The sequence below is a fragment of the Biomphalaria glabrata genome, chromosome 1, assembly GCF_947242115.1.
Source record: "Biomphalaria glabrata chromosome 1, xgBioGlab47.1, whole genome shotgun sequence".
In the NCBI taxonomy this organism is placed as follows: Eukaryota; Metazoa; Mollusca; class Gastropoda; family Planorbidae; genus Biomphalaria; species Biomphalaria glabrata.
This window is the reverse complement of record NC_074711.1, coordinates 76,812,000-76,951,236: the sequence shown is the minus strand read 5'-3', so window position 1 is coordinate 76,951,236 and position 139,237 is coordinate 76,812,000. Positions and strand designations below refer to the sequence as shown.

Sequence of the window (139,237 nt, the reverse complement as noted above, 5' to 3'; positions counted from 1 at the left end):
GAAATTTGAATGCTATATGCATATTTGTGGATACATGTATAAGAACTGTATGTTATACATATTATATGTTATGTACTAGATTGTAAAAAAAAAAAAAAAAAAAAAAAAAGTTGCAAAGACAGTTTGTGTGAAACACAAACTCAAAATCGGCCCCCGAAGTGGTCCACCAAGGCAGGCAAAAAGGCAGGCTTAAATATTTTCAGAAAGAACATCAGAATGATATTATATCAAAGACAAATGACAGAGAAGAATGGAGAAGAATGTTGTCAGATCCTGTGTGGTGCCCCTACGGTCCAGCAGACCAAAGGATACGTGTTAGTGAATGTGAAGTTAGATGTGAACCTGGCCTAACTGATGTGTTATAATGAATATCTAATTGATCTAATTGTTTTGTAAAGGGTCAATCCCTTATTCAAATCCTCAAAAAAAAAACATTTACGTTAAAAAAAAATATTTCTATAGTTAAGTGTTAAATAGCTACGGTGCAGTACTGCAGTTCACTCAATAATATAAAAAAAAAACTACTTATTAATTGTTGTTTTAAATTATGTCCAACTTATATGCATACTAAATAGATGTTTTCTCTTTCAAAAAAAAAAAAAGTAAATCGGCGCCTAAGCTGGTCTTTAAAGCGCTTCCAGAGGGGGGGGGGGGGGCACCTAAGCTACGCAGACGAATTTCAGCTCACTAAAAAAGATTTATTTGGTCGTCCCCCATACGGGAACACGTGACCTGCCCAGCATGGCTGTCCAACTCTAACCAGTCCTTCTATACTCTTATAGTCTATAATGTTCATACCAGCATTTGCAAGAACATCGCTATTTGTAGTTTAGTCTTACCCTTACCATCGTATGTCTATGACGGAACACAGGCATCTTTGGTGAAAGCGTTCATTTAATATAGAAAATGTAAAATATGTGTGTATGGACCTCCCCGAAATGCGCACTTTTATATTTTAATGAAAAAAACATGTAATATGATTGCACATGTGTTATCAGTTTACCATACATGATTTGAAATGAAGTTCTTGTTAAGTCACAACAGTGAATGTTTTAAACTCGGTGTACGAACTCAGAGTTAGAGAGTATGTTAGTTTTGGTAGATAAATATATTTATTTTTAGCGACGTTAAAAGCAGTGACGTAGTAAGACAGACGAATGACGTAGCAGAATAGACGAACAAGAGAGAACAATATGGCGATAGAAGGTTGACTAGCATTAGAGATATATAAGCAACGACGAGACAGACATCCCAAGTGTTGATAAATATATCATTTACAGTAGTAGAAAGACTTGATCAAGTTTATATTGTAAATGTAATGTTCTTTGGCTAATGTAGAATAGTTGATGACATAATAGTGGATTTACATAACACCCAAGATACTAGCCAGAACAAATACCACATTGAGGATACCAAGTGGATGATATCACATGGTGGATATCAAGTGGTGGATATCAAGTGGATGTTATCACATGGATAATTTTACATTGAAGATATAACATGAGTGATATATGGATAATATAACATGGAGGATATCACATTGAGTTGGAGTACATCATGTGAATGTAATAACATGGAGGATATCACATTGAGTTGGAGTACATCATGTGAATGTAATAACATGGAGGATATCGTCGGATATCACATCATTTCATGGAGGATATCACATCGATGATATAAAATGAATGATATAAAATGGATGATATAACATGTAAGATATCAAGTGGATGATATCATAAGGACGATATCACAAGGATAACATGGATGTTACATGTGGATGTGATATGGATCATATGACAAAGATGGTGTATATTACTTGATATCACATGGATCATTTGTAACGCTGAAGACCTAGGTTACGAGAGGGTAATACACCTGGGTACATGGGCAGAGTTACAGGTAGTATATCTATAAATATATTGCTTATGGAATAATCAAAGATGCCTAGATACATAAAGAACAAAAATAATTCTGTACATAGTTCTCAAATCAAATCTAAGCTAGTCAATTTCTGTCTTACATGTTTAAACACTTTGTCAACAAAAAACGTGTCAACAGAACACAGTCATGAGATTCATGTTTTGGGTTAATATGTGACATAACTCACGTCTTAAACTGAAGTCTCATCTTATGGACAGCTAATCTCTAGCTTGTTACTTCATGAACAAAAATAGAAATGTTTCTTCGCTAGAAGCAACAATTTCATAAACACAAACTTCATTCGTGTGTGTGTGTTGTACAAAAGTACAGAACTTAACCTAGTGGTTCTCAGTCTGCTAGAGTTCGACCCTAAATGACACAAAATAGACAACAGAGATCTTACTTTTTTAGCACGACACGTGATACTATAAGCTGTATATATAGAGAGAGAGACTACATTATGGTGTATTAAAATGTAAAGCACAGTGGATTTAAAAGACATGGGTAAAAAGACTGATACAGAACAAAGCTGGAAGAAGAAATGGAACAATAGAAAAATGGGAGTACTTGAGACAGTAATAATCATTCTAAAAAACAGAAACACTCAGAATTGAAAACGACAAAAAAATAGTCGTGCTAGATAACAATGCGGTCTGGCCCTAATAGTGTAGTCCCAAATGTTTACATGGTCAATATTAAAGGTTAGTACCAAACTTATACCAATATTGACCATAATTTGGCTTAAGATTAATGTCAATAAAATATCTCTCCTGCATTCTCCTATCGGAAGAGGTTTTTCCCGTACGCCCTAAATCTTGAATGTATGTCATCGCTGATCAGCTTTTTCAAATTCCATTCGTACCGTCTGGAAATATCAACAGGAAAAGCATTACAGATACTTGTTAAAAAAAAAAAAAAGACAAGACCTCCTTTTTAAAAACGTATAGAGTGGGTGTTTCCCTCATAATAACTAATGAATGTTAGATTAAAAAACAAACCCGCCCCATTCCTCCCACTCCCCCCCCCCCGAGAATCTCCATGTTAAGCGAATGTATAGATATGCTACACTTTATACTATTCCAATGATAAGCCTTTAGATCTAGACTTAGAAGACGATGCACAAACTTTTCCTGAACATAAAATTCTGAAACTCTTCACGGAATGCGGGACTACTGGAAGATGTATAGTCCGTTCAAAATATATATGTCATTGTTCTCTAGCCAAATTTAAATGTGTTTCTTTTTCTTTTTTTACTTTGAAAAACTATAATGGTCAACCTAGAGTTTTCTCCAGTATGGCCAACGAGGAAAATCGTTTTTAGCCGTTTTCGAGATTCATGTCCAGGCTGATTCCATGTTTCACGAAAATACGAGGTGGATAGAAGTATTGCAAAAATCGTGTTCATTCATCTTAAAACTGGAAGGAGATTTTAAAGAAATTAACAAACAAACAAAACATGTGGGGACCTCTACTGAATGCAATGTGCTTTGTGCATTAAATAACAAGGCTGTATACAGATATCTTTTAATAACCACCTAGTGTCGATCTATCTTTAAAACATATCATTGCAGCCCGTGGTGAATAACATACTCAGGGTAGTCATGGCCCAGTCATTAAGAAAAAAAAATAGTTCGGGTCATGGATATTGAGTGCCCCATAAAGCAGTAGAGTTGACTGGTCTACTAAGTCTATCAGTTTTGATCAAGTCAAAGTGACCGGCACTTTATTAGAGGTTGAATGTATCGATAGTTAGAAGACACTCCATATTTAATGTATCTTTATAAATATATATGATAAAGTAGTCTTCTGGAGGAGTCTAAAACTATTTTGGCTACCTCAATAATACCTAATAATGTATTGTTTAACTAACATGTATCTATTAGTTCTAAACTGTGGCAAGAAATAAGAATCCACTGTATATAATAAGTAAGACATTGTGAAATAGGAAATGTCTAATAAAGTTTCATACTACTAAGTCAATCAAATATGTCAATATGTCTACGCATTATAAAGTAACTCTCTTGAGAAGTCTAAAAAATATCTGGGTTACACTTTTAAATGTGAAAAGGGGAGACAACTAAGAAGGCTGTGTACCTAAATCCAACTTTCATCCTCAAAACCTGATGTCAAAATATGGGAAGATATGAGAGTGAACTACCTTATTTTTGCGCATGTACCCCCCTCATACGCGTATAACCCGCACCAATTTCAAAATAAGTAAAAACTAAATCGTTAACCCGCACTATTATATACCCTGCATATGCAAAGCGTGATTTGACTCAAAATACCGGCACATAGAGTATTATCATCGGTACTATTAGATGTCATGTAGTGTAGAATGAGATGTATATCTCACAACCACATAGAAGGTATAAGACTAAATGGTATGTCCGTTAGACTATGTTTATTTTAGGAAAATTAATAATGTAAACCCCGCACCTTTGTATACCCCGCACCGCTTTGTAAAATCGTGTAAAACCGCGGCTACTTCCCCCTATCAACCTTTTAATCAGCGTGATTGTTCTAAGTGTCTATGATTCTGTGCATTTAATGTAACCTTATTTATGAATCACGTGTATCTATGTTATAATTATGCACTTAAAGTCTGCCAGATGTAGAGCCATCAACAAACCATGCTAGTAGTATTCAACCAGAGGCAGAGCCATCACTAAAGCATGCTAGTAGTATTCAACCAGAGGCAGAGCCATCACTAAAGCATGCTAGTAGTATTCAACCAGAGGCAGAGCCATCACTTAAGCATGCTAGTAGTATTCAACCAGAGGCAGAGCTATCACTTAAGCATGCTAGTAGTATTCAACCAGAGGCAGAGCCATCACTAAAGCATGCTCGTAGTATTCAATCAGAGGCAGAGCCATAAACAAACCATGGTCATAGTTGTCTGCCAGAGGCATAAGTGCATAATTATAACAGCCCACGTGACAACAATTTGCTAACTATTTAAAAAATGTGCTGTAAAACGGTGAAAGACATGTATCACTTTAGCACTTACAGAGGATGCTTAAAAGAGAGATAGTGGGGGGGGGGGGGCGGAAAGGAAAAAGATTACTTTTAGTGTTTCACGCAAACTTTGTGTGAAAATGATAAAAATATCATTTAAATTTTGTTTGAAATGTGTCAGCGGTGAAGCATGTTAAACCTCGAGATATAGTGTTTAGTTTATTTCAGAATTAAACTCAACGTCAGTGCGACCATAAAAACGACAGAGGTGTTAAATATTCACAAAAGGTCATTATGAACCAGTCTGATCTACTTTGGACTAGCCTCTGCATGACGGATGGATTTAATTAGGTACATTTAATAACTGGATATCTGCGACAAATGAAGGCGTTTGTTGACCTTTTAACCTTTCTGACCCACAGTAGTGTTTCCTGCTTCTAAAAAGTACTTTAGGATGAACAAAAAAAAAAACATTTTAAAATATGATCATATTTTTTTGGCACATTTAATTACATAAATCATCTTATTTTTTATTTTTTTGTTTTGCATATGAAGTCTATCTACTAGGATTTCTAAAAAAATGTATTCAAAATAATGAAGTGATTTTGATAAATCTACCAAATACACCAGAGTACAATTACAGCTATTTTTTGGCAGATTATTTTCTTACAAGGTCATACAGTTGTATAACAGTAACTACTAGAAACTCTTCATCTACAAAGCTCCGAGACACAGCAACAAAAAGGAGATCACTGAGATCACACAAACTCTTAGAGAACCCGTGGGATAAACGGATTAAGCAAAACGAAAGTGGTTCAATCAGATCTAAACAGCCAAACTAATTCTATCTCCGAGAACTTCTGTTATCTTATAAATTAACAGACGATACTTACGTGTATTCTTCTGTCAATCTAGTCGTGAATGTTAAGACAAACTCTGCTAAGTCATTGGTTTTACTGACTGATTCAAGCAAACCGTTCCATGTGGGAAGCATTTGTATGAATTAGTTCTGGCATAGAAATGTGCCTTTATCTTTGTGTCTTTCTGTGTATTTTATAAGGGGTGTGTGTTTGTATTTATAAACTACAGTTCAATGCTTCATTGCTACCTTACTTTTTGTTCCCCAGTCCTGAAGTGTCTCTTAATTTAGTGATTTTAGATACATTGTAAATCTAGTCAAATAAATTTGTATTTGTTATAAATCTCACGGCTCTATTTTGCGTCTGTTCTAGTTTCTATATGTTTTTTTGGTTGAGGGATCCCAAATAGAATTAACAAAGTTAAACAACATTTTAATTGTATGCATCTGTTTGATTTGAAATAATTGTTGTTATTCAATCCTAATGCTTTGTTTGACTTTGAGATCAAACAACTCTAGTATTTTAGACTTGTGTCACGCATTTGAAGACCAAAATGATATATAGCCTATTCAGTTCAATGTCAAATTGACACCAATGGTGTTATAATGAAAGTCTAAAATGTGTGGCTAATTGATGGCAAAAGTTTTCTTGAGGTAATTTGCTTTCGGCATATAGAAGTGCAACACATAATAAGAATTTCGTTTAGACAGAGAAATGCCATTGGTTAAAAGATGTGTCGTTAGTAAGAAAAAGTGTTAGCATTATAGTTTCCTTCAGCAAGGAGGCACAATAATAACATAAAAGAATAAGATGGTATGGTATTTACAATGAAATAATTAGCCCTCTAGGTCAATTATCTGATGCATCTGATTTTATCTTCGCTTTCTCTCTCTTTCTATCTCTATCTCCTCTCTCTCTCTCTCTCACCTCTTGCTCTTCTCTCTTTCATTCTCTCTTCTTTCTCTTTTACTTCCTCTTGTCTCTCAACTTTCTTTTTACTCTATCTCTCTCTCTCTCTCCTCTGTTACTCTCTGTCTCTCTCTTTCTCTCTTTTACTCCCTTACACTCCAGTCTCGTATATGAAAGTGGTTGTACCATGTCTATGAATTCAAGCCCCAGATTTTCTTTTCCATTAATCCACACTAGTCGTTAAATTTGGTTTTTGAGTTTCCGCGTAAGGTGAACATTTTATAGTGCATGCTCAACAGTATTTGGAGTCCACTTGCAAAGTTTTTGTAAATTTTGTCCAATGTATCATACATTTTCCAGAGTAACGGAAGTTCCCCCTTTCAGACCTTGCGATCTTTAGGGCAGGTGTTTTAAAAGTCATCTGTTTCTTTTCCTTGCGGTTAACGAAGGTGTCATGTGGTCAACACATCGACCAACCGCCTTTACTTTTTCCCCAAACTAATGTCAGGTACCCATTAGAGCTGGATAGACTCAAAGGCGCCAAAAGAACTCGAAATTTAAAATCCCAGTCTTCACCAGGATTCGATGCCAGGACCCTGAGGTTTGTGAGCAAAGCACTTTACCGTTCTGCCACCGCACCTCCAAAATTTTCCGGAGGTTTGTATTTATTCTAGGTTTAGTTCATCTGAGAAATTTAAATGAAAACATGTTTTCTATCAGTTACTATATATATTGGCGAGGAGACTCAGAGAGAGGAGAAAAAGAGTGGGGAGTGAGTGAGTGAGTGAGACAAAAAAAAACACATTGAAATCATTGATACTTCGTTTGGAAAAATCTGCGTTGAATTGTGTTACTTTCTGGTAAATAATTTTTTCTAGCATTTAGTTTATAAACACAGCAAAGGATGGGATCAAAATGGAGGAGCGGGGAGAGGGGTAATGTTGAACTAATTTCTTCTTCTCGTTCAGTTTGAAACGTGCCATGAATAGTTTGACTTTCATCAAGTGACAATATTTCGTTTTGACACTGGCAATAAACGCAATGAAGTTCCACTAAGACCGTGACTAATGTCAATTTTCTCCTAACATTAAGGAGCGATATTACAATGAGGGGAATAAACCCAATGAAAAGATCTTATGATGTGCACAGCTATTGTATCCTAGAGTAATAAAGGGAGTGTACATAGTAGCTAGAGATTCAGTCAGTCACGGAAGCCTTCACAGAATTATGTGCATATTAATTTCTAAATGCTCTTCCTATGAAGACCAAAGAAAGGCGTGACATTGCGACTCTTTGGCAATCATACTTGATAATAAGAGGGCTGCAGACATTCCTACTTTGATAGAAACCTTTACAAAGAAAGGAATATGATCAGGGCTGTAAATTAAATCAGCATGAAGGATTGTGGTTGTGACATAATATATTCAAAGTAAATTGACACGGGGAAGTGTATAAGTGGCAAAGCGCTTGACTTCCTAAGGGAGAAGTCCCGGGGAAGAGAGACATCCCAGACCTTGATTCGTCCCTCTGGTCACCAAAGTCAATTACGTACCTGACATTTGTTGTGCTTCACAAAATAAGCAAAATAAAAATAAAAAAATTGATAAAAAAGCATATCTTTTGAAAAAAAAAGGGTTAAGCATATCTGTTAAATACTCCAGAAATTTATTTTCATTTTTCGATATCAAACAAAGTACATAATTATCACTAGTTAATTAAATAATATTTTTTTTTATTTTTATTAATTCATGTTTCGTTATGTACCGAGAATAATTGCGTAAAATTGTAACTTGATCCGAGGATGGGGAGTGGTAGAAATAACGTGTACAAAATTTTTACTAGAGTGAGTAAAAGCTTTGTAATAACATGTCTCACAAGGGAGCGGAACCTTTTTCTTCCTATGTAGATTAATAACAAAGTTTCTTTGAACTATCGTTTCAATATCTATCTTGTAAGAATGTTTTCCTAGATGGAACTCGCCTTTTCTCTATGGTTTTCAAGTTTCTATTTTTTTTTATTTTATTTATTTATTTATTTACTTTTTTGAGCAGGGAATTTTCTCTCTGATTGACCAGTAAAATTGTAATTACTGTCAACAATTTTCTTGTGAGTTTCAGCATGGTCATAATGTCCGTAAAAGTCATTTTTTAGGGCATAAGAGCATTAGATACAGCTTTAAATAAAGCCTTTAAACCAAACCTTTCATGAGTGCCACACTTACAAAAGTAAGAAGAGTTTAACATGTGCATATTGGACTTCTAAATACACTAGACACTATTTTGTTCCCGCACTCAAATTTTCAAAAACACACCCTCATCCCCGCCCTTCTCCTACAGTATTTTCACGAGTTTGTCGCATCAATGAAAGATGAGGGAGGTAGATGAATGAGACACAGACGTTTCTCAAATATCTTCAGAATCTAACCTAACAATGTCACCTGCGTAACAAGACACACAGATTTATACGGACAGGTAGAATATTTCATTATCGCTTGGACAGCTCGCTTGCTTAGTTCAACTAATCGTTTTATTTGCAGAGCTGAACAAAGAGCATAAGTACAGGTTAAGGGAAAGTTGACACCAATGGTCAATAAAACAAATAAGTAAAGCTTCATTTCCAATGTAAACCTCGACCGTTTCGAGAGGGCACTAAGACTTGCCCATTATTACGTATTTCCAATTCAGTATAGCGTTGACCAGCAGCGTTGAGAAGCAGCGTTGAGATTACGAAACTGATTTGCGGTTTTGCACGAGCATCAATGAATGAAATATGGAGCTGTAAACCTTGACAGTAGCATCTGAGTTAAGGTGACGAATTAGGTGGACGGTTCTGAACAATCCAGGGAATACATTTGGCAATTATGGTGGGGAATGCAAAACAGTGCTTTGAATTCTTTGGTTAGCATATATATATAATGAAGGGTCCTCCTTTTGGTGGCCTCATATAAGGCAACATACCATTTTATTATGGTTACAATTCTACTCACTATCCCTAACTTCTACTCACTATCCCTACGTTCTACTCACTATCCATAGGTTCCTCGATCTTTTCCCTCATGTATTCTCCCAGTTGTTACGCTCAAAGCTCATTTTTCTTTCCAAGCGACTGACAACTCAATTCTGCACTTAGTACATCTACCAATAGCTGGAGATATGTGAAAACAAAAAATCTGTGTAGGCCTACAATTCCATAAGAGTTGAATGTGTCGGCATTCCTTTGTGTTCGTGAGACAAGGGAAACAATTTTAATCGTACTGACTCTTTGTAGGCTGCTAAATATTTTGAATGTAAGTGGAACACCTGTGGCACGTGTAAAAACATGAAAATCGCTGCATTTTGTTTTGTCTCATTCTGCTTTCAACCATGTCTACTCTAGTCATGAGATTTAGATCTCTAGTTCACGTAATTTGTTCCATCGATTGTTTATAAAATATTTTACATGTTTTGGATGTTCCTTCGGAGCTGAAGATAATCTACTTCCTAGTCATAACCTCCCGCAGGAGGGATGGTAGAAGGTAGGTTATGAACCCGGGACCACCGACTGAACGATAGTCCAGTTAGCATACCGCACGACCAGACGGCCACAAGAGACTCCACCTTCTAACTAGCCTCACTATTCTATTATATTTTCTTCTGATATTTGTTTGGAAATACATTATTACTAGATGTGTAGCACGTGTCGTGTGAGTGGCTAATAAATATAACTTCAATAACTTCAAGTATTTTTCATCATGTAGGCCTACATTTCTTAATCTAAGTGTCTTAGTCCAACTTCAACATTGGTAGGGCCTATATAAATGTAGGCAATTTAACCAATAGACTCTCTTACAAAAGCAAATATTCATGACTAAACAATAGAATATGTTTACTGTGATAGGAAGGTAATATCACTTGTTGTTTGTTTCCATTTCTATAATAAGTTCACATGCATGCCATGTTAGTGTGGACCTCGGGGAAAGGGACATAACTTTGTATGCGTAGTTTTAAGATTAGAAAAACAAATTTAAAAAAAAAAATTTGAAAATAGATCTATGCTCTTCCTCAAAAATTAATTACCCCCCCCCCCTTCGGGAGCTTATAATTTATTGTTTAGTTAGACTCCAATTAAAGAAAGAGAGAGAACAACTTACGTTGGTTGAACTGTTGACCCACAAAAATGCGAATCATTGCCAAATTCCAAGTCCCACAACTTTTAACAACCTTCCACGTCTCGTTAAGAACTGCATTGAAATTTTTTGTTTTCTCAGCAGAGAGTGAAAACCAATTGTTATCCATAGTTCTACATATTTTGTCCAACCAAACGAACACTTGTCTGTTCTGATTGTCTTCAGACGCTGAAATTCCTTTTGAGAAAGTCACACTTTTCTTGAGACAAGGTCTACTTTGTTATGTATTCCCAATTTCCCATAGAGAAAAAAAGAAGCACAGTAGAAATGTATTTACACATGGCAGTAAACTTTCAGATCATGAACATATCGAATAGATTAAATGGCTCGACAATGAAGACTGTTGGCTTCTAGCTGAAACTAAACGATAAAGTGTTTGTAAACGTACACTACTACTACCAACAACAACAAGCACAAAAAAAAAAGAACTACAAAAATGCATGTCTTGTGTGGCTGTGGAATTTGTATATGACAGCTGCCTCTTGTCAGTCCAGAGTGCAGGTAAATATTGACCTTACATGGCGGTTGGTCAGTGGGGGCAGATCTTACATTTACTTGGTGGGCGCCTGGCCTTGATGAGACCCAAAGATTATACAAACACGTTTTAATGAGACGAACTTAAATATATGTCAGCGTACTACACACTCTTTACAACAACTCTCATACAGGAACTCAACTAACACAGTAATCTGTGTTCCCGTGTTTAGGGAACAGACTTTTTGAGATCTTGTCTCACTACCAGGACAATGAAACATGTTTATTAATTCTTGTCTAAAGGGCTTTATTATGTCCTATAAGTTTAAAAACAACAACATTGCAACAAAAAGCACCCAGGAAGTCATGCCCGGGAATAGCGGAAAGAAGCTAGCCCTCCTGTGCATTAACAAAGCATTCATTAACACATGATATAATTGAAAAAGTTCCATTGTATACAAGATAAGACCATGATGGAAATCAGTGATTTCGGATTGATTATTTGTGCGTACGGTAATGTGTGAGACTGTGAGCACGACATAGCCACTGAAATCGCCAACCAGTTTATGTAACGCAAATTAAATGCGTCTAACTTAACAGATGTGTGGCAGCCATGTTGCCACTGACGGTGTCTCTACGTGGCATTACATTCACTTTGTCTCTAACAGGCCATTATGCAAATTTGACTAATTTGGAACTATCATTCTAGGTGTCATTACGCTTTTCGAGTGCACTTTTGGAATAAAAAAATGATAGATATCTAATTTATTAGTGTTTTTCAAATTACGTTTTGGGTTATGTTAGGTTTGTGTATTTATATTTTACAATATCTGAAGTAATTACTGAAAAATGAATTTTTTAAAAAATAAAGATACAAATAAGAATAATATTGGCGCCACTTTATCATGGGCGCTATTGTGTCATCACTATTTTGTCGGCGCGATTCGTCGACGCCATTTTGTCAGGTCACGTGACCCACCCATATCTTCAATTAGAAAAATATTCCCTCATATAAAATCCCAAAATTATACACATAACAACTAATAAGTTTTTTCAGAGACAAATTATTTTTTTTTCAACTGTACACATCAAAATACTCAATGCGATAATTTTATTAGACCCCCTCCCAGTCCTTTTTTTTTTTTAAACCCACAAAAATAAATAACATCGGAAGATTATCAATACCTGCTCGTATTCATCTTGGCTATAAATATATTCGCCTAGTTACTGAATGCTGGACGCGCAGGGGAAGATAAGATGAGATTTATGATCAGGATTTATTTCTTTGAAGCCATCGTGGCTGCTGAGACTTTTCTTTCTTTGCTTTTTAAAGCTCCGTTAGGAAAGATTCATTGGAGCAGTGTAAACATCGAAAAGGATTGTTGTTTTGGGGCTCAAGATGTCTCACAATAAATAAGATAATAAAGTCAGAACAAGTCGATATGACCAAAGGGAGGTGTCCTGCACCCAAAATTAGGCAGCGCCGTTTCTTAATTGTCTGAAAGGTTGATGCATGATGAGGCGACATGCCATTTCATTCATTGTAACAGGTTGCTGAATCAATGATCTATACTCAGTGTTTCACAAACTGTGTTCCGCGGAGCCATAATTCATAAAAGTGGGTGTTTTTTTTTTCGTATAAATTGTCATTGTAGCAAATTATGGAATCGGTTGCCTCCCCCCGCAAGCTAACAAGTTTAAGACATTAATTAACAGAATGACTAAGTTGCACGAATAGAAAGTGATAATAATAATAATAATTTTATTTATAAAGCGCTGTTAACAAATAATCATTTTATTATCTTTATTATCTTATCTTATATAGGACCTAAGAGGGACACCGGCTGGGAAGAGACAACTAGCCGCCCATTGCGCCTAACTGCACGGGAGGATCTAAAGTCTAAGTCTTATAAGGATAGTCAATAATGTAGAGAAAAAAAAGAGATTTTATTTATTACAACACATCAGGAAACAGTAAAGCATCTAATGGTTTGATTATGAACTGATCTTACTATCAACACAGTTCATGCTTTCTGATAGATAGCATACTGTCAGAACGCCTTCACATTGACGCTTCGTCCATTATTGTTGGACGATTCTACTTAAAGCAAAAGACTGAGAGGCTAAGAATGTTAGATTCCCTGGTCGTGGAAGTTGGCGCGTACATGTAATTACGTCAACAAGCATAAGAAAATGTTAAGACAACACTAAGATCTAATTACTGAACTGAGCAATGTCCGTATAGGGCAATATAGGATGGGCATGGCCTGCTCTGTGTAGAGTTAGATAAAAATAGTGACGCTACTGTTAGAAAAGAAGGAAGTAATTGTGTGAACAGAATGATACAGGAAGTATACATACATAAACACACACAAATACACAGACACATTCTGTTCAAACACACAAAATTTTCTGGAGGTATTTTAGTTTTCTCTTAGGTACAGCTTGAACTCTATTGGAATCGTTTTGTTTTCAACCTCTTTATTTGGCTTCAACTGAATATCTTTTCAAAATGTATCGTGGATCTACAAGGTGTTATTTTTTGTCATTTTGTCTTAAAAGTGATATTGCGATGAGTTTACTGTAACAGATTGTCTTTGTTTCTTCTCATTCAGGCTGGTGAAAGGGAGCTCTTGTTCACTTTTGCTGGCCTGGAGTTCCAAGAGCCGAAGGCTCAACTCTACCTGACAGTTTCAAGAAGAAGAATTAACAATAGCTAAACACAGACAGTGACTTCAGCCTTCAATACGCAAGAAGTCTTGTGTTTAGTTACACTAGTCCTTTCCTGCTAAACCTTAATACAGATAAACAACATCCTTCCCAGTGACACTCCTGGTTGTTAATTCAGTTCTCATGTAGCACGAAGGATGCTACTTTAGTTCCAGACTCCTGTCTCTTTCTAATCCCTTCAAGCCGAATGTCAAAGGTCTCTTCTTTCTCATTAACGCAGTTCGACATCGGATAAATATTGCGCTGGTGTGCATCATAAGCGTATATGCAGCGGCAAGGGTTTAAGCTAAGCTGTAACATACAAAGTTTTGCCTTATAAATTTTGACCACACAAAAGTTGTTGAGCCAAATAAGTTTGTGCCTGTCGTATGATGAGGCATACTCGTCAACTGTTTCAGCTACCGTGATCAACATACCTCCATGTTTATTCGCTCTCTACTATGAATCGCGAACCTATGCATTGTCACCCCTGACACTAGTTACGACATACGGATAATTACTGCCCTTGTGGATTCTTGTTTGCGTGTGTTAGTTTTGTGTTTTGGTTGCTCTGTGTATGTATAAGTAACAGAAAGTAAAAAAAAAGAGAGAGAGAGAGAGAGAGAGAGATCACGAATAGGCGTATCAACATCTTAAGAACAGAAGAGGAATTTGTTTTTAAGGGCTGCTGGCTGAACAAGAAAATTGGCTCATAGAGTTACATCTGAAAATGCAAATTTTGAATATGATGAGCTTAAAATATTATTGTTAATGTAGGATGCTCTTGAAGGTTAAGAAGCTTCTGTAAGCAATGGAGAAAGTCAATGACTAGCTTGTGTTTTGGCTTTGACATAGATTGGCAGTGTAGGCCTACTTTATCAATAGCTTTGGAGGACTGGTTTAAAACCACAGTTGGAGTAAGTCAAGGCTCCCTACTTTCACAAACACTTTTCAAAAGCTTCCTTAAAATGATAGTGGAAGATGCTCTCGAAGCTTACGAAGATACTGTGAGCGTTGGCGGAAGAAGAATGACTAACGTGCGCTTTCCGGATGACATATAGATGGTCTGGAGGGGAAAACAAAAAGAGCTAGGTGACTTGGTGATGCGCACGGACTAGAATTCCGCAGGATGTGGTATGCAAATCAATGTAAAAAAAACACACATTAATTAACACCAAAATAGCCATAACGGACATGATTATTGGATGCGAAAATATCTCAGCGCTAACGTTACAATAAATAATAGGGCCTACTGATACGCTCTTTGATCATGGCCACATTCTTGTATGCTTGCGAATCGTAGACGCTAACTGTTGAATCAGAGAAGAGGATTCTAGCAATTGAATCGAGATGCTATAGAAGGATATTCCAATTATCACCTACGAAGATAGCATCTAAAATTTAGAGATTCTAGCAGGATCACAATAGCAGTTGACCACGATTATAAAACGCAAACTAAAACTTTATGGTCACAGCATAAGGACCTTCAGGGAAGAGTATCAGGAAAAAAAAATAAAGAAGAGGCTGGGAACAGTGGACAGGTCTGTCACTGGAAGAGATATACTTAAAGCAAAAGACAGAGAGGAATGGAGGAAGACGGTCGACATATCATGTATGCCCCAACGGTTCAACATACTAAGGGTTAGGTGAAGGTGAGATGAAGAAGAGTTGAAGTGCAAGTTTTGAACATCTTAAAAATGTGTTTCTATAGACCGGTACTTCATTTTCAACATCAGACCTTACCTCGTCATCATCATCATCTGTCTCTTGACTTTCGTCCTGGTGGTGCTGGGACAGTTCACGTGACCATAACTTTAGCGGTCATCAGCTTTTCTTAGCAGGACATCAAGAGAGATGAAGGTTCATTCTTTCCCGTTGTCCAGCCAGCTTTGCTTTGGGCGACCCTTTCTTCGTGCTCTTCCCACTGGACCTTGAAGGGTGACACCCTACAGAAAGTCATGTCTTACAAAGTGTGTCTTTTCTGCACATTTTTTGTCCTCTCCAAACCCTACATTTTCTCTCCAAACCATACATTTTCTCTTCAAACCATACATTTTCTCTTCAAACCATACATTTTCTCTTCAAACCATACATTTTCTCTTCAAACCATACAGACATACGCTCTCTCTCTCTCTCTAGACAACAAAATAGGGCACAATTTCAAAGTGTCACTACCACAACCCGCATCCCATTTGTCACAATTTCAAAGTGTCACTACCACAACCCGCATCCCATTTGTCACAATTTCAAAGTGTCACTACCACAACCCGTATCCCATTTGTCACAATTTCAAAGTGTCACTACCACAACCCGCATCCCATTTGTCACAATTTCAAAGTGACACCACCACAACCCGCATCCCATTTGTCACAATTTCAAAGTGTCACTACCACAACCCGTATCCCATTTGTCACAATTGAAGAATCAATACCTATAACGTACTTATACCACACACGTATAGTTAGGTATTAGTATATCTGTAGGTCTTCTACATCTAGTAGTACACATGTAGGCCTACTTTTATCTTTCTGATTTAACTTAAATAAACCAATATCTAAGCTACAGTTTGTACTAGCCAATGACTGCATCATTTGATGGAGCTTCTTAGTCAGAACTTCAATATAAGCTATCAGAGCGGACTTCAAAGTCTTAAACCACTAGCGGTGAACTGTAATGACTTGGTATTAATTAGTATAGATAGATAAAAGATAATAAGCATAGGGCTTTAAACCACGGATCCTTTGGTTCTGGCTTCAAGATGTCATGCATGGTGGATGATGTCAATGATTTTCTTTTCAATCTGAAAATACTGTTTGTTTTTAAACTTAATATGACTCTTTTCTCAACTTGTACTGTGCAATGTTATCAAGTGTTAAACCAAGGATGTTATCCATGTTAAACCAAGGATTTTATCCAGTGTCAAACCAAGTATCTTAAGTATAATCCCAAGCAAGGTTCTTACTTTTTAAAATGTAGAAAGTCAAGACATCCCAGAGTCTATCTGGGTCTGACAATTAAATGCAGATATTACATTGAGCTGACTACATGAGACCCTCATTAAATCCTCATTTAGAAGTTCTAAAGACTTCTGGGTCTTGAAGGAAAACTTTGACCTGAAGCAATCACTATTTGGATCAATTATAAAATCAATAAACAATATCAATAGATGAAAAAAAAATGCTTTACAAGTTTAATAATAAGTAAACAAAAAAATATTTCAATGTTACATAAACAGTTATAAATAATGATCTGAGCACTAACAGAACTTCAAGTTCACTGACCTATAAACACACTATTTTGATGCCATTTTTTTTTTAGTTTTGGAAAGAGCATTATTTTCTAACTCACTTACCTCTATAGATAAGTTCAGGGAAAAAAAATGTGTAAGCAGTAACTTCAATGAATAATAAAGAATCAATGAGTTGGTTCTCTTGAAATGATTCAAATCACAATAAATAAAATGTCATGGACAAAACAGAAATCAATAGCCCAGGTACATCAATAGCCCAGGTACATGTGAATGGAGAAACTTGAGGGCACTGGGACATGGGAACCAAGAGAAAAAAAGAAATGAGCACAAGAGAGCTACTTTCATCCAGAGAAAGAGGGCAGTGCAACCCACTTTCTAGATTCATTTACACATATGAATAAATATATATGCATATAAATTTGTTTTTAATTTTATGCTAAGGTAGAGGCTAAGTCAGCAGAAAGCACTTTTAATGTTTATTTACATACAGTGGTCAACTTTAGACAGGTTTGGACATTCATTTTTTTTTTTGCTCCTTTTTTAAATTCTATAATCTACATTTCTTAAACACCATACAACAGTCATGCCTAGTTTTCACAAACTAATTTTGCAATGCATTTCAAAATTGAATAGACTGGTTTATAAAATTATGTTGTTTTTTTTTACTTTATTGATGCAGAAAGTTTAACCTTAAATTCAAATTACATATACATGTTTTAAATACCTTTTCTACTGCCAAAACTTGCAACATAATTGTTGTTGTTGACATTGAGCCTTTTTCCTGACTAACCACCACTGATGACATAAATCGATACATGGAAAAAATAAATGTTGGTAATGAAATCACATTAGTCAATACACAAATACATTTTTGTTTTTCATGAACATATTTTGACACAATCCATTTGTTTTCTAATGTACATACCACAGCCTGAATGACTTAGAAGCCATTTTATTATAAATGTATATATGTATATATAGGTCTATAATAGTCTATATGATGCTGCATGACAAAGCAGGTCACATGGTAGAAAAAAAAATCAAATCTGAAAACATGAATTTAAAAAATTATAAAAATATTATCATCTTGAACATAAATAACTTGTAACTAGCTGAGATCATAAACAGATTAAAAACGGGGAAAACCAAAAATAGGCATTATAAGTTAAAATAAATTTAAAAGGTTTCCAGAAATTTAGATAAGCTTCACTATGTAACTAGTTTTGTCAGAAAGTGTCTCACCTCAATCTATAAATCAGAAAACAGAATTTGTATGTACAGAAATTTGTGAGATTTTAAATACAATTTAAAACAAAAATGCATGCTCTAAAACTGGTAACATATAAAAGAGGTTTGATTTAAACAAACAAAAAAGTACAGAAACCATACAATAAATTGTTTATTTGATCAGTCATCAATTTCTTTCTGTTATAGTGTTCAAGTTGATTGATATCAAATATTGAAAGGGAACTCCCTTTTTAAGTTTCTGTACAAACCTGATGACACTGATCTTTTGCTTAATAAAATACTAAAGACTAGTTCAATGCTGATATTAAAATTGATCTTTTCTTTTTGAAAGCTTGAATTATGAAAAAGCTGAAAAACTTAAAAGGTCTATCCCACATTTATTTCAGTATAAGCCTCTTCAGCAAAGGAAAAATAAGTTTATGAATGAATAGTGACTAATGGTCAAATCTTTGGAGCATTTTTGCTTTGTTTCATTTTTTTTTTACAAAGATCTTATTAAAAAAAAAAAAGGTCCTTAAGGTGACTATTACGATTTCTTTCTGCTAAGATATTGACCAAGATTTTAGAACTTTGATGCTTTAATGTAAATACTAGATTAAAACTGTATATATATATATATATACTTTCTTAAAATTCATATTACTCTCTTGGACAAAATCTGCCAGCGTCTGCTGTAAGTGACTAGATAAACTAAGAGCAGAGTATTGTATCACATTAACATTGATTTATTGACTCCAACTGTGACCTGGCTACACAATGGAACCTCATATTTCATTGGAATGGGGGGGGGGGGGGGGGGGGGGGGAACACATTAATATTAAAATGGTAAGTTATCAACCAAATCAAAATATTACTAAATAAATAAGCCTTTGAAATCATTTTTCATTTTATCACTTCCTCCAGTTGTTTATAATGTTCCTTATGTTTTGTTTGTATTACGTCCTCAATAAATGAATGGGTATCTTGAGATGGAGTACATAATTTCCTATGTTGTTTAAAAGGTGGGGTATGCAGCAAGCATAAGGTTAACACATACAGTATGTTGCCAAGCCCTTAAAAGTTAAGTACAGACACAGTGAGTCAGAAGGTTATAGCAAGTAAAAATAACAAAAAGATGTTAAAACAAGCTAAATACTAGACTTCAGTGTTAGACAATGATCAGCAGTACATGGAACAAATTCAACAAGAGTAGAATGACACTACAAATCTACAAGTATCTACTTTGAGTTTTTACATTCAACCCAGGGAGATTAAAGAAAGTGTCCAACTTTCTAGACAACTAGTAGCCATTGGTCAATCATAACCATCCTGAACACTTGCAAACATAAGTTTGGAGGTTCCTCATTTTGAAGACTAGCAGTGATTCATAAGTGGAAGGATAACCACCATCTTGACGACTAGAGGTCCTAGTTCACTGAAAGGATCGCTCTCAAACTATCAACAGAATATACACATAAAATAACATAAATTTTGCATTGCTAAAAGATCACTAACCTGGTTAAAAAAGCAATTATTATTGTAGAGATAAATTACATAGGAATAGTTCATACTTGTTGACCTAGCTGCTCTTGTGCAGTAATGTGGGTAAAAGCCAGAGACCTAGACTACTGGTTATGTGCTGGCCACCATACTAAAAGTCAAGCCAAGAGCACACAATTTAGAATGGATGCACATTTCGTGAAGAGTAAATATTTGAAATTTGCTAAATTCATATTTAGTACAGGGTTTAAATATGAACAACCTTGTAAATTTTAGTCTGTTCTTCTAGGACTCATGAAAGATATTTAAATAGTAGTTGACAATGTACACGTTTAAAACAAGATTTTAAGATTTCTGTCACAAACTAAAACTAATGCTAATTATTTTTAAAACAGAGTGGCTAATGTGCTTGCTTTGTCCTATTTCTAGTGGAGCTATCTAGTAGACAGTATTTACCTAGATGAAAAGTTAAGTGTTATAATTTAAATGTAAAGTAATAACCTTATGTACAAATACATGGCCTTTATAATTTAACAATATGATACACAAAATTGCAGAATATAAGAAACTGTTTCTCCTCATTTTCCAGCAGCTTTTTTATGACATCCCAAAACTCAGTATTTACAAGGGATTTATTACATGACTTTTAGAATGCCATCTCAAGTTCTACTTCTTCCTAATTGTAGCACAGATCAACACATCCTAGAGCTACTGTTTTCAGAAGACTTTGTTTACATTAGTATAAACACAACAGTATCACACACAGAAACTATAGAACTACACAGTGGAAGCTTTAATATGCATCATGGGGGCGGATAGACACTCTGGACTTGAGTATGGTCATCTCATCAATGTGTTGGTCAGGCAACATAGCAGTGGCCTCCTGCAGACCTCCATTCAAGAGAGGATGTATACATACAGAAATAGCAGGACGAGTTTTCTTGTACCTGGCAATGTTAAAAAAAAATCATTACAGCGTAACTTTAATTTTGATATAGACATTTTAAACTTAGATTGTTCTAGTATCAAATTACAGATACTTTATGACATTCAGGTTTATGAAAGAACAAAACATTTATATCTAATAGATTATTAAAAATAATATTTAGAATTTCACTTTAATAAACTGAATACCTTATATAGTGTATAATGTAATTGGTTGTAGTATATTTAAAACAGAAACTAATTTTTTCTTAGATAGTACACAATTTGCACAAAAACTTTGCATTCTCTTTTGACAAAGCAAGTTTTTAAGAGAGTTTCAACATCATATCTGGAATAGTCACCAAACTCTAAGGAATGACCATAACTTTAATAACAACAATCTTAGGTTTTGATTTTTTTTTTATATTTGTGTACAAATCCACAGCTCATAGAAATTACTGATTAAACCAAGATCTTCATAAATATTAAACCCAGACTGTACTTTTAAAAAGTTCAGCAAAACAGATACAGTTTTACCCCAACCAGTATAATCAGCATATGATTGTGTGCTATTTGGCTAGTTGCTGTACATACCTGCTCATCAAATATGCTTGTAAACCTCTGCAAACACTTAAAGATCTTCCAGTGTAAAGTTGAAAGTTTATTAAGCCTTGCACCTAATTGGAGAATTTTTTAGAGATTTAGTTGTTGTTTTTTTTTTAAATACTTTCTTCTACAGCATACTGCTGTATTTGATGTCAAAAAAAAAAGAAAAAAACAACCAAAAAAAAAAAACATATGTGAAATAACAAAATGATAAAATGTATTGAATATTATTATTCTTTTACTATGCTCATTAAAGAGGAATCAATTAAATTTCATTGTTAAAAAAAGGGCCTATATATGAGGGTAAATATCATATTGAAAATAGTATTGCCAAATAGTCAACTACAAAATATTTGTTCAAATTGTATCTAACCTTTTCAAAGAAATCCTTCACTCCCTCTGTATCCATCGTCCCATTTTTAGCTATTATACAAACTCTCTCTAAAGTTGAGCATTTGGCCATGGCAGTCAACATCATTTCATCAACTTTCATGTAAGGATGTTCAAGTCTAGAATTGAAAATGATGTAAACAATGAGACTTCCAGATTACAAGGTAACAAAGAATATTGACACAACAGATATATGTCATGAGTTTGACATCTGGCGTCATGTGACATACAAAACAATAATGTAGAGATGATTACAATTACCTGAAATCTTTAAGTTTTGAAAAAAATGGAAAAGCTGCCAACAATCCATTTCTGTAGAGGCAGTGAGCTATTTGCCCTAGACAAGCAATGGATAGTTGTTCAAGGGAGACACATCCTTTAGCAATGGCCAGTAGACAGTGACCCTGATTCACACCTGAAGTGACAAAAAAAAAAACAGTCATTCAATAATAAAGAAACCAAGAGCTGATTATCATTGCACTATAATAGTAGTTCTCAGTCAAGACCAGCACACAAGTTATTTTGTGATATAAATCATGAGACATTATCTAATAGAACTTTATTTAGAGAGACAAGAAATAGGTAGTACAGCAGTTGCCAAATACTCTATACATATGAACCCAAATCAAATGGTTCTTAATTTAGGGTATGGTGTAGAATGCCATTAGAGCATGGAATGGTTTGCCAGAAGTAGCCATGAAATTTAATGACTTAGAAGAGTTTTAGTCTCTAATTAACATGCATGACTAGATTATCACATGGATATGAGTAGGATGTAATTATATTCTATTTTGAAGGAACATAAATAATTTTTAATATTAGATAAGATAAGGCACATGGCTGCTGAACCCAGAGTCTTGAGTTTAGATTTCAATTTAGTAGACTCGATCAAGGTTAACAGCACTAGTCATGTAAATTAACTCAGTGACCATGGGCCACCAAAACAAGGTTAAATTTATATTATCTGCCCCATTGCCCACTAAAAGCTGGCTTAATGATTATGTCATAGGTTTCGGGTCTTAAACAGTCAAAAAAGTTAAATTTAATAAATTATATTCAATGGTCAAAGTTTGTCCTGGTCAATCACATTATGAATCTTGAAAAGCACTCCTTTAAGTGATATAAAATAATTTAAGAATATCTTGTATAATTCTAAAGTAGACTTATGGATATAAAATAATATTAAAAACCTGGTATGGAAGTTAGTTGTAAAGATTTCAAATGCTTCCATCGACCTATACACATCAACTCGTGATCTCCAACTGTCAGCGAAAACATACTGAAAATAAAAATGTTAAATTTGCAATATTTGGTACAATCTTTTAAAATTGTTAATTAGAAAGCAAAAGCTAATCTTATCTAAAAAATTGTAATTGACAAAATAAATGAAATGTTTTCGTGTGACAAAAATTGGTAAGCATTTATATTTAATTACATCTTGTTGTTTTTTATTGTTTCTATGATTTGAAACTCAACCAAAAATTAATTAATAAAATGTAGAGCTGCATTAACTATGATAATTTTAATTATGCTGGAACGTTAACCTTAAAAATAATCCTATTGTTAGCATTCCAAATGTTGTTTGGAACTAACTTTACTTACCAAGGGCTGGATGTGCAGGTGGTTGGGTGTACACCAAAGTATTTGTTGAAAGCAGATCGAAAACCAGAGCAATTTAATTCAAAGTTTTCCATAGAAGGACAACTCCGCACAAGTTTCTCGAGCTCTGACACAAATGCTGGTTCATCTAAGGTGGTAGATGGTGATGATGAAGAGGGAGATGATGACGGTGGAGATGAGGATGATGCTGAAGGATCCTCCTGAGAAGTTGAAGGAGAATTTGCATCTGGAAACTAAATCAATAAAACAATATTCTCTACTTTTGTTATTCCAAATATTGTTTTACACAAAAAAAAAAAGATTTAATTAAGACTATAAATTGTCATTGTCATCAAATGTCAAGATTAAAAAGTCATTAACTTCAATTCAGAAGCCATCTAGGAGTTTTTTTATATATTTAACATTAAAAATCACTTTTTGTTGTCACTTTTCAGGTAATTTAATCTATAGAGTGTTAGGGGTCAGTATGTACAGATATCCAAGTCGATGGGAGAAAATGCAATACCACCTTAACAGTGTTGTTGTACATTTGATTGATGAAGGAAAACCTTTAATGTAGATGATTTACTCACTGTTGCAAAACTCTGATGACATGCTGCTCCTGTACCGATCCTCCTTCTCTTCACCAAGTACCCTTCAGGAACCAAGGAAAAAGTTCTTTTATTGTTTTTTGAGCTGCGTTCCACACTTAAACAGCAAGGTGACATTGATAAACACTGCCAATCTGTAAATATGTTTTACATATTATACAACTTAAGAATGTATTTTTTTTAATGTAACTTAAAAACAACAAAAAAACAATTACTAATTTGGATCTTATTTCCTTGATCTAGTCTAGAACTATAGCTATTGACATGTCCACAGTTAGTCAGTTTTCATTTTTCCAATAGTGGTGACATAGATAATTACTCCAAATTTTTATTTGATGTCTTTTAAATCTGTTCTGTATAAAGTTTTTTGACAATATGGATAAATAGGATAAAAATTGTATTTATTATGACACTGTACAGTAATAATATTTTAATAAAAGGTTCCAATAATAATAAAAGCATAATTCTTAATAGACTAATTATTAATTTTAGTTTACTAATGTCCTATCATATATTATGCTTATAACATTGTAAACTGATTTTGTTTGAGGGATAATTCAAGCAACTAATGCTTGTTCAAATGGCACTGGAATAAGTTCTTAAAGACCTTCTCCAAATACATTTTTTAAAACTGTAAAATTCCTTATTGGTAATGTCAATTTTTCATACTTATTTTTTCATAATAATCAATTCTAGATTTTTCCAATTCCATGTATTGCCCACTTTTTCATGCTGTACATGAACCTAGATAAAAAGCTGATCTCCTAGTAGCATTACTTTAAAAAAGAAATCAGTCAGTTTCAATAAGTAAAATACTTACTGTTGTTCATGGCCAAGAGAGCTGCTAAACTACTGTAAGGGGTGGAGATAAGATCCTGAGTATGTACATGTATGCCGCTTATATTCAAACTACGGAGTTCCACACATGCCATTAGCAAGGCCTGAAGACCACTAATATCATTATATGCCCTGCGCTGCTCTGAGTTTTGCTGCTGCTGCTATAAGTAGTCAAAGAAAAGTAAAATCTATATTATTACAATAAATAAAATTACTACCCAAATGTGCAGAAATGTAAAAATTTGTAGAAACAACCAGTTCTTAGAGATTGATTGTTGATTTAAATATAGTGGTTATATAGAATATCATGATTCAAGGATAGTTTTTATATAAATAAATAACCCACACACATATGTATGCATGTTTTCTAAACTTTTCATTTTATATCATGTAGTCTCAATCAAATAAAAACATAGGTCCACAAATTTGCCTTTAAAGCTAATAAAAAAAGAATTATTATATTAGGAATGATACAAAAATAAAGATAAGATTTAGCTGACAACCTCAAGGAATACAAATGATTTTGAAATTTATATTTTCTGTGTAGTATTAATAATTTGAATCTGTATATTATTAAAAATATTTTAATAAGAATGTAATTTTACCTTCAGTGGTCCAAGAAGTATGTAATTACAATTCTGGAGATTCAAACTGGTCAATTTGGGACAAGTGTCTGCCAAAAGGTGAAGAGTTTCAGAAGTCACTGCTGCATTGTCAGATAGGTTTAAATACTAAACCCAAAATAAAAAAAGAAGAAATGTATAAAATTTAGAATGTTAAGAAAAAATACTGTACTTCAAAAAATAGTATACCACTGACTGGTTCAAATTGTAAGTTCTGTGTACTTTTGATTGTTCATGCCCATTCTGATCACAATGTCTCCCTTATGTTCTCAATAGATTATTTGACATTTTAAAAAGAATGCTAATATTTCCATTTAACTATTTGATGGTCAAAATATATTCAATAATATGTATTCAAAATATAGAAAAACAAAATGTACACACATAGAAATATAGATAAGAAATAGTTAACTATTCACTGTTGATACTCACCTGTAAATTATGTGCTGATTCAAAATGTAAAACGTCACTAGGAATTTGAAACGTTGTCCTGGAGGGATCAAAGTGAACAAGATCTTCCATATTTTGTAGACATGTTGCATAACCATCCATTGACCACAACTGATCCACATTCCCAAGAGGTTGCAGCAATGTTTTAAATTTTACAGATAATTTGCACACTGATAATAAAGTACCAAAGAAGAACATTCTTGCTGCTGGATCCATTGCATCATTTAAAGTCATCACTTTCACATTTTTCAAATTTTCAGATTTTAAAATTTGGGGTTGGAAAATGTATTTTGGGATTCCTCTGGCATTGCTTGGAAAGCCATAAACATGAAATTCTTCTAAATTTCTACAGTATTCAAACAAGGTAGGCCCAGTGCAAAAGTTTATCACAGGTCTGTTAGAGTAAACCAGTTGATGGCGAAAGTGAAGGCTTAGAGAGATGAGTCTGGCCAAACACTCTTGTGCACCTGTGGAAGATGCTAGCTCTGGGTGCAGGTCCCTAATGTCTGAAATTGAGAATGAAAGGTTGACGAGATTGGGTAGGCTAGACATGATGTTGCAGAGATTCTTCATCGACACTTTGACCTGAGTTAGATGAAGTGATGAAAGATTTGTACATTTTGAAATGAGGTCCACTGCTGCAGCTTTGAGCCAATAACAGGAGTTGAGATTCAGTGTTTCTATTTTATCTACAACAGGTCTGACATAAGATTGGAATCTATCTGTAGTTAGCCAATAATTTTTGGAAAACTGAAGATGACTGTTGAACAAACAAGAAAAAATAACATTAACTTGAAAGAGTTTCAAATGCATGTAAAATTCAGTAAAATTAGTCAAAACTTCACAGGACAAATTTCTAGACTTAAAACTCAATATATAGTTAAAAAAGCCCAGGTGTTAGACCATTATAAACAGCAAAGTTTAGTGACATATACAAGCAAACAGTTTTGAATATTTCTAATGTAATACTTGCAAGGAAACACTACACATGTAAACAAATTTAAATTGCATTCTCAAAAGTTACCTTGAATGACCAATAACAAATTTATTATCATTAACAAACTTTATATATATATATATGTATTATTAGTTCAAACTTTATATATGTGATATTTATATCATATACAAACTTTGTAGGAGAAAAAAATTCTGTTGAATTATTTGTAATCTTTTTACAGGACATATGTTTTATGTAATGTGGTATAAATGTAGACATCCTGTATGGCGATTAATAGAAGGCAGGAGAGCCGCTAGTCACCCACTTTTACATTATACGGATGTATGCAAACGCGACATGAAGCTCTTCAAAATCGACACTGACAGCTGGGAAGAGGTGGCACTGGATAGATCCACATGGAGAGAGAGCATAAAGGAAGGGTCACGGATTGCAGATTTCATACACAACAGAAGCAGAAAGAAGGGTGAAAATGCAACGGCGCCTGGTGATTATATATGCCCAACCTGCGATCGCAGCTGTGTATCAAGGACTGGCCTCTTTAGTCACACAAGAAGTTGCAAAGGGAAAAGATCGTCTCTCGAGACGTAAAATGCCACAGATAAATGTAGACATATCATTATGATACAATGTGTTGTTAATGTGATGGTCTATTATTAAATATGTATCTAGGAATGCAGGGCAACAACTCTGGTTTGATTGTTCAATGAAAAGAGTTTCCAGATATATTCATTTTCCCCGCTAAGTATAAATCTATAAAAATTAAAAGTAGAAAAAGAGTAGATATGTATCTGCTGATCATAAATTTCTCTAGATCTAGATCTACTTTCATTTTCTCCCTATAATCCTGCCTAATCAAGGCTAGTCGTAGGCCAACTCAGAATCAAATCAAAAAAGAAAAGATGGCACAAAAAAGTGACCTTAAATTGAAGTTTCCTTTTATTCGTATGTACTCTAGATATAATAATATTTATAATTGAGATTTAAGACAATTTAGATTTACTCTAGATCTAATGACAAAATTACAACTCAGTCTAAGTCAGTAGTGAGAGTACAAGTTTAAAGTTGTTGTTGGCCTCCTTCAGTCCTGGAAGGACTAATCCAACAGAATAATAAAAAGTAAAGTAGGCTATAATACATAAGACACTAAACCATAATTTACAAATAGAAAAACAAAACCTAATGAAATACTTAGAAAGACACAACACGAAGATAGCAGCACATTTGTTATGACTTATTTCATACGATAGAACAAATTTTTACAAGGTGCTTCTTCTTCCCTAGAGAATGGAATAGGTTGCCTGATCGATCAACCAGGAAAACCAATGACTTCCAATGACTAGATTGACACATGAAATGGATCTGGGCATATCTTCTTTTTTGAAGTAATGTCTGTAATATTATATTTTCAAAAAAATTCTAGATCTAGTACTAGATCTAGATTCTAGATCTCTACATTCTGATCTGTACTTTTTAGATCTAGAATCTAAATAGTTTGTTAACTGCAAAGAATTGAACGATTTAAGACTTAAATGACTTAAGATCATCATGAATTGAGTCATTGACGATGATAACTGTCAGTAGTTAAGTGACTCAAATTACTCAAAACATCATTAAAATGATTAAACATGCAGTGATTGATTAATCACAGTACTGTACACTACTGTAGAGTAGACAAGGCTCACTAATTAGTGTCAGTCAGTGAGTCTGCCAAATAATTGACCTGAAAAACTAGGGGCCTTCGATGGGAAGTTTTACCCTACTAGTACTACAGTAACTACTGTAAGTGTAATGGGTCTGTAACTGTACTACCCAGCTTATCAGCTTATTCACTTAGTCTGCACTCTGCTTATTTTAATATTTACAACTTGAACTTACAACGACGATGTCGATGTATACAACTTACCGCACCAAGGATTTATCTTTGCAAATTGCTGCAAAACGTTTGCTAACGAAACGCAAATTAAAGAAATCTCTAAGACTGAGATGCTGTAAGATAAATAATATAACATCGTCGGAAAGGCGATCAAAACTAGACTCCTCTTTAAGATCTTTTTCTGTAACAACAGTCGCCATTTTATTTTAAAAAGTTAATAGGATTTATGTCCCTTTAATGGAAAACAAAGGTAGTGACTATTGGTAGCAAAACCATTCGAATTAGCTAAAAAAAATAAAATATTCCTCATACAGATCTAGATATCTAAATCTAGTGGGCTTGCGTAATCTAATTTTTCGGAACTGTGTTTGCGAAGGGTGTAGCCCATCCATCTCCTGCAGCGTCTCTGTAAGATATCTACTTAACTACTTCAATGGGCTGCTGCTTTCTTCTTTGCGTAGCTCATTTCTTTTCTGCCTCGATAGAGGAACAACATCGGACAGATAAGTTAACTTAAGACTATTTTGTGTTAATTGTTTTGTATTTTTTGTTTGTTTTGTAGCTGATGAAGGCCTCGTGGCCCAAACGTCCTTTGTTTTACTTGGTCCGGCAGGGTTACATATATGCATGTTTTTCGTATTTTCTATACAGTCGTTTACCCCTGCAGCAGTAAATCTTTGTTTTTTTGAGTCTTTGTGCTTTCTTCTTTGCCTCAGTTCCTCATTCGAGATCTTGTCTGGCTGGCGGATCATAAGATAAGAATCCTCCTGAGGCAGGTATTGATGAATACCTGGATTTTTTTTTCATAGTGATGACGGTGATTCTCTAGGTCACTGCTCATTAAAGTACCGTCCGTAGTATTGGCTTAACAATGATGTTGTGGGGCCTGATCTTGGGGGAGTTGTTTATTTCTTTAGATCCCCGTGTGCTGCTTGAGCTTTACCAATACGGATTTTAATGACATCTGTATCTGTTCAAATTGTTATCCTCGTCCAGGATACTGCCAAGATAGGCAAAGCTTAACAGTTTCCACCTCTTCCAGCGTTGTTCTTGCTCTGTACAGACCCTGAATGTAGCTGAATCGTCTGCAACGTAAAGTTGTGCTTGAGAGAGAAGAGCCAGGTCGAGGTCGTTTAGCTGTTTCCAGTGTACACTGTAAACCGTTCCGCTTCTGGTCTGCTGCTGTCTTCTTGGCCCGGATCAATCTAAGGCTAAAGCAGGAACAGGAAGGGAGAGAATAAACAGTGTTGTCTCACTTCTGATTTCGAATACGCCTGTCAGTTGTCTGCCATGCATTATTCTGCAAGTCATCCCCTCATATATTATATGACTTCCTGTTGATGTTTGTATTTTTTCAGGCACTCCATAGTGTCACAGGAGTCTCCAGCCAAAGTGTAGAATATTTGTGTTACACAAATAACAAAATAGTGTTTAAGAGGGAAGACATATTAGGAACTCCATTTATTACGTAAACACATTAAGCGGTGTTGTACTGACGCGCTATTGTGCAAATGTACATATGTTACATCTCTCTTCTTTAATTCAGAAAATCTATTTATCAGAATAACTAACAAACTAGTCAACTAAAAAGTCAATTCAGTCAATCACAAATCAAGTCTCTTTGGTTTGTTAACTATTATGCCTGAGCGAGTTTCGTAAGGTTCTTGTGGTCTAGAGATGTTAGAAGAAGCAGTGTGTGGTGGAGACTCTACATCTAGCGTAGTTTGTAATCTTGGACTCTCTAGATATTGTGGTTCTAGTTGTTCTGAGTTGTCATCTGGAAAGTCATAATTATTGTCAAATCTGTTTGCTTTCTCGGAAGACTTTCTGATGTGTTTTCTGTTTTTCCTGTAGACCTTATTTCCACTTTTGACATTATATGATCTAGCCTAGGCTTAGAATGCTTCGAAACTACTGTTCCTGGTTTCCACTTAGAATTAAGTTGCATTCTGACTGCCGTTCCTTCTTGTAGTGGATTATGACTCTTAACTCCTTTCCTCTTATCATAATAATGTTTCTGAGACTGTTTCTCGGAGTCAAAGTGTTTCTTCACCACCTTGAGATCTTGTGTCTTAGGTGTGAGTATTTCCTCGCTCGAAGGTAACAAATTTCTGGGTCGGCGTCCCATGAGTAATTGTGCTGGTGACAAATTAATATTAGTCAGTGGAGTAGTTCTGTAGTCTAATAGAGACAGAAATTTGTCTTCGCTTTTCTTCCACAGTTTTTTCATTTTCTGAATAGCTCTTTCAGCATCTCCATTAGAACTCTGAAAATGAGGACTCGACATTTTATGCTCTATTCGTATGATTTACAGAAATTCAGGAATTCCCTTGAAGCGAACTGTGGCCATCTATCTGACCTTAACCTTCTAAGTATTCCATGGCATGCGAATATACTCTTTATTGCTTCGATGATATCTGATGTAGTTTCCTGTGACAGTTCTTTGACATCAATAAACTTTGAGAAGTAGTCAACTAGAAGCACATACTTTTTACCCTCAAAGTTAAACAGATCACACCCAACCATGCTGTATGGAATGTCTGGTGTCTTGGTAGGCATTAGCGGTTCTGACACATTTTGATTCTGATGTTCAGCACACCTGCTACAATCCCTAACTGTCACTTCAATGTCTGCATTCATGCCTGGCCAATACATGACTTCTCGGGTTCTCTGCTTACACTTGACTATTCCTAAGTGAGACTTGTGAATCAGATTTAGCATGTATTTACGTAAGCTTGGTGGCATGACGATTCTCAGACCTTTGTATATAATACCATCCAAAGTTGATAACTGGTCTCTTGAATCCCAATATGGCCTTACTTCAATTGGAGTTTCGCTTCTTGTGTCTGGCCAACCAGTCATAATTACTTCCTGAAGCATTGAAAGTTCCTCACTTGTACTGTCTTGAATTTCGCTTTATTTCGAATCACTTACAGAGATCATATGCACTGAATCATCTGTAAATTCAACTGTTTGTGTATCAATATTTGGTAGATGTGCACGAGAAGGTGTATCGGAGATAAACATTTCCTTGCCTTTTCTGTAACAGACTTTCAGATCATACCACTGTAGTCTTATTAGCATCTTCTGTATTCTCATTGGTGCTGACAATAGAGGTTTCTTGAAGATTTGCTCCAGAGGTTTGTGATCATTATAAACTGTTACTTCTTTTTTTTATACTGGCTACTTGCAGTACTAACAGGTATAATATCTTCTTCACTGTGGCTGTCATCTTCTACCAGATTAACGTTGAGTCTTTTTCTGTATATTTGAAACCAGTGGTTTTTCTCCTTGTAGAAATTGCAAGTTGTTCCTATTGCGGGACATGTTCCCTTTCGTGGTTCTTGCCGCATTTACTACATAATTTATCTGAGTTGTCTTTAACATTAGAATTCTGCTTGAGTACATTGTGTGACTGTCTCTTGATTGCTAGAACTTCTTGGCCCTAAACATTTTCACTTGGCTTCTCATATTGTTGTCCAATTTCAATAGCCTTGCTAAGGGTTAACTTCTGTCCCTGATCAAGTAGTCTTAATTGTACCTTCTCGTATATGACTCCACTATAAATGATCAAATCAATAAGTATATCATTTTGGATTGTCATACTCACAGTCCATAATGAGAAGATTTAGGTCTTTAACAAAGTTATCAAAACTTTCTCCTTCTACCTGCTTTCTCTGATGTGCTCTTAGACACTCTTTTATTTTGTCTTGGCCTTATGTTGTCTTCTATTTTCTTTAATAGTAATTGCGGATCTCCCTCTTCACTATCAATAATATTTAGAGTTTTGTAAACCTCACGGCCTTGTTGACCTATCCACATTGCAAGCTATCCGGCTTTTTGTTTACTATCGGCACCAGCTAAAGGTCCTTTGAAACAAAAGCTCACCTGCTGTTGAAACCTTAAAAACTCCTGATACAGATCTTTAGCATTTCAATTTAAGATTGGTTGCTCAAAATAAAAAGAGGCCATTATTAGATTAATAAAAACCTTTGTCTGGACAGCTTTTTAAGTTTTACTCTGACACCATGTAGAATATTTGTGTTACACAAATAACAAAATAGTGTTTAAGAGGGAATACATATTGGGAACTCCATTTATTACGTAAACACAAGCGGTGTTGCACTGACGCGCTAGTGTGCAAATGTACATATGTTTATACACAGAGGGTCTGTTTGTCCATGCTGTCGAACGCCTTGTCATTCACGTAGTATAACTAGTATTTATATACTTACAAATACAAAGATAAGACCTATTAAAATACTCAAAAAGACACTTCTTCACTGCTGCTATTGGAGCATGGAATGGGTTGCCTGAATCAGCCAGTGAAACCAACGGTTTGGCAGCCTATAGATTTTAATTAAAGTCACTGATTAACATGCACGACTAGATTGACACAGATACGCATAAGATGTAGGCCTACATAATATTATCTTCACTTTTGAAGTAAAGACTGTAAATTAAAAGATAAGACAAAAAGACTAATAGAGGGAAGTTCCAATCCATGGACTTCCAGAAAAATACATGTATAGCGTCGCGACCTGATCTGGTGGAACCCCAGAGGAAAGAGGAAGAGGGGACGGCCAGGAATACCTGGTACCGCGATTGGGAACCAGATGCCAAGCAGACTCGCCCATTGCAGAACCGAGACGCCTGGAGGAATTAAGATCTTCTTTATTGTTTGGTGGCCTATGCCCCAGACGGGACCACATGCAGAGATTCAAATTAACAGTTATATTATATGTATATATTTATAGTTACAAAGTGGTTTTAAAATAATTACTAGTTTAGCCACATTAAAAAACAATATCATATGAAAGATTTTAAAATATTGTTGACATGAAATCTTATTTATTAAAATATTGTTGTAATAGCTCTTCTTTCGATATTTCTTGCCATTTAAAATATGTAATTTTTAAAATGTTATTGTGGTCTACACTAGATCTAGAACTGTCCTGAAATACAATATCCCTCTTTATAGCCAGGTCCAGGAGCGTGTGTTGTCAAAAGAGTAGTTTCCCCTTCCTACATAGAAACCAGTAGACGCGTTTTCTTTTAATTATTTAATTCTTGTCAATTAATTATCGTAATTGTATACTAGATCTTGTCGACTTGTCTTATATCTAATCTAGATCAGGTTTAACTGTTTAAGTAATTAAGTGCCATATTCAGACATATAAATATGCCCGTTGGGAATTCTGCAAATAAGTTAACAAAAAGTAAAAAGAAAGATGACGTTCAGCAAAAGGTTCTGTTTTTTTTTTCTTTGTTTGTTGTTGTTGTTCAAAGTTGTTGTTGCTTGTAAATTAGTGTAAATAAGATTAGATATAAACTATATCTATAGTTCTAATCAATGTAATAATTTTGATCACTATTACTTACTGTAAACATATTCTGTACTACTATAAATTTTAGCATAACTAGTCTGTCAATAAATTAGCAAACTGCACTTATTATACTTATAGTAAAGTTATAGCTATATGCCTACACCTACAGTTAAGGGACATTCACATATACAAATTGAGACTTTAATCACAATCATCATTTTTTTTATATTAAATTGTGCTGTAAGCTAACTTTTATATTAGCCACTAACATTATGATTTTCATTCACTTGAATATATATATAGAATATATGTGGGCCTATAATATGTGTTTTAATTTTTTTAAGTTTTTTTTTTTTTTCATATATGGTCCATGTGTTTCATTTGATTTGTGTAAGTTTCCAGACATTCCTTCAGAAATAAAGATTATTACATTCTATCCTAAACTTCCTTTAGGACAGCAGGTGATGGCAGCTGACAGAGTTAGAACCAGAGACCATTCTGATGACAGTCTGGAACACATACCACAGGGCAAAAAAAAAAGGGGGACTCCCTTTCAAACTGCCTCATAGGATGAGTGAAATTGAATGTTACATTCTTTAGGGTCCCTTGAATTCCTTGACCAAAAAAAAGGGTCAGGGAAGGGGGGGGGGGGATTTAGTACATGTTTGTGTGTAAAGGGGTTGTTCCTCTCTGACTGTTCCATTGGAGGACACAAAGTAAAAATATTTTATCAGTTGCTGTTTAACTGGCAAGCTAAAGGAGAGTGCTTGTGTTAGAAGGAAGGACTAAACTATGGAAAGTGGTGTCCATTTTGCACTGTTCCATAAGAGAGGCAAAGGTGTTTTATTCTAAGGGATACTTAAGATTCACTATGGTGTGTGGTGGTGGGCATTATAATGCCAACAGTCAAATTTGATGTTGCAAAATAACAATTAAATTGTTTCAGCAAAAAGTGTGACCAGAAGGTGTAATGTGGGCTGTTCCATTAAATGATAAAAAAAAAAATCCTATCAAATAACAAATACTGACTATTTCAACATAGCAAAGCACAAGCATCAGCAGCAACTCAAACAAGCCTCTGGTCATATCAATGCAATGTGCATAATAATAAAAATATTCTTAAAAAAAGATTTTACTAACTTTTGGGATATACATGTTTAATATAAAAATAATATATAAATGTATAATATAATATAAATATTAAAAAAAATGAAACAGACAGCAAAGAATTCAAACTAAAATAAATTTCTTTTTTCAATCTTTGTTTTTTTGACATTTTTAATTGCTCTTTATGTATTTTTTTTTTTTAGGTTTTGGAAATAAAACAACGACAGCAGAACTGGATGAAGCAAAGAGATATTAGTCAAAAGGATGAAATAAGTAACAAAAAAAGTTGTGATACCATCTAATATATAAAAATACAATGATGGCCTTCTTATTTTTAAGTCAGAAAAGTGTTATTTATCTATATGTATAATTCTCTTCTTCCCTCAATAGTTTAAACAAGTAATAAGGAGTAAAGGAAAGATCACTCTCTTATTTCTGCGTATAGTTCAGGAGAAAACAAGAGTAGTGTTCACACTACAGATGTCATTTAAATGTATCAAACTCTGCCCGCTCCCATCCCCCTTTGTTCAGCGGGAGGTTTGGACTAGGAACTAATCTAAGTAATCTACTATGTCTATATATATATATATATATATATATATATATATATATATATATATATATATATATATATATATAATATATATATATATGTAAATAGCAGGGCCGGACTTACCCATTGTGGGGCCGTATGCGAAACGGATTTCGTTGGGCCAAGTTTGAGTAGGGAAGCGGATAATAAGTGAAATTTAAGAGTTTGTATTAGAAAATAAATTTGTCTATGCATTTTATTCATTCTTTACTACGTACAGAAATACTTTACGAGCCTTGCGTGTAGCGAAGTCATACAGTATATCATAATAATTCTGTTTCCTAAATAGATCACGCTCAATAGCAAGAATTACCAAATGTTTCAATCTATATTTGAGAATTGTTGACCTCAAGTAATTCTTAATTAGTTTGAGGCGCTTCTTTCACCAGATTACACAATTACGGCTGATGCATAATGTCGCGCGTAAGATTGGCGTTTTTCATATTGAATGACACCCAAAATGAAAATTTTCGTTTGTATATTTCCGTATATTTTAAGAAATTTTTTGTATTTTTATGATTTCGGGAGATTTCCAGGAGCTCCTGGTAAATTGCCAGGAAGGCGCGGGTAATCTGTTTTAAGTTATAAAATGGTTTCATTAATTAATTTATGCACCTTGAATTAGCGTGGGTCCTATGAAAGTGCAGATCTTACGAAAGCACGGGTCCTATGAAAGTGAGGGTCCTATGAAAGTGCTCCTGGTAAATCGACAGGAGGGCGCGGGAAATCTCTTTTAAATTTTAAAATGGTTTAATTTAATAATTTCAACACCTTGAATTAGAGCGGGCCCTATGAAAGTGCGGGACCCACTGCGGTCACATAGGTTGCAGGCGCCTAAGGCCGGCCCTGTAAAATAGCGGCGAATGCTATGCCGCCGGTCGACTTGTATTATATATTTTCTAAGAGCTATTTCCTTAACTTTCAAAACCAATTTAAGACTTACTTACTTAGTAAGTCTTTAATTGATTTCAAAACTAATTGGAGAAAATAAAAAAAAACACAGAAAAATCTAAGCATTTTATTAGGAGGGATATCAATTTGTATATTAAATGGAAATTTAGTATACAAAAAAATAAAATGAAAAAAAAACTTGTTTTCTTTTTATAAAAAAAAAATCTCTTTAAAACAAATTTTAAAAGTAAATGGAGAAATATATAATTCTGATAAGTTAATTTGTTCAACCTCATTATAATTCTTACAATTCTTCAGCTCATAGCTAACAATGTGCTGTCAGCTTTCAATCCATTTACTGGAGCATCAGTTAAATATTAAATTATTATTATTATTTTAGATCAATATAATATGACAATATAAAATGTAGACTTTACCTTAATGAGCTTACATTGTCATAGTACTTTATTGTACCTACCTCTAAAGAGACTTTCTGACTTGTTGTTAAGCAATTTGCAGCTACTAACTTTATTATTAAAACTACAAGCCTTTATATACATCATAATGTTCATTAAGTATTCAAATATCAACCACCAGACACTCTCACAGCTCATGCTTATCAACAATTCTATAAGTCCTGCATTACAAGTGCTGGGAAGTGCATATCTCTTGACCAGATAGCCAAGCTGGCAGTTAAATATCCTACCTTTAGCAATAAAAAATAGAAACCAATGCTGTTTAACCATATCTGTTTTGTTGAATTTGTTATTATTTACTTTTAAAACTCTATCATAGAAATGAAACCACAATTACCTGCAGCAAATCTTAATTCAAACTTCAAGAATGAAATGCCATCTTCAAAAACCAATGTCAAAACTCTATCACCTGACCAGAAGGATAAAATTCATGTAAGTATATTTGTAAGGTCCTAAAATATTTTTATTGATGATGACTATGGATTTATGCACAACTAGATAATTTCTTAAAATTAGAATTGATCAAACTACATATTTGTTATCCAGGTGCGGGAGAAGTTTAAACACTGGATTGATATAAGAAATGAAACAAAGAAAAATGATGACACAGGAGATCTCAATGACAACCTCAGCATTAGAAGTGGTGCAGAGAGTGAACTAGAGAGGCTTGTCTCCCCTGAACCAGATTCTAGACTTCCTACTCAGGAGCATGATTTCAAAAACTTAGCAGAGAAAATCGCCAACAAAGTGAAGGAAGATTTAGGTCTCTCACAGTCTAGCTCTTCACTGAGTGCTTCAACTGCCATTTCATTTTCTGATAGCAGAACTGGTTCTAATCATTTCAATCAGGAAAAAACAACCTCAACTGAGAAAACTGGTCTGGCGAGTCACAGCTGCTTTGTTTGTAAAAACCTAATGGTATATATGATTTGATACTTAGCATTATCAAATATAAATATATATTCTAACTAAAGTATAAATGCTGAACCCAATGTTTTAAGCTATAGACTGTTACTACAAGGTTTTGCATTTTTATTTCTAAATATTATCCTTGCCATCCATGAAAAGTTATAGTATGAGCCTATACTGTACTTTACTACTTTCTGGGATTAGCGAGTACACTTTGCCCACACAGTTTAGGTTAAGGTTATATATTTAATTAACTAAATAAACAACTCTACTTTAACCATTGAACACACTAAATATCTACTTCCCTTTTAACCATTGATAAGAACACAAAAAGAATTGTATTCTGACAATTAAATCTTCCAATCACATCAGGATTTAAATAATTCAATTTACAGTACTGTGTAAACTTAATTAATAAAAAAAATAAGTATAGAAATTGATCTCAAGCAATTTTTAAAATGTAATGCAATGTGTTAAGTTTATGTTAAAGACTAATGATATTTGCATGCACATAATTCTGTCTGCAGATTTCATCTCAGCATGTTCCTATGATGGTTATTCCATGTGGCCACACACTATGCAAAACATGCTCTGAAAAAAGAAATTCATGCCCATCATGTGACTGCCCAATTAAATCCCTAACAATCAACATAATGCTCCAGCAAGTCATTCAAGAATACCACACACCAAAGTCAAAATCAACTTTTAAGACTTTAGATAGAAGTTCCAATAGTAACAATGAAAATAAAAACTATTATTTGACTTACAGCAGTGCAGGTAACATATCAGACTAACATGTTTGGTGAAATTTGTTTTAGAAATAAAGTTTACTTACTTTTTAGGTACATTTTTTTCATATCCATTTATAAAAAAACATTATCTAAAAAATAAGTACCTGTCCAAATCCTTTCAAAATAAAAATAGCTCACACAATTAGAGACCCATTTACATTTTGAAACTTTCACTTCAGTTTTAAACTAAAGTCTTTCTAGTAACATGCTTTGATTAGAGAAGGTTTAGTTAAGAATATTTTAACATTTTTCAATGTGTTTTATACAAAGGCTTTAACCATATCTATTACATAAGTATTAGTTTTATAATGATCTTTTAGTTAAAAATATATTTTAAAAAAACATCTGAAGCATTGAAGACAAATTTAAAACTTTTGATATTTAGTACTTATTATTCATGTGTAAATATTAATTTAAAATTGTAAATATTCCTAAATATTTATTTTGCTCATGTTAAATGACAATCATTTTTATTTCAACTGTGAATTTTGTTTATCTAGAAATTCATCAACCTGTTCTGTCTTATAAGACACAACTTTCATCTCTTCAAACAAGACATGATATTTTAAGTAATGAATATGAAACTATGACAAACAGCTTGGGACTGTTAATGAAAAAATTCCAGCAGCAGCATAGACAAGTTCAGAATATAAAAACACAAGAGGAGGAAGTAGAAAAAGCTATACATGAACTTCAGACCAGATTAGCAGCTCTTAAGTCACATAGGTGAGAGCCAAAAAATTATATTGTTGGCTAAACATTGTTTTTATATAGTAAAACTTAAAGAGTGTGAAAGGTTTTTAACCAGTTCGGTGGAATTCATTAAGTAAGAATATAGCAGTATGTTCAAAAACTTGAGTTTCAACAATTATTTCATATTGCAGCTATTAACATTTTTTTTAAGAAGGAAGACCTACTACTAAATTGAGTTATTCCTTGTTTTCCAGGGCCCAATATGAAAAAGAAGTCTTAGAATTGCAGACTGAAAAAGCTGAAGTAGACAGTAAGATAGGAATACTCAAGGAAACCTTATCCTCTTTAGAGAGAGAAATTGAAAAAGTAAGACTTTATTACTTAAGCTTAATTCCTTAATTCTATTGTAAATATTTGACATTATGCCTTTTTTTTTTTCAGGTGAAGTTACTCTCAGAAACAGAATAGAGCTTTTTATTTTATTTTTAAAAACTGACAGTGGTTAAAAAAAAAAAGTTTTAATACCCTGTAGTTTAGTAAATATCTTGTTAACACAAAAGTAGAGACGCCATAAATAGTGTAAATATAATTCTATTTATTTGTAAAAAGCAATACACTTTATAATAAAATCATAATATATTCATGAAAAACAAATTCTTGATTTCTAATTTGATAGTTGAAAAAATGTAACATTGTTCATAAACTCTTTGTTAGAAATCCAAACAAAAGGATGGAATGGAATCTGAAGTTACAATGGTAATAAAGTCAAATGAATAGAAATGTATAGATATAGTTTAGAAACATCAACAATAAAAGCAGTAATAATATTTGGAGGCACATTACATTAAAGAACAAGTAGAAAAAATATTCCTCACAGTAAATCAAGAAAAATAAAACAAAGGTAAATAAATTATCTAGTTTGATAACTATAAAATATTCAAAAAAGTTTGTGATCAACACTCAGAATTTCTGATTACATAAATTGAAAAACAATTAATTTTGCATTACAAGAAAAGGAAACAAAAAACAGACAATGTGTTTTGAAAAAAGTTCATAAATTAGCATCTCCAATGGCCAGGAATAGCTAGCCCCAACACTAATGCCCTATAGCAGTTTAGAGTTACAAAATTTTTCTTGTGCAAATGAGCATTCTTTTCAAACTTATTCTATCAAACTTATCAGTCGCAATATTGTATGCCCTCTCTCAACATAATACTTGAAAAAGGTAATAGGAGAAGAGAACATGCCTATGTAAGTCATGTGGAATATTCTAAATTTGTACCTAGACTACATACAATTGTACTTTTACATCACAAATGCTTGATTAAAAAAATAGATTTATTTTGAGATTACTGTTTGACTTAAATCTACTTGTATCAATAATGACATGTATAAAGTCATATATCTACAATAAAATTACTTGGAGTATTTAAAAAAGGATCAAACCAATTGAGAGTGAAGAATAACAAGAAATCCAACAAAATTTTCTAAAATGAGATTACAGTTATGCATATTTAAAACACACGAAATGCTTTATTTTTCCTAATTAATCTGCTGATAGTTCCTAGAAGAAAGTAAACTCTTAAGCCAATTTATTGAGCTCACTCTGCCCTGGGAAATACCAATAAGTTCCCTTCACATTAGTTGACAGCTTCATGATGTCATCACACTGTGAGTCTCCCCCTGCGCCAACCATCCTGTCCAGCATGAACTCAAAATTCTTTGGGTCAGCTGCATAGCCAATAAAAAACAGGCCAGCCTCCTTGCTGACTGTGCCAAAAGGCATTGATTGGCGGACTATTTCATAGGCCTTGGGCTGTTGAAAAGCATTTCCTTAATTTTGGAGGGAAAAGAAAGATATTACCAAGAGTAGAGAGAATAAAATACATGTGGTTGTTTTAAAGAGGGAAGTGGAGGGGGGAAGAGAATAGTTTCAATAAGATTTTTACCTCCAGTCATCCTTGCAACATGGGAAGTAATAGGCTTTCTGGGAAGTTCTGTACTATCACTTCGTTCTCTTCCAACCCAATTTTCTAATATTTTGGCTTAGGAAAGAAACAATAATAATATAATGACATTATCTAAATTAGTGCCTGCAGTTTACAGTGCAAATAATATCCCGATCACAAATAATTTTGACTCTTTTTTTTTTAAATTAAATTCTTAACTTTTCAATTTAAATAGTACTTTTTTAATTTTATGCAAAATAATTCATGACTTTGTAGTTTCAAGCTTATAGTGTAGTTTCAAGCTAGTACTGGTAATAGTTAGGCAAGGGATTTTAAATTTATGTTTCTGTAAACCAACAATCAGTGAATTTTACTTTCCCCAACAGATGTCAGGTACCCATCACATTAGCACTGAGGTTTTCAAATGTAGAATTATAAATCCAAGCCTTCATCTTATTTGGTATATATATATATATATATAAAGTGTAGACTCAGAGATGCCCTAAAATACTGAAATAAAAATCCCATTCTTTATCTGAATTAAAACTCATGACTCTACAGCCAAACACTTTCCAACATAATATGCCCCATTTTAAGTCAATAACTAAAATATGCAAAATTTAAGTACAGCAAAATTGTCAAGGCAGATTTATAAATTTGTATCACATGAGTGATTTCATTTGTACACTTTGTCAATGGTTTGAAATACCAAATCAAAATAGTAATCTCAAAAGGTAATAGTGTTTAAATATATTGTTACTAGAAAGTTTTTAAAATGTTACTAAGAGACAGTGGGAGAATTAGTGAGGAAATGGGCAGCAAAAAGCCTACTAGGGTACACTCTAAGGTGGTTAATATTTATGGGACAAGAGTATAGAACTAAAAAAATGATAGTGGTAAGAAAAAGAATGGGAAGCATTGTTTAAATCTTTGTCTAATCTGGCACATTGCTCAGATATATTGGGAAACAACAATGGACAGCAAGACATATTTTTAAATCTCTTTTCTTACATTAAACTTGTGCCTGGCAATTACTTTTACCTCTAAAAACTATATACATTTTTGCATTAAAAACAACTTAATTTAAAATATTTTGTAAATTTTCATCACTGAGTGGTATCAATATTATATAAGATTATATTTATTATTAAATATATTATATATATTAATTACTTATATGTTCACCTTACTTTTTTCAGTATTGATAACATTAAAGTTGTGAATCCATTTCTGAGTAATCTGAAATACAAGAACAAAATGGTAATCAAAGATAAAAATGTAAAAAAAAAATGTGTAATTAGAAAAACTATTAAATATGATTTAATTTTATAACACATAAAAACTCTGAAAGAATAAAATGAGAAATGCATTTGAACACAAAAAAAAATGCATTAAATATATATACACTTGTGATAACTTTTATGATGCATAAAAATGATTTAATTGATAAGCAAACATAAAACTTCAGAGGGACCATGTCATAAGAAACAGAGATAAGTCTTTAGCCACATTTTTTTTCTGGGATAGTGGGAGATCAAAGGAATTATTGGGACGGAGGAGGGGGGCAACACTAGAAACAAGAGTTGAAAAATGTATAAAAAAAAAAAGCAGAAGGCTTGTTTTTTTAATATATTACTAAAGGTGGACTCTTAACAAGGAGGAATGGAAAACCTTTTTCAGGAGCATGGCCACAAGCTAAGAAGTGTGTACAAGTAACATGATTATAGTAACAAAACACTATGACTTACCACATAACTTCCCCCTGTTTCTTTTTCAACAGCAATAAGCTGCCTACCCTCATCATCGACACGATTTTCAGTGCCTGGGGAACAAAAGATGTTTTTTTAGATGCAGTAGATATGTATCGTAAGATTCTTAGTTTTTCTAAAAGTATTTAATTACCAATATATAAAGATATCAACAAATAGTGCTTTTAATTATTTTGGGTACAAGGAATTTAAACATACCATCAATAAATCCAGAAAGATCTCTTTGAATTTGATAAACAAAGCTATAAATATCCTCAAAACTTTCGACACTGTCTTTAGGCAAACTATTGATAAATAGTTGGCTGAGTTCAAACAGCTTGCTGATTTGATTTGACTTGGCATGAACAAAGATGTCACCACCTGCAAATGTATCAGGTCAAACTATTTTTTTAAATCAATTTAAGATGGGGACTTTTTGTATATCTACTTCTTCAGCAAAGTTGCCATGTATAGTCCTTTAAAAAATGGTCCATGATTCTTCATCAACATTGAGATACACAACAAATAGCTTTAAATGAAAATATATATCTCTGAAATAATGAAAACAAAGTCAATCTTAAAAAATAACTAAATATTATGTTTTTATTATTTTTTATTTTTCCTGTATTTTTTGTGTGTGTGTGCAATGTTTGATTATTAGATCTGCTTATCAGAAAAAAAAATCCATTTTAAATATGTATTTACAGATTTTATATTAAAAAGTTGCAAGCACATTTAACAGTAATAAAAAGAAAAAAATCACTACCTGAGCTTGGCATATCTCCAAGATTGCCTTTTCGATATGGATAGACAAAATTTTTACGAGTCTTTCCTGCAACCTACAAAAGAAAAAGCGATAGCTTCTAACACAACAAAAAAAAAAAGTTTTTTTTTTTTTTCAAAATTAATTTCACTATTAATAAACAAAATATTAATTTTCTTTTTGTATTTTGAAAAAAAAAAAACAAAAAAAAAACCTGAAAGTTGACAATATTTACTTGGGCATAAAAATTAGGACCAAATCCAACTCCAGCTAATACTTCATCCTCTTCATCTTTCATGGTGGGATCGACAATAGTATCTACCATTTTCTGAAGTGTGGCTGCAACTTTGGCAACATCCTTGCTATTAGCTGTAGGCTTTAAATAGATCCACAGGTAAAGTGCATGATCTTTGCCAGGTGACCAAACCTTTGATTTGATTTTAATTCAAAGTAAAAAGTGGTTAGCTTAACAATAAAGTATATATAGATGAATATATTAGAGCCTCTACCACAAATCAAATGCCATCTTCACCAGTTTTGTATGTGGATGGGAATGTCTCTCCAGATAGTCTGAAGTGCTTCCTGAGATGAGCCATAGTAATTCTACCAAAGGAGGCCAATGATACAACAAATGATGGCATTGTTTGTAATGTTTCCTTTCAATTCATATTGAGCAAAAAAAAAACAATCTTTATAAATTATGAACATCTTGTAGAAGGTCTAAGTGTTTTACTTATTAGCTATTATAGGATAGGAAAATTATATTATCTACATTAAGGAGGTTACAAGTGACACAAAAAGAAACATTTAGCAGAAGCGGGAACTAATATCTAAAACTTGTATGTCCCATCTCCAGTGACAGGATGAAGACCTGGGGGGCATATGCTTTTGCTGCATATGAATTGTGTTAGACTGTTGTTAAGAAGTAAAATTTTTTTCAGATTTGGCAAAAGAACAATATTTAAAAAAAAATAAATACTTAAAAAAAAAAAAAAAAACCTTATATTAATGTGTATCAATTAGTTTGGATCAGTCGTGTAACAAATATGTAATATATCTAGACTAACAATAGTAAATCTGTGTGAGTAGAAATATTTTTTGTACCAATTGTTTTTGTTTAGCACAATTTCATGCTTTTAGCTTTCTCAATAAGCTATGATTCTATCACTTATCTGGACCAGCTGGAAAGGGGGAAAGCGAATGTGATATCTGGGTAATTGCTTTTTAAATGTTTTGTTTTTAAAAAGGGAACGACCTGAATTCAAACTTGTGCCTTCTCAGGCTTCTCAAGCCAACACAGTAACGACTCTGCTAGCGAAGAGACAATGAACATATAAGATTATATAGTTATCTATTGTTTCTATTTTATATTTGTGTTCACTAAGACTCAGACGGCAGCCTAATATAAAAAGGACTAATTCAGCTTATACCCTCACTTCAGTCAAGTACTATTTCTTTCCATGTTTGAGATACCAAACAAAGTAATTTAATTTAATTAGTTAATTTTTTAAATTGATTCTTATGTTGTCAGGTAAAAGAAATTATTGTGCTAAATTTCAGCTTGATTCGAGATTGGGTGTCAGAGAAATAATGTGTAAAAAATTTATCCTAAATAGAAAAAATGCAGAATACAAAAGAAAATCATTTGCAACATTGTAAGTACATCTAGTATCGCACACCCAATGTAACATCCAACACAATAACCTTCTTTTTTTTTTTTTTGAATAAATATCTTTAAAACTTATGATCCAAGACTCTAGAATTGTGTGTATTAAAAGTATAGTACTTTTGAACATTTTATAAACAAAAATGCAACAAATAATTACATACTGATGGTTGACTTGCTGGAGGGGTAGCAGCTTTGACAGTAGCATGATTTAAAACAGAATCCACAATCTTAAATTTCTCATCCAGGACAGTTTGTCCCTGCAACTTTTTGAAAATGCCATAAGCTGTGAAGCCTGCTAATGCTGAACCTAGAATTATAGCACCACCTTTCTGGCTTGCTGTAGGCCTTGAGCTTGTGTTCAGCTGCCTTATGAAAGCTTGCAACAAAATACAAATGCAAATATTTATAAGTTACATGTCAATTTTACATTATGTTGATATTGATAGTCAATAGTAATTATAAGAATTATACAACTTTGAGACCAAAGATATTTCATGGGCTTCTTTTTAATTTTAGATATTCCCTCTTGATTCCTACATTTTTAAAAAATTGCTTTTATGTAGTGCATCTTTTATTCTTAAAGCATGCCCAGTGCGCTATTGTCCAATCTTTTTTGTGGACAAGTGGGGGGTATCTGGGAGTAGGTTTATAGCGCCTTAAGGTGGACAGCAAACATAACTCTGCTCAAGTCAGGATCCAAACTTGAGCCTGCTTGTTAGGTGGCTAAGCTGTAGCCAAGCACACATCCCAATTAACATCCTATATTGTGTGAAGCTGCTTATCTTCAATCTTGTAACTCTCCACATAGCAGCCACAGAAATGCTCCCCAGAGATGGTTAAAAGTGAGGCAATAAAATAAAGGGATTAAAATGAAATACTAAAACATCCTCAACCATGTAATATGTGAATGCATCCACAAAGGCTAGGGAATATATTTTGAATGTAGAAGCAGTTAAGAGGAGAGCACTTAGGGGGCAATACCTCTCCACCCACATTGTTTTGCATACCAGTCAAATAAAACTATACTATCACAAAAATAACTACAAAGTGAAGTAAGTAATAAAGTAATGAAACAATGAATGTTACATGTTACATTTGTACAGGCAACACTTGTATTTAAAGCCTTATATCTTAGAATTAGCTGGACATTAGAGAAATTTGAAGACTGAAGAACTGAATTAGAAGTATGCTTGTCATACTGAACATTAAAGCTGTTCAAAGAGTTAGCCTTTGCTTTCGTTTAAGAATAAAATTAAAGAATTCAATCATAACAATTAAATGACTCACACAAAACACCATCCTAGACATACACATCATCATCCTAGAATATGGTGACACAACATAAACTTGATATATCATCACTCCCATCCTACAATATTGTGCCACAACATACACTTGTTACATCATCACACTTATTTTAGAATATTTGCCACATTAAATACTTGCTACATCATCACATCCATCCTAGAATATGGATGGCACAACATATGGTGACAACATACACTTGCAATATCATCACATCCATCCAATATTGTGCTACAACAAACACTTGTTACATCATCACACCCATCCTACAATATTGTGCCACAACATACACTTGTTACATCATCACATCCATCCTACAATATTGTGCCACAACATACACTTGTTACATCATCACATCCATCCTACAATATTATGCCACAACATACACTTGTTACATCATCACACCCATCCTACAATATTGTGCCACAACATACACTTGTTACATCATCACATCCATCCTAGAATATTGTGCCACAACATACACTTGTTACATCATCACATCCATCCTACAATATTATGCCACAACATACACTTGTTACATCATCACACCCATCCTACAATATTGTGCCACAACATACACTTGTTACATCATCACATCCATCCTACAATATTGTGCCACAACATACACTTGTTACATCATCACATCCATCCTACAATATTGTGCCACAACATACACTTGTTACATCATCACATCCATCCTACAATATTATGCCACAACATACACTTGTTACATCATCACACCCATCCTACAATATTGTGCCACAACATACACTTGTTACATCATCACATCCATCCTACAATATTATGCCACAACATACACTTGTTACATCATCACATCCATCTTACAATATTGTGCCACAACATACACTTGTTACATCATCACATCCATCCTAGAATATTGTGCCACAACAAACACTTGTTTACATCATCACACCCATCCTACACTATTATGCCACAACATACACTTGTTACATCATCACATCCATCCTAGAATATTGTGCCACAACATACACTTGTTACATCATCACATCCATCCTAGAATATTGTGCCACAACATACACTTGTTACATCATCACATCCATCCTACAATATTATGCCACAACATACACTTGTTACATCATCACACCCATCCTACAATATTGTGCCACAACATACACTTGTTACATCATCACATCCATCCTACAATATTATGCCACAACATACACTTGTTACATCATCACATCCATCTTACAATATTGTGCCACAACATACACTTGTTACATCATCACATCCATCCTAGAATATTGTGCCACAACATACACTTGTTACATCATCACATCCATCCTAGAATATTATGCCACAATATACACTTGTTACATCATCACATTCATCCTAGAATATTTTGTCACATTAATCCTAGACTTAGAGATATATCCTAAATTCACAAGAAAAGCAGTTAAAAATAAATTAACTAAAAATAACTTTTTACATTTGCTGAACAGTCAAAATGTCTTCCAAACCTTTAACAACAGATGAAAGATGAAAATTGTAACAAAAAATGCTTGTGTTGAATGTTACCAGAGAATGCTAATTATGTTCTTTAAATGTGTATGCTTTATCAAGATACCCAATCAAGATAGTGGCCCAGAGTACCCTATTAAAAGTGAGCGGCCTGATCTGGAAATGGGTATGCAGTTCATCTCAGATAAAGAACTGATTATCTGAACCCTATAAAATCAATAATGAGAACAATGAAGAAGAAAACATGCAGTTAACGGAAAAGATGAACTGGTCACATTTCATCATAACAGACTGGTAAATAGATAGCACAATGATGAATTGAATTTTGCTATAAGGAAACATATTGTTGGGATGTTAATGCTGATCAGAAAACAACAGACAGCTATGCAATGAAGTATAAAATGTGCAGAAAGAAGATGCCTATACTCATAAAATAAAAGTTAAAAACTCAGAGAGAGAGAGAGAGAGAGGGTCTAGATATATCAACAATGACTAGTATCCAAAAAATTATTATTCAATATGTGAACCATGTTTGACAGCAGAGTTGGAGGCTTATCTTGTTAAGGTCTAGGCCTATTATCCCAGGTGGTTTAAGGCCTGGGATTAAATCAAGTCTATAAAAACTATACTTTTTTCTAATCAAATTATTGTGTAGTTTACCTTTTTTAGAAAAGCTTTTGGTGAGATGTGACTGAACAACATTAAGGTATTTCAATGTCCTTATGGAAGCCATTTAGATTTAGAATCTATATGATCTATTTTTTCCAAGAAGCAATAGAGTTGACTAGAGCTAGAGATGACCTGTCAGCTATAATAGATCTAGATCTAATGACTATTAGTATACTATGACTAAATCTAGATATGTCAGACTAGGACTAGAATCTAGCCTACATTTATAGTTGCACTGACTATAACTAGGTTTCAATTTAGACTTATATTTAAATAATGTAGTGAATATAGTCTATAATCTATAACAGGGCAACATCTGACTGATCTAATTACCAAAGCCCGGCATAGCATAACTTTACTGCCAGTGGCAGGAAAAATCCTTGCCAGGCTACTCCTCGACTGACTGACCAACTCCATAATAAGCAATGTGATATCTGAAAGTCAATGTGGTTGTCAGGCTGGCAGAAAGTGCAGGAAAAATGCAGGAAACAGAACCAGGACATCTATGCTACCTTCATTGATCTCACCAAAGCTTTTGACAAAGTTAGTTACAATGACTTGTGGAGGATTTTCATCTCAGCTTGGATGCCCTCCAAGATTTATCGCTACTCTCAAACAACTGCATGAGGGTCAAAAAGCTCAATAAGTTAGGCCTACAATGGTGACTTTTCAGATCAATTCTCTAAAGATAATGTTGTTAAGCAGGTGTATCCTGGCCCCAACATTCTTCGCATTATTCTTTGGAGTAATGCTAAATAAAATGTGGCGATGCCTGCACAAGACCATCATCATCAAGGTCTGCATCAACGGCAGCATATTTAACTTACAGCGCTTACTCCCCCAAACTAAAATGGGGCAACATATTTAACTTAGGACACTTACTCCCCCAAACTAAAATTAAAGAAATGATTGCTACTGAGCTTCTTTATGTAGATGATTGTGTCCTTCATGCCCACACCGAGTAAAAGCTTCAAATTGTCGTCACTGAATTCACTGAGGCTGCTGCCTTGTTTGGTCTATCAACTTTAAAAAACGTCCAGAAGACCCTAAATGGAACCAACTCAGCTCCACAAATCAATGTGAATGTTGTTGTCAACCAGATCATGTACATGGGAAGCACAGTGTCAAACAATGCATCACTATTTAAAGAAATCGACAACTGTCTTTCTAAGGCCAACAGTGCTTTTGGTCACCTCCAATTGAGAGTATGGTAGAATGGTATCTTTGCCTACCAACTAAAATCAATGTTTATAAAACAGCTAGTGGATCTTAACACACTTTTGCTCTGAGACACAGGTGCTCTATAGAAAGCATCTAATAGGCTCCTCAAATTCTTCCAGCAAAGGTGCCTTCACAACGTATACAAGGTATGGGCATACGCCGGCAAGGCTACCTTACAACTAACCATGTTCTACTAGATAGAAGCACTACTTACCATTCAACAGCTATATTATGCTGGGTTGGACAATTAACCCACATGTGGGATGACCGCATTCCAAAGGCGATCTTTTTTGGTGAGCTTTAAAGAATAATGACATAACCGAGGTGCCCTCAGAAAGGTCAACTCAGGTGCCATTTTGCCCTCATTGGCATAATAATACAGAGAAGTAGCTGGCAGCAAATGGTCTCTGAAAGTAACAGTTGTAGAAGTTACTGTTGCTGAAGACAGGCATAGAAGTCGAAAAGAAAACTTTGAAAAAAAATAAATTGGAAGCGAAGCATGCACAGGTTTTGTGTATATAAGTCTACATCTCTAGAGTCATATTGTGTGAAACTGCACTATCCTTAATCTTTGGAATGGAAGACATGGGCTGTTGCCATTAATAACATGATCTATTATAATATAATAATATAATCTACTATAGAATACAGTTCTAGAATCTAGACTAGACAAAAATCTAGACTAGTCTTGTGTACAAATAATAAATTGATTATAAAGATAATGGCTGCCTGGTCGTGCGGTATGTGCGCTGGACTGTCGTATGAATTTATCGATGGTCCCGGGTTCAAACCCTGCATGCTCCCATCCCCCGCCGTTCTGCGGGAGGTTTGGACTAGGAAGTAAACTATCTTCAACTCTGAAGGAACATCCAAAACATGTAAAACAAACAAACAATAAATCGAGAAAGTCTGTACTTTACTGTCTGAGTGACTATGGCCCACTATGGGTGTCTCTAGATCTAGATCTTATTAGCAGTGAGTAGATCAAAAGCTAATATTGATTAGCCTTAAGAGTTAAGTTTTAAGGCAAATGATGCCAAAATCTAGAAAAGTAGAAGTAGATTTTCAGTTTTAAGTTTATTTGCATAATTAAATAAATTTTTATAAATATTTTTCTTTATATTGGCCATAATTAATTAATATCACATAATCATTTAATCCCTCTAAGTCTATCTTATGATCTAGATATCTTTTCTATACTAGGACTAGATGTAGTAGAACTAGATTACTAGACTCTAGAATCGATTTCATGTAGATCTAGAATTTCTAGGTCTAGATCTAGATTTCTAGAGTCTAGATCTAACTAAATCAGTTACTTTTCACTATATCTAACCGAACCTGAACTCTAACTATGACAGACTATGTGAGTATGTCTATTACTATGATTATGATATATTATATTTATTATAATTTATATGTTATGATAATAGTTAATAGTATATAGATTTAATAGATTAAATAGATCTAGATCTAATTAAATTATAAATCTAGCTAGCTCTATTTTTCTGGAAGTAAATAGAGTCTTGATCAAGTCTATTATATTATAGCACGGATCTAGAATTTTCAAGAAAATACTTCTCGTTGAGGTTTTGGTCTGCTATAAATACAATAATCATAATGACTTGCAAAAGAAAGTATATCTATAACTGTAGTCTGTAGTGTATGTAAAGTCACGTGACGTAAACTTGTCCACGCCCATTCCTAAATATTAGCTATTTCAAGACGATGTCATAGGGCATATAGGTCGTGACCTCTCTGGGATCAAGTGGATTTTGAATAGGCACGATAATTTGCTTAGATTTTTTTTTTTAAACTCATCTGAGGGGAATAGCTCGAATCCGCCTTTGAAACTATATCTTATTAATCGAGAAATTATTTCAATTATCGAAAAAAAAATATTTTCCAATAATTACCTTGTCAAACAAAATAATCATATAATTACCAATAATTGTTCTGCTAGATACAATAAATAATTGTTTAAAAATTTCCACTTGATCTGAGAAGGGTGTGTGTGTGTGTGGGGGGGGGGGAATAAAGTATAAAATTATCTAGGGGGACCAAACCCTAAGTATTTAGCCATATTTCTGAATGCTGAAGAATTAATTTTCCTTTTTGGCATCAAAAAAAAAATTAATTGACTAATTGTTTTGTTTGTGTCTGAGTGTGTGTTTTCTATTAGCCAATGAATAGTTGTGCTTCTTACAAAGTTTAAACTTGATCCAAAAATGGGTGTGAGAGACATAAAGTGTTTAAACTTTTTAAATTTTAGGTCAATGTCTGTCGGACATAGGACATGCAAGACTTCAAAAGGAATAACATGTCCTCCTTTTTGTCAGACGTCTGATAACCCTAGTGTGTTTGTTGTGCAGCAGTGGTATCACTAGGGTCGGTGTCACCAGGTGCAGATATCTCAGGGTGTCAACCTCCCCTGCATCAACCCACCCCCGGGACTAAAAAAAATCCCCAACCTATTAGAGTTAGAGACCGATCAACAACTCAAGAGTTCGGACATGAGAAGAAAAGCTCAGGAGAGTTCTGAATGGGCTATCCGTGGGTTTTAGTCATTAGTGGCTCACACTAGGCTTTGTCATTGTCAACCACAGTGTCAATCAAATGCAATTAGGAATATTTGTTTTAGAGCAGTGGCGTTGCATCCTTGGCGCGAAACATTCAATGAACTCGGGCCTACAACCATTAGGGCCCCACTACATATGGCTTGGCAACCATGGCGTGAAGGGGTTTATAAACTGCGGTTGGACCCGTGACTGATGGCCAATATGAGCCCTTGGAGACTTTGGAGGATGACACCAAAGTGGAAAAACAATTGCAACTTTGTAAAAGTCGATTTTTTTTAAAAATTAAAGTTCCGTTAAAATATCCTAAGCTTTATTTATATTAACTTCAAAATGTTATATATGTTTTCAGCTAGAGTCTGTGTGCCATGCTTTCATCATGTTTATTGTTAATAGTGGGTTGCCCAAAATCACAATGTGCGTTTTTGGAGACGACTATGCAAAGCATGCAGAATACGTGAACGACCAAGAACAGAGAATGAACTAGACGAGGAGTAAATTGAACAATAAAAATAAATTAAGCTGCTAAATTTGCTTGCCGCGATATTGGGGTGTTCATCCCTTTATTTTTTTACTCCCGCGATTGCGTTAAGCTAAAAGGCAATATTATTAGCCCACTACTGACTACTGTGAAGAAAAAAAGTTAACATGAGGTTAGGGTTATCTTCTATAATTTGTCTGCATTCGTCCTCATATCTCCCTATTATCTTCTTCTTTTGTTTAAATGCAACCACTCTTCCCCCGCTAAACGATGGGAATAGAACTGGATTATAGTCTTATACTGCTAAGATGTTATTATTGAGTAAAATTATTTATTATTAGGCCTACTAGTGTGATGTCTACTATATAATAGTATAATGACATTATTACTTATATAAGAGGTGCACTAAATGCGTTGGAATGACTTTTGGTAAATGTACCAATACATTTAGAGTACTCATTTTTTTGGTCACACACTTAATTTGTCTTATTGGGGGAGGGGGGCCCATCAACATATTCTGTAATATTAAATATATAAGAAGAACCCTGGCCCACGGGTACTGTAGAATATTTGTATTACACAAATAACAAACTACGCCAGTTTTAGAGCCAAGCATGTAACATATGATAAATAAAGAATTATATTTAGATCTAGTTTAAAATTTAACTGCCATTAAGCTCAATGTTTTAATCGACATAACGACATAAGAGAATATATATATTTTCTTTCAATTACTGAGATTTTTTTCTTATATTCAAATATTGAAATACGTCAAGCTTTTACCAACCGACTTAGAATAGCCACTCCGCCTGAATTTCCGTTATATACTTTTTACAAAACAAAACAAAAAAAAAAAAAACTAGACTAGAGAGAAAGAGAAAACAACAAAAATAAATAAAAAAACAGCTGTTTGCTCGCAGTGTATTTTAGATTAGCCTACTTTTGGTCAATTTCCTTCGTCTTAAAGTGCGTATTTTGTTTACAATTAGATTATTTAGAGCTAAAAAATCGGTAATTTCGTGTGTAAGTTAATAATATAATATTAATAATGATAAACTGATAAAAACAAAGACAAGAAAGTAACTGTAAACTAATACTACTAAACTAATAGATAATATTATTAATATTACTAAATATTAGATAGTATAGATGTAGTATAGACTTATATTATCTTATAGACTACTAGATCTAGCTACTACTACTTTACTAGAGACTAGAGAGTTACCTTAAACATTTACTAAGTTGGTTTTAGTTAGTAGTGTATTAATACTATTATATTAATAAAGTAAAATGAATATTCACATTTGACTAGATGTAACACCTTTAGTAAAATCACTAAATTTAGAAAGCCTTCAGGACAGAAGGCTCAAAAGTAAAGTAGCAATAATACATAAAACACTGAACCATAATCTTCAAATACAAAAACAAAATTTAATAAAATACTCTGAAAGACACAAAGATAAAGGCACATTCCTCGTCCCATATGCTAGGACAAATTTGTACAAATACTCCTTCTTCCCTAGTGCTATTAGAGCATGGAATGGGTTGCCTGAGCTAGCCAGGAAAACCAGTGACTTGGCAGAATTTAAGTCATTGGTTAATATGCATGACTAAATGCATGACGCGTAGGACGTAATCATCTTCTTTTTTGAAGTAACGTCTGTATTATATAAGATAAGATAATTCATAATCATACTAATCATAGACATAAATTTAAATATGTTCATAATCAATGTTAAATGTATACTCTAAGTTCTAACTCTATCTGGCTAGGCTAGATAGATGATACTTGATAGATTCAGATAGATCTATCATTTCTAGATCTATCATCTAGATCTATGTCTATAACTAGATGAGTAGATGATCACTACTAGATCTATATAATATTATAAGTATATCTAAATCTAGACCTAGAGTCTGTCTAGATCTAGTAGGCCTATTACATTTACTTACTTGACTTAGTAACCCTTAGCCTTGTCTAGTGCCCTAGTGACTAGTCTTTTTTAGGCCTAAGTTAAAGTTAGTTAAGTTAGTATTATTATCTAGATCTAGAGTAATCTAGACTCTAGACAATCTAATATTCTATGGCCTCCTTTAGTCACGAAGCAACTATGGATCATCTCATGAAAATGAGATGAATGCCTGGGCATTAGCTGTGGTCGGAACGATGTCGCCCACACATCAGTTCCCCCCCAACTCCACGCAGCTGATGTATCGAAAGGAACGGCAGTGCCAATACAGTTTGGGGTCAGCGGCGTCACAGGTTCTGCCAGAGTGGGAAAGGCTTCGGGAGTCAACCCTGAGGAAAAATCAGGAGCTGGCGACCCTAAGGCCTATGGCAGTTTGCAGCACCCAGTGCTACACTCTGGCAGACAATCTACTATATATATTAATAACTATAAATATATTTTATAATCTAGAATTAGATCTAATTCTATATCTAGATTATAAATGATTAATCTATTCTAGATCTCTAGATTTAGAAATTTACTATTATAATTTAGATTAGTATTTAGAGTCTATCAGACTCTATCTAGTATAATCTACATAGTTAGTACATAGTATAGTCTAAAGTATAGCTACTAAGCTAGCAGTAGCACTACAGTGAGTACAGTCAGCTAGATTATAATTGATTAGATTAGTTTACCTAGATTAGATTATCTAGAAATCTACACCTAATCTACTATCTAGATCTATTCTACTAGTACTACTCTCCTCTAGATTCCAGAGATCTAGATCTAGTTCTAGATCTAGAGGTCTAGGTAGAGCTATAAATAATACTTAAATAATTGTATAAATGGATATAATTATTATTATAATATATATATATGATATATCGTTAGAAGTTAGACTAATATTGTAATAAGTCAGTAGTAGATCTAGATCTATATATATAGAGATGTACATTAAACTAGAAAATTAGTCTATTACTATTAGATGTCAGTTAAGAATAGATCGAGAAATATAGAAAATAGGGGAGGATGACAAGTCGTTCTTAACATTTTGTTCACTGACAAATCATTCACTGAACAGCTGGTTAAATGACAAGTTGTTCACAGACACTTGGTTCATGACCAATTCTTCACTGGCAGTTGGTTCCCCAACAAATTGTACACTGGATACTTTCAATACTAACATTTTGTTAATATTATATTCAAAGTACATAATTATATCATTATAACTTTTGTTACTTTTATTTCCCCCAAAAAAATTATTGGTACAGGTTGGGCCTAATTCGAATTTCTTTGTTAATTTTTCTAAAGCGTTAGGACAGTAACCTATGTGATAAGAATTAGATCTAGACTTTAAAAAGAAAAAAAAAGAAATGGGGGTGGAGTGGTTAAGCGCTTGGCTTCCAAATCTGGCGTCTTGAATTTGTATCTTGGTGAAGACTGGGATTTTGAATTTCAGGATTTTTAGGGTGCGCCTGAGTCCACCCACCCAACTTTAATGATTACTTGACTTAGGTTGTGGAAAGTATAGGCAGTAGGGTAGGTCATTGTGCTGGCCACATGACACCCCTGCTCGTTAACAGTTGGCCAAAGGTTTGCTGGTTTGGACTAGGATCACCTTCAAAGCTAAAGGAACATCTAAAACATGTAAAACTAAAACAAAACAAACAAAAATCTAGATCTATTGACTTGGTTTCAAAGTCAGCATCTATATCGATGTAAAACAATATATAAATAATCTAAATCGAGAAATTAAATAAACGTAGATCTAGATATAGATTGATATTCTAGACTTTATAATTTTTTTTAGTCTTCTAACTTATTTTTTTCATCTATTCAATAGACTGTACTAGATCTAGAACTATTCTAGTCTCTATCATCGAGGGTTACTGAATCTCTCTGTGTGATAAACTAGCTGCCTTCCATCTGGGCTGCCTTCCATCATCTGTAGTAGGTAATGTTATTACTATGACAGTGACACTACATCTATATTTAATATCTTGCTACCATACTATAGATTAGTATTAGAATGACAAGAGATGAATTAAATCTAGACCTGAGTTAGATCATCTTTTATTAGTTTAGATCCAGATCTAGGAAAATCTATTCTAAACTAGTTTTAACCTCTAGTAGAATAGATTTAGATCTCAAGTCTACAATGTTAGTGTGGTTAGAAGATTGTCTATTAGTAGAGTCTAGATCAGTGGTTCCCAAACTTTTTTGTCTCGTAGACCCCCTGCCACGTTTTCTGGTTTTCGGTAGACCCCCTACTCAACTTGCAAATTTTTGCAAATTCATCAACATTATTTTTAAACAAATTTCTAACTGTAGTGCGTTGAAGAGTGAAATAGTAATTTAAAACTACACAACTACGGATATAATGTTTTATACACAAATCTGTTTTTCTATGAATTAGTCTTTCTAACATTAAATATTAATTAATTAATTAATTAATGTTCCTTAAGTATCATTGTAAAAGGTTTCGCAAAGAGCAGTTTCTCGTGTATTTCTTGATCTTTCACGTGTGGCTCAAATATTAAATCTGCGGAACTGTTTTTATTAACAAAAGAGGGGCAAAGGCGAGTAACTGGAGCCTAAACCAGGTCTCGTCGGTCAACCTTAAGGAAATATAAGGAGACGGTGACCATTCGCGCCATGTATCCCTGGGCCGTCCCCTCTTCTTCTTTCCTTGTGGGTTCCAGGCTAGGGCTTGCCATGTTATGCTGGATGCAGGCTGGCGAAGGGTGTGACCTATCCATCTCCAGCGTCTCTGAAGGATATCTACTTCAATGGGCTGCTGCTTTGTTCTTTGACACAGTTCCTCATTCGAGATCTTGTCTGGCCAGCGGATTATAAGAATCTTCCTCAGGCAGCTATTGATGAATACCTGGATTGTTTTCATGGTGGTGATGGTGGTTCTCCAGGTCTCTTCTCCATAAAGTAGTATCGGCTTAACAATTGTGTTACATAGCCTAATCTTGGTGGTGGTGCTTTTTTCCCTAGATCCCCAGATGTTCTTCAGCTAATGGAAGGCTGCTTGAGCTTTACCATGGCACCGCGATTTGCCAAGCAGATGCCAAGCAGATGGGCAAGACGTGGAGACAGTTGGAGAGTCTCGCCCAGAACCGAGATACCTGGAAAAAGCTGGTTGGTGGTCTATGCCCAGAAAGGACCACAGGCATAGATGAGATGAGATTAGATAAGATGGTGACCATTAGACAGTTTGTAGCACACAGCACTACACCTTGTCTGACCAAACTGTATTTATATCTTTTGCAAAGATTTACATAAGAAGGTTTTAATTTTATAACTCATGCCACCGAAGCGACCTTAATCTGTATTGTCGCTTAAAGAAATTCTTTTAATAGTAACAGATGTAGGATTTTGTAAAAAGGTAATAACAATGTTTGACCTTTGCTGTTTTCCGTATTTTGCTATAGGTAAAGTAAAGTAAAGAAATCTTGTAAGACGCTCACAAACCAAAATCTTCTCTATATGATGTCGAGCAGAGATTTTGTGGGTCTATTCTGAACTTTGAGTGTTCGAAAGTTGTTCAAATCTTAATTTTTGTCAGGGTGGCATTGTCTCAGATGATCCTCTAGCGTAACTGGTTTCATATCGTCATAAAAGTCACTTAGGCAACTGTTGTTTGACAAGGAAGGAATGAATCCCAATTTTAAATAATTAACGCTGTACTGTCTACATTTCTTTTTTTTTTTTAAATATTAGTTACATGTAGACAAAATTAAGCTATTTAAATAAGTATTGAAATTGAATACAAGAATGTTTCGTTTCAATAGCAGGATAAATATTGAAAGGATTAACTCGGGTACAAATCGTATATTAGTGTATGAAATAATTACATTAATGGAATGTGAAAATTAAGTTACGACCTGCTTAAATGAAATCTATTACCGTAGACCCCCGTGGACATCACATAGACCCCCAATTTATTTTTTTAATTTCGTAGACCCCTTGGAGGTCTTCGTAGACCCCTGGGGGTCTATATGGACCACTTTGGGAATCACTGGTCTAGATATATCTTCATTCTTGTAGATACAGATTTAGAATTTACCTAGAGACTAGAATTAGAATTATAGATTACTAGCTTTACCCACCAGCTATGCCTGGTGATTTATTCCCAGACTATGTATTGTTTATTTTGTCTGAAAATCTCCTCCCTTTTTTACCTCCAATAATACAAATTGCAATCGCCCTTACATACTTTTTGTCTCCTAGTCTTTGTTACATTGAACTGGAAACCACAGACTGACACACACACATCACATATACACAAGCACACATACTTTTGGCCAATGAATTCTATTGTGATTTACCCTCCCCATTCTCCAAAAGATTTTTTCTTCTTGATAGATTCAGAATCTATTAAACCATTTGTTAGTGATTACATAAGAGATTAGTGATAAAGGAACCTGTGTACAATATTTTATTGCAAATCCGTTTGGCAGTTCCAGAGATTTCTTGATAGATCAGTCAGTCAGTAGTATTTCATGTATAATAAATATTAATAAAAATTCTAGAACCTTAATGTTACCCTGTGGGTTATGGTGGGAAGCGTAGTCAAGAGGCCAAGTGCGCTTGAACTTGGCTTGGCTTGGCTACCTTGAAAGGGGCTCGAGGTTCGACACCCAAATCAGGCAGAGTTGCATTTACTGAGCGCCTATAGGCAGCATGGAAAACCAACTCCTAGATACCCCCTCCCCCCCACTGGTCCACAAATGAGATTGGACCAAAGCGCTCTGAGCATGCTATAAGCATGAAAGTAGCGCTATACATTTTTTTTTATCCAGCTATTTGCTATTATTTTATAAAAATTAAACTTCAATCTATCTAAATAGATAAATCTTTATCTGATCTAGATGTCTACCTCTTGACAGTCTGTATATAGATCTAGACACTCAAATAGGTGTAGTCTAGTGCAAATTTAGAATGTTATTGTTAAGTGGCATCTTGAATTTGTTTCTTGTTGAAGACTGGGATTTTGAATTTCAGGATCTTTAGGACTTACAAAGATTATAAATATGATGGATTCATTTTCACCCAATTTAAAATACATATAGTCTTCAGTCTATGTAGCCTTTTCTTGAGACTTTTCAGATTGATAATATACATAAATATCAATATATATGTATATATATATATATATACACACACACACAGATTTAGAACTTTATAATAGTCTGAGCACTAATAGCCTTCTCGGTTATTTCTAGATTTAGAATTTAGGTCATTCTAATCTAGAACTATTAAAATAAATATACTTTTTTTTTATCTCTTGCAACTGATTATTAAGTACAGTCATTTATGTTGAACTTAACTAAATCTAGTAGGATACATAATTTTTGCTAATTCAGTCTTTATATTATTGATGAATGCATTTCTTCTTTAAATATGCTTAGAAAAGTAAATAGACTTAGGCCTATTTAGTTGGTTTTTCTTATACCAAAACCAAATGTTTATTTGTCTGCTCTTTAAACATTTTGCAGCTGACATCATCTTTTTGTCAGTCAGACTAATCAAATGTGTTTTTCAATGAAATGATTGTGTTAATGTGAAACTGGTGGTATTTAAATGAAAGTCATGCATGACAAGTGTACTGACATGGATTAACATTTGTGACTGGAGAAGATGTAGCTTCAAGAATTAGACTTACATTAAATGTAGTGTTATATAATAATAATAATAATAATAGTACTACCACACTCCAATCTACTTGACTGATATTAATAGGTCAACTCTGCTTTGACTATTTCATTTATGCTTAATTAATATGGAGTTCACTTTAGCTGACCATTCAGAAAACATATTGTCAATGCTGGAATCAATTGAGATTCAAGATCGAGGTTGTTGTTTTTTTTTTTTTTTTTGTTTTTTTTTTTTGTTAATCTGTTAACTAGTTCACACCTGAGGCTTTTTATGAAATGCATTCTCTGTTTTGTTTTTTATGACCTCATAAAATAAAGTAGTGTTTAATAAATTTAGCAATTAAAAAATGTTTTTTGTGGGTCCATCTCAAACTTTACAGATGGAATGGACATAGTTCAACATTAAAGGTTAAGTTTTATCCAGTTTGTTGAATCAGCTGAAAAACATTTTTTGTTGTCTAGTCCTCTTGTGTGTTATTGTTAAAAATAAAGCATGTTAGTCTGTAGTTTATAACCCTTTCAACATCAGGTAAAGTGTATATTAAAATTGTTCTAAGTCAGTGTTTCCCAAACTGTGTTCTAGTGTTTTGCAAGGCCTGAATAGGTGTTCCAAGAACTACTGGAGTAGTAGGTAGATGATGATAGGTGGAGTAGGCCACCATTTGAATCAATTTCTCTAAAAGTTAGGGAAACACTGTTCTAAATAATAATAATTCTAAATAAACAATTTAACAACATAATTCAAATGTTTTATCTTAAGATGCCTAGATGCTTACTTTAATTTTAATTTTTTTGTTTGTATTAGGGGGGAAAAAAGTTTTTTTTTCTTTTTTTTTTTCTAAAATATTCTTTATTTATTTGTTTTAGAAAAAATGTCTAATGGCGAACCTATCATTAGCTCCACTATACCAAATACCCACAACACATCTAATCAGAATCTTAAAGTATTTAAAAGAGACCCTCAACATAGGTAAGGCATTATATAGCTAATTTAAAATGTTGATTATCATCTGTTTATTGAAATTAAATATGTTAGACAATGATGCACTAACATTAAGAATAATGGTTCCTCTTGAGTTCACACTTTTTCTATGTATGATCATTTACAACATTTGTGACTGGAGGCATTAGAGCTTGTTTGGGATTTTATTTTTTATATTTAACCATGCTTTTTAAAATAACACAATACTTAGAATGATAGAATTTATATAAATTATTTTGTTTTGTAAATAGAATTTTTGTAAACCGTGGTCTTCACTTGGACAAAATCAAGTTTTATGGCTTTGACATGGACTACACACTTGCAGGTAATTGATGTTAATTTGTTTTGTTGTTAACAATTTAACTTTGACTGAGCATTTTGGAAATGTATACAATAAATGGAGTAATTGTCATTTACAATTAAAATTAAGATTTTAAACCTGGTGAAAAAGTATGATAGACTTCTACTAAATAAGTATAGCATTTAACAGATTAATAGCTTCAGGCTTATGGAATCATTCAACAAATAAATTTAAAAAAAAAATCATAACCAATATCATAAGCACATAAGAAGCTTTTTTTTAAAAAATCATATCTAATTAATTTTAGCCACATTTAATGCTAACTCAACACTTAGGATGCAGGTATTATAGATCGATGAAAATTATAGATTATCGAAATAAACAAAAATGCTGAATTTCATAATCTATTACTTCAGTACAGAAATGCTCTGAGCCTGAAGTTCAAAGTACTACTATCGTCTTATCTTATGAATTACTACCATTCTTTCACCCTACATAACATATGTTAATTTAGTCATTTATGGTTAAAAAAAATTAAACACTTTTAAGTTATAGTTTTTACTGGCTGTTCACTTAACCCATTTCATGCCCTAATCACACTTGGAAAAAAAGAGTACTCATATGACTTTGTCCTATTATATAGAATAAGAAACATGTGCTTATCCATGTGTCTTTCTGGGTATCTTTTTTTGCTAATGGTTTAGCTTTTTGTTATTATTGTTACTTTATGTTGTAGTATTCAGTCCTGACAAATCAATATGTTTAATGATTTTACAAACAGTGTTCTTGTGTTATATGTAAGCATCACAGTTATTTGATTTTTTATTATTTCATCTATAAGGAATTCCATGATAAATGTTTCATTTATTGTAGCACCAGTCATCTGCAAATAGTCACCCTCCGCCTAATGCAGTTTGATAGTGCATTCTATTTGTACTTCATCTATTACGTCTCATTAGATGAAAAGGAAAGAAATAAATTTCTTCCCAAGTCTTATTGGCAGTAAAGTTGTTTTGTGATTCTTTTAACAATTTTTTTTAAGTGAATGTTTTATTTAAGTTTTTTATAAATGTTTGTTTCAACCATGTGTAATTATTCACAATTCTACTTGTTGGTATTTTTCTTTAAAAGATTGTTGTTACTAATTGTATTTGGTTGATATTTATTTTATTTTTTTTTTGTTCAGTGTACAAATCTCCTGTCTATGAGTCCATGGGATTCGATCACCTGAAAGCAAGACTTGTTGATATTGGTTACCCAACTGATTTCCTCCGTTTTGAATTTGACCCAGCTTTTCCTGTCAGGTAAAAAATAAGACAGTTTACATGTTTTGAACTGAGCATATCTGACTTGAATAGAGCTCAGTGAATCAACATGATGGACACCTGAGCTGTATAACTTTTATAAGAATGCTTTTTTCCATTGTTACAGTTGGCGGTCATGAGCACTGTGTCTCGGGCCACTGCTGTGGTTTTTGTCAGACCTTGAAGATACACTGTGTCGTTTATTACTACCTAGTGATGTTGCAGGGCAGGTGACCTTTGCAGTAGCTTTAAGGGAATGGGCAGTTCTTTATTGCTCTAGTATTGAGCAGCTACCAGTTAGACATTACTGTCATTCTCATCACCTTTTTTTTTTATAACAAATAAAATTCTGATTAGATTAATGAAGTAGAATTTAAAAAAAAATTAAAATTGTGTCTTTAAAAGCATTAATGCGACATAGTTGAATAACAATAAACTTAGAATTGTGTTAATTTTTCAAAGTAAGCTAAATTGTAATGATATATTTTTGATTTCAGGGGTCTTTGGTTTGATAAAATTTATGGAAATTTACTGAAAGTTGACTCTCATGGGAACATCCTTGTTTGCATACATGGATTCCGTTTCCTTAAACCGTAAGACTATAATATTTTTGTTATTATATTATCAGTTTATGTCTTTATTATATCTTTTGGCTAAATTGTCTATGTAGGGAAGCTTCTGACGTTTTAAATCATTTCAGACACGAAGTACAAGAACTGTACCCCAATAAATATATTCAGTTGGAAGATAGTCGCCTTTACGTTCTGAACACACTTTTCAATATCCCAGGTATGGACAGCCTGTCTGAAATGTTGTGCTGTTTCAACATATTTTGTTTTTATTGTATGCACTCTAGTCTAGTCTTATTCTATCAAATTTCTTTGAGTTGCTTTGATTTGTTTTCAGTACTCCTGTCTATATAATGTTACTCACTGTGTTAAAATACATGGTCTAGTCTATAAAAAGCATGTTTAGTATTATAATAATAATAATCTTTATTATCCATAAGGAAATTTGTCTCACAATGAGTGCATTACACCAAACAAAGCATTATAACTATACAAAATCTAAATATACATTCACACCAGACTCAGTCATAATTTACATGAGAAAAGTTTATATCAGATAGTTTCTGTTTAATGATTTGATTGCCAGGGGAACAAAAGAGTTTTTGTGTCTGTTTGTCTTTGTTTCATTATATTAGGGCCAATATATTTTATATCTATCATATTTAAATTGAATCTTGTTCCCTTATGAAAATGATTGTAATACAAATTTATTAATTAAACTCACTTATTAACTGCTTTTGTCAATGAACATAAAATTTCAATGTTAAAAATCTTGATTACAAATCTTTAAGTACATTTCTTTCTTTAGAAACTTACATGCTGGCATGTATTATCAATTATTTTGAAACCAACAAAGAATATTCAAAGTGAGTAGAAAACTTTTCCTATTTGTGTAGACAAAGTGTTTCATAAATTTACAATATATATATATATATATATTGTATTCCTTATTTGTGTTGACAAAGTGTTAATTCATAGTATATATATATAGATAGATAGATTGTATTCCTTATTTGTGTTGACAAAGTGTTAATTCATAGTATATATATATATATATATATATATATAGATAGATAGATAGATAGATATATTGTATTCCTTATTTGTGTAGCAAAGTATTTAATATATTGATCTCAAGATTTGAATCCCAGTCGCTTGTAAATATCTATAAATAATTGTGTTAGCTACATTATCAACAAAAGCATCATGGGTCTGCAAAAAATTCTAATTAAGATAAAGAAATGTTCCTATTCCTTCTTGGGAATCTTTATCTTTGTCACTCTCATATTTTCATTCTATCTCTACACTTTTGGGAGTGTCATATTTCAAATCTGTGCATGTTCCTTGATGAAGCCTAAATACTTAAAATATTACATTTTTAGTCAGTGTCTCATTGATAGCTTAAAGGTTTACAGTGTTATTTAGATTAAATGTTGTGAATGAAGGTTCAGTTCTGAATTGGAAATGAAATAAAAATATCTATTATATTTTTAAAATAGTTACTTCTTATTGCAGATTTTATAATTTAATCAAAATAACTAGTTTTCCAGTTTTGGAAAGTACTAAACCATAAAGAAACGAAAAATGAAAAAAAAATGGGCAAGACTATGAAGTAAATAACTCAACTCTTAACATTGCATTTGATTGTAATTTAAAAAAAAACAGTCATTTTATTTCTGTATGGAGAAATTTGTATTATTTAAGTAGAGACTTAAAAACTTGCTTTAAGATTTAGATACTCAACTTGGCCTTTATTATGTTATACATACTGTGGGAAGCGTGGTTGAAAGACCAAGTACGCTTGAACTTGGCTTGGCTTGGCTACCTATGAAGGGGGCTCGAGGTTCAACACCTGACTTGAGCAGAGTTGTGTTTACTGAGTGCCTGAAGGCAGTACGGAAAACCTACTCCCAGATACTCCCTTCCCCCACTGGTCCACAGATGAGATTGGACCATAGCGCTCATAGCATGCTATAAGCATGAAATTAGCGGTGTATAAAAGCCATTATTTTTTTATACATCACATTTCACACAAATATTTGTTTTATAATTTTAAGCAGCATTGCTCAACCTTAGACAGCCATAATCATAAGGTTAACAAGTAATGGCTTACAATACTTCTGTTGAAGAAAAATTAATGTGTGTGCTTTGGTGATAAGAATTAAGAATGTAATTGGGAGAAAAAAAAAGGTTGAGAAATGCTGAATTAAGTATCTTGTTGTATATTATAAGGTCACTTGTATTATAATCTAAAGTCTCATGTCACAAATAACAGGCAGAGTGTAAGTTTTTTTGGTTTTCCGTGTGGAAGAGTGATTAGTCACACATAATACCCTGTGGTGATCCTGGTTTTAAAACGTCTCGTTAAGGGCTAATTTGTGTGTGTGTTGGAATAACATTGTTTAATATAGATGATAGTGTGAATGATTAACATTCCCATTGAATATTTCCCTACACGTTTTCAGTTAATTTGCCAACAGAATATAATGCATGATACAATGATTTAATTTTTTTTATACTCCAGGCTCTTCCTGTTTTTTTTTGTTTACTATCTAGTTTTAGATTTCTGATCACAAATGAGTTCGTACATCAGTATTAAGATCTTTGTAATGAATGAGTTCACTAATATCTGTTGCCATCTTGACAGTTTCAAATTGAACTAAAATGTGATTGTTATAGGTGTGCTTGTAATATAAACATTCTATTTGATCTTTAACATCCGCACTAGAGTAGATTCTGAATGAAACACTTGATTAAGTGAAGACAAACTACTTGACATAATAATTCTGTAACATGTTTAACGTTTGTTAAAACTGGTTCAGCGTCAAGTATTTGAATTAACTGACATTTATGGTAAAGTCAAAATTTGTGACTGTTCCTGAAAGAAACTTGTGTTTAATACAGTGAGTGGTGAGAGACTAATAAAAAGACTTGACTACTGCTAAGGGAGAGTTAAAGGGTGTAGATGAAGGATGTCACTTAGAAACATAGTGTTTATTAGAATTTAAAAAAAAAGAGATAAAACTAGCTCATCTAGTTACTAAGATGACGTCATGAAGTTTTATTTACTCAGCAGAATAAAGTGATGTGGGAACATTATTTGTGAACTAAATAATTAGAACTATTTTTGTTTTGGTTTAAATAGTAAATATCAAAAATTGTATTTGCTATTCTAAAAGGCTTAAAAATTTAATAATGTACGATTGTATATAAACAGCAGAGTATAGATTCTAGATAAATGTTTTCACACACACAAACATTAAAAGTATCATTTTTTTCAAGAGACTTAGTGAAACAAAATCCTTGCTCAGTTTCTTTCCTAGTTTCACATACAAGCACCAATAGAGTCATCTCCACAGTCTTCTCAGCACTCTGTGACATTATGTTTTGACAACTAGTTCATCACACTGTTTTCTATTTACTTTTTTAAAAATATGTTTTCATTCTCCTCCCTTGTCATCTTGTAGATTGTGATTAGCACATTTTGGCAATAAATGACACTACATTACAATCTGAAAACAAAAAGAAATAAACAAAAAAAGAAAGCATTATTTTTGTACGTCTCAAAGTTGTTTTTTTATGTATAACTTTACACAAGATGGAACCTTTTTTCAAATATGTGTGAAAAATAGTTAAAAAAATAGATTTTTTTGTTGAATTTCTTCTTCTGTAAACAATTACAATGTTTTTCTGTGATGAATAGTCTGTCTATCAAAGCAATGTATTTTATTGTGATATTATTTCTTTATGTAGTATATTAGTCAAATGTAAAAATATGCAAGAAATTAGTGTAAAATTGAAGCTCTGCCAAACCTGGTAATATTTAAAATTACTATTGAACTGTTGTCCCAGAACCAAGACAGGGGTGACATACAGTAACATACACATGTCATTCAAGTCTATCTTTCAAGACGCAAGAGCAGCTGTTGATTGGCTCCACAGTCATGTGAGTTAACACTTTTTTAAAAATTAGACAATTTTTGATACGTCAATAGACTTTTTGTCAATTCTTTGATACGTTACAAACATTTATTTTACATGAACTAAAGTAGAGCAAAAACATAAGGATTAAATAAAATGTATCACATAATTATAGACTTTAACTTTGTTGTTTTTAAAGGGTTGCTTGAGACTGATTCAAAGCCCTATACAACAATATCTCTCTCTATATATATTTATTAGAAAAGAAAAGGGAATACATTAAATACTAATCTATAAAAAAAATATTTTTTTTACAGATTTTAGTTTACTGAATAAGGAAGAATACCAAATAGGCTTTGTAAATATCTAACTCTGAATGCTGCTTCATATCATTAATCAAACAAATGAACAAAATTAAAAGCCCTAAATTCAAAGACAATGCTTTATCATAATATTTTGTTTGCTATTATTTAGAACACGGGTGGGCAACCTTTTTGTATCAAGGGCCGCATTAAAACAATTTTGGGAATGTTGGGCAGCATATATATTCATGTATATATATATATACATGTCTATGTACTTACAACTTCAAAAATACACTAGCTAACTGTTTAATGTCTTTTAATTCATATTTATACTGTATTATACATTCACTTTTCATTTTTTTGCATTTTCTAAAACCAGTTTTACAATTTTTAAAAATTAATATTTTCTATTTGCATCACAATATTTCATCACGAATGTACAGTTGTACTTAATGTGAAGTATTTAACTGTTTACACTCGTGCATAATGTTCCGGAACTGTGAAACTAGCTTACTAGTTGTTATCCTTGTGACTGCTGTCAAATTACAGCTGAAGCATTGACTGGAACGTCTCTTTCATGTCATAATGTGCATGGAGCTATGTTCTCTGGAGCTGAATCAGCTTCAGCGCTAAATTGTGAGCTGATGGTATTGAAAACTGGTTCTGGAATTCTTGAAATTTGCTTTTATAAATGCCACACTTAGGGAATCAGAATAAGTCTTGTACTATTAACCATTTCACTACAAATACTTTCACCTTTCAGCAAAGGAAAATGACAAAGCCTGTTTGCACTTCCTTGCCTGGAAAAACTGGAAAGCCTTGCTTGAAAAGATTTAACATGCACTTACATTTCATATACATATAAGTGACGTAAAACATGAAATCTAGTCTTCCACTCTTCATTAGAAATATTAGTAACAAAGTCACAGTCAATGTCCTTCAAGGAGCATGACAATTTCTTTCTTGAGATTTTATATTCTTCTCAGTAACCTTGCCAATGCTAAGTCTGAGGATACATCGGAATATTTTGTTTCTAAATCTTAAGGTACTTTTCAAAACTGCCTGTGTTAATGAACCCTAGCTTTGATAACTTTGATTGTTACGACGAATGGGTCAAGATAGATATTTTATTCAGCTTTGTGTACTTTCCTGTTTAAAGTTAATGGTTGGGACATTCTTAAAAAAACAAAAAAAGACAATTTCTCTAAGTCAAAGATTGAGCTCTATCATTTGTTACACTTGCCATCTTGTTTAAAGCATACCCAACACTCAACGCAGTTCTTCATAACATTGAATAAATACTGGCCTGAGATTGTGTCTTTGACTGAGTGTATTGAAGTAATGCCAATAAGAATAATCTTCATTTATTTTAAACTTTTTATAATGACACAGTTTCAATCATTTATAGAGATATTTAGAATTAGTTCTATATATTTCATTTTATATGCATATACTGCGGGTACACCTGATTTCTGTAGATGTTCGAGGGCACATAAAACACTCCGGCTGGCCTCATGTGGCCCACGGCCGTAATTTGCCCACCCCTGATTTAGAAGGGTCAAGTTATTCTTGCATTTATTCCTAATTAATATTTATTGAAATGGTTCTTGATGCAATTACATTGATTATGCATTAACAGGGAGATCTTAAATCAAGTACAATGGCCAATTTAGAGAAATATGTCCACAAAGATGATCGACTTCCTATTCTTCTTGACAGGTGAGAATACTATAAATCGAATTAATGGTCATGTTGGAAATAAATGACTACAATTTATTTGGGAAAAATGAAATGTGAAGTGATATTTTTTCTAAAACATTGAAACTACTTAATGAGAAAATTGTTAATTTGAATTAGAAAAAAGTCACTTTTTCATTTTCATTATATGTTGTATTGCTGACTGGATATGCATAGTATATAACAATCTACTTTTTTGAAGAAAAGCCTGTAATTATAAAGCAATCATACCTTAATTTAAAACATCTTTTTTTCAGAATCAGACAAATTGGAGCCAAAACAGTGTTGATAACCAATAGCGGATATGAATATACTGATGTGAGATTTTTTAATGATTTAACAAGAAATAATATGTATTATAAAGTTTCATTTTTTTTTTAATTTTGTATCAGAATTATTATATCAATAACTTTTTTTTTCTTTTGTGTTTATCTAGAAAATAATGACTTATCTGTTGGACTTTCCAGAAAAAGTAAGAAGTATTTTTTTTAAATTCAATTTAGTGACTACATATATGTAGATCAAGATATAGTAAGATCTAAAACAAATTAGAGATAGATAAGGATAGTGAATGAGAGAGTTTGATATTCATGTGCATGTAGTTGTTTTGTTTTGTTTTTCATGTACTTTTGTTTTTGTTTAGGCCTTATTTATTGTTTATATTAAATAAAATATGATGTTCTGTCAATGCAGTATGGAAGTCGTCACTGGACTAGCTACTGGGACTGTGTTGTCGTTGATGCTATGAAACCTTTATTCTTTGAAGATGGAACTATTCTAAGAGTTGTTGACACGGTATGATCACAGTTTAAGATACTTCATTAAGTTTCTAATTACATTAAGACTCAGTTACATGACACACTTACAACAGTTTGGAGTGAAAACCTTGGAAATAGAAAAAGGTTGAAATATAAATTTAAAAAAAAACATTTTACAAAAAAAACAAACTTTTTTTTTATCTTACATTATATTGTATTAATCTTATAAAATATATTTTATTTACCCAAAGAATAGTTAACAAAGTACAAAAGATTAAGATAAGCTCTATTAGACTTGTTAGCCAATAATTGAGAAATTTAAACTTTACCTAATTTCAATTTTTGTCATACATATTAGGGTAGAATTAATCATTTGTCACTTCAACAAGGCTGAAAATGGGTTAAAATATATTTGGATGTGTGATAGTTGCCACCTAGACTGGCATTTAGGGAAATGCACATTTAGAAAGATTGGTTAACACTGGACACATTTTAGAAAGGAATAAATTATATTTTCAGAATCTATAATTTGTCCAGACAGTAATTTAATTTTTTATAAATCAGAAATATTGACAGTGTTCGTGTTTAAAGATAGGAAACATTCTGTCTAGATAGGTTTTATATTAGTTTAGCTTTAAGGGTGGTAACAGTCTCACTCTTTTACTGTATCTTCTTAAAATAGAACCTTCCAGATCCTAACTGAAGCTCTCTACCAATATCTGAATAAACTATTTTGGTTTTAAATAGAGTCTGTGTTTAGTGATGCAGAGGTAGAAAAAGAATCTGTTTCTAGCACCTAAGTGGAGTAGAGGTTCAAATAGTCTGTGTCTAGCACCTAAAGTGCTGTAGAGACACATGTTAAAGCATATTTTTTGTTCTAAATATCTTGTCCTTATTATTCTACTTTGAAATTATTTATTTATTTATTTTTTTTGTAACTGCTCTTGAGTAGACCAATCCTTGATAATGTACTATGCACTGAAAGCTGTTCTTTTTCTATGTTAGTGATAATAAATTTAATATTTCACAAAGCAAAATATCACCAATTTATAAATCATATAAACCATTTTGAAAAATAAAATTAAAAATTACTGTTTAATGTATAGACTAAGTTTTTTATTTTGGCTAAAAAAATATATATATTTTAAGTCCATTTTCATTAATTTGTTAATGTATGTTTTGAATTGGATTTTTAGCAAGAAATAAAAAAAATAGAGCAATTTTGAATAAAAAAGTTAACATTGAAGATGTTTGGTGAAATACATATTTTCAATTGCCTAATGCTTATAGTTTTGTTTTAAATAATAAACAAATGTAAAATTACTTTAGCTGAACTCAACTTTTTTTTCTTATGTATTCAATGGTGTAGATCAGTGATTCCCAAAATACGGCCCGCGGGCCAAAACCGGCCAACAACGTGGCTCCATCCAGCCCGCCGAAACGTTGGCAAAAAGTGTAGAAAATCCTTTTCTCATAAAAAAAAAGTTTGAAAAAAAATTTATCTCTCTCTACTTAAGGGTAAATGGATTGGTACCGATAATACTATTTTGTTTTATAAATATAGAATGACTCTTTTTAAGGACATGAACAGCTTTGTGAAATCAAACACATAAATAAATAAGGCGGCATTTTTGGTTAAAAGATGCGATTGATTGATTTCAGCTAGAAAGGAGGATTGATGAGAATATTTCCCCAAAAGAACCATTTTCCGACGGCAAATGAATAAAAAAGTGTTAGCTAGCAATGATGGAAGAACTGTGTTCTGAAAAGACGTTGTCAATCTTTCTCTTGATAATACAAGGCGAGAGAAAGATATGGGTAGATATCTCCATTCAAATATAACAGAAAAAAAACAGATTTTGAAATGTTTTCTATTTTTGCTGACGAGTCTACTGACATATCTGATACCGCTAAGAGTTTTGGTGATTATTCATGGTAAAAACAACAATTTTGAAATCAGAGAAGTTAGTAGCTATGAGAAGCATGCACGAGACCACCACTAGCAGAGTCCTGCCAAAGAGGTTTCAACCATCACAAAGGACCTTTCTCTTGCTTAGGAGAAATTAGTGGAAGCAACTATTGATGGAGCAACAAGTATGGTTGACAGCAAGAGTTATTAGAAAAGTTGTCGACTCAAAAGGAACCAAGCCTCTGTGGCTTCATTGAATTATTCACCAACAAGCTTTTCAGTCTGAACCTTGTGATGATGATCGAGTTAAGATTGAACAAAGTTCGTCGTTTCGAAAATCCATCTTCGGCCAATGTGTCAAGTGCCCAGACAGAGCTACAACTGGAACTGACTTACAAAGCTAAACATCCCTGTTTGACAAATTTCAAGTGATTCAGATAATGGATTTCTACTCCGTTTTGCCTGCAGAAACATTTCTAAATCTCCGAAAATCAGCGCTGATCACAATAATTACTATTTAGTGAGAACAAACCTTTTCAGTGATGAATCGGGTGACATCCATATTATGTAATCGTCTCACGGTTTCACGTACGAACATCTAGAATTCTAGATTCAGGGCACCAACTCGGTATTTCATCTATGCAGCTGGATATTTAAAAGCTGGTTAAGGATAAACTTTCATGAATCAATGTAAATACTAGATTCACTGGTTTTGATAAACATGGTTTATTTTTTATTTCCTGTTGTTTATCGTTTTGCTGATGTGGCCCATGACACGACTGTGGGAAATTAAAATGGCCCACAGACTGAATAAGGTTGAGCATCACTGGTGTAGATAAATAAATAGATTTTGGTTATTGGAATAGAATTGTGTCAGAAGAGCAGTTTCAAATTTAACTTGCATAGTTTTTTTCAAATATTCTTGTATGTGTTTCTAGGAAACTGGTGCATTAAGTATTGGTCATCACTTAGGTCCTCTGAAAAGTGGTGAAATTTATTCTGGAGGTAAAATGTTATGTTTAAACTCATATAGTTTTATGCAGATGTCATAAAATTACTATGTAACATACACTAAATTACTTCTTTTTAAAATGTAAAGGACCCTTTCATTCCTTGCAATTAATGGAACAGATGATGTAAAGGTCATCTGTTTCTGTGGCCAGTGGTTAATCAGGGTTGTCACATGGCAACAACCTACAACCTTTACTTTTCCCCAGCTAATTGTCAGCTACCCATGGGGGGGAGGAAAGGGGGGGGGATTCAGGGTTGCCCTAAAAATACAGAAATTCAAAATCCTTGTCCTCATCACGATTTGAACCCAAGCTCCCCCCTCTCCTCTCCGGTTCAGAAGTCAAGGCTTTACCACGCTCTTTTTCTAAAATGACCAAAGATTAAATATTTTTAAATAACTATCCCTATGTGGGAAAATGATGTAAAGCTGTTGTTAACAAAGTTGTCACTTTGTAATTAGCATAGTAATATTTGTACTAATTATAATAAATTAAATAAAATTTATAATTTAACACATCTACTAAAACAAAAAAAACTTCTAGAATTCTTTTAATAAACAGTTGAACATTTGTTGAACTGTAGTTTTTGCTGTATACAAAAGGCTTCTTTCAATGTATTTAAAAGGTATGTAACTATGATTATGTATTCTTGATTATTTTATTCCATATTTCTTTAGGATCCTGTGAAGTTGTTTCTCGCCTGTTAGGAGCTAAAGGATCAGATGTTCTGTATGTGGGAGATCATATATTTGGTGACATACTGAAATCTAAAAAGATCAGAGGCTGGAGGACATTTCTTATCATTCCAGAATTGACTACAGAGTTGCAAGTCTGGACAGAGAAAAAACAACTCTTTGATAATTTGACCAGAATTGAAAGTGCTCTTTCTGATATTTACAAGTCAGTTTCTTTCTTCAAATTTGCAAACATTTGCTCTTATGTAACAATTGAATGCCAAAAAAATTGTATGAGCTGTAATTTAAAAAGTTATTTTCTTTAAAAAAAATATAGCATTATTAATTGTCTTTATTTAAATTTCTCATACTTAACATGAGAACATCAGCCAGAATTATAAGTAACTCATAACTGATTTTATTCCCACTGCTGAAAACTATTATAGGTTGTCAAGATACACAATAAAGTTTTTAATTTTGTCTCTTTTTTTTTTTTTTTTTTTTTTTTTACTTTAGGCACTTGGACAGCAGTACCCTGGAGAGACCAGATACATCAATAATTAGTCAAAAGCTAAGGGTAGGAATGAAACCCAAGTAGTGATAACCTTTATACTTTTTTTAACATTATAAATGTCTTTGCCATCTAAAGCCATATTAAGGTTCTTTCAGATGTTATTTTTTGTTTGTTTTTTTGTTAACATATTCAACACTGCTAATGATTTGGTTTCTGTTTTCAGGCAGTGGTTCATGAATTAGATATGTCCTATGGAATGCTGGGAAGTCTTTTCAGAAGTGGTAAATTTAAAAAACTACTCTCACCCTACTTTAAATTAGCTCTTAGTATTTTTTTCAATAGCATTGATTTATAAAACAGGAATTATTTTACACTTGAACTAAATGGAGTCTATTTTGTTTTGGTTCAAGGTTCCAGACAGACCTTCTTTGCATCTCAAGTACGAAGATATGCTGACATCTATGCAGCATCTATTCTCAACCTTCTTCACTACCCATTTTGTTACATGTTCAGGGCTCCTGCTATGTTGGTATGTTTTATTTTTGGTCAACACTAAAATCATACCACTGCTTAACAATATTTAAATTACAATAGACAGTGGAGCAATACAATCTATTTTTTAAACATTTTTCAACCAATAACTTTGGTTTTGTCATCTCTTCAATAGTTCTGTAGATTCTTCAACATTTTGAGTGCCACATATGGTTTGATAATCTAGCTTCTTCCATTCTCATCATTCTTGGTGTCTGAAACTTTGACATTCTGTTTTTCCATTCTTTCTTTAGCTTGCTCTCCTTCTGTTAATGTTATATATATATATAACCTTTCTTTTTTTATTTTTTTTTGTTTCTTTCTGCTGTTCCAGATAACAAGTTAGTAGCCAACACACAGAAAAAAAAAGCAAATTAGGTTCATGCTTTAATTGTCCTAAAAAAATGTTTCCCTCAAGACTACAGATATGGTGGTTGTGTGGTTGAGTTGTGTAAATTACTTGGCTACCTAACTGAAGGGAATTTAGTATGCAATTATTTTTTAATTGATGAGACCCAAGTTGACTTATATTTGCTGAACTTCTAAAGGCACCCTTTCCCCACACATATCCACAAAAGAGATTGTACCAGATTGCACTGAATGGGATAGAGGAGCAAAGTTATACATTTTTTTTTAATTAGCATTTTTTGTTACAATGGTCACAAGAAAGTTTTAGTAGATTACTGTATATTAATTTTGCTCACACTACATAGATGTTAGGTACCTATTAAATTGGAATATTAAATATTCACCAAAATAATCCTAACCTCCACATGTAATCAAACTAATGAAAACCTCCACATGCAATCAAACAAGTCTTTTTCAGCTTAGCATTGCCAACCTTTCAGATAGTTTTCAATTTATTAAAATTTTTATTAAATCATTTAATAAAATAGTATTTCTGGCACTATTATAGTCATCAAGTTTGTTGTTTTTTTCCCTGCAGATGCCCCATGAGGCCACAGTTGATCATTATTCAGTTAATGATGTAGATTCCATGCCCATTGTCTTTCGTAGCCGATCCTCTTCAGATGCTGGATGTGATGCACTCGCCAGCAAGAGGCCCAGAGAAAAAAGCACAGAGCAAGCCGTTTCTTGGCCAGAGCCTCCCCTCAAGGTGGTTCACATTCATGATGATGGAGATTCAGAGGAAGACAATTCAGAAAGCTCTCTCAGTTTACATAGTGTCAACAGCAGTTGCACTTTTAGCCCTGACACTGAGCATATCAACTGATAGTTAAGCCATTTTTCTATTTCTATTTTGAGACAGTGATAGCACCAGATCTTTTATTTAGATCTCTCTGTTCAATAGACTTAAGTTAACTTCAGCTTCCAAGCCACAAATAAATTAGTTTTTAATTTACTGACACTGCTGCTTTTGTACACATTTCAGTATTCAGATTTTTTTTTTTTTGTCTAATGTAACTATACTTATATATATATATATATATTATATAGGCACATATATTTGCGACATTTTGTTATACCAAATTAAATTAAGGGTATTGCAATAATTTCTAGACTGCATATTTATACTGTATACATGAAACTTGTGTATATTAAAATATGTATTCAGTAAAGCATCTATAGAACACAGGTCTCTATATACACATAACAATACCTTACCTATAAAGAGAAATAGAAAATGTATATGAATTATTCTTCTTGTACATATCAGTTGCTGGCTGTAACCTACTTTTTAAAAAGACATTCTCAGAAAACATTTCTGATAACCACAGTTAATTTAGCTTCATGATTAGTTATGTGTTAAAAAAGAAGCATAGATTATTTTGCTGGACTAGTCTGCCATCTTTAAAAAATGAGACACTGACAATGTCCAACTATTTCTTCACTCCTCATTAGTCAAGCAGATTTGTTAGACCATTTATAGAATTCATCAACACTCTGATAGTTTCAAAAAAGACCTATTATAGCTAGTATAGGGAAGACTGGAAATTGAAAATGTAACTTCCCAAACAGTAGCCCATCTTGTAGGAGCTGCTCAGAATTCAATTCACTGACTTGATTTATACTGAATCCAATATGGCAGCTACTTTACATAGTATTTATTATCTAATGACAATAATAACACCAAATTTGTTTTGTCTGGAGGTTATGTTGTATACCATCTGAGTTGTATTGATGTTTTACTGCAAAATTTATCAACAAATTTTAAAAAAATATATCAAGTATTTTAAAAGGTTTTCTTTTATTCGAAACTTTGTTGTAAATGCACTCCTTTAAAACTATTCAGCTTATACACAAAAAATAAACATTTAGAAAATTTAAATCTACATTTTCCACAATTATATTCTTCTCCACATTTTAAATAAAAAATTTCTGATTGTTTAAGCTTCAAGCCTGACAAGTAAATTTGTTTAGTCATTAATTATATATTTAATTTTTCACATATTAGAGATTTATATGATTCTACGGCATTAACAAAATAAGGCTTTTTTTTTCTTTCTCCAAGGGCATATGCAATAGAACAGTGTTTCCCAAACTTTTTCCTTTGCTTATTTTTTTAGAGAGGTTAATTTACATGTAATTAATTATTCCTTTAGTTCAGTAGTTTGTGGAACACCTAATCAGGCCTCGCGGAACACTAGGGTTCTGCGGAACACAGTTTGGGAAACACTGCAATAGAATTATCATTCAATACTCTTCATTATTTAATTTTAAATTTCAAAATAATTCAGTGTATATTGTTAAATTGTTTATTTCTTTATTTTTTTAATTAAAGGCTGTCATTTTATTTTAAATTGTGCCATTATTTTTCTCAACATTTCCCAGTCTTTTCAATCACATTTAAAAGTGGCTTGGTCTTTTTACACATTCTTGTGTATTTTTCTTTTATTTATATTGTGATTTATTTTTCAGTACATACTTTGCTTGTATGTTTGTAAACTTTGCTTGTATGTTTGTAAACAGAGTACAAACTATTTCAACACAGTCCAGATATAAGTTTTTGTTCTTTTAAGTATGAGCTTTCTGTTCATATATTGTATTTTTTTTTTTTTTTTTTTTTAACTTTAAAAAAAAAAAGTTTTAAACATAATTTATTACACTTTGTTGTATATTATTATAAATATTGATCTGGGCATTTTTTTCTTAATTTCTCTGGTGGCACTATGTTCCATCCATCCTTCATAAGTGTTTGGTATTTAAAGATATAAAACTTCACTTTTTTTAAAACTGGTAACCTAATCCACTAACTGCTGACTAAAACTCATTTGATCATTGTATTGCAATATAAACATCCAGTCAAACCTTGAAAAGTTGAACTAAACTTAGGCTGTCAAATTTAGTGTTTTTATTGTTTTGATATATCAGATGTTTGAAATAATTTTTTTTTTTTAATATTGTATATAGGCAGCCTTAATGTTTTATCTGTTTGGCAACCAAAATAAATCTCTCAAAATCGTGGTAGAGGTTAAATATAAAATAAATTGTAATTAAACTATCGCATTATGTGCAGGCCAGGCTGCAATGGAAAGTCAGTATTTTTTATTTACCTTTGACAGTAGGTTTATGGTTTAACTTTTTAAAACAAATGTCTGAATTATTCTAAAGCAATCTCCCACTTAAAGCATGGTATCCCCACTCAACCTGGTTATATTGTGTACATAACATTATAAAGTCTTATCATCACTCTTTAATTAAATGCTGGAAATACAGTTAAGTTGGTCAGACCAAACCATTTGTCTGGAACTTCAAAGAGTAGGTTTCTGTATCAATAATTTGAAAAAGCAAATATTTAAATTTACCAGATTTATAGCCTCTTCACAATTGTAATTAGGTGGAGCTTTAGCAACTTCAAAAAAGATATTTTAGTTCGTGTTTAATTAATCAAGGTTTGACTGTATATCTAATAGATGAAGGCTTACAAAACTAATTTGAAGTTTTAACAGTAATATGCATTTTTTAAAAATTATTTAACATCACCACTTGCTTGCATTTATATTAACATTCAGATTCATTATTTACAGGGTTTATTGTCACAAATTGGTTAAGCTGCATTTTCAGTATTAGTCATTTTCTACTTTTTCATATCTCACAGTGCAATCATTTTATATCTTTTACACTTTCTGATCGCCCCTATTAAAGTATAGTAGTTGTGCTTCAATAATTCAGACCTAATCCCAAACTTTGTTTAGCAGTGGGTGATTTATTTGTTGTAGTAATGTATATTGCTATACCAGTTTAGACAAGACAGTATTGTAGATAAGTTGTCTTGGACTGTTGCATTACTAAGTATAAACAGTTTAATATCAGGAGGGAAATTTTCAAAGAAAAACCTTGTTTGAAGATACACATGTTGCTAGTTATATGTTTAAAATAGATTTAATCTAAATCTTATGTTAAATATGCTTAGTTAATGCCAATATGATGGTTCATTTTTATAAAGTCAACTTGTATATGCAACTTTCAATATAGATTCACCATAGTAGCCACAGTTGCCTGTTGTAAGATATATATCTATTTGAACTTGGTCAGTATAATAAACAGCTTTGTAACCTGTGTCATGTTTTTGCGTCTGTACTTTTTAAATGCCATTCAATGAAAAGTGAACAAATGTATTTGTTTTAACCTAGTTTTTTTTTTTTTTGTAATTCATTTCTCCATGCTTCACAATATCAAAACATTTCATGAAATAGCCAAAATATTCTGCTTTATAATACATCTATTTACAATTAATATGACATCTATACAAAGTAATTATTACAAAGTACTTAATTATAAACACATTCAAAATTAATTATGACTTGTGCAGAACTTATATTTTAACTGCACTTAAGAAGGGTGAGGGATCTTTTTAGAGGGTTTTTTTTTATACAATAAAACAAAGAAAAAATGTGTAAAATTAACTACATTAATGAAAAGGCTGCCAGAAACATATTACTGAAAAATACTGTATAAAAAATGAAACATTGGAAGAACTGTATTCCATACGAAACAAATACCAAAACGTACATGCTAGGATTAATTTTACATTACAATAATAGCTTAACCAATAAACATAAGTGAATAGCAAGTGATGGTGTGTACACATTACAGATCAGAAATGTTTATAAGCATTGCACTTATTATCACCTCTTAAAAAAAAAAAACACTCATGGAATGCTCCTATTCTGTTCAATCTCTAGTGATCACAGCAGAATGTTTCTGTTTTGACCATCCGCTTAATAAGCAGTTTTACAGTGTTCAACTAATGAACATGACATTGGGGGGGGGGGGGGGGGGGGGGGGGGGGAAATAACTCGTAAGATGGCACACTAATAATCTGTAAATGCAATTACAAAGAAGTGTGATCAACTTTATAATAATTTAATCACTAAACTTAGAAGCCAAAATTTTCCCAGAAGTTTAAAAGTAGCACAACAATATACAAATACCCATAACATATATATATACATATATTTTTTTACTTAACATTAAACCTTCGGACAAATATTTATACTTTTGCTTTAAGCATATTTTACTTTCATCAATAACATAACAAAAACACAGTGCAATAAATTAGGTTATCACCTTAATTGTTTTTCAATGAAACAATCACAAAATAAATTAATATACAAATGGAAGTTAAAAAAATGTTAATGCAATTATCTATAATGTAATACCCTTCAAATTAGTTTAACTAGACTTTTCAAAATTTTGAAGCCTATTATGATACTACTATTGCTAAAAAAAAAAAACATTTTAAAATCAGGTTTTGCAAAATGAGACACTAAATAAAAAACAGTGCTTGACAGCAAAAAGAATTGGCTGAGCTAATGAATTGATGCACAACACAATTAGATCTTGTACATTTTTTTTTATTTTAATGTTCACACTAAACAATGATAATCTCATGTGTCGTGGACAATCAAAAGAAATGTGTGCAAAACAATGAAATATGAGCCAACATTCAAATTATGTTTCAAATGTTAATAACATAATTTGTTTTTTAAGTGAATGAGATTTAAAAAAAAAAAAAAAAAAAAGGGGGGGGGGGGGTGTTTGAGGACAACTGGTACAAGAAAATGGTAAAAAAAATCTTAGCACTTTCTGTGCCCAGAAGAGTAATGTGAATTCCTATTTTACTTTTACTAAAAAGATAAACATAATAATTAATATAAAAATGTTAGAAAATAAACACAATTCTTTGTAACTTACTATTCTTACCACAACATTAGGCCCTGTGTACAACTGGCTTTAGAACTGTAATATCATTTACAACAATGATGCACATAAAAAGAAAACTTGACATTTTTTAAAGCCTTAAGTGAGATGATAAAATTGAAGGTGTTTTACCAAGTGACATTTTGAAAACTATAATGACAATGATTAAAGGCAAACTGGCAATTAAAACTATATAACAAAACAATGGACCGATATTCTAGTATGGTAATCTAAATTTTAAAAAAAGCATGGAACAAAAAAAAAAGATAAAAAGTTCTTGTTATTTTATGGGATGAACATATCTTTTGCAATCAAAATGTACACTCAGATTTTTTTTTTGTAAGAAAAAAAACAACAACACAAAATGTAATTTAAAATGCTCTACATAATAACAACTGTTTATACAAAATTATAAAAAGAATTATTAACATACTCTTTTTTTCTTATGTGACCGAAATTACACAAGAAAAAAAAAAAATAAAACAATACTGAGAAATATTACATAAGGATCTATCCTAATTCTTCTATTTATCTATTTTAACAATATTTTTTTTTCCCAGTTTTTTCTAAAGATTTCATCACTTATAAAATCTAAACATCAAGATAAAAATTTAAAAAATTCATCTGAGATTCATTGACTAACTAACAGAACAAAATGGTGAGCATCACTAAAGGCAGTGAATTGAAGTCAATTTCGGTGAAGGTGACATACTTCAAATACTTCAGAAATTCTCACGTTATGATGACTAATGATACCATATCCCTGTAAATGCTACTTAAAAATAAATCTGTTTAGTTTCTGCAGTAGTCATTTCCACTGGACAGTAGGGACATTTGAATCTAAAAGAATAAATTAAAAAATTGTGGACGTTTAAAAGTAAATTTAAAAAAAGAAAAAAAAAATATTATTTTCAAAATGTGTAAAGTAAATTATGCTGATAACAGAAAACTCCTTACCTGTTTGTGTTGCCTACAACAAGCTTATGCAAGGCCTCTTTGGATATCACATGACCACAGGTAAGTCTCATAGGTGGGTTCTGCTCTGTGCTCTGCTGTCTTAGAATGGGACAAGCAAATATGGAGTGAAATCTGTAATCTTGTCCCAGATCTATTTCAACCTTTCAAAAAAAAAATAAAGCAAAAACAATGTATGCTTAAACCAAGAATTTAGCTTTCAAATCTCAGTAACAGTACTCCTAAACTTTTTTTAAAAACAATAATAATAATAATATATAGCTTTTATATAGCAAGCAGCATTAAAAGGTTTCTAAATTTGTATTCACGAACAGCTAGTTGTTAGGTTAGACATCATAAGGATATTTTGTAATTTTCCATCAGGTTGTTAAATTTGTTCAATATTACATATGAAGACTTTTAAACAAACTTCATTCTTAATTAAAATAATTGATAAAATAACGCCATGGGATCTTTAATTCAGAGGGTGGAGTAGCATTAAAATGTTAGGCAGATTGAAGATTAATGTTGATAAATTGTTTGTCTAACATAGTTACGTTGACAACTTGAATTACGATGAAAGGTTCATTGCCAATAAAATATTTACACCAATAAAATCTATTTACCGGTAGTTCTTCTTTACTACTCCATACACCAGCAACTTGTCTGGACTGCATGACTTGACGAATAGATAACAATGGAGGCAGAGCTTTACAACCTGCATTAATCCTATAAGCAGAAAATATACAGTTATTTAAAAGCTTAACAGAAACCACAAACAAATTACACACACACACAAAATATATATTATATGGAAAAAGAAAATAAGATACTGAAAATACTGAAAGCCCACTAACCCAACACTAAGAGGACTTTCAACTGATAAACCAAGTAGGCCACAGGCATCTCTGGTAAAAATATCACAGATTTCTATCCAGCTTGAGTCTTCAAATAAAAATGAATATGTTGAATTTTCAATTCCATTGTTAAGATATAGCAGAGATCCCATCAACAGCTGCATATCTGTCAGAAAAAATACATATTTGTTTCAATTATGTCACAATCACTTTAAATGACAATTAAATACAAGAGCTAAACCTATTACAAATAAAACAATCCCACAAATAAATATGAACAATATCCTGAACAAATAACCTTTGGTGTGTAGTTCTGCAAATGGTGCAAGTTTTTTAGCATACTGCAACACTTCTATCTGTTTCATAGATCCATGTTTTATAAGCTCAATGAATCTCAATCTGTGTAGTTTGAATTCCAAAGGTGACTTTTTTCTATTCAGTTCATCTCTGTTTCTTTCTGCCCAGCTGTGGAAAAAAAAAAAGAATCTATTTCAAATAGAAACAAAACAAAATAAATAACATTAATTTAAATATTAATGACCTTGTTTAAACATTTCTGCCATGCCTATAAGGAAAATAAAATTCATGTATTTCTCTAATATAGATAATCCTTAAATACTAGCTAGAAATGTTTTTAACTAAGGTAACAAAGAGGAAAAGTCAGCTGTTGCTTTAGAAGACTAGGCAAGAGACTTGAGACAGAAAGTATGTGTTTTTGGTATGAGTTAGATTTTGTCTAAATATCATTTCATTTTGTAACTACAAGATCTATTTTTCATTTCAAGTTGGGTCAATATATATTTATAAATAAAAGTTCATTTTTTTTTTTTTAAAAAGAAGTCTAAGTTTATTTTTAAGTTTTATATTAAGAATTTAATATGTCTACATCAGTTTAGTTGTACTAGCTGTTTGGAGGTACAAACCAAGGACCAAGTAACAACAGTAATGCGAGCCAAAACATTCCCACTCAATTATTTTTAAACTAATAATTTCACAAGGTCCCAAGTGCGTGCAAAGATCTTCCTTTAGGGAACAGTACCTCGAAAAAGAAGAGAAAGCAATGGGAAGACAACATAAAAGAATGGATGGACCTGCCATTGAAAAAGATTTGATCCAAAGCAAAAGACAGAAAGCAATGGGAAGACAACATAAAAGAATGGATGGACCTGCCATTGAAAAAGATTTGATCCAAAGCAAAAGACAGAAAGCAATGGGAAGACAACATAAAAGAATGGATGGACCTGCCATTGAAAAAGATTTGATCCAAAGCAAAAGACAGAAAGCAATGGGAAGATAACATAAAAGAATGGATGGACCTGCCATTGAAAAAGATTTGATCCAAAGCAAAAGACAGAAAGCAATGGGAAGATAACATAAAAGAATGGATGGACCTGCCATTGAAAAAGATTTGATCTAAAGCAAAAGACAGAAAGGAATGGAGAAAGACAGTCAATAGATCTTGTGTGGTGCCCTATTGGTCCAATAGACTTTAGAAGGAATAGGTGAATGGTGAAGATGAAGGAATGTGAAACTCACTCTAATGCTGGTTCTAAGATATGTTGTCGCAAGGCTTCAAGTATTCGATGCAACTCTAAAAATGGCTCTTTTCTTTCCTGAGACAGTTCTAAGCTGGCATCCTGCAATGATAGGAATTAAACATCAATGTCCTTAAAATGTAATCAAAGTAACTGCCATTTATGACAATAGAAAATGCCATGATTCCATTTCAAATTTAATACATAAAAAATTAATGTAAGTAACTAATTATCACAGTGTATAAGTACTACTAGCTAATGTTAAAAGTATATAAAGTAAACATTTTAGAGACCTCATTTAGACTTTCAGCAATATCAAGCATGCCCTGTCTCAGGAAATGTTCACAAATGACTTCATTCAACAGTGTCTGCCGCCATTCACCATCAAAAGCACCCTCAGTGATAACAGAGGAAAAGTCAGATGTAAAATTCTGAAGAAAGATTGCAGCAAATATTAATTTAACTACATAGTGTTAGCCTATAAACTTAACACTTCATTGAAAACATGATAAAAAATGTTTAGGCACCTCTATTTTTAACTTCAGCACAATTATGACTTTAAAATGTTAAGTATAGTATATCTAAAACTAAAGTGCTTACTCTGTCAATTGTTTTTCCTAGCTTAGATACAGAGCCATGAAGATCTTTGTGACAAGTACTAACACTATTTGAAACACTCTTTGCACGATCAATAAATTCAACTACTGATGCCCTGGCACCTTCTGTAATTAGTTCATCTGATGTTCCTGAAATAAAACAAAATAAATTTAAATCTAGATCTACATTACATAATGATACAACATCTAGATCTATTTTACAAGATATTTAGTTTTAGTATACTAAAGTTTATTTAGTATATATTTGAGACTAGACTAGATTAAGGCTGCTTGACATTAGATCTAGAATTAATATTACTCTTAACTCATCTAGTCTCTTTGAGTACTAAAACTATTAACTAACTATACAATGATTTACCATCACTATCTCTACTAAACTTCTTAGTCTAGTCTAGACCATATTTATATTATACATAAACACAGTCCCTTGATCATTGATTATAGAACCAGATCTAGTTGAATCTCTACACTTTTTTTTTTAAACTAGTTGACTAGTCAAGTTATTAGAAAGATTCATAGGTCATTTTATAGATTTACTGTTACTACTAATGATGTAGATTTTATATCTTATTATCTAGATAAGTAAGACTACTAGAGCTAAGAAGTAGATCTAGATATAAAATCTTCAATCTAGATCTATAGTAACTGACGCCAACCAAACACCTTCATGTTAAGATACTTCTTGAACACCCCACTGTATTTTTTAAATTTCTCCTTTATATCAATGATTATGACAAAACTAGTCCATTCCTATTGTGCATCATCCATTTCTTTATAGTTTACACATATATGTAGTTTCATATTCACCTGAAGACAATTTTTGTATTTATATTCAAAGTGCATTGGTATAAAAACATCACTTTTATTTACCTCTTGGGAAGAATGAAGTAGGTCACAGGTTAACTTAAGGGTTGGTTTTTTTTGCCAATCAGCTCAACAAAACCTAGATCTATATATTATGCTTCTAATTTGTTTAATCTGTCCCTTGCTACCCAAACATGAAAATTGAGGTTAAATAGGGAGTGTTTGAATGATGTAAGCAATCTCAGCTTCGTAAACACCATTTTAATTTTAATATTAAAAATACACATCAAAGGGATATAACTCATAGAAGACAAAATATTTAAATTATAATATTTTTTATTGTTATTTTTCAAGATAATGTAATGCAAAGTACAGCTAGATCTAGATCTATAAATTATGTATGTGTTACTATGTGAATCAGTTATTTGTGGTTTACCGTAAATGTGCTATTTTTTAAAAAGTAAATAGATCTACTCTAGAATCTAGATTTACATCAACATTAACATCAAGAATATGCACAAATTGTACCTAATTTAACTATTTTAAAATCATGTTTTTATGTCACATATACTTATAGATCTACTTTGATGCTACTAACAAGTATTTCAAGTAACATTGCATCGGCATAGGAGCTGCCCAGGAACAAACTAAACCATATCCAGTCAACAGTGGGTTTTTTTCACTCTATTCTATAGTCTCTCTCTCTATATATATATATATACTCTATAGTCACTATAGATAATGTCAACAATGATATTATTATTATTAATAATTATTATTATACTAACTAATAATAATTATACTTTTATTACTTTATATTAATAATATTATTATAATTATTATTATAGTTTAAATTTAATTTATTACTATATTAGTTTATTATACTTATAATTTATATATACTCATTATATAGTCTATATAGATAATCATAATATAATAATAGTAGATCTAATAGTTCTAATAGTCAATAGACCTCTACGAGTATACTATTAACTATCTATAGTGACATTATAGTCAATATAGTCTATACTCAGTAATGGGTATACTGTCAGTTGTCAGTAACTGTCTATATTACTCTGTCTCTATACTCTATATTCTATATTATAGTCTATAGTCACTATTACTATAGACGTATAGTATCTAATAAGACTAGTAGTTACGTAGTTATACTAAACTAAGACTAAAGAAACTTAATAGTTTATAGATCTAGATCCAGTAAAATCTAGTTTAATCTGTTTATGTACTTACTGTAACTATTAAACTAGAGACTAGAGTCTCAGTGTATTAAAGTTAAAGTATTAATTTTTATTAAATAATAAATGTATACAAATACAATTTTACATTTTTAGTCTAGATCTCGTTCTAAACTATTCTAAACCTACTTTCAGAAAGTTCATTTATGAAAGATCTTAATGAGGCAATAAAATCATCCAAGGTTTTTTGTGTCCTATCCGTAGCTGATGAATATTTTTCAAACAGTCTCTCTAGTTCTTTATCAACAGCCCAACAAGCGTCCATTTTGTACTCAAACGTTTGTTTGGATTGGACATATACATTTCTTTTCTTAGCATTGGCAAGCCAAAAATAAATGTGGGTCGATCATCCGATATTAATTGGCTTTCTACACAATGATATGTGTGTTGCTTTATAAATAAAATTAACATACATTTTTTAAATGTATGTCAATGGAAAATTTAAGAAAAGTTTGCATTTAAGTCATAAAATAATTAGATCTAGATCAAAGGAACGTTTTAAGGCTAAAAGAAGATGGTCTTTTGTATTTTGTAGTAATGATACAAAATAGAAATTACTTAAATATTAAAGATCTATATCTAGATCTGGTTTGAATCCTGATAACTCTACATATACTTTTTTTCTTCCTCTGAGTACAATCTTTCGGTAATAAATCTAGACAGATCTATAATTTGAGTTTATCTGCATCTAAAAATGGGTAAAAGGGCAGGCCACGAAGGCATCACAAAGGTAAATGAAAAAATTGTTAAAAACAGCTGGTGAACTTTCGTTCTTTAACCTTTGCCCTTAAACCTTCAACCCACCAACTCATATTTAGTGTTATACATTACAAATAATACATGTAGTTAGATTAGTTATCTTAGAATTTCTTTTATAACGCGTGGAGACTTACAAAATTTGTAATCTTTACTCGTAGACCAGATTTTCACAATGACAGACATAAACCTTACTGCCATACTATACGAAAAAGATGATTTACGTTTGGTAAGCTCACTAATCAAAATTAAGTAATAAGTTAGATAAATATAATAATTATTCTTGTGGTAGAGACTATTATCACTATAGAATCTAGATTGTCACTAGATACACCGACACTGAGAGACAAGTCACTGGAGCTATTTGAGTGTAACCTACTCTATTGACTATACTAGTAGATCTAGTTGCCAAAACATATCGATATTATTTTTATTAGTAATTAGACTATACAATTTCAATAAAAATAATAGCGATATTTTATAGACGTATTTTATTGCTGTAAATCTAGACATCTTAATTTGACAATTTTAATCTTAGAGCTGCTAGTTTTAAACTTTTAGTAGTCTTAGTATTTATAAACACTATGTGACTATTAAACACCTTGGCCTTGTTAATTTTTTGGCACAAATGAATGCTTGACACTATCAATGTTACTTCTAAATTAATCACTTAATGTATGCAATGGCCATCTATCCTACAACTGCAAATGTTCATTTTTTACTTTTGAGTAGGCCTAGTCATATTGTTGTCGATGGTCATTGAATTGGAGCACCAAACTGCTGTTAGGCAACTATAATAATAAATGAAAAACTGTCATGGAATCCACATATTGATGAAACTATAAAAAAATCAAACAAAGCATTAGAGTTTATTAAAAGAAATTTCTATAATAAAACTAAAATGTTATTTAACCTTGGTTTGGCCAATAATAGAATAGGCAATTATCTTCTTTTTTGAAGTAACATCTATATTATATATATATATATATCACCAGGTTTATAACAATATATATATATATATATATTGTTATAAACCTGGTGATGAAACAGATGGGGGTAGTGCTGTGTGTGTTCTTAGCCTACCCAAATCGCCCCAGTCCAGCACAGGACGAGCGGTCAACCGTGACTAGTGACAGTACACGCCAGTTCGGCAGCGACCTGTGTGTAAATATTATGCACGCAAGTCACTGCGATTGTGATCATTCTGAGTGGTCAAGAACGTTCCATCCGATTCTAGAAGGCCAGTAGAGACACTATATAAGAGCAAGTGTGTTTGAGTCAAGACACTTCACGTTACCTCGCAATGTGACCAGTACGAGGCAAAGTTAGAAACAGCACGGTGTGTGAAGTCAGGCAGAGCAAGGCTAGGTTTTTGGACATTTAGTGTAATATTGTTGCCAACTGTACAGTGTTGTAATGTTTTTGAAATTAAATTGCTACTGTTACTTTGGAGCCCTGAGTTGTGAGGTTCTTTAAGTTCGTTGTGTTGTGTGGTGCAGTTTGAAGAGAGCCTGGATAGGGAGATTTGTAACAATATATATATATATATATATATATATATATATATATATATATATATATATATATATATATATATATATATATATATATATATATATATGTGTGTGTGTATCACTTTTGTTGAAAACACACACACACACCACCACCACCGGTGAGCACTTTTGTGATCAAACCAATATAATTGGCATAAGTGAAATTAGAAGATATCAAATGATCATCTTCATCAATTGTACTAAAAGTTGCATATAGACAATACTTCATTTGGACACATCCACACACTCTTATTATAAAGCCCTATATAAATTTTAGCCTTGTTTCTTTTATATTTAAGAAGTGTCACATTTTATTTAATTTCTTTCATTACACAAATATGTGTTTTTATGTGTAAATTTTTTAACTGTTTCAATTTTAACCTTCTGAAAATGTAGATGTACTGATGTTGTCAAAAATGTATTTTCTTCCTAAGGCAGCTTTAGACCATCAGTGATTTAAGAATTTAAATTTATTAACTGCTATTATAACCTTAGATTAGCTTTAATTGCTAAAAATTAATCCAGATGCACATTAATATTGCAGTGCAAAAACTTCAAGTTAAACATTAAATCCTCTCCTTGTATCCACCCTGGACAAAAACTTCTCAAGAGTTGAAAAGTAAAGCATCCAACATATTACATACAGTTTATATTTATAAAAGTAGCACTTTCATTTTATTTTAGGTTTTTTATCAACAAGTTACAAGCATAAGATAAGATAATTTTTATTGTCCAATCAAATTGACCACAGCGGTGTAACTACAGTAACAATAACAATATAGATGCAAATACAAACATTTTGTTTTAGTCCTAATGGAAAGGAGACAACCACTTCATTCAGATCTGATGTAACAGTGGTTTAATGGGTGCAGGTTGTCTTTAAGATTCATGTGTGATTTGGAAAGGCATCTTTCATGAAAAAGTTCTTATTATAAAAAATATGTTTCATTTTAATAGAAATGATTAGTTTCATTTCATAAAAGTGACTGGTTTTGTTTCTTTTAAATTTATTTAATTTAAGTTTTCAGTTGTTATTTTGTGTATACAGTAGTTCTATAAAAGTGCACTGGAGGCACAGTTTTTGACTTGAAAAAGAATTTTAAGATAAGAGCTAGAAGTAACCTTAGGGAGTGACATTTAGGTCATTGATAAGTGAATATAGTATCTCATGTCAATTTGAAAGGAAATCTTAAAGATACTAATAAAGATATGAGAGATATCTCCTCTAACTAACCTATCAGACAGCAGTTAATGTTTAGTGATTGGGTTTTTAAACTACTTAAAATACGAAAAATAGAAATTAGAAAAATTAAGTCAAAATTTAATTCAAATAATATTTTTTACACCTACTGTTAAAAAAAATATGAAGAAATGCTTTTAACCAATTACCGGTATATAAAAGAGATGGTATTATATGGATTAACAAGAGTTCATGCTTTAGTAAATGCTAATTGATGTGCACCAAACTTTTTATTTTCATACAAAATAGACTTTTCACAATTCTAAATTTATTAAAACCACAAAATATACATACCCTGTAATTATATATATTAACCAATAAATTCATGTTTATGTTGACATATATTTCAATAATTGTTAGCTACCATTTTAGGTAAATAATAGTGATGTCTAATTATTATTCCTCAAATCATAGGAAGATCAGCCGATTCCTGAACCTGGCCCCGGACGTGAGTTCTGTTCTTCCTTTTATTTCCTAAAAGTTATTTGTTCAAATTTTGCTAATTACAATGAGTCCCCACTTAGCGACAGGGTTAGAGACCAGAAAGTCTGTCTTAAAGCATGTTACGTGGTTAAGTGTTACCCTAGATATGGATTAGGTGTTAATCATTTTTAAATTATAATAGTAGAGTATGTAGTAACCTTTTTTTCTTTTGATACAGTACTCTATACTCTTAAAATTATATGTAGTATTTTTCCCAGGTAAAGGAAACACAGCCAACAAAGCATTTATTTTATTGACAAAAATATAAATTGTTTTACTCTTCACCATCTCCTTCACTTTCTCTTTATATTTAAGTATGGTCGAAATGGTGGAATGAGGAAACCCCATGCTTCTAGCAATTACTAAGACTTTCATTCCACCTTTGTATTTCTGTATAATCTTCATATCCAGGTCTGGGCGTAAGATCCTGTAGGAGTTATACACTCCTTTTATCAGCCTTGTTGATAGGTTTTGATAGTAAAATTGTAAAAAAAAAAATAAAATTTCTCATGCATATGTACTGTGTATGAAAGAGCCATTGTGTTGCTAAGGTGAGCTGTCTCAGCCCAGCTTATCATACAGACCACTGTTCTGACACTGCTCCATGCACTGGCAAAATAAATAAATATCACTCTGCCATCTATTGTATCTTTGAAATTGGGTCATATCTCAGGATTAAATGGAAATAATGTTTATGCTTGATAGTCCATTGTGAAACAGACCTGTTGTTAAGTGAGGACTCACGATATAAGAATAGAGTAAAATTGGGCATTTAAATGTCTTCAGCATCACACTACAGTAAATAAATCCGCCTTCTATATCTATAGTAATAACAATGATGATGAAATAGATAAAATAATACTTAATTACTTGTGCATATTGTATATAATGTAATTATGTATGGGGAAATATGCTGGAAGATAAAGTTCTTATCTGCTTTTCTGAGGTCTGGTTTTGTATAATATCTGTGATTTCTACTCCTTAATTTAAGGTTTCATTTAGGCCATCCATCTCTAATTGATATCGCACAATTGTTAAATTGTTGTAGAGAATAAAGTAGATGTCTTAGCAGCTGGGTTTTAAAAAATATTGTCTTAATCAGAATCTGATAAACCCATCTTCATCTGCCCCTTAAATCTATAGATCAAAATTACTTTACTTTTCTTGATTTAATATACCTTACTTATTAAACCCATTCATCTTATCTCTTATTGTGTCTCGCATTGTGTTATGTTTGATTCTGTATATTTCCATCTGTGATGAAGATTTAGCAGATTCTTTATCCTTAAAAAAACACAATACACTCCTTAAAAAAAAAGAAAAAATCCATGAAAAACTCCCAAGCTTTAATTAAATTCAACAATAATAATTGTTTTGAATTTAAAGGAAACAGAACTGTTGAACTAAACTATTGAATCTAGTAATATGTATTTAAAAATTAACTCAGACACAGAGCTTGCATTTCTTTTTATACTATTTCAAGTGCCTCATGTCTCCTAGACATTTATAAAGGGCCCATTGTGACATCACAGGGGATTTCTGACCTAATTGTAGCCATACTAGCTATTACCAGAACTCATAAATAAATGGACACCATGAACTAACATGAACTAATTTTATCCCTTTTTACCAATAAATAGTGAAATTCTAGAAGCAAATTTTAAGGAAACTAGATTTAAGGTTAAGTTGATCGCGCACCACTATCTTGGCTTGTAACAGTAATTTACTTTGAAAATCATCAGTGCTAAAATAATAAAAAAATTATTGTATATTTTTTCAGAGGTTCAGCTTAAAATGGAGCAAGTAGGCATATGTGGATCAGATGTGCATTATTGGACACATGGGAGAATCGGAGATTTTATTGTCAAGGCTCCAATGGTGTTGGGACATGAAGCCAGTGCTGTGGTAAGCAAGCTAGGACCAGATGTCACCACTCTTAAAGTTGGTAAGGGTAATTAACTTTCAAACAAAAAAATCAAATATTATTATTTAAAAAAGACAATAAAGTAATCATTATCTTTAAAGTTAAATAATTCTTTCATTTATTATTCTAAGGTGACAGAGTTGCTATTGAGCCAGGTGTTCCTTGCCGTACATGCCATTTCTGCAAATCAGGAAGATATAATCTATGCCCAGACATGAAATTTTGTGCTACTCCACCATATCATGGAAATCTGGCACGCTACTATGTTCATGCTGCAGACTTCTGTTTCAAGTAGGCGTCCTTTTTTTAAGAATTTCTACTTGCACTTAAAAATTCTTCAAGCTAAAAAAGCTTAATAAAATGTATAAAGTGAAATCTATTATAAATGGAGTTTTTTTTTTCTTTGAGGCTTCCTGATCATGTTTCATTTGAGGAAGGGGCTTTACTTGAACCATTATCAGTTGGAGTTCATGCAACTAATCGGGCAGGTGTTGGGTTGGGAAATACTGTGTTAGTTTGTGGTGCAGGTAAGACAGTTTGTACAATTAGCTTGAAGCATCATTCAACTTCTATAAAACTTAATTTAATAGATGATATTTTACACTACTTACTGTTTCAATTATATCACAAACAGATTTTTAGCTGTTTTCGTTATTTTAGCAACAATGACCATTGTAGAGTAAAACTTCTACGTAAGTGTCCTTAATAAATGGATTGACAGAATGTTTATTTTTAGAAATACCTACAATGTAACATCTTTTAATTTTAATTCTAATAAAAATGACATTTTAAAACAAGATATAAACATGAGAAGCAAAAATAAAACTTAAAAGGCTTGAGTACAGTAACGATCATTTCTCTTTGAGTGCATAATGTGAAGATGTCTGAATGTTACAATGAGATCAGACAATGCGTTTCTGATGTTATAAATTAGTGTAGATTTCTTTTATAAACATTTACTGAACACTCAAACAAAATTGTTATGCTGGAGATTCAAAAGTAAACTATTAATTAAACAATGAAGATCCTTCAACCATTAATACAAAGCTTAATTCTGGAAATAGGAATCCCTTTAATGAAATATACACACTTTACAATAAAATTAAACAAGTTAACTATTTTTGTTCAAGCTCATAACAACTGACCTTCACCATCCTTTCAAAAATGTTTTTATTATCTAACTCATACAATCAACTAGAAACAAACAAATCTCACTCCTTTTATAGAATTAAGTTTCCTGTTTCTGTTGCAAGAAAGCATGCTTGCTCCAAGAACTCGTTGACAATTAACCTTGACTTTGCTCTGTCAATTTTTGCAGAAAACTAAAATAAACTTAATGCAATAGCTGCTTTATGATATATATATATATATATATATATATATATATATAGAGAGAGAGAGAGAGAGAGTGATAAATACAATTTACTAAATGTAATTATCATTAATTAATACCATTACGCCTGATTGTTCCTTTACAGCTCTACTTTCTGACCTTTGTTTTAGGTCCCATTGGTTTAGTCAATATTTTAACAGCCAAAGCAAAAGGGGCCTCATTTGTCTGTGTTACAGGTATCTCAACTGTTTGTTGTTGTTTTGTTTTTTTTGTAAAGTTTCATTTTATGTTCATTTTGAGTGTATTGGTATTGTTGTATAAACAGAAAACATCTAAGACTTCTTCAATGCTGGCATACAATGGCAAGACTGCACTAAAGATAGCAATCTTCTTGAGAATGCTGGTATAGACAGTGTAGAGGGACTATTTATTCATTAATAATTAGGCTAGGATGACTGTATGTCAAAGGCAAAGTGATGAGCTGAAAGGTGGTCAGTATAATAGTGTTGCTCCATGAAAACACTTTAAAGACCTTAGGTACCTAGTTGAAAAGTCCAGCAAGGAAATGGTGCAAATGTGCCTTTATATCCCTATGACCATTGGAAAGGATTTTATCCAACAGCTAGACATAGACAGGCAGATCTTCACCCCAAGTCCTGTCTGAAGGTTCCACTATGGTAGTATCCATTATTACAATTGGGTCAAGCCATATATGTAGCCCTCAGTCCTGGTCCTGCTCGCTATAAGTGGATAAAGGCCACACTAATCAGGGGTGATTACTTCCTATTCTTACACTGTCACAATACTTTGCAGGGACTGCCACTCTAGCCACTGGTCTCTAATGATGGTGTGCTGGGAACATCCTCACCCCATAAGAGAGGGAAAAAGCTCAGCCAGGGTAACCCAACGGAGGCTGTGTTTGATACCCTTAATCTAAGTTTCATTACTAGACCTTTCCACCAAGGTGCATGTTGAGGCTAATGTAGCTGGAATCCTCAGTTTAGGCACCAGCTTACTTTAACTGACTTAGAAGAGAGCCCCTAGCAGCAGGTGGCTTTGGAACAAAACAACTGGACATTTCTTACAAAGACTTAGGATACACATTTGAGACCAAAAAGGAAATCTTCAGAGGATAGGCATATACATTGAAAAAGAACCTGGACCAACCACTAGGCAGATAAAAGTTATGTTTGCGCTGGATGTGGCTGGTCTTTGCTGAATGTGACCAAATATGTAGATCACTGCTAGGGCTGTGTAACCACATGAAATACAGCACTTTTTCTTAATCTTTGAAATTGAAGACAAGCCTTATTATTATTATGTTTTACTTTGTTTTTGTAATATATTGATAGATTAATGAGGATAGACTTAATATAGTTTACAGTCATGAAAAAAAAAATTTATTGTTGTTTATTTTTTAATTAGATATTGATGAAACAAGATTAAATAAAGCTAAAGAAATAGGAGCTGACTTTGTTGTGAGAGTAGCTAACAGTGATCCATCAAAAGTAGCTGAAGAGATAGAAACTGTCATGGGAACCAAACCAGACATCACTATTGAATGCAGTGGGGCCGCGAAAAGTATTCAGACTGCCATATATGTAAATACTTCTTAATTTAATTAATTTAGTTTCAACTCATAATTACATCATGTTTTGAAATAACCCTTTTTAACTGCTAACCAAATAAGAATTCTTCTTTGTGAAAGAAAAAAATGAAGCTTTTTTTTTTCCTTTTTAATAAATTGTTGCGCATGATGAAATTGGAAAAAATAAATGTGATAAATGTTTACTTGTGCTTGTCAATAAGTTGTTATAAAAAAAATTTCTAATCGCACAGATTTATTATTGTTAGTCTAGATCTATTACGAATTTAATTACATGACTGATTCAAACTACTTGATACACTTACGCTTAATATAAACTTTGTTGGGTTTTTTTTATTTTTCTTTATCAGGCTACAAGATCAGGAGGAGTTGTGGTTCTTGTTGGCCTTGGTCAAGACATTGTTGAAGTGCCTGTGGTTAATGCTGGAGTAAGAGAAGTGGATATCAGAGGCATATTCAGATATGTGAATTGGTTAGTCATTTCATTAAAATAGCCCTTTTAAGTTACTATTCCCTTTATATCTAAATTGAAAACAGCATAGAGCATACCACAAGGTAAAAACTCAATTTCTTGTCATTAAATTGCATTCCAATCTGCTTAAATAGGTAGAACAAGTATATCATACACAAGTTCAGTCAGTTTATCTATTTTACTTTCACTGGATTATTAAACTCTTATAGATTCTTAAACATATACAAATAAACGTAAATGAATACAATGTATATTATTTGCCAAAAAGTATTGTTTTTAGCATTACATAAAAAATTGTATTGTTTAATATTACCTCTTCTAGTTGTCCATAATAAAAAAAATAATGTTGTAAAATGATAGTAAGTTAATCAGATATTCAATAGGCCAATACTTTCTTTTTTATGTTGCTATGTGCTAATATTGTCTACTGTTTTCATCTTATATTGCAAGTTTTATTACAAAGCTTATTTCAACTCACTTTGTCTGTCTGGTAAAAAGTTTGCACAATTATTCATTGGTATAGACAAGACATGAATCACTAAAAAAAAATAAGCAATTAGTCAATCAATTATTGGTAATTAATAGTTTTGTTTGATTTTGAATAAGGGAAATAGCTTCTACATTATTGAGAGATTCTTAACGTGCTGAGTTCTTCCTTAGATAAGCTTTGTTTTTCTTTAAAAAAAGATTTTTATATTTTCCTTGTTATCCTTTTATTTTATAAAGAATCATGGTACTCTGCTGCCCGTTGCACAGAACTGCACTGTAGAATCTAAGTCTATTAAGTCTAAGAGTACAAAATTGAAGAAGCCATGGCAGTCCAAGAAACCTTTTCAATATTAAACTTCATGGTTTTTATATTATAAGCATATAATAATAAAATGTATACTAATTGAAAGATAAATTAATATGTTAACCTAGTCTAATTATAATCATCAGTGATATTAATATTTTTGTAAACAAATATTTGTAATTAATGTTTACTTTTTTTTTAGAATATCCTTTTTGATATTTATTTTTTTAAAGGAAACTACTCCAAAGCAAAACAAGTCATTCTATGTGGTAATTAATTATTTATGCATTTCATTTCTATGGAAACCAATTAAAATCTATTTTGTTGAGAATGACATGAAATGCACTTTTAAAGAAAAAAGAAGGGAAGAAAAATTTCAATCAAACAATTGTGTCATTTTTTTAAATTCTGTTTTCTAGATTTCAAACACTGAAGTAAGCACAAGAATAGTAAAATAGTAAAAGAACCTAAGGAACTCTAAATCTCACTATAATTAAATAACATAACAGTTGAGAAAAATGGGGATAAACTATTCCTCATAACTACTGCCAGGCTCTAATGAAGATGATTGAAAAAAATATATATGTGTTGTTTACAATGCTTAAAACAATTATACTGCATTGCAAAAAAAAGAAAGCATAAAAGATGATAAAAATGTACCATATTACTTTTTTTCAGTTACCCAACAGCATTAGCAATGGTTGCATCTGGAAAAGTAAATGTCAAACCTCTAATAACACATCGCTTCAAGCTTGAGGAGTCTGTAAAGGCCTTTGAGGCTGCCAAAAGGGGTGAAGGAATTAAAATTATGATAGAATGCAGTCGGAGCTAAAAGATGTGTTCAGTTCTAGAAAAAGACATATTAGTCTAATAATCCACTGCCATTGTTGGTAAATACTTTTTTTTTTCAATTACATTTAATTTTTTTAATATATATTTTGATATTTAATTCCTGTGTTTTTGAAAACTTGATCTTTATTTACTTATTGTATTTTTTTTTGTTGTCATTTGCTTATGGTTGTTAATTAAAGTTTTAAAAGTATTACTGTCATTTCATATTATGCTACTTTTTACATGTTTATAGAAAATATATTTGTTGATATCCAATTAAATTTAATGCGTATGTTTCTAATTAGTTTCATATTTTTTTGTTTAAAAGACTACTTATATGTGAATTTCCTTTTTTTTTTTAAATTCTTTTTGAAAAATTTCATTTAAAGAAATCACTCAACTTTTATATCTTTTTTATTGATAGATTTGTTTCTTTATAGGAAACTCATTCTAATGTTATTTGTTGTTGTTTTATTTTTTAACTATCACTTTTATTTGTAGGATATAATTTCAACTCCATTATGTCTATATAAATCACTGTTTAAAAGGGTTTGTAATAGACATCAATTTAACAGAAAGTATTAAAAGTGTAAATGAGCAAGTGTTATATTTTCTCAAGAAATTTTATTAAACCAATTATATTCAGAAATCGAAATCTTTGTTTTAGTGCTAATTTCTTTCTTGAGACTTCTTGTTAATCTTGAACTGATGGAAACGTCAGAAACAAAAATAATTATAAATTTTAAAACAGTTGTGGAAATCAAACAGTTGGGTGATAAATGTTTTTAAATATAAAACATTATATTTTGATAAAATTAACTCTTGCAAAATGCAATCTATTTCTTTAGTCATTTTTGTTATCTATCAAGAATTTCTCAATTATTTCACACTCCCAACAAATATAAGGGGAATATAAACAATTCTAACAAAGAATTGAATTAATCAGAATTTTGATTTACAGTATGGGTAAGTGAATGGTATGAGAAATATAAAAGGGTGGAATACAGTAACCACATTGGATCATGTCTTTCCAACCACAAAAGTGACCCTGGAATAACCTAACCTTAGACCAATACTAAAAAATGCTGGTATGCACCGTTTTGGCGCTAGATATTCTGGCGATAATTTAAAAAAAAAAAGAAACTTTTTAAAATAAACATGTTTTTCATATCTTCTTTATATATAATTCTCTTCATCGCCCAACCATGCGGGACACCACGCAAAAGTCATGGAAAGATAACTCTTTTATTTCTGCAAGTCGGACTAAAGTTATCCCACGTAACTTTCGTGGCGACAGAGAGCACGGTTCAGGAAAAAAAAGAGAGGGGGGAGAAAAAGTAATCTTTCTATTTACATTCTATATTTGACTACATTTAAGTGTGTATTTTTTACATACGTCAATATCTGGTGTCATTTAAATAGCTGCATGTTTTTTTCTGTACCTTTGCATCGGGTAACTGTTTATTTCTATCAGTCGCATATTTCTGGAAAAATGCCATCAACGAAACTGTTGCTCTCGAACTTCGCAAGATGGCTGTAAGCTTTGTTTGCGAACATTGGGATAACTATAGCAACGCCCTGTCCGTTGTTCTTACTCACGGAAGCACGCTGCCTACATGAATAGGCCTACTTCCGGCATTTATGGTGGCGAGGCTGAAATTGTGGCGATGTCTCAAATACTTCCCACTACTATCACTATTCACTTCCGAGAACGTCAGCATGGCCCTCCTCGAGTTTACAATCCGGGTCAACATCTCTCCATATCCCTGCTATTTAGCGGTCCTTTGGATCACATTGCCATTACGAAGCGGCGTATGCTGCGCCGCGGGTCGACTAGTATGTATAAATATTTGAATATATGTTCACCCTTCCCCCCCCCCCCTCCCAAAAAAAAAAAGGTTTTTAAGGTTTTGACTATTTTATGAATAGGCTCCTAAATATATATATATATATATAATACGAGATGTTGCACACTGTAGAATGGTCAAACATTCAAAGATGTTGACTCATACCTAGAGTCAAACCTAACGAGAGATGGAGGATCAACAAATGAGATAAAAAGCCGTTTAATCTTGGCATCAGCTTCCAAGTTATTTCAAATTGTATTCTTCACTGGTAGTCTCCGTACTCCTGTATGGTTGGGAAGAGACGAAAGCTGAACTGACTTGGTCATATTGTATGACGTGACTCGCAGTCAAAAGAAAGGTGATCAGACGTCCCTAGTTAGGGGTGACTGTCCCACTTTGGACCTTCTATCACGCTTTTCATAAAATTCCGGGCGGAACGATCAAAGTCCCGCTTTCATTAAAAAGTCGACCAATATGTATGTCACGCTTTAATTTTAAAATCTTTCTTAATCTTTTGACTGATAACTTAAAAGTACCGCCTGGCGGCGTTTTCTTCTTGGTCCTTATTTCATGTTCACTAACTAGCAAACAGCTGTGTTTGAGGCATGAGCAATGCTTTTACTTTACAGCACTATGCTTTCTTCTAGAAATTGACATCAGCACGTTTCGTGTCGACTCTTGAAGTGTTGTTCCGTATGATTTTCGCTGATTCTTTTAATCAATTCCAGCATACATCATGCCTTGGCTTGGCTTTCCTTTCTATTCAAGTCGATGACATGGTAATGGATATCGTAAGCAAAACATCGAAGTTTCCGTTTATAAAGAGGGCAAGAAAGATGCGGTCCGTGACTCGGTGCTCTCTAGTCCGTTGAAACGAGAATGCTCACTATAGAAAATCGTAATGTTAAGAGAATGGAAGGGGGGCAATCCATTTAGTTATTCGAGTTATTGTATCTTGACCTACTTAAGGACTCAAATCTTTCTTTAGTAGATTTCATTCATTCTGTAGTATTCTAATACTAGTGTTCTAAAACTGTCTTATTGTAAGGAAACACAGAGTTATTTTTTCCGGCAACGTCAATTGACGAGTTTTCTAATAATAGTTTTTTTTAAATATCCACTCCCGTCTTTTTGACGTGTGAGTGACATAAGGTCGTGTTGTTTTTATAGCAACGCATGTAGTACAGGGATGTTCAAGATGTGTGCGTCAATGAAATAGGAGAGCCGAAGAAATGTGGGCTGGAAAAGAAAAGTGGAAAGATTTTTGTGGGTGCAACATTGTAATAATCCAACATCCCACGTGTTTGATCTGCAAAGAAAACGTGACTGTTGTAAAGGGATATATCATTCAGAAATAGTACGGACCAATTGAAAGAACAAGTTTGGCGGCTGCCTACATTGGTCCGGGTTGCAAAGAAAAATTGCATAAGTTGCGTAAAAAAAATGGTAGGCTTCGCGAAAAAAATTACCAAAAAGAAATAAAATGAGGTATAGTTGACAATTTGAGCAGAGTAGTGAAGCTATTTTCCGTATGCTATTGTTTTAAAAAAATAATTTTTGTAGTTGTGGAGGAAATATATAGGCTTACTGAAAAGAAAAATGCATGACAAGATTAGGCCTACAAGGTGACAGGAAGGTGTGGGGAAGAATCTCCATTCAACTCTAAGGAACAAGGCTTCACGTTTCCAAATGCTTTCTATTTCCGCTGACGTATCCACCCGAGACCAATAGTTGTCGTAGGCCACGATACCCGGGTACGCTACTCTCCCTCAGCTTGGCCCTCGGGTGGAAACGATCGCTAGATTAGGTAAAATGAGTAGCAACACAAAACTCCTTTGGAAGTGTATAAGAGGATGCGAGAGCTTTCTCATTGCACAATGCAGAACTGTAAAAGAGCTTCCACGACCCTGTTGATAATACAGGCGCCGTTCCTCAAGGGACAGTAACTTCAATGGCGGGGGTTCCCGGTATGTTCGGCCTTCGGCCATATATTCTAGTCCATGCGCCCGGAGTGCCAGACACATTTGAAATAGCCGTGTTTTAGCCTATATAGGCAATGACCTCTTCCAACAGAGCAGTTTGTTCAGTTAAGCTTTCAAGCCCAGATGTCGCAAATTATGGTCAGTAGAGACCATATTAGCTCACTATTGCCATCTCAATTGCTACAGAAACGGCTAACTTTAAACATAGAAATAATTTTATATGCGGCAAGGGCGGACAACCCCCGATGACGGTGTTAGACCAAATTAAGCCGGAAGTCCAATGTCTGAAAGGCGTATAAAGTATAATTAGGCCTATATACAACTTAATCTACCTCAGCGGTTCAAAAAACTGAGGATTACGACTCCTTTGGGGGGGGGGGGGATGATTAATTATCTTATAATTATATCTTAAAAATTACATACGTTGAATAAAAAAAGACGATATTTACTTCCTACGCGTATCCATATATCAATCTAGTCATGCTTGTTAATCTTTGACTGCTAAGTTTTTAGTTTTCCTGGTTGATTCAGCCATCATTCATGTAATTTATTCCATGCTATAATTTTACTAGCCACGAAGGACCACTTCCATGTATATTGAATAAGAAATGTGTCTCTGAGTATTTTATTCGATTTTGTTTTTGAGTTAATGCAACTAGGAGTCGCCTAGCTAATAATCCTAAGAAAATGACTTTCTTAGCAAAATCAGCTCAATCTGACGATAGCTTGTGAGCAAAAACTGTCGCGACAATTTCGTAGCAATGTAGTTAAAACTGTTGCAGAAGATGACATTCGTTGTGCTCTTACAAAGACTACACAGTGAATTTCTGATCTGGTGAAAGTAAAAATAAGCTTGACCTTTACAGTGACGCTGCTTGTTTACACACACTTTCACAACCATTTTGTAGCAATGTAGTTTATCGTTTAATGTAGTTGAATGGGAACTGTTTTTCCAGCTCTCAAATTTTCAATTTGTCAAAACTGGTAAATATGCAACATTCAATGTTATTTCGAGCAAAGTAATCGCTCTTACGAAAAGTCACAAAATTAGAAATTGTCTTTAAAACTAAAAACTTTTTACTTGTTTCTTCACCTGACAAGATTCCCGGCATACGTTGGACATTAGTACATTGGGTCATTAGGTTCAACTTTTGGAAATAACAAGACGTACTCACCACCCACATCATTTTAACACAAATAGGCCTACATATCTCTATCTATCTATCTATATTTTTATCACTATCTACAGATTTATATATTTGTGACAATTAGTGTAGGCTATATGTTTTTATACAGTGGCGTAGCTAGGGTATATGATGCCCAGTGCGGCAGCTCCTCGTGATGCGCTCCCTGGTCGTGGCCACATTTTTATATGTGTCTTGGACGCTGACTGCAGAGCTAGAGAGGAGAATCCTAGCAATGGAATTGAGATGCCACAGTAGGATCCTAGGTATCACATTCAAAGACCGCATCACAAACTAAGAGATTAGAGACAGGGTTACTGCAGCGATTGGACCACATGATTACCTGCTAACTATCGTAGAAAAAATGCAAGCTAAAAATCTATGGCCATATTACAAGATCTTCGGGATCGCAAAGACCTTTCTTCAGGGAACAGTACCAGTATAAAGATGAAAAGACAGACAGAAAGTGATGGGAGGGTAACATAAAAGAATGGAAGGGCCTGTCATTGAAAGAGGTTCTAACTAAGGTAAAAGACCATGGACGTAGCCAGGATTTTTTTTCGGGGGAGGGGGTTGGGGGAATTTTTTTCTCCCCCCCCCCCTCGCCAAATATATATATATATATATATATATGTGTGTGTGTACATAATTAATCTTTATTACATTCTGACCTTTCATTCTTTTGGAAGAGTTTATTATGCCCTAGAATAGGATCTTCCTGGAGTTAGTGGAAAATTCTAGACTCCCAGCCCTTGCCAGCAAGAGCCCCGCCGCCAAGCACTATTTCCGGTATTGAAAGCCAACAAAATGCATAATCTGATATATCTACTAGGCATTATCCTGCTATTAAAGTTTTATTTCAAAAACTTAATGTGCTAATCTTACTGACTTCGATCCTCCAGCGACGTTCAGCGCGGCAAGCTGTTTCCACAAAAATCTGTCACTGGCAATGCCTGAAGCCTCTTCCCACCTGCTCTGAGGACCTCCATGAAAGTGTGGCGCCAAGTTGTACTAGAATGTCATCGCAACTCTTATTATGCGAAATTCATTTTGTTGGAGAACATGTCCCGCAAACCTCATGCGACGCTCTGTCACAACCTTACTAAGGGGTCGACTCCCAGTTCGGCATAAGATTTCCTTGATTGAGACCCGATCTCCATAACTAACTCCTAAAATCCGTCTTAGCCATCTTTGTTGAGCCACATTAAGTGTTTTTCGATTTCGGCAGATGACTATTCACTGCACTTTATTAATGGAGCCCAGCCACTGGTAGAAATGTGTAACCTCTCTTGACTGCGCTCTTGAAATTAGGTGACTGTAGTTTGCTTTAGATTTTATATCGAAAAGGGAAGTTTTTATCGTCAAAATCATCTTTTGGGGGGGGGGGCGGTTTAAACTAAAAATTCTCTGGATTTTTTTTTCTAATTCAAAGCCTAATTTAGCTAAGCTCATAGAATTTGGTGCTGCCGTTTGCTTTAGAATAATATTGAAGAGAGAGGTTTTCAATCTCAAAACTCTGTAGGGGGATTTTAAACACAAAACCATCTGGAGGGGGTTTTAAACTTTACAAAAAAAGGAGGGGGATTCTAACTCAACCCCTCCCCCCCCCCCCATAAGCTTGCCTACGCTCAAAGTATTTTAGTGTGTAATTTGCTTTTTTTTTTATATTGAAGAGATATTTTTTTAGCATTGAACCCCGCTGAAGGGGGGTTTAAATCCAAACCCCCCTTTGGCTACGCTCATAACATTTTGAGTGTGTAATTTGCTTCTTTTATATTGAAGATGTATTTTTTAGCTTCAAACCCCGCTGAATGGGGGGTTTAAACTCAAAACCCATTTGGCTACGCTCATAGCATTTTGAGTGTGTAATTTCCTTTTTTTTTTATATTGAAGGGGTATTTTTTTTTAGCTTCAAACCCCGCTGAAAAGGGGGGGGGGTTAAACTCAAAATCCCTTTGGCTACGCTCATAGAAATTTGAGTGTGTAATTTGCTTTTTTTAGAGGAGGTTTTATCGTAAATTTCGGAGGGGGGTTTAAAATAAAAATCTTCATTAGCATTGCGCTTGGAATTTGGGGATTGTCATTTGCATTTTTGTTTTGTTTTATAGAAGAGTTGAACCCCCACCCACCCCTCCTGGCTAAGCCCATGCAAAAGACAGAGAGGAATGCACGGTCTACGAATCTTGCATGGTGCCCCAACAGTCCAACAGACTAAGGGATAGGTAAAGGTAACAAAAAAACATTTAGCAAAAGCATAATTAGGGGGCCTACTTTTGGCCTGTGAACGAAATAAAGTTTTGCGTTGCAGCATAGTGGGAATGGTAAATCTAGATATATCAAGTTTGAGAAACGCTTATTAAGATCGAAGTACAAAGAAAGAAAATATACAAAAATAATTATTTATAAAAAGCTGATATTAATTGTAATTGTATCGATTAGTTTGTATGTTAATAAATTTGCAATAGATCAAGACTAAAAATAATAAAACTGTGCGATAAAAAATATTTTAGTTTAGCGCAATGTCATACTTTTAGATTTCTCGGTGCGTTATGAAGATATCACTTGTCTGGACCAGTTGGAAAAGGGGGAGAAAGAAAGAAGGGGCGGTAGGCCCTATCTGCGTCAATGTTACCGTTGTTGCTTTTAAAATGCATTTTTAAAAAAGTTGTACAACTTTAATTTTAACTCGATCGAGGGCTCAAACCAATACACTTATAAACACAGTGTAATTTTAAGCGGCGACCTATTTATCTATATAATGTAAAAATGAGACTAATAAATCACTAATTCAACTTATTATTAAGTTATACCACCTCATCTGCAAAGTACGATTTCTTTCCATTTTGTTCGATACCAAACAAAGTAATTAACAATAGTTAATTAAATATTTGTTTAATTTTTGTATTGATTCTTGTTTTGTCAGGTACAAGAAATAATGGTGCAAAATTTCAGCTTGATCCGAAATTGTGTGTGGGAGAAATATAGAATATTTTAGCCTACTTGACAAGAGTGAGTTGAGTAAAAATCATAGTCTATATATGGTAAAAATGTGAATATTCCGATTTATATATGTCAGTTCTTTCTTTTTTAAAGGTCAGTGATCAGTAATGTAAAAATTACATCCTTAGTCTAAGTAACGAAACGATAAACGTTATTCCACGATGTCAAGAGGATTAAATTGAACAAGAGTCAATTAATTAATTAATAGTAACTATAGTATAAACTAAGTAAAGTAAATTTAAACTTACTTAGTACTTAGTCTTGCTTAGTAAGTTGTAAAAGTTCAAGAATCAAGTTGAGTAAGTCTGTCAGTAAGTACTAAAGAGGTCTAAAAGTTATGTGAATCATAATTAATCATTAATAATTAATGTCAATTATTTATTATTTTATATCATTCATGAATGTGAATAGTGAATCAATTTCAATGTTATGAATGTTAGAGTTAGATCTAAATCTAGATCTATATTAGTATATATAATTAAATATAATAATAATTAATTAATATATAATTAGAATCTATATTGACTCATTGAGTAACTATTATTTATTAAACTTTAACTAACACAGTAAATGATTAACTACTGAGACTGAGTACTACTCTCAGTACTACTACTAGATTTAACTAGATCTACTTAGAATCTACTACTAGATCTAGACCTAAATCTATACTAGAGTCGAGTCACTAACAGTAACTCTGAGTAACAACACTACAACAGCCACACACAGACACACTTCACACAGTAATTATGATTATGAACAGTGACTTCATTCAGTGGAGTGTGATTGGTAGTGGTAGATTCTAAGACTAAGTCACTTTTTAAGAACTAATTTGAATTAGATCTATTGTAGATTCTCATATCTGAACACTGACTTTGGGAACTAGGCCAAATTTTTTTAAATTTTATTTTATTTGGTGAAGGTTTAACTTACAAAAAAACTGAAAGCAGATTCTTATTTTTCAACTAATGGACAATAAAAATATATATATATGCGTTCCTAGTCCTATGTATTACTACTCATAGTCAAGATTTTAAAAAAATTGGGTCACTTTATTCTCCTATTATGCTGAACACAGTTTTTGTGCTTTCCCCTTCATTGGACACTGAGCACCGTCGCTGAACACCACTATGTAATAGCTAATAAATTATATAATCTGTGTTAATTAAAAATTATTTAGGTTGCATTAATTTAAAAAGAAGTAGATTCACTTCTGCAATATTTATTTATAATCTATTGCCTCATATTCTCTCTCTCTCTCTGTATATATATATAATATAGATATTATATATATATATATGTCATTTATAGTTTATTTATTTATATATATTATATACTATAGGATATAATCTATTTGTAGAAAGACAGAAATAAATCTAATAGATTATAGATCTATAAACTAATTATTATAATTTAATAAACATGACATTTTCAACTAGATGTATTCTCTCTCTCTCTCTCTCTTTTATTCCCATCCAAGGACCCTCTTGTTGTTTTCAGAATTTGGATGTTCGTTTTGTTGCACCTTAACACCCACCATAGATGCTTATAATTTTTTCTTATGACTCTTTCCCCCACTGCCTGTTTAATAGGTTGTGACACTACATGCTTAGTGTATACCTCACTCTCCTCGCCGCCAGCTCATCTGGTGTGATGACCTGCAGTAGGCATGGTCTCTGGCTTCAATAAGCAGCCCACACTTTATTTTATTTCATTCATAAATTATATATTCTAGATACTTCGATCTAGGTCATGTTTATTCATTGAACAAATCATAGATTTATTAAACCCAATAATATGTGCTTACTGAGCGCCTAAAGGCAGCACGGAAAACCAACTCCTGGATACATCCCCCCCCTCCCAACCGGTCCACAAATGAGATTGGACCAAAAGCGCTCTGAGCATGCTATAAGCATGAAAGTAGCCATATATATATAAGCTATAATAATAATAAAAGCTAAAATAATAATATTTCTAACTAAGATTTTGCCATGTCCAATGAAGGGAGAATGAGTTAAATTCATTATTCGTTAGGACACCTCCTCTTTTAATTTTCTTTAACAGCTAACAGTATAAATGTGATTGGAATGTCTTTCTAAAGATGAGTGGAAGCTTATTTTGATATGCTCGTCAGCCTACGATCAAACGGGCTCATAATATAGCCCTCATCCTTATATGGGTGTGAATTGCCGGGGGAGGTTAAAACAATAGCTTTACATACATGGTTCCAGAGAATCTAAAAAAAATGCCATCTGCTTTGGAAAAATGGAACAAAAATAGTGGAACTTATCTAAAATTGGACATGCGCAGTCCTAAAACTTCAATTTTTTGCTCCAAACATAAAAATAAATGAATTACAAACTAAAAAAGGATGCTTTCAGCGAAGGAGAATTTGATGGGGTGTCCCAAATATAAGAGCTTACTCTAGATCTAGTAGTATCTAGATTTAGATTTGTACATTTAGAATTCTACTCATTCTAGGTCTAGGTGATATTAATAATATAATATACTAATAAAATAATATAGTCTTAAGTCTAGTTACATCTAGTACCAAAACAAACTATAGATCTATAAGTGAAACTTCAACTTGTCAAAGAGAAAGTTACAAAATCATGTAAGTATAAGTTTATAATTATAAGTCTAGATCATTAGTAAATGTAGTATAGATCATATCTAATCTAGATTCTAGTGTAGAACTAGAGTAGAAGTAGAATCTAGATTTCTGAGTAACTCTAGCAAGAATAAATTATAAAAATAAATTAATTTCCCTTGTGTTGCCTGTGGCTTTGGAGGATCCTGAAAATCACATGGCAAGAAAGAAAGTGTTACAACACTCAAATACTCGCTCAGAGAAATCTTCCCAGCACCTTTACCACCCTCAGAATTAGATAGCACTGGCTGTGCTAGCTAGGTCATTTCCACCTCCAATATGTAGATGTAATCAAACTGAACCTCAAAGCAGTAGATGTTGACTATTGGGAAGACATAGCACTAGATGACACTATGTGTACTGTAGTGACAAAGAAATCTATAGATGGATGGCGAAATAGCATTAGCCACATCTCTGCAAGAAAAGCATGCCAAATGAAAAATGTCTGGTTCCTCTACCACCAAAGCAAACACCACCTTAACCTGCGTTACATGCGGACAGAATAGATCTCTACAGTCACATGAAAAAGTGCTGTATGAGATGAATCATCTAATAGTCCTTTAATGACTGGAGGTCAACAAGGAAAACTAGCCCTATCATGCCCTATGCCTAACGCTCCTCCTTTTTCAGCCACGCTTCCAACCATTCTTGGCAGTTTTTTTATTTGATGCATTGATAGTCTATAAAAAAAAGCAAAATACATTGTAATCAGATTTCAAATCCTTTTTTAAAATGTCAACACTGTAAATAGAAACATGTCATCTATGGATATTGTAATTCCACATTTGATATAACGCAATAATTATACAAAACATTCAGTTAGTATTAAATTCTAAGGACATTAGATTCTATTTGTTCTAGATCTAGGTTTAAGGTTTAATAGTTATTACATTATCATTTGGTCTGGATCTATTTAAAAGAGACAGTAACTTTAAGACTTACAAGACCTGACTGACCGACTATACTTTTTATATTTTTAGTCTCAATGGGCAAAAAGGGATTAGCTGATAAAGTTAGAAACAAACAGAAGGCAAAGAGCAAGCAGGCACAAAATCCATTTGAAGTTAAAATCAACAAAGTGAAAAGCTCAGTAGTGAATAGAAAGCTACAGAAATGGGAAAAAGGCTTGCCTGGAGTATCTAGATCAAAAGCTGTCAAAAAGGTTAGACATTTTATTGTTTCTAGGCTAAAGATATATATTTAGATTCATTTCTTGATTAAATGTGCCACAACTGAGGGGTAAATCTTATTTTAAGATAATTTGTAATTTTGTTTTCTTTAACCCTTTTTTTGTATATGATTCTACATTATGGATCAAATATTAAACAAAAGTTATCACTTGGTCTTCTAACAACATTCAGATTTAACCATAATCCTCAACCTTTAGAAATATTTTTAGATTGTAATACTGTTGAATTTGGTTAATTGGGTTGCATCAGGACACGAAAGTTTTGGTCCTAATAATTGTTTGGTCTCATTTGGGTTTGAATGTATAATATGATTTGTTTCATTACACAAGGATTCAGTCAGAATAAGTGGCTGGCCCAATTGACCAGATTAGACTGTATACTTATTGATTCCTAAAATAATATTAATGGTTTTTTATTTTGCATTCCATAACAATCCTTTATAAGCCTTCCATAGTCATCTTTCAATTATTCTGTTTTAATGCTAGCGTAAAGATACACTGCTTAGAGAACTTCATCATATGAAAAAGTCCAATTTATTGCATGACAAACGATTTGGAGAGAATGATTCCAACCTCACAGCTGATGAAAAGATGGTTCAGAGATTTGCAATGGAGAAGAAGGTAATAATTTTTTTTTTTTTTGCTTGCAGACCACTTCAATATAAGTTTTTCTTGTAGAATTGTAAAATAAAATCTCATTTATATTTATTCTATTTGTCATCATTTCATTCAAATACATTCAGAAACAAATTCGAAAGAGTGATTTTAATTTGAATGAAGAAGAAGTGGTACTAACTCACTACGGTCAGTCTCTAGCTGAGAACTTGCAGGATACCATTGGTAGTGAGTCTGATGATGATGACGCCTCTAAAAATCTTAAAACAGGTTTGTTATACTATATGATACAGTTTGTATTCTTATACTAACCCAATAGCACCTATTGCGATATGATGCATGCTTTATGGAATTAGAATGCAGTAAGGTGTGTTGGGACACTATTATTATTTTTTAAAAACTTTCCATTAAGAAGAGCTCATCATGTCTCGTTCAGTACGAGAGCGTGTAGACTTTTTTTTTAATAGTGAAAACTGATATGTTTAGTTTATCCAGTGTATTTGCCTCCAGCTGGGAAATTGAGTATTGTTTAAACTTGCTATTTTTTTTAAAGGTATTAAAAGTATATATATTATTTGAAAGTAGACATATTTTTCAATATTTTAAAGTTGCTTATTAAATTTATTAGTATTCTGTTTTACATATTAACGTTTTTTGTTTTTAATTTATATTATAGGTATTTCCCTCTAGGTAGGCAAATTACAGGATTTTTCAAAACGCAAATAAGCGCCATCGGGTTAATATTATTATTACTATTACACTAGCAATGATTTTACCAGTAACTGCACTGTTATACAAGACTCCTATGTTTAATTTTAAAATTTAGAAACACTTTTTACTAATAAAAAAATGTTTTTCTTTAAATTTATATAATTGTAAATTGTGTGGGGGCATGTTGGCTGAGTATTAGTGATATGCTTCAGAAGCAAGAGGTCCTAGGTTTAAATCTTTGGTGATGACTTGGGTTTTAATGATGCTCCTAAGTCCACCCAACTCTTTTGGGTACCTGACTTTAGTTGTGGAAAGTCTCTGTGCTGGCCATGACACCCTGCTTGTGAACTGTTGGCCAAAGAAACAGATGACCTTAACATCATCTGCCCCATATATTGCAGTCAAAGGGGGTACTTTACATAAATAATTAAATAGAAATATAAAAAATATACATATTTATTTAGCATTGCACACACACACACAAAAAGATGTCTCGACTATATGGAATAATTATTTAAAAAAGCAAATTATTTAATATGAAATAATGAGTTTTCAATACTTTCTTAAATAGAGAGCCTCATACTAGTGCTATGAATTATTGCTTTTTTTTTTTTTTTTTTAACCTAGATGCCAACATAAGGCTACTTCTTTTTCTGTTCAACATCCATCCATCCCAGTGGCACTTCAGCCCATGGAGGGAGGGCCCTGGCCTGCTCTAGCACATCTTTCCATTCTGATCTATCCTGAGCTTTTGTCTCCACACTCTGACTCTTTAGCTGTTGTAGCTCTGCCTCTACATCATCAAGCCACTGAGCTCATGGTCTGCCTTATTGACACCTGGCTTTTGGTTATTGCTTTTCTTTAAACAGTGCATGAAAAAAAAAATCTATGTGGAACTATGAAGCTGAAAAATGTTTTATTTTATTAATTTTAAATTAAGAGCTTTATTCTAATGCTTTCAAGCAAGTAAATTTTTTTTTTGAGATTCAGCTTGTTTGTGATCTTCCGACAGTCTATCCTAACTGTGGGCATTTTTTTTATTTACCGATGTCAAGATAATGGTGGGGAATATCACATGACCTCCACAGAGATCTAATGAATATTCATGCCTAGTATCTTTGTCAATTTTTTTTTCTGTAGGTGATCTTCAGTTTGGTGGTTTCACTAATGACAGTGTTTCATGGAAAGATAAAATGAAAGAAGTTATAGCTGAATCTAAAAAACATAAGGTTTGTTTTAAATGAACAACTTTTAAAGTAAATTCTGTTCTAATTTTTTTTATATTTGCACTTTCTGATGCAGATTAATGATTTTATCCTTTTTTAATTATTTATCCTAATTATATTTTTTAGCTTTCCAAAATAATTTTCTAAGCCTTTGTTAATATAAGCCATGTACAAATGCTAAAGAATGTTTCTGATAATATAAATTAAGAACTGTTTAAAAAATATTTATTGTATATAAAAAAATTTTTACTTAGTCAATTAAAGTAACCATTCTATAATTTTGTGAACCAGTTTGAACGTCAAGCAGAAAAAGAAAAGACATTAGAGACAACAAATGAGCTAGATAAAAGCTGGAAGAGCATCGTGACAACACTGAACCCAGTGGTATGTAGCACAGACTATGGAGTGTCTTGTTTTTGTACTTGTTTTAGTTTTGTGTTGAACATTTTTTTTTTGCTTACACTTTAATTATTTACTTTTTTTTATATGTATAAATATATTTATTTATTAGTTAATTTGTTGTTGTTTTTTGTTTCATATGCAACAGAGAGACAATCAGCTGAATAAAGGCAAAGTTTCAAATTTCATGCAGTTGTTCCATACACTGGTTATGAGCCAAAAGTCTGACGGAGTAAGCATAGAAACAAAATTATAATGATATTTAAACATCTACCCTAATTTCTTTTCATTGCTGCTAAAGTTTCACACAAAACTGGCTGACAGTCATTTTTCCTGACCTAACTAAACATCAGATATAGTGAACACAATTTTAATATTTAGCTTTGACATTAATGGCAATGTCTTCTTGGTTGCTTCATAATTTCACGTCCTCTGTTCAAAAGAGAATTGTACCAAGTTCAAATATTTTATACAAATCCTTTGTGAGTGATTTGAATAATATATGAAATTTTTTCTTCCACTGTTGTAATTGTTAATGAACTCTAAAAAGACTTGGGTACATCATACATTTGAGTCCCAATTTTTATGTATGCACCAGCTACAGCTGTATAGCCATTTTAAATACTACTGTCTTCCTGTTTCTTCTGACTTAAAGACAACTTCTTATTAATTAAACATATTCAATGCAACTTTAAAACTACATAGATCAAACATTTGTTATTTAGAATTTTCAATAGTTACCCAATAAAGGGAATATTATTCATGCATGTCTTACCAATAGCATGGTCTTTGAATAAAAAAAAAGGAGGTACAGTGGCTGAGCGGTAAAACGCTTGGCTTCCAAACTGGTGGTCCTGGGTTCAAATCCATGTGAAGACTGGGATTTTTTGGGATCTTTGGGTGGCTCTGAGTTCACCCAGCTCTAATGGGTACCTGACATTAGTTGGGGAAAAGTAAAGGGGGTTAGTCGTTGTACTGGCCACATGACACCCTCGTTAACAGTGGGCCACAGAAACAGATAACCTTTACATCATCTGCCCTATGTCTGAAAGGGGGAACTCTACCAAAAAACTTTTTTGAATAATAAAAAAGTATAGCAGCGTCAATTTGAGGGAAAAAAATGGGAGGTTTATATTGAAAAAGGACAGAGCTTTTATTAAATTGGTTGTTTTCATCTTTAAAAAAAAAAAGAATTCTTTGTATTTGTTTGGTTAAAAATAGACTTACACAATTTAGGAAAATAGAAACATTGATCAGTTTTAATTCAGTAAATGGTTCTTGTGTTTTTAATATGAAATATTATGCTTTAAAAAAAAAAACTTTGTTGAAAATTTTTTGGATGATTTTATTTAGGCGACTGATAAATTAAAAACTGAAGAAGAAAAAGCCAAGGAAGAAATAGAGAAATTAAAACAGCTAGAGGTAAGTTACAGCATTTGTTACTTTAAATATTATGATGGAGAGGACAGGGTATTTTGTCACTCTATTTTTGAAACAGAATAGCTAGACGGAATTTCTTCGATTAGTATTATTTTATTTGAAGGCTATCATATATCTGGGGCATGGTGGCTTATGCTCTTGGCTTCTTTTCCATTCGAAATCTGGTAAAGACTGGGATTTTGAATTTCAGGATTTTTATGGCGCACTGAGTCTACATAGCCCTAATGGGTACCTGACATATGCTTGGAAAAAAAAAGGCGCTTGGCCAAATGACACCCTTGTTAATCATTGGCCATAGAAACAGATGAGCTTTATATCATTTGTAAACTCTGAAAGGGGGTACCTTTTTTTTTTCTTTATTTATGTACATGTAATAAATTATTTTACCACAATTCTAACAGGCAGAAAGAATTGCTAGGATGAAAGGTGATGCACAGAGTTCTTCAAAGAGGGACCACACGTCTGCTGATGATTTATGTGATGGGTATGTTCTGTTCCAAAAAAAACATGTTTTGGTTTGCAAGTATAGACCTTTGAAAATCCCAAGCTGTTTTGATTAAAGCAAAGATGAGAATGTCTAAGATTTATTATTTTCGCACAATGATATATAATAGAACACTTATGTAATTCTAAGTGCATCTTTAATTCTATTTGAAATGTTTTTGTTGGAATGTTTTTAGCACATTTGGTACCCATGATTTATCTTGTTCAGTTTGATATATGCATCTCACTTTATGCGAGAAGTTCCCATCAAAGTTCAGATTTATCAATTTAAAAAAAAAGTTTATTGGCATGTAAACTATTCTATGCAACAAATAAAAATAGTTATGGTGGCATCTGTATTTCAGTTGTACTCTCACTGTGTGATGATTAGAGGCAAGATAGCATAAAAACACAAACTGCCTTAGAGATCTTACTTTAGAAAATTTGTATATATGTATATTCATGCAATATCCATAATTAGTTTCCTAAAACAAAATATTACATTTCAAAACTCTGTGGTAGTTGGTGCACTTTCAAATACATTTAGCATTTAGTTTATTTATATATATATATATATATATATATATATATATATATAATTTTCATTTACAGCAAAAGAGTTCTATCCCAAAAATAGCATTTTCAAAATATGTTTGATTTTTTAATGAAACTTAAACAAAAAGCAACTTTTCTTTATGTCTCCTGTGTTATTACTAAAACAAAAGAATCATTTCAATCCTAATGTGTTCTAATGGGCTACTTGTTAGATGAATTTACAGATTTATAGATGAATATTGTTTATGTTAGAATCAAACTTTAAATAGAATTTTGTTTTTAGGTATTTTCTTTTAGAATCCATTGATAATAATAATTAAAAAACAATATTTACAGATTTGCTGTTGAGAAACCCAGGCCCTTGGTATCCTTTAGCATTGATGGAGCTAATGTTGAGCAGGATAAAGATGAAAGCAACGAGGAGGAGGAGGAGGATTCACATACAGATAATGACAGTGATGGAACTGAGGAAGAAAATGAAGATGAGGCTGAGTCAGGTGATGATTCAGACACAGAGGAAGAAGAGGACTCAGAAGAAGATACAGATAACTATTCAGACTTAGCCTCGGATACTGAAAGTGAAGCTGAAGCAGATGGACAGAAAAAGTCCTCAAATGTTAAAGCTAAAAAAGCCGATGAAAAATTGAAGCCTATCCTGAAAACACCAAAGGTTTGTTTGTGTATTTGTGTTTTCTTTGCTATGCTCAAGACTATTTATAAAATATTTGTGTGTATAGAATACTAACTATTCACAATAATAATGATTACCTTTGAAAGAAAATTAATGTTTGTTTATTATGGCTGTTTTTTTTTTAGATTGCAATAAAACCAGGGGAGAGAATGGATTTGCCATTCATTATTCCAGGTAAACAAAACAAAAAAAAACAATAGAAAATTTGACTACTACTGTTACTTTTAGTTAGTGCTAGAAAATTAGCAGACATTAGTAGATGTACACCAAAAATGTTTACTTGCACAGCTCCTGGAAGTCTGAATGAGCTGAAATCTCTCCTCCATGGACATAGTGCAGAGGAACAGGCCATTATATTCACCAGGCTAAGAAAGTGCCACCATCCCAGTTTGGCTGAAGGAAATAAAGAAAAGTTAGAGGCGAGTCACTTTTTAACATAGGCTGTTTTTATTCACATTTACCTATCACTTAGTCTTTTGAACCTTTGGGGCACCACACATGATTTTTAACCCATCTCCCACCATTCCTCTATCGTTTGCCTTGACTAGAATCTCTTATTAAATGTTAGGCCCGTCTTTTCTTTCATGTCTTCCTGTCTCTTTCTCTGTCTACCTCTTCTTCTTATCTTCACTCTGCTCCCTCTCTGCAGAAAGGTCTTGCGAGCCCTTAGTTAATCATAAATGGTCATTTCATCTTTTTTTTATTATTATTTATATATTTTTTTTTAATGATTGATTTTTAACTTTTTTTGTTCAATCGTCATGCCTTTTATTTAACATCTAAACTGCAAATACTAGTCACTCAGAATATATCAGAATATAGAAATGTTCTTCTTGATTGAAATCATTTGCAAAAAACACAAATCAGAGGTTCCCAAACAATGAATCGAAAGCAATAGTTGTTTGAGGTAAATGTAGCTTTATCTAGATCATAACCCAAAATGTCAAATTACCTGCAGAAAATAACTTGTAACAATGTAAGAAGGCTTCATTTTGGTATACAAAAATGCTAATTGATGTTGATATAGAAATAAACTTGATAAAATCCTAAACACTGTTAGTAAGTTCATTGGTGACAAACAAACCGCACTTGGGCACCTATTCAAGAATACACTTGTTAAGAAAGCTATATAAGTTTTAAGCATAAAAAACGCCTTCTGGGGCAGGCTTTCAACTTTTTTCCATCATAAAGGAGATACAAGATTCTGATCACAAACGGACACAAGAACTCTTTTGTTCCCTTGGCAATAAAATCATTGAATAAAATCCAATTTTCTGGTTTAAATTTCACAAGTAATGTTTAAAAGAAACAGTTTTATGAACATATATTTGCTCTTGTATTGTTACCTGTTATGCACATTTATAAGACAAATTTCATCATGGATAAAAAAGATTATTGTTGTCATTATCTAGCAATTTCATGTGTACTTACTGGAGTATTTTGGCGAACTGTTTCAAGAAGAAAGTCTGGACAAACATCTTGTAAACTCTGTTACTGTCAACCTTTGGGAAATGACTCAGATGTTTCCAGTGTCAACGGCTAATTGCCTGCAGAAAATAATTGTTGACAGGCAGAATTTATATGCATCCATGGCACAGAGCAAAGGAGGCAGAGGATCTTTTGTTAGACTAGACACTGTAAGTCAATTTTATTATTGTTTTCCATTTTGTTACTTGAGAAAATCTAAAGTAACTAGCTGTAACAATTAGTCATGTCTTATCTTATATGATACAGACGTTACTTCAAGAAAGAAGATGATTACGTCCTTCACTGGCTCGTTTTTAATATCTAGGGACATTGTTCACTGACCAGAGTAAACAATAGATTTATCCAGCAAAGCTAGATACCTCAGGCTAGAAAAAACAAGTTTTATTTTACTTCTATTTCTGGATTGTTCACCCCTGTTCTAGATCTTTACTTAGATAAATAAAGGGGAGCAAGATGGTTCAAGGGTTCAGTTGTACATTCATAGCCTTATTTCAAAGGTTTCACTGTGTATTTATTCATTCAATGTATTTATATTGTGTCTATAAATTTGAACTATTCTTTGTGCATGTTTACATATCAACTTTGTGCAAATATTTTCAATGTGAAAAGACTATGACACCAGCATTAAATTTGTTTGCTTAAATCCTTTTTCCTAATCGTCATTATTAACCTGTTTACCAAATATTAGTTTATTCCGAATTCTTTTATTGCATTATTTACTGTCAAGTAGTCTCCCATTAATCCAAGTCATCTAATGATAATAGCAATACCAATTAATTCAATAATATATGATCATCCATTTATTTTTATTCTTCAGATGATAACAGTTGACAAAATTATAGGAAAACCTGCTGTATCAAAATTTAAAGAAAAGATATTTGAGCTATAAGTCTTTTCATCATTTACAAACACAAGAAGACAAATAATGAACACAAACAAATATTTTCTTATATTTATATTTCTAGTATTTTTCTTTCCATTTGCTACATCAAACTTTGTGTTTTTCAGATGATGTATTTAATGCTTGTTGAGCTGCTATTCCCAACTTCAGATTTTAAACATCCTGTTACAACTCCTGCCATTCATTTTATTACACAAATATTAGCAGAGGCAAGTATTTCGTCTATCATTAGTTCTATGTTATCAATCTTAATATAGAAAAACATTAGAAAACAAAGTGACTATTTGATACTGCTAGTACTAATTTGCATGTGAGAACAGGCTAGCTTTTTAAAATACCAAAAAATCCTGTTGTTGTTTTTATAATTTTACTTTCTGCTCTTATGATGCTAAAAAATAATCAAAAGAATGTTGTATTTTCAGTCCCCTGTAAGGAGCATTCATGATGTTGTTGCTGGTTTATTTTTGTCTTCTTTGGCAATCAAGGTACTGGTACAGGTTTTAATTGAACAAACAAAAAATGTTCTTTTATTTACACAGTATTTTACAGAACTAGTTTGTGTATTTTAATTCTAATAAGAATAACAATGAACTATAACCAGAATATTTGTGTCATTTTTTAGTAAATTAAATATTCACACACAGCTAATTATTTTGTAAAAATAAAATTTTACTTCACTGCTTTATTAGTGTGTAGTTCACCAAATTGGTTCAGGGTCTTTTTTCAGAAATTTTTTTTTATATATATACATAGTTATTATTTGTTCAAATATTTCTGATGTGTTGTGGGAATAATTTTATCAGTTATATCTAAAATAAACAATTTCTTGATTATTTTTAATGTTTAAATTGCTAGTACCAATAATCTCTGTCTTTCATTTCAGTTTGTTCATCAGTCAAAAAGATACATTCCTGAAGTGGTCACTTTTTTGCATGGAGTTTTGTTTTTAGCTGCAGACATGTCAAAAGGTAGATTTATTTTACAATACATGTATGACATAAATCTACAAATCTGCTTTGTTTTATCTATTAGTTTTTTTTTTTATAAATATTTTTTGTGGTCTTTTTTTCACTGTTTTTTTTTTTTCATTACAAATTTTGAAATGTTTTCTTCATTCTAATATTTGTTTATTCTGTTCAGAGCTGAAAGTGTTCCCCCCATGTCAAGCTTTAGGAAAGAATGTTAGTCTATTAAAAGTTCATCAGAAATGGTAATTTCATTTCATCTTATTTTATTATTATATTTTCTTTTTAAATGATTGATTTTTAACTTTTTCTTACATAAACACATGAGGTAATACTATTTCTTAAAAAAAAAATTGCCTCTATCCTCAGTGCCCTGGCATTGCAAGACTGGTCCATAAGTGAACTGCTTAATTCCACAGCTGATGTGCTTAACAATGATCAGTTCAGGTACAGCAATTGTTTTTTCTTTACAAACTTGTGGCTAGCTGACTTGCTGATGAAAGCTCAAGTTTTAGTTGTATAGTTCTGATTGAAACTCTCATGAATGCATCAGTTGGTTGATTAAATTTGTTTATTTCATAGGTGCCAAGCTTTACTTAAGTGTTTAGTACTTGTTCAAGATTGTTTGACATTGTGGAAAGATTTACCATTGCTGGGTCAGGTTATGAAACCTGTTCAAGAAATTATAGGCCTACTTCCTGAGCATTTACTGCCACAAGAGGTCATGGTTGGTAACATTTAGAATTAAGCTGATAATAGTCAACACCAAATATTTCAATTTTATCTTTCTCATAATTTGTGTTTCTGTGACAGTTTGAAACTCTGAACTCTTAATTAATATCCTCAGGATAAATGTGAGTCAATCATCCAACTGATTCAAGCTAGTGAAAGTAAATCTTTAAAAGTCATGCAGCCGCCAACTGTGAAACCTGTGCCTCTAAAGCTGTTTGAACCTGAGATAGAAGAATTGTGAGGGGCCTTTTCATTTTATTCTGAATAGTGTGAACTAAAATTATAATTTCCGTGCATTATTCTGTCTCCTCAGTAGTTTAATTATTTATTTTTAAAAATTTAAAACTATGCTATCTAGGTACTGACAGATTGGAGAAAAAAAAAGGGAGGGGAGGTAGATGGAATCAATTACTGATTTAGTGTATACTACTTAACCTTGAACAAAAAAAAATATAGTGATAGTAGCATTGGTGGATTTACTCCCCCTACTTCTATGGACCTTATGTCTTGATTTAAGCAGAATGGATGTCCTTTTAGTGTAAAAATGACACAGTTGGTTTAATTTATTGCTCTCTATTGTTTTACTGATATATGGATTTATTCTAACAATGTGCACACCCCCCCCCCCCCCTCCCAATCTTTACCAAATCTAAAATTCAGCATGTGGTGCTGGTCTACAACAGGTTAAGAAGTTTTTGAATCATGAGTGAATATGAAATTGAGACTGTACCTGTTTTAGCACTTCCCCTCTACTCTACAACGGGTACAGTACTGTATTGAATGACATAAAGCTCAAGGCCTATTTCTATAAACTTTTGGGTGCTAGTGGACATTATGAGATGATTATAACTGGATATCATTTAGCAACTGCTCAGTTGCAACCTGTCAATAAATTGTTCAAAACTCTGCTGACTTATTAAGTTATATCAAGTATTAGAATCTATCTTTCTGAGGCTTGCTTATATATAAATATGTCATTTATTAAAAGTATGTTGGTATTAGCAGTTTATCTTTAAAAAGTGGTTATATTTTTTTATATTTATTATAGTTGGGCTGGTAAACGCAAGAAGAAGGGACCCAACAAAAATGAAAATGAACAAAAGAGACTGACCCACAAGTACAAACGAGAGATGAAGGCAGCTATCAGAGAAATCAAGAGAGATAATGAAGTTCTTGCACGTCACCAACTTGACACTGTTTTACAAAAGTATGTTTCTCTGATACTGATAAATGAATTTATATTTTTTTTTTTATCTGAGCAGTTGAGCTTAGTAATTCATTTAATAATTTAGAAATCTAAAATAGTTTGTTCCCCCCCCCCCCCCTTCTTTTTTTTTTCTAAATGAAATACAAATTTTGAATTATATTTATTATCGTAAAGTAGACCAAAAAATGGGTTTAGGTTTGACAATTTTAGAACAGATTTTTCTTTTTCAATTTTTAATTCTGATTACCAAATTGTAATGTATTAAAATAAATATCTTCAATGAGAACAAATAATTTATTGACTTTTCACCTACTTATGCTTTAATTTGTTAGAATAAGGGCTAATTAGTATAATGTCCCACTATTATATCTCTAGAAGATTTATGTTGATCAGTTGACTAAATTCTGTTCAATTATCATTGATACATGTACAAGAAGTTAGATTCAGCAGAATAATGCTAAGGGAAGATAAAGTGTCAAATGCTTTAAAGAAGTGTTGACACTGTTTTCTACATAAGTGTTGCATTGGTTCCAGGAGTTTTAACTTTTATTGTCATATTAGCGTATTATAGTATATACAGGTGAAAGTAATATGAATGAGCTAAATTAGAATCATTATGAATGGAAAACAAGATCTATACTACACATATAACTGTAGTCTATCTAGAATAAGTGACATAAATTATTTCAATTTAAATACGTAGATAAATTTCACAATGCCTCAATGTTATGTTCCTCCTATTGTCTAGGGCTTGACAGTAAACTAAAAACAAGGTGGAAATGGGTTTTGATAGATTTTTAAAAATTCAACATGAAAATGTAAAAATCACTATCACAGATAAACATTTTTTATGAAAGATTTGATTGAACAGGAATTGGTGACCAACACTTAAAGCTTTCCTGTAATAAGAAAACTGTCCTTTCCCTGATTTGATTTTCCAAATCTAATTGTTCAATGTATTTGTTTCCACAGAGATGCAGACAGGAAGAGAAAGACAAAAACACTTTTGCAAAACTTGGCTGCTCAAGAAGGAGATTACAAGGCCATTAAAAAAGCCAAATATTGAGAAAATATTCTCTACCGTGAATTTTCAATAAAAAATGTAATGATCAAATTGTGTGTCATTTTATTTTATAATTTAGCTTGACTTGTTTTAGTTTATAGAACTATCACATTGGCTGAGCACCTGATTCTTAAAAAAAAACAAATTTGGATAAAATAGTCAACTGGTCATTATGTCATCACTACTGCTACTTCTTAGAAGCATGTGAATTCAACTAAACATATGGACTGCATCCATTAATCATAGGGGCACTACAACCTTCAACAGATCCTGACCTGCTTCTACATGTTTTCCATTCAGATCGCTTCCTGTCCTAGCTTTTCATTGAAAATATTTTTAAATGCTCAGTATAACAGTTTTAGTGTCATTCAACTCGAGTCTGCTTATCTTCTGTAAAAGTTATAAAGATGGTATCTTTCCCCAAATGAGTAATAGCATATGAAAAGGTATTGTAGACTTTGGCTGAATACAGTTCCAGTTAGTTGTTGGCCTTTTCTCTCTCCTGATTAACCATTGTTTTAATTTATTCCCCTTGTGTTGATAAATACATTTCATGTCACTTTCCCTTATGTCAGATTCTTTATATTATTAATCCATGTTAATTCCAGAATTATGATTTTAAAGTTGATTAAAGCTATTTGAGTTTGTATTGGAAGCAATATAGTAACAGTTCATTTTATAGACAGAATTATAGTGTAATTATCTCTTCACATTTTTAGTAGACATCATCTCTGCTTATGGTACGTACCACCTAGGGCATAGGCCCACTACCATCCTCCTACAGGCATCACAGTTCTGGGCGAGTCTCAACAACTGTCTACATGTCTTACCCATTTGCATCCAAATCTCAGCAAAACATATTTCTGTGCTGTTTCCTCTTCCCTTGGGGGTCCTATCTAGAGCTTGTCTTGTGAAAGGGTATGGCCTCTCTGATCATTTAGTAGACATATTAGGGTGAATATGTGATCATTGGTGGAGCTATATATCGGTATTGACTTTCCCCAAGTACGTTTAACGACATTAATCCGAGAGTGGGTACATGACAAGTGGTTGAAATCCTGGGATGGCTCCAACAAAGCCCGTGGAGTCTGGTAGCATTTGCGTCGCCCGGACCGCAACGATCCATGGTGGAGGCTAAAAAGTCGGAACAATCTATCATTGCGCAGTGTAGAACGGGGCACTGCCCTGTTGGTGCTTATTTTGCCCGGTTCCGGCCAAATTTTGATGCCCGTTGCCGACACTGTGGAGAGTCGGTGGAATCAGTGACGCATCTCTTGCAAGTGTCCGCAGCTTAGAGGGGTAGTTTGTCTGCAGAGTCACTTGACCTGTATGGGAGCTTGAAGGCACTACGCCTAACAGCAGAGTTTCTAGCCAAGGCTCTACGGGAGGACTGATCCTTCCAGCCTTGCCACCAATTGGAGTTCATCTCAGGTATTGACATAGTTTGTCCCTCAAGGTTTCTTTAGTTACCGGTACCAGTATTTCTTAATTAGCTGAGTCAGGATTTTGCAAGTTACATTCAGTTATTGTTTTCTTCAGAAAGTTACTGGAACCCAAAAATGCTTTTTCAAAACAATCCTGATATTTTTTTGACTATTCACTTAACAAGATTTTATGATAGTACCATATTTATCTATTAAGAAAGATAGTCTTTGAATATTCAAATATTTATATTAAATAGCACTATATATATATATATATATATACTATTTATGGCAGGAACGATGTCGCCCACACAGCAGTTCTCCCCTCTCCAAAGGAAAGATTCTAGCACTTTGTGTCACCAGCTCCTAATTTTTCCTCGGGTTATTTCCTGAAGCCTTTCCCAAGTATAGCCGCAAGGCAGCAGAGATTTGGATTCAGATGTTCCCTTCTCCTTTAGTAGACAACCAAAGCGTACTGGTTTAGGCGCCAGTTGCTCCCCCCTCACCATGTCAGTGGTAACAGTTCCACACATGAAGGCCATACATGCTATTTGAATGAAACGCGTGTCAAGTAATGGTGCACTTAAAACCATCGCCACCAAACATTGTAATCCAATCTATACCCTTAGTATTAAGTAATGCTATTGCTAATTTAACATTTTTTTTAAATACCAATTAAAGAAAAAACAACAATACCGTTTTGATTTGATGTTTTAATGATCGGAATTTATCAAAGTAACTTCAACTACAGGTAATCAAATAATGGTTTTGACAATTTGTGATATATACGTGTTTTGATTTACAGATAATGACTATATTATAATGTTTTTATTTATAAAAATAACTTAGTAATTGATGTTTTTATAGCGTAATTTTCCAGCGCATCCAAAACAGATTTTCACCACGTTTCCATGCGACGTTAGAAGCGTTGATTACACACTATAGTAGACTAGGCTTGGCCTACATATGTATGTATATCTGACCATCTTTTTAAAATCAGTCTGACAGCAGCCCATGGAACTAGTTCCCTATTTAATTTCTTTAAAAGGAAAAAAAAAAGGGGGGGGGGTAATGCAAGATCAAGTTAAAGTGAAGACTCCTAGATACTGTAGTTATCTAGTTCTAACAATAAAAAAACGTTTTGGAGAGAATACTAAAGACTATCACAGATGATGGACTTGGCCAGTCACGATTTGACCTAGGCAATGTCTAAAAACTCACATTTTCCTTTTTTTTTTTTTAATTTAGATGTGACGAAAAGACTATAAGTTATGAAATAAAATGACTAAGTTATTAAACGTTTTGAACCATCTAAATAACAAATGGAATATTACAACGTTTTATGCAGAATTTAAATAAAAGTATGTCAATCAGTCAATTTGAAAAACAAACAAAAAAAATTAATTCTTAAATTGGGTTCAAAACATGGTATTGATTATTTAACATCTATGAGCAGTTTATACTTGTATTTGTGTCAGTATTGAGTTCATGTTTTGTACTTTGAACTGTTGATTGTCATCTTTGTGTGCTTCATGCTTCTGTACACTTAATGTACATTTTTTACAAGAATAAAGCCTTTCACAAGGTCTTAATTTAACATGGTTTTTAGTTTTTAATGTAATGAATCAATAAACTGAGTTCTTTAAATGGCACAATAAATAAAACAAAATATCACAAACATATCATATATTGTTCAGTAAATGCAAAGTACTTGTAACAATTTTTATTTTTGCCTTTCAAGGCCTCTCCACACACAACTAATTCACTGCTTACAAATGTATCATTTTGTCATGAAACTCAATACTGTACTGTTCAAATACTGAATTGTTTTGGAAGCATAACTTTAATATTTTGTTATTTATCACATGACCAATAACAATTATGTCTGAAGTTACATTGCAAGAATAGAGGCAGTTAAAAAAAAAGTGATGCCAGATTCTTAACAATGGCATTTTGTGTGTTCTAACATAGAAATAATAAATCAACAAGTCAAGTTAGGGTTAGTTACAAATGATTGGAGGACACAGCAAAATAAAAAACATATTTAACCCAATACCAATATTTAATAATATAATTATTATTTATAATATTGTTGCAACAAATCAAGTACACTAAATGATTATTTACAAAAAATCTTAGAAAATCATTATGTCCAGGACTTAAAACAAAAAAAACAAGACTGGTCCTATGCAGGTTACTCCATTAACAAAAAGCAAAGCATGCCAGTTGGCACCACCTTAGTTTTTGGTACAAAATTTTCATTATATTATGCCTTTAAAAGAAATGATACAAAAGTGTTACTATATGGAATATGAATGAGAACAATAGTTATTGTTGTCTATTTGTTGTGTAATTATTGTTATGTCACATGACACCATAATGTACTTTGCTTTTATGTTGTTCCTTAATTAACCAAATTGGCCTATTTATACATGTATTATGTTTTTCACCATTTTCATTAATCCATTCTTGTATTTATTTAAAAACAAAGTGAAATCATAATCTACAAATAGGTACAAATTATAATGTTCTTTGATATACAGACCACATAAGAGGAGGAAACAGTTCTACCATGATAAAGATGTCTGTTATAAAGATCTTCCAGTAAATGATTGGAGTAAGGTCTTCAGGTAATTCATTAGCCAGTGTTTCTACAGCCAAATCTAAGTCCAAGATAGAAAGCAGCTATCCTCCCAATTGCCAAAGCAAACTTCAGATTATTGTTGAATCTCGCTAGACAATTTTTATCTGCCTATTTCTCACCCATATTATTTTTGTCAGGTGAAACAGACAGGCCATGTATTGCACACAATAGACATGTTGATTGAAGATTTCTAGTCCAGTGACTGCTTGCTCAAAGTCAATAGAATAGATAAGGCTTCCGATATAGCCACAACTTTTTTTTTACTGCTTCAAACACAAGCCAATAAGTTTCATCTTCTCTGACAGCAGAGCATATAGGACAGTTAGGACAATGCACCATCTTTCTGATAATGTACATTTGTGAAAAGAAATTCAAAAAGTACCATCAATGTAGAGTTTTTTATTTCACTGCTCAATTGATTACTGAGTAGTTAATCTCTTTTGTTGTCATTTTCTCCCGAATCCCATAAAAAATGTTTCTGCCTGATCAGGTGCAACTATGTAGTTTTGGTATTCTCATAGAAGGATAGAGTTGACCTAGGCTCAGATTATGGAGGAGCTCCTTGCATTTGATATCTACTATGCCAAATTACTTTATAGATACCGGGTACCATCTTTCTTCAGAATCTTTCCATGCATGGCTGCCTAAATTCCATGTAGAACATTGTTCAAGATACAAAATAGGATATATATATATATATATATATATATATATATATATATATATATATATATATATATATATATATATATATATATATATAAATCAGCCCTCTTTTTTTTATTGTAGCTAAAATTGAGGCAGCCAGAAGTTGGGCAGCATCACCTCCATGGCTGTGCTAGACTAGTTGAATTAGAACAAAGTCCTTGTTGACGTTTGCATCATCTGCCCTATTGATCACAAGGTCTAAAGGGGGAACTTTTTTTTTTTTTTTAGGTAGGACTGTTACTTCTTTTAGTTCGCAATTTTATTCTTGTAATAAACAAAACCTTTACTGAATCATTTTTTGCATCGGTAGGTACGAGAATGTTGTTATAAATATTTAGGCGGATAATATAGTGAAAAAATGGTTTGTGTATTTTGAATACAGACAAAAAAAAAACTACATCTCCTACAAGTTCAAGACCCTCTCTCCAAAAATAAGAATGATCTAATCATAATAAAAAAAAAATTCTTCGAATTTAACCTAGTTTCTACCAACCAATTGATAACTAATACAATTCTCACAAGAGATGCTGCCATAGCACTCACTTTACAAAGTATAAAACATTCTAAGACTGGCACAAGAATAAAAGTCACAAATACAGAAAGAAACTGGACAGACCAAGACCACCATGGAGGTGAAGGAAGAAAAGCTAAGATACATGAGTGCCATGATGAAGGTAGAAGCCAGAACTAAGGTGTAGTTGCAGTACATTTCTCAGGATCATATGACGGCTTAAAAATATCTTACCTGTTCCAAGAAAAAACAAGTGCTTTTTTTCCCACCATAACTATGCATTACATTCAAAGATTGGTTTTCCTTCTGTATTGCATAGTAAAGTATAAGGTATACTTTAGCATAAATAACTTCATTCAAAACTGTTGACCATGTGTTGGAGTATACAATGTCCCATATTTTTAAAGACATTTAAAACTATAGAAGCTTCATGCTTCATAGATAGTGGAAATGGAGCTTCATCCTGAGAAATGGCTGAACCAGAAGAAGCAGCAGCTTCACTTCTCTCAGATACATCTGGTGTACCACTAAAGCCTTGAACAGAATTCAAGCTGATCTGTGGTTCTTCACAAGTCTCTTTAAGAATTTCTGGGAAATCACCAAGTATAGAATCTGTAAATGTGGAAAAATCATCTAAACATTCTTTTTCTTCACAGTGTCCATCAAACAGTTGTTTCACTTCCGTTTGTGAACATGGCTCCAGCTTTTCAGACATCACAGATAGTGAACAGTTGTTATTTGATCCATCTTCTGCTGAGCTATTGGAAATATTGAGAACAGCCATAGATTGCTTTTCTTTCTCTAGACCTTCCCCGTGGATGCCACTGGATAAAGCATCATCATTTGTCAGTTTTCCAGCAGCAATGGCAGTATTAATTTTAGAATTGTTCCCTTTTTCTGAAACATTTAATGTTGACATGTATTGGGTGTCATCATCACATTCAGATATATTTTTTGGGACAGTTTCTTTGAGGCTATCAATTTCATGGTTTGGTTCAACACAGTCAGTTGTGTCAGAGTCTGTCAAATAATATGAATCATCAGAACCTTGACTACCGGCACTTGTTAAATCACAGAGTTCCTTATCAAGCATTGAAGGTTTATTAGCACCTTGGCTGTTATTATTTAAACCTGCCATCAAAGTGCATGGAGCTTCTTCATTTAGTTTATTATGATCCTTCTCCTGAAGGACAAGAGCTTCATTATAGCTAGGCATTGTTAGTTCTTCCTTCATATTGCGTTCAGCATCTAAATTCATTTCACAAGCTATTTCATTCTGATTTAAATTATTTTCCTGTTCACTATGTCTAGGAATGGCCATAGTGGCTTGAGTGTGCTCTCCATTAGAAGCTTCACTAGAAATTTTTCTTGAATTAAATGAGCATGTATGAGCAGATGTAGAATTCAGTCTTGATGAAATTCTGTGCACTATAAAAAGAAAACATGCATTCTTTCAAAATATATACAATGTAGATTTAGCTAATAGCTAATAAAAAATGTAGCTGATCTATGTCTAATTTTTACATTTGAATATAATATCCATAAACTTTTGACATTTCAAACTTTTTAAAAGAATAATTAAGCAAACATACTTCAAAAGGACGTTTTCAGCTAGAACGGATCAATGGATAGACAATTTTATGAAAAGTTATGAAATTGCTTTAAAAAAAAAAGGATTACTCCTTGTAAGAAATAATCAAATCAAATTGTCGGGGCACCAAATTCCTGTTGCACATTAATGCATGCCTAGAGTTTTGGGGGAAATGCCCTATAACAAAGTCAAGGGAAAAAGAATGGAGGAATAAAAGAGATTGAAAGATGTTTTTTTTTATTATTTATTAGGAACCTAAGCAAATGATTAAAAAAATTTTGCTTAATTTTTGTGTTTGATAATACAAAAAAAAAAAAAAATATAAGAGTTTTAAAAAATTAATACTTTCTTCCGATATAAGATTTCTAAGATTAGTGCAGCAGTCATGGTCATCACAAAACTTAATGAACTTTTCAGGAAAATCGTCCACTTTCAACATGGCATCAAGAAGATAAGAATTGGCATTAGAATCACCTGTAGCGTTTAAACGAGCGTTCAATTCTGTCTGCAATTTTACAAATACATGCTAATTAGTTATAGTGAATTTAGTAAAAAAAATTAAAAATGCATAACTGATAACCTCTTTAGGTTTAAAGATGTTTCTGACTTCACCTTGGCCTAAGGCATTAGCAATAACTTATCTGTTGGTGAATGTGTAAGCAGTTAACTCCATCTAGCAGCTGCAATACAGAATGAGATGAACATAAATGATCATATGCAGGCAGGGATCTGAGTGATTCAAGTAACCACTAACCCTTAGGCTGCAAAAAAAAACAAAACATGGGGAACACTATTCATCAGCAATATTCTGTTTTGGGAGTGGCGATCAGATGCTCCTGCACTGCGTTCACCTCATCCGGTATTGGTGCTAGGGTTGGTCAATGTAGTATTATAACTGCAATACAACTGACAACAAAGTAAGTGTTTGTGACATATTTAAAGCACACAGTATTGCACTGTCCTACAAATGTGTTAATTGTACACATGTATAGTCAGCTGAATCTTTCTTCTTTAAATTTACAATTACCATTTATCAGGATAAACAATGAAACAAGACAATAAATATAAGTCAATCTAGTTAACCAATAAGTCTTTCTGCTTGTTGATCACTTTGCCTGAAGAGATTCATGTACTGGGAAGTCCATTAACTTGGTTTTCAATTTTTTTTTAAATTTTTCTTTCTGGTGTTAAGCAATGAGGTGGATGGATAACTTCTTTATCATTTTACTCAGACTATATTCAAGAATAAATATAGATCAACATTAATACAAGCTTTTTTGCTTTTTTATTATTATTTTACAACTATTTTATTACCACTTTTGGTATGGATGATAATTAAATGGCTACTTAGATTTGGTGGTCTTTTTGACATTCATTAGCCAAGGGTGCAGATAATGAAAATGATGGTTTTACACCAGATTACTTTGACACATGATAAAACAATCTTTTAAAATAAAATAAATGTGTCTGAATTGTAGGAAAATGGAGCATGTACGTGCAATATCCCATAAGGAGTGATGGGAAAAGCTTTAGCAAAAATGTTATAAAATTTCATACATCAGCATTTTTTAAATGGCATGTCAAGGTGACTTAAATAAGAAGGTGTTGAATTCTTTTTAAATTATATAGAATTAACTATAGTTAATATAATATAATATCTTATAATGTTACATATTATTTACACTGCATGAACTATACTGCATGCAATTTAAGGCACTATTATTTATATATTTAGATGAGAGGACTTTGAAAGCTTTTTACAGAGATGCAGGCAGTCTGAACATTCATTAATACTAGTGTTGTAACAACTTATCTCTCAAACAACTATAAAATGAATGTGTTTGAAAATCAAAACATCCTTGAGTTTGTCAAATGCTTCAAAAGTGTGTTTGTTTCACTGGTCATTAAACTGTAAATGAAAAGAAACACTACTCTGTATCTACTAAAAATGCTTATAAAAAATAAAAAAGCAACTGTGAGAAAGCTGTTGAATCTTTGCTGAGTTCTTCATCAATAGCAACCAGATTAGCAATCCTTTAAAGTTTAGAGAGAATGTTCAGCAATAAAACTGCATAATGAAGCTTCCTTGTAAGTGTGATTCACTCTCATGCACAGATACAGATACACAGGTTTTAAAAAGTTGTTTGCGAAAAGTGGATCTTTAAGCCAATGGCAATGCCAATGCCACACTGGGCTTTTAAGGCATTAGTTATTAGTTAGATTATACAGAATATAAATTATAATATAAATACATATATATATATTACTCACTTTAGATATAATATTGGCCTATATTGGCCAATATTAAGTAAAGTCTATTATATATTATCTACTAATCAAGGTGCTAATCTGTAAATTTTGTTTTGCTTCTAAAATATTTGTGACTATTAAGTTATATCATTCTCATTCAATCATTCATAAAATCTTTACTGAGATGACCTCAATCTAATTCATCAATCATTTTCTATTAAACGTTTCTCAGTAGATGATGATTTGGTGATAGCCTTGATCTAGACTAGACTGACTAGACTTAAGTGTAACAGTTTCATGATATATACTTTTATATAGATTTGACTAGATTGACTAGATTCTAGATCTAGATCTATTCTAGAATCTAGTAGACCAAATCTGAATATCTAGAAAAATAGATCCAATCTATTCTAATGAAAAAATCTTAGTAGCTATGGCTATAGTCATGAATAGATTCATGATCTAGATTTAGAATTCTAGATAAATATGTATAGCTAGATCTAGAACAATATGGCAGTGAATATCAATACGTTTAAGACTAAGAGATAAGACCGGGGTCGGCAACCTGCGCTCATGAGCCACATGCGGCTCTTTGGGTATGAAGCTGCAGCTCTTTAGTTCCATACGCAAATATTATTTATTTTATCGAAACAATTTTTAAATAGTTCAGCATCGTTTGGCAAGGACTAGGCACTGATTCCCCCATTACAAGCGTCATCAATATTTTCAGTCCGTCAGAAGTACTCGAATGATGCCATCGTCGGATGTTTCTTTGTAGGTTTCAATTCGCTTTTGACACAAGATGAATTGGCGTCTTCACCATGCGCTTTGGCTGTGGCGTAAAGTTTGTTGTTTCAAGTAAATGAGTACGAAGCGATTATCTTCTCAAACTTAGAAGCACTCTACAAGTAATGCTAATCTGGCAAGCTTAGCGGCACCACTAGAAATTGCACAAAAAGGCCAACCATTTACAGATGGTGAAAATGTGAAAGACTGCTTTCTACGTGCATCTGAAGAAAATACTTCTTCATGATTTCAAAAACAAACCAGAAATCTTGAAAAATCAAAGATTTGCCATTATCTGCTAAAACAGTACAAGATCTATAGAATATATAAAATGTCTTCAAATGTAACATATTTACAGGTGGAAGATATTCAACTTTCTTTTGTCCTATCACTTGTTAGTCTTGCGACATAAAGACACGGCACAAGTTGCCTTTTTTGTTAGGTATATATATGTCTTCCCAAGGTCCAAAAGAAGAACTTCAAGGATTGCTACCACTCTCATGACAAACTAGAGAAGATATAGTGCATGCAGTACAAAAATACATTGAAAACAATAAGATAGATTTAAATAAAATCATTTAAATAGCAACTGATAGAGCCAGAAGTATGACATGAAAAAATAAAAGGGCAACAACGATTCGTCGGAGCAAAATAATTATTTCACTGAATAATGCACCAAGAAGCGCTTTGTGTCCAAATCGATTCAAACCAAAAAAAGTTGAGGTCGTGAATTTGGTAATCAAGATTGTTAACAGCATCTTGTCAAAAGCACTTTACCATCGTCAGTTTAAAGAATTCTGAAACGAAATGAAGACTCAGTATTCCGAGCTCCTTCTTTCCAATAAAGTGCGATAGATTTCCAAAGCTAAGGTGTTGAGACATTTTGCTTTGTGCTTGATTGAAATAAATACATTCCTAAATGATAAAGGCATTAATCTCCCTGTAATAGACAATGACAAATATTTCAATTATTTTTTTTTATGGTTGATATAACAGAAATTAAATGAGCTGAATCTAAAACTGCAAGGAAAGGGAAACCCAGCCCATGTTTTGGTAGAAGAATTGGTTTGTTTTGAAGAAAAATTAATTCTTTTTACAGAAGATATTCAGAGCTGTAAGTTACTTCATTTTCAATATCTAAAGCAGTATCGCAATAAAATCAGAGCTACTTTTGACACGAATTAGTTGAGCACAGTTTTAAAAAATCAAAGATGAATTTCTTGATAGATTTGAGCAGTTCAAAACCGACAAAACCATTCTAGCATTCCTAGTAAATCCTCTCAACACAAATAGTAACACTATCCACATTGATCCATTTGAAATTGATACTGGATCTCTAAAAATGCAATAGGTCGATTTACAAAGTAAAGCTTTATATTTATGGGGTGGAAAATTTACAGAGTCAAAAAGCAATTTGCAAGATTTGGAGGTCCATGCCCCCCTACCGCCACTTTAACTCCCAGCGCCTTCAAAATCTCGAAAACGCCCCCAAGAGGGCGATAGCGCCCCCGTTGAAAACCACTGCTCTAGACATAGTCAGTCTAAGTGGGCTAAAACTAACTTCACTAAGTAAAAAAGTAAGTTGACTAAGACTTAACTTTAACTTAATTAACTTATTAAGACTAAGACCGTGCCGTACTCTTTTTGATGGATGAAGACCTGGAAATGCATTAATAAAAAGGAAAGTGTCCATCGTTTGTAAAAAAATTATTCTATTATTGTTGACCAATTTCCTGATACTATCCATGATCTTGATATTATGATTTAATTAATATCAATACTATTGACAATAGATTATAATTATAGTCATTAGTTACAGTATAATACAGTGTATGATACTGGGACCAACAATATAGCCAGATTTTTATCACAACAAATGTTGGCAATTCAAGTGTTGCCAACTAGGCAACTAAGAAAAGATGTTACGTAACATCTAAAAGAGGGGGATATGAGGTATAACAATTTGTTTTCACGATTTGTTACAAGTGAGAGGGGGGTCTGAAGATTTGTAGCGTAATAAAACAAAACTAAAATATTAAAAGGAAATAACAGGTACAGTGGTCCTTTCACTTTCGAGGGAGGGATATACATCTACCACAGGTTTAAAAAAAAAAAAAAGTAATAGTTAACATCAGGGGTTTTCCCAAGTCCAGGGGTTTTCCGGCGGCCACTCCATATAAAATAGATAGTATACGGTATGTACAATATTGGGGGGAAAAATGAATGCGTGATACTTCGACTTCATTTCTATCGAAATCATGATGAAAAATGTGCTTTGGGAAAATGATAATTAATAAATAAGTCTTTGTGAAATTCGAATTTTCTTGTTATATGTTACTCTACCGGGAAAAGGGGGTGGGAGTGAATTTTGTTACGATTTGTTACAATGGGGAAAAAAAAAGGGGGGGGGGGTAAAGAAAGGTGATTCTGGAAACACAACTCGCTTACAGACAGTTCGTTCACCCGACAATTGGATCAAACTTGAAATATGGCTTACTGTCAATTAGTTCACACGACAAATGGCTCATTGACAAATAGTCCATCAATTTCGTTCACTGGATAGTAACATAGGCTATATTAATTCTCATCGCGTGTTAAATTAGCATACATACCGCCTAGCGGTAGGCCTACATTAAAACTTGATTGATTGAAAACTTGATTGAATTGTTTCCTATGCTGGGTAGGCCTAAAACACTACAATAGGACCTTTATAGTTATTTAATGGTAGGCCCTCATTACAACGACCCCCCCCCCCCCAACTATACACTTTTATTCTGACCCTTGAACTTTATAGGTACGCTCCACCTTTTTTTGAAAAAAAAATGTGTCTCTCATTAACGGCCCATTTACATTGTAAGAGTGCCCACATTATAACACCTCCCGAGGGTAGGATGATGCCGATGTTTTTCACTTTTCAAAGCTTGATAAATAATCTTCAGATTCTTTGAAAACATAATCGCAAAGTGATTTTCCTAACCACAAGACAATATATAGTTATTTTTTATTGTTGAAATTAAGTGTTTGGAGAAGCAGTATATAGTCCCCAAGCTGCACTGACAGTTATCTGTCGTAAATAGGTCTACCGTAACTTGAAGTACAAAGTAACACCAATGGACTTAACAAATGTTTAATGTGATGATATGTGCAAGGTCAATGATTATTGATTAACATAAACATAGGCTACCAATTAATGCTAAGTAGATCTAATAGTTACCTTTACCTATCCCTTAGTCTATTGTACCGTTGGGGCACCATGCAAGACTCGTTGACCGTCTTTCTCCATTCCTGTCTTTTGCCTGAGAACATCGTTCAATGGCAGGCCCGTCCATTCTTTTATGGTGTCCTCCCATCGCTTTCTCTGTCTGCCTCTTCTTTTTCCAGGTACTGTTCCCTGAAGAAAGGTCTTTGCGAGCCCGAAGATCTTGTAATATGGCCATAGATTTTAAGCTTGAGTTTTTTTACGATAATTAGAAGATCTATATATATATATATAGTTAGGCCTTCAAATATAGATTACAAAGGTTTTATAAGTTAATATAGGGCTACAAGTAGGCACACATTATTTCCTACGGGTAGAGCTACACTGCCCACTACTACTACAGCTCAACACAATAGGCTACATAGATACCGGTACATGAGAGACTTGAACTGAATGTGAAGCATTCTCATTCAACATGAGAGACTTGAACCTAGGTTTTAGCAGTATTGCTATGTTGTACAGACAACCGTCAAACCTGTTGTTCGTGGATTCGAGTAATGTACTTTTCATCGATTTACTCCCATATCCTTGCCATCTCGCTGCAGAAAAATGTTTTCAGAACCTGCACCAACGGAATCATAACGGAAATGGAAGCTGTTGATGCACGAACTTTGCGAGTGACTTAAATTCCTCAACATTGTGTTGAAGAGCTGCAACATTCTCAATGATAGCCCACTGGATTGTGGACACAGTGCTTATGGATTCACTTTCTGCACAGCCACAGTATTATGATATTGCTCGACGTTGAACTAACAGCCCGCTGTGTATAACACGAAGAAAAAAAAATGAGTTCCAACGGGTAGAGACATCAACTGATGTCGTGTTCTTTCTGTAATATATGAGGACGAATGTTTAAAATGTGATGCATTCAGCAGATCCACAGCATATCGCTGGCTCAAAACACGTTCGTGTACACAAAGCTGACTAATGAGTGCAAAGCAACTAACAGTTGCAATCATGGGCGTAGCCAGGATTTTTTTCGGGGGGGGGGGGTGGTGTGATTTTTTTTTTCTTCGCCCCCCCCCCCCCCAATCCCGCGAAAAAAAATGTATATGTTTTATATATATATGTATGCGTGTGTGTATAAATAATCTTTATTACATTCTGTGAGCCTTCATTCTGTCGGAAGACGTTTATTGTGCAATAGAAAAGGTTCTTCCTGATGTTAGTGGAAATTGTAGACTCCTCGCCATTGCCCCGCCGCCAAGCACTATTTCTGATATTGAAAGCCAACAAAATGCATATTCTGAGGTATCTATAGTGCATTTCCCTGCTATTAAAAAGTTTTATTTCAAAAACCTAATGTGCTATTCCTACTGACTGACCCTTCCGCGCCGTTCGGCGCATTTGCCGTCAAGCTGTTTCCACAAAAATCTGTCACTGGTCATGTCTGAAGCCTCTTCCCACCTACTCTGAGGACCGCCTTTATTAATAGATCCCGGCCACTGGTAGAAATGTGTAACCTCTCTTGAATACGTTCTTGGAATTAGGTGACTGCAGTTTGCTTTAGATTTTATATCGAAAAGGGAAGTTTTATCGTCAAAATCCTATGTTGAGGGTTTTAAAACCAAAAAATCTCTGGAGTTCTTTTTTTTTAAATTCAAAACCCCATTTAGCTACGGCCATAGAATTTGGTAACTGTAGTTTGCTTTAGAATAATATTGAAGAGAGAGGTTTTCAACCTCAAAACGCTCCGTAGGGGATTTTAAAGTCAAAACCATCTGGAGGGGTTTTAAACTATAAAAAAAAAAAAAGGCATCTGTAGGAGAAGGGTTTAAACTCAAAACCCCCAATTGGCTTGGCTACGCTCAAAAAATGTTAGTGTGTAGGCTAATTTGCTTTTTTTATATTAAAGAGATATTTTTTTAGCATCAAACCCCTCTGAAAAGGGGGGGGGGTGTTAAACTCAAAACCCCTTTTGGCAACGCTCATAGTATTTTGAGTCCGTAATTTGCTTTTTTTTTTTTTTTTTTTACATTGCAGATGTATTTTTTAGCTTCAGAACCCAGCTGGCGGGGGATTTCAAATCAAAACCCCTTGGCTACGCTCATAGATTTTAGAGTGTGTAATTTGCTTTTTTTTTATATTGAAGAGGTATTTTTAGCTTCAAACTCCACTGGAGGGGAGTTTAAACTAAAACCCCCTTTGACTACACTCATATAATTTTGAATGTATTATTTGCTTTGTTTTTAATATTAAAGAGGTATTTTAAACTATTTTTTACCTTCAAACCCCGCTGAAGGGGGGTTTAAATTCAAAACTGAGTCAAAACCCATTTAGCTACGCTCATGACATTTCGAGTGCGTAATTTGCTTTTTTTTTATATTGAAGTATTTTTTAGCTTCAAACCCTATTGAAAAGGGGGGGGGGGGTTAACTCAAAACCCATTTTGCTACGCTCATAGAATTTTGAGTGTGTAATTCGCTTTTTTTTTATATTCAAGAGGGGGTTTATCGTAAATTTTGGAGGGGGTTTTAAAATAAAAAATCTTCCTTAATTGTGCTCTTTGAATTTGGGGATTGTCGTTTGCATTTTTTTGTTTTGTTTTATAGAAGAGGGGGATTTAACTGCGAAAATCCCTGGTAGGGGGGTTTAAACTCAAAACCCACTTGGCTGTGCTGGGGCAAGTAAAAAAATTAATGGTTTGTATTAAAATCTCACCTAAAATAAACAAAATCAAAGCCAAAAATCAGTCACTAAATTCCGATCCCCACCCTACGGGGGGAGATTTCATTTCGGGGGGGGGGGTGATCCCCACCCCCTCTGGCTATGCCCAAGCTTGCAATGTTACCGTCATGCATTGTCGCGTAGAACAAAAGGACGATTTTCACGGGGAATTCTCCAATTTTCAAGAGATGTTTCAAACGCTGACAGCAGATTCGCAGCCGTGTGCTGGCCGTTGAATTCTACACAGTGAAGAACA

At 32.8% G+C, this 139,237-nt stretch overlaps 8 protein-coding genes across 28 annotated transcripts; 4 read left to right on the top strand and 4 right to left on the bottom strand.

The window, feature by feature from the left end:
• Nucleotides 1–19,281: 19,281 nt before the first annotated feature.
• LOC106078653 (F-box/LRR-repeat protein 18-like) lies at nucleotides 19,282–29,069 on the bottom strand. 2 transcript variants are annotated; one of them, XM_056015893.1, is made up of 11 exons: nucleotides 28,874–29,069; nucleotides 25,995–26,772; nucleotides 25,545–25,670; nucleotides 24,923–25,100; nucleotides 24,085–24,236; nucleotides 23,495–23,712; nucleotides 23,083–23,171; nucleotides 22,154–22,307; nucleotides 21,876–22,011; nucleotides 21,491–21,573; nucleotides 19,282–20,919 (listed from the first exon to the last, which is right to left on the bottom strand). In XM_056015893.1, exons 1-11 carry the CDS (start codon nucleotides 29,041–29,043, stop codon nucleotides 20,766–20,768), a joined length of 2,238 nt encoding a protein of 745 aa, XP_055871868.1. In that variant the 5' UTR covers nucleotides 29,044–29,069; the 3' UTR covers nucleotides 19,282–20,765. The 2 variants fall into 2 exon arrangements, with proteins under 2 accessions (XP_055871868.1, XP_013095059.1); XM_013239605.2 differs by having other exon boundaries at nucleotides 23,495–23,745; nucleotides 28,874–29,068.
• A 4,777-nt stretch (nucleotides 29,070–33,846) lies between these two features.
• Nucleotides 33,847–40,525, top strand: LOC106078670 (uncharacterized). 3 transcript variants are annotated; one of them, XM_056015813.1, is made up of 8 exons: nucleotides 33,847–34,091; nucleotides 35,481–35,562; nucleotides 37,556–37,668; nucleotides 37,783–38,154; nucleotides 38,673–38,922; nucleotides 39,437–39,662; nucleotides 39,884–39,995; nucleotides 40,071–40,525. In XM_056015813.1, exons 1-8 carry the CDS (start codon nucleotides 34,026–34,028, stop codon nucleotides 40,095–40,097), a joined length of 1,248 nt encoding a protein of 415 aa, XP_055871788.1. In that variant the 5' UTR covers nucleotides 33,847–34,025; the 3' UTR covers nucleotides 40,098–40,525. The 3 variants fall into 3 exon arrangements, with proteins under 3 accessions (XP_055871788.1, XP_055871798.1, XP_055871778.1); XM_056015823.1 differs by lacking the exon at nucleotides 40,071–40,525 and having other exon boundaries at nucleotides 35,481–35,550; nucleotides 39,884–40,050; XM_056015803.1 differs by lacking the exon at nucleotides 40,071–40,525 and having other exon boundaries at nucleotides 39,884–40,050.
• Nucleotides 40,205–52,148, bottom strand: LOC106078669 (dye-decolorizing peroxidase YfeX-like). Of its 7 annotated transcripts, none has more exons than XM_013239635.2 (10): nucleotides 52,029–52,148; nucleotides 49,224–49,371; nucleotides 45,920–46,134; nucleotides 44,325–44,516; nucleotides 44,093–44,165; nucleotides 43,546–43,707; nucleotides 43,327–43,400; nucleotides 42,769–42,817; nucleotides 41,579–41,674; nucleotides 40,205–41,462 (listed from the first exon to the last, which is right to left on the bottom strand). In XM_013239635.2, the coding sequence occupies exons 2-10, from the start codon at nucleotides 49,294–49,296 to the stop codon at nucleotides 41,212–41,214; spliced, it is 1,185 nt and encodes a 394-aa protein (XP_013095089.1). In that variant the 5' UTR covers nucleotides 49,297–49,371; nucleotides 52,029–52,148; the 3' UTR covers nucleotides 40,205–41,211. The 7 variants fall into 7 exon arrangements, with proteins under 7 accessions (XP_013095089.1, XP_013095091.1, XP_013095093.1 ...); XM_013239637.2 differs by having other exon boundaries at nucleotides 49,224–49,318; nucleotides 52,029–52,082; XM_013239639.2 differs by lacking the exon at nucleotides 52,029–52,148 and adding an exon at nucleotides 51,374–51,612.
• A 2,178-nt stretch (nucleotides 52,149–54,326) lies between these two features.
• Nucleotides 54,327–80,161, top strand: LOC106078667 (cytosolic purine 5'-nucleotidase-like). 6 transcript variants are annotated; one of them, XM_056015775.1, is made up of 19 exons: nucleotides 54,327–54,473; nucleotides 57,303–57,409; nucleotides 61,993–62,095; nucleotides 62,359–62,432; nucleotides 63,595–63,712; nucleotides 64,210–64,305; nucleotides 64,413–64,501; nucleotides 65,090–65,147; nucleotides 68,134–68,227; nucleotides 70,147–70,226; nucleotides 70,502–70,562; nucleotides 70,681–70,716; nucleotides 70,938–71,039; nucleotides 73,850–73,916; nucleotides 74,599–74,821; nucleotides 75,112–75,172; nucleotides 75,333–75,390; nucleotides 75,520–75,638; nucleotides 76,587–80,161. In XM_056015775.1, the coding sequence occupies exons 3-19, from the start codon at nucleotides 61,998–62,000 to the stop codon at nucleotides 76,872–76,874; spliced, it is 1,722 nt and encodes a 573-aa protein (XP_055871750.1). In that variant the 5' UTR covers nucleotides 54,327–54,473; nucleotides 57,303–57,409; nucleotides 61,993–61,997; the 3' UTR covers nucleotides 76,875–80,161. The 6 variants fall into 6 exon arrangements, with proteins under 6 accessions (XP_055871750.1, XP_055871734.1, XP_055871758.1 ...); XM_056015759.1 differs by having other exon boundaries at nucleotides 57,303–57,413; XM_056015783.1 differs by having other exon boundaries at nucleotides 54,375–54,530.
• Nucleotides 80,162–80,872: 711 nt separating this feature from the next.
• Nucleotides 80,873–88,127, bottom strand: LOC106078666 (E3 ubiquitin-protein ligase RMND5A-like). The gene is made up of 9 exons (XM_013239629.2): nucleotides 87,955–88,127; nucleotides 85,752–85,897; nucleotides 85,445–85,582; nucleotides 85,153–85,253; nucleotides 83,915–84,081; nucleotides 83,617–83,782; nucleotides 83,386–83,488; nucleotides 82,763–82,923; nucleotides 80,873–82,645 (listed from the first exon to the last, which is right to left on the bottom strand). Exons 1-9 carry the CDS (start codon nucleotides 88,088–88,090, stop codon nucleotides 82,582–82,584), a joined length of 1,182 nt encoding a protein of 393 aa, XP_013095083.2. The 5' UTR covers nucleotides 88,091–88,127; the 3' UTR covers nucleotides 80,873–82,581.
• Nucleotides 88,128–88,612: 485 nt separating this feature from the next.
• LOC106078684 (sorbitol dehydrogenase-like) lies at nucleotides 88,613–98,821 on the top strand. Of its 2 annotated transcripts, XM_013239669.2 has the most exons (9): nucleotides 88,613–88,810; nucleotides 91,789–91,822; nucleotides 93,638–93,802; nucleotides 93,913–94,072; nucleotides 94,190–94,308; nucleotides 95,285–95,350; nucleotides 96,540–96,715; nucleotides 97,071–97,192; nucleotides 98,664–98,821. In XM_013239669.2, the coding sequence occupies exons 1-9, from the start codon at nucleotides 88,757–88,759 to the stop codon at nucleotides 98,815–98,817; spliced, it is 1,050 nt and encodes a 349-aa protein (XP_013095123.2). In that variant the 5' UTR covers nucleotides 88,613–88,756; the 3' UTR covers nucleotides 98,818–98,821. The 2 variants fall into 2 exon arrangements, with proteins under 2 accessions (XP_013095123.2, XP_055871716.1); XM_056015741.1 differs by lacking the exon at nucleotides 91,789–91,822 and having other exon boundaries at nucleotides 88,621–88,810.
• An 8,139-nt stretch (nucleotides 98,822–106,960) lies between these two features.
• LOC106078682 (nucleolar protein 14-like) lies at nucleotides 106,961–123,192 on the top strand. Of its 3 annotated transcripts, XM_013239667.2 has the most exons (23): nucleotides 106,961–107,140; nucleotides 109,353–109,440; nucleotides 110,457–110,638; nucleotides 111,152–111,286; nucleotides 111,409–111,550; nucleotides 113,132–113,220; nucleotides 113,509–113,601; nucleotides 113,765–113,848; nucleotides 114,970–115,038; nucleotides 115,458–115,540; nucleotides 116,431–116,764; nucleotides 116,911–116,959; nucleotides 117,074–117,204; nucleotides 118,198–118,422; nucleotides 119,282–119,383; nucleotides 119,597–119,659; nucleotides 120,058–120,142; nucleotides 120,315–120,384; nucleotides 120,509–120,586; nucleotides 120,722–120,866; nucleotides 120,987–121,108; nucleotides 121,920–122,078; nucleotides 123,051–123,192. In XM_013239667.2, exons 3-23 carry the CDS (start codon nucleotides 110,462–110,464, stop codon nucleotides 123,142–123,144), a joined length of 2,529 nt encoding a protein of 842 aa, XP_013095121.2. In that variant the 5' UTR covers nucleotides 106,961–107,140; nucleotides 109,353–109,440; nucleotides 110,457–110,461; the 3' UTR covers nucleotides 123,145–123,192. The 3 variants fall into 3 exon arrangements, with proteins under 3 accessions (XP_013095121.2, XP_013095122.2, XP_013095120.2); XM_013239668.2 differs by lacking the exon at nucleotides 109,353–109,440 and having other exon boundaries at nucleotides 106,961–107,128; XM_013239666.2 differs by lacking the exon at nucleotides 109,353–109,440.
• A 2,071-nt stretch (nucleotides 123,193–125,263) lies between these two features.
• On the bottom strand, nucleotides 125,264–134,929 carry LOC106078677 (uncharacterized). 4 transcript variants are annotated; one of them, XM_013239658.2, is made up of 4 exons: nucleotides 134,695–134,929; nucleotides 130,632–130,699; nucleotides 130,365–130,524; nucleotides 125,264–129,856 (listed from the first exon to the last, which is right to left on the bottom strand). In XM_013239658.2, exons 3-4 carry the CDS (start codon nucleotides 130,456–130,458, stop codon nucleotides 128,781–128,783), a joined length of 1,170 nt encoding a protein of 389 aa, XP_013095112.2. In that variant the 5' UTR covers nucleotides 130,459–130,524; nucleotides 130,632–130,699; nucleotides 134,695–134,929; the 3' UTR covers nucleotides 125,264–128,780. The 4 variants fall into 4 exon arrangements, with proteins under 4 accessions (XP_013095112.2, XP_013095111.2, XP_013095114.2 ...); XM_013239657.2 differs by lacking the exon at nucleotides 130,632–130,699; XM_013239660.2 differs by lacking the exons at nucleotides 130,632–130,699; nucleotides 134,695–134,929 and adding an exon at nucleotides 134,654–134,671.
• Between the last annotated feature and the right edge of the window lie 4,308 nt (nucleotides 134,930–139,237).

Coding starts and splice junctions, on each gene's coding strand:
- LOC106078684 (XM_013239669.2), top strand. CDS start 88,757: ATGACAGACATAAACCTTACTGCCATACTATACGAAAAAGATGATTTA. Junction 91,823..93,637: donor TCCTGAACCTGGCCCCGGAC/GTGAGTTCTGTT, acceptor ATATTTTTTCAG/AGGTTCAGCTTAAAATGGAG. Junction 96,716..97,070: donor GTATTCAGACTGCCATATAT/GTAAATACTTCT, acceptor TTTCTTTATCAG/GCTACAAGATCAGGAGGAGT.
- LOC106078677 (XM_013239657.2), bottom strand. CDS start 134,802: ATGGATAGTATCAGGAAATTGGTCAACAATAATAGAATAATTTTTTTA. Junction 130,525..134,694: donor GTCTTCATCCATCAAAAAGA/GTACGGCACGGT, acceptor GTAAAATTGCAG/ACAGAATTGAACGCTCGTTT. Junction 129,857..130,364: donor AAATCTTATATCGGAAGAAA/GTATTAATTTTT, acceptor TTCTTTTTATAG/TGCACAGAATTTCATCAAGA.
- LOC106078653 (XM_013239605.2), bottom strand. CDS start 29,043: ATGGCGACTGTTGTTACAGAAAAAGATCTTAAAGAGGAGTCTAGTTTT. Junction 24,237..24,922: donor TCTCTTGGCCATGAACAACA/GTAAGTATTTTA, acceptor ACATATTTACAG/ATTGGCAGTGTTTATCAATG. Junction 22,308..23,082: donor ACAACTAACTTCCATACCAG/GTTTTTAATATT, acceptor TTGTCACTTCAG/GTGTGAATCAGGGTCACTGT.
- LOC106078682 (XM_013239668.2), top strand. CDS start 110,462: ATGGGCAAAAAGGGATTAGCTGATAAAGTTAGAAACAAACAGAAGGCA. Junction 117,205..118,197: donor GAAATAAAGAAAAGTTAGAG/GCGAGTCACTTT, acceptor GTCATTATCTAG/CAATTTCATGTGTACTTACT. Junction 119,660..120,057: donor TGTCTTCTTTGGCAATCAAG/GTACTGGTACAG, acceptor CTTTCATTTCAG/TTTGTTCATCAGTCAAAAAG.
- LOC106078670 (XM_056015803.1), top strand. CDS start 34,026: ATGCCCGTTGGGAATTCTGCAAATAAGTTAACAAAAAGTAAAAAGAAA. Junction 38,155..38,672: donor TTGTTTGTAAAAACCTAATG/GTATATATGATT, acceptor TTCTGTCTGCAG/ATTTCATCTCAGCATGTTCC. Junction 39,663..39,883: donor GCAGCTCTTAAGTCACATAG/GTGAGAGCCAAA, acceptor CTTGTTTTCCAG/GGCCCAATATGAAAAAGAAG.
- LOC106078669 (XM_013239635.2), bottom strand. CDS start 49,296: ATGGCTTCCATAAGGACATTGAAATACCTTAATGTTGTTCAGTCACAT. Junction 43,401..43,545: donor TCTTTCTGGATTTATTGATG/GTATGTTTAAAT, acceptor TTTGTTCCCCAG/GCACTGAAAATCGTGTCGAT. Junction 41,675..42,768: donor TGTTATCAATACTGAAAAAA/GTAAGGTGAACA, acceptor TTCTTTCCTAAG/CCAAAATATTAGAAAATTGG.
- LOC106078667 (XM_056015751.1), top strand. CDS start 61,251: ATGGAGTTCACTTTAGCTGACCATTCAGAAAACATATTGTCAATGCTG. Junction 62,433..63,594: donor CATGGACTACACACTTGCAG/GTAATTGATGTT, acceptor TTTTTTGTTCAG/TGTACAAATCTCCTGTCTAT. Junction 75,173..75,332: donor TAATTAGTCAAAAGCTAAGG/GTAGGAATGAAA, acceptor TTCTGTTTTCAG/GCAGTGGTTCATGAATTAGA.
- LOC106078666 (XM_013239629.2), bottom strand. CDS start 88,090: ATGGACGCTTGTTGGGCTGTTGATAAAGAACTAGAGAGACTGTTTGAA. Junction 85,898..87,954: donor CATAAATGAACTTTCTGAAA/GTAGGTTTAGAA, acceptor GTTTTATTTCAG/GAACATCAGATGAACTAATT. Junction 82,646..82,762: donor GTTGTAGGCAACACAAACAG/GTAAGGAGTTTT, acceptor TTATTCTTTTAG/ATTCAAATGTCCCTACTGTC.